The sequence below is a fragment of the Hoplias malabaricus genome, chromosome 3 (genome assembly GCF_029633855.1).
Source record: "Hoplias malabaricus isolate fHopMal1 chromosome 3, fHopMal1.hap1, whole genome shotgun sequence".
NCBI classification, from domain to species: domain Eukaryota; kingdom Metazoa; phylum Chordata; class Actinopteri; order Characiformes; family Erythrinidae; genus Hoplias; species Hoplias malabaricus.
Genome location: NC_089802.1, coordinates 65,458,091 through 65,582,406, shown reverse-complemented (window position 1 = coordinate 65,582,406; position 124,316 = coordinate 65,458,091). Strand labels below are relative to the sequence as shown.

At 37.4% G+C, this 124,316-nt stretch overlaps 2 protein-coding genes across 3 annotated transcripts; one reads left to right on the top strand and one right to left on the bottom strand.

Moving 5' to 3' along the window:
• Positions 1-26,828: 26,828 nt before the first annotated feature.
• On the top strand, positions 26,829-42,876 carry gorasp2 (golgi reassembly stacking protein 2). The gene is made up of 10 exons (XM_066665447.1): positions 26,829-26,976; positions 27,823-27,903; positions 29,011-29,214; positions 32,349-32,435; positions 32,959-33,089; positions 33,175-33,307; positions 34,245-34,368; positions 37,628-37,714; positions 38,908-39,039; positions 41,881-42,876. The coding sequence occupies exons 1-10, from the start codon at positions 26,914-26,916 to the stop codon at positions 42,177-42,179; spliced, it is 1,341 nt and encodes a 446-aa protein (XP_066521544.1). The 5' UTR covers positions 26,829-26,913; the 3' UTR covers positions 42,180-42,876.
• A 27,301-nt stretch (positions 42,877-70,177) lies between these two features.
• On the bottom strand, positions 70,178-121,157 carry slc25a12 (solute carrier family 25 member 12). 2 transcript variants are annotated; one of them, XM_066665662.1, is made up of 18 exons: positions 120,937-121,030; positions 120,195-120,248; positions 112,791-112,936; positions 107,956-108,071; positions 107,535-107,674; positions 107,092-107,238; positions 104,007-104,145; positions 101,770-101,863; positions 101,307-101,391; positions 101,090-101,171; positions 100,308-100,466; positions 83,903-83,955; positions 83,732-83,812; positions 82,592-82,732; positions 81,465-81,603; positions 79,282-79,440; positions 75,886-75,976; positions 70,178-72,359 (listed from the first exon to the last, which is right to left on the bottom strand). In XM_066665662.1, exons 1-18 carry the CDS (start codon positions 120,958-120,960, stop codon positions 72,161-72,163), a joined length of 2,049 nt encoding a protein of 682 aa, XP_066521759.1. In that variant the 5' UTR covers positions 120,961-121,030; the 3' UTR covers positions 70,178-72,160. The 2 variants fall into 2 exon arrangements, with proteins under 2 accessions (XP_066521759.1, XP_066521760.1); XM_066665663.1 differs by lacking the exon at positions 120,937-121,030 and adding an exon at positions 121,085-121,157 and having other exon boundaries at positions 70,179-72,359.
• Positions 121,158-124,316: the final 3,159 nt, after the last annotated feature.

Here is a 124,316-nt window from a genome sequence, read left to right as displayed (position 1 = left end):
CCAAAGGAAATCATATGATGATGACAATAAGAATCAATCAGTTACTAAACGAGCCTGGTAAGTGTGTGTGTGTGTGTGTGTGTGTGTGTGTAGAGAGAGAGAGAGAGAGAGAGCTCAGCAATTTAAGTTAAATATATAGCAGACAAACAGTGATATTTGAGAAGTGAAATGAAGTTTATAGGATTTTTACAGAAAGTGTGCAATAATTATTTAAACAAAATTAGGCAGGTGCATAAATTTGGGCACCCTTGTTTTATTTATTTGAATATCTTTAGCACTAATTATTGTTTTGTAGTTAGTGCCATGAGTGGCAACATGGGAGCCTCAAAACGACTCTCAAATGACCTGAAAACAAAGATTGTTCAACATCATGGCTTAGGGGAAGGATACAAAAAGCTATCTCAGAGATTTCCGCTGTCAGCTTCCAATGTGAGGAACATAGTGAGGAAATTGAAGTCCACAGGCACAGTTCTAGTTATGGCCCAAAGTGGCAGGCCAAGAAAGATCTCAGATAAGCAGAGGCGAAGGATGGTGAGGACAGTCACAGTCAACTCACAGACCAGCTCCAAAGACCCACAACATCATCCTGCTGCAGATGGTGTCACTATGCATTGTTCAACTATTCAGTGCACTCTGCACAAGGAGAGGCAATATGGGAGAGTAATGCAGAAGAAGCCTTTTCTGTGCACACGCCACAGATTCAACAGCTTCATTTTGGAATACAGTGCTGTGGACTGGTGAAACTAAAATTTTTATTTGGACATAACAAGGGGCAGTATGCATGGTGGAAAAAGAATACAGCGTTCCAAGACAAACACTTGCTACACACAGTAAACAGGCATCATGCTGTGGGGCTGTGTGGCTAGTGCAGGTACTGAGAATCTTGTGAAAGTTGAGGGTCGCATGGATTCCAGTCAAAGTTGTGCCTGGGCTGGATACTTCAACAAGACAATGGTCCAAAACACTGCTCAAAATCTACTAAGGCATGTTTTTCACGTTGGGGTGCCCAAATTTATGCACCTGCCAAATATGGTTTAAATAATTATTGCACACTTACTGTAAATCCTATAAACTTCATTTCACTTCTCAGAAATCACTGTGTTCGTCTGCTATATGATATATTTAACTTAAATTGCTGATCCAAACAAAAGGATCAGCGGAAGGATCAAAGGAAAATCTTGATAATTATCAGGGGTGCCCAAACATTTTCATACCAATGTAGACCTGGGCAGTAAGGCCAGGCAGAAGATTCAGACTCCAGATACTAGTAGCATTAACTAAATGCAGAAAAACCTGTGTGCAAAAAAAAAAATAATAATAATTAAATAGGCAAATATGTAAATAAAAATCACAGTTACTGCCATAAAAGATAAAGTTTTTTGGTGTAAACACAGCTAATATAACCATATATGTTACTGGTTTTATATAATTATGACAGTTAGTAAGTCATAGTTAGATTAAGTCCTCAATCAACATCCTGACCCACTGGGAAGAGCTGAAGAGCTTATGGCTCTAGAGACAAAGGATCAGTCTGTAGGGCACCTCACTGACAGGAATCTGGCACTGAACCTGTTCCTTTTCTCCATGATAATGGTGTGCAGTGGGTGACTATTAGATTTGGGCAATATGAGTGCAAATCAATGTCACAATTAATTGTACATTTTTCCACAATTACGATTAATGAAGGATTATTTTATTTTTGTATTTTTGATGAACACACAGTGGGGACATAACAAAATAAAAATAATCAATAATCAAAAAATCAGTTAACAATTCTCTTTAGTAGGGCACATGCATCATACATTATTCTGTGACTGTCACAATTATACTATTAGAAAAAAAAACATATATTTAATTAAAATGAGTCTTCATGACAATGTGTGAGTGTGTGTATTGAACTGACACCCTGAACTGGATAAGGATTACAGATAATGAATGAATGAATGAATGAATTAATAAGTCTTCATGATGGATTTATGGTCATTACTTTATGTATAGTCAGTAATTATTGTTGATCTGTGTACTTTTTGTTTAAAGTGTTATTTTTTTTTTTTGCTGTTTCTGTAAGACCCATTTTGTCTCTCAATGAGTATTTTTGTCTGTTTTTTTTATTTATATTTATTGGTCTCAACCGAAGTTTGGTCTTTTTTCTACTCCCAATCAAATTTGATTAATATAGTTGCCATCCAATTAAAAACACGTGTCTCCATTTTTGTTGATTTTTAGTTGACTACATCATTTGAACACAGCAGCTGTCCTTCCCACTATGGGAAGAAATGCTCCATAATTACTTGGAATAAACTATATTACATTGACTTGTATTGAAAGTTTAGAAGGTTCCTTCTCCTTTAAAGTTACTATTTGGGAAGATAAATGTTTTTAATTGGACAGCGACAATATGCTGATGTTTCAGTCACATAATGTAAATTGTGAGTGATAAAAATAATCATCATAAAAATAACCATCAATAGAAGCCATGAAAATCAATAGAAAATAAGGTTACATTGCGAATGTTCTTTTAAACAAGTGTTCTATTTTTTACAACCCATACCCCTTCAGATATTAAGCCAGCAGTGTACCCTCTCTCGCTCCTTATAAACACCCAGAGTTGTACTACAACTGCAGATTGAACCGCATCTGTGAAAGTGACACTAAAGGCCGGAGCACAGCATCTGGTAGCAGAGTGCTGCTAAAGAATGCCGGCAGGGAGAACCCAAACATGTTCAAGTTCATTTTTACACTTGAATACATTGAATCAAATAAAGTGTTCAGCATAATTTATCAGGCTTGTTATTAGTTTATTACCTCTTCACAGACTGGCTGTTTTGGCGCTGAAAGATATGAGCTGTAAAAGGCTAGTATTAAAATGTTAGCAAATGTAATTCAGCATTATCATTGGTTTGTTTTCTTAAAGGACTGAAAGGCTGTCTGTAAATTCCTGAGCACATGTTCTCTGCTGTGGCATTCTGGGCTCTCAGTACAGCTTTAATTTAATGTAGTAATGGCAACATGTATATGTACTTCCGTTCAAAACAATAGTTTAGAATTTTTGTCCGCTGTGAGACAGCCTTAACTGGTTCTGAAGCAGTGGTGGCAATTTTAGAGTGGCAGGCCGTGATAGCGGAAGCAACGTACCACCGAAGCACAATATGCTTTAAATTTGTATAAGTGCTGTAACTCTTTGTATTTGTACTCCCTCTTGACAGTTCAGCAGAACAATGTCTGCAAATGGCCATGCCTGGATCATTCTCTGACACTTGCACACATCCGACATATTTGCTTTATATTTAGATTTTATATTAGTGGTATTAACCCTTGTGTTGTCTTGCGGGTCAAAAGTTACCCACTACCATGTTTAGCTGTAGAAAAAATACCTTAAACTATCTTTTTCCAACTTGAAATTTTATGACTTTTCCTAAAGAGACCCCTTCATTAGAAAAAATGATACTTTGTTTTTGTTTATGTTTCCATGTGAGCTGTACACCACTAGGGTACAAAGATTGTCTTATGGGTCATTTTTGACCCGTGAATTATAAAAGCATTTAAACACCAGAAAAAAGTTCAAAGGCCACACACAAACTCTCTCTAATACACACACACACACACACACACATAAAAGAAACTCCGGCCTAATAACACATGATCAGTTCTTAGGTCGGAGTTTCTTTGATGGGACCCTGAATCAAAGTACCCCAGTTGGTTGCTTGCTGAAGCCATGAATAGACATTTCAGTGCCCAACAGGTCCTGGATGAGATATTTTCAGGAGCTCTGGAGGAACAAGAGGATGAAGATGTATCTGAAGAGGAAGATGGGGAGGAATGCAACCCAGAGGATGATGCATCTTCAGATGAAGAAGAAGAGGAAATCCCTCACGCTGACAGAGAGACTTTTTTGTCAAAGAACGGCAAAATTGCATGGTCCTCATCAAATTCAGACAGCAACCAGGGAAGAACAGCAGCATCAAACATCATAAGAATGACTCCAGGGCCAACAAGGTATTCGGCTGCCCATGTCCAGGACATTTTATCCACCTTTCTCCTGTTCATCACACCAGCCATCGAAAAAATCATCCTGGAAAACACAAATTTGGAGGGTTTCCGGAAATATGGAGAAAACTGGAAAAAAAATGGATGAGATTGACCTGCGTGGCTACATAGGGCTTTTGATGGCAGGAGATCAACCCAACCTGAATGTCAGGGAAGAAAAACAAGATAAGGATGTTCCTTGAGCAGTTGGGAAAAGCTCTTGTCACCCCGTGTATTGAGAGAAGGGAGCGCCTGCCCCGCACAGAAGCCTCTGCAGCCATTGTGGAAGCTGTTCAGGGAGTTGCATCTTGTTCTGATCCACCTGAGTTTGCAGCTGGGTCACTCAAAAGAAAAAGGTGCCAGTTCTGCCCCTGGAAGAAGGACTGCAAGACAAAAGCTGTGTGCTGCACATGTGAGAAATACATCTGCAAAGCCCATTCTCATGTTCGCACATACTGTCCTACATGTGCTAAATAGAGTTTATGTTGAATATTGTTCACAAAATCAAGCAACATTTCGCTGTTTTGTTAGTGTTATGAGAGAAATATTTTTATAATTTACATCCTAAAAAATATAAAATAAAAACTGTTGACAAAAAAGTTCCAGATTGTTGACTGTCTTTTCCCTTTCAATACAATTAATTCAGAAGTAATAACTTCACATTTATATTATAGCAATAATAAACCTCTACTTTGTAAAAGAAAACTGTTGTGACAGTGTAATCTTTTTCACTGGTGATCTTCTTGTATTGTGTAATAAGCTTTGGTAGGGCGGGTCATTTTTGACCCATAGGACAAGGGGAGTAAACAGAATGTTAAGATCGCACAAGGGTTAATAGTATTTTACTTTCCTTACACATATGGACTGACAGCCTGGCACATTTTTCACTGCTGGTTTTTGTGGAAGTGATATATTTTGATAAGATTTGCCATGATTTAACATGCTTTCAGGATATTAATGACCTTGGAACTATATGCATTATCAAGATACTGCTCCAAATGTTACAATAATGACATTGTGTTTGTGATTGTTTGAAAAGTAGTTCAGCAAGATGTACCACATATTGTGATGGATCAGCAGTTGCAAGATAGATGCAGATTAATGTCTGATCTAACAGAGGAAAAATATGTGATATTGATCTCACAAACAGGTCCAAGTGAAACAGTCAGAGCAAGCACATTATACAGGTGTGTAATAGCATATTAGTAGTTGTAGAGGGTATAAAATGGTTTCCTTGCCACATCTTACTTAACTCATTATTTATTTACACTTTCATACCTGTATTTTAAAAAATCATAATTTAGGTGATCACATTGACAGACACTTTTAGATTAGGTATATACTGCACTGTTCAGTAATATCTTGTGACTGGTGTAGTCCTTTATCATTATAGGAGATGAATAGTTCATATCATATCTAGCAGTAATGTTAGGCAAAGCCCATATTTCAGCGGAGTATGAGAATGAATCTAGGAAATTTAACATGTAATGCTCTTTAGCTTTGTTTACTGGGATGTTGATAAATGTATATCTGTAGTGGAGATGAACAGATTATTAATTTTAATAAAAGATATTATACTTTTTGGGGACTTAATATGCCAAGGTTATCTTATTATGCTGAAAGGCCTCTCTTAGCTGGTTTTCAGAGATCTTCAGTGACATCCCCTCCTTGCAACAAGCCAAGATCGGAATGTGAGATTAGCATCCAGAGCAGGCTCGTAAAACCTCACTCCAGGACTTTTACGACCCAAGGTCCCAGGGTCAAGAAGAGAATCTTTGCAAAATGCAGAGAGACACACAGACTCAAACTTGATTAAAACTTATTTTCTCACACATTTTGAAAGAGAGAGAGAGAGAGAGCTCAGCAATTTAAGTTAAATATATAGCAGAAAAACAGTGATATTTGAGAAGTGAAATGAAGTTTATAGGATTTTTACAGAAAGTGTGCAATAATTATTTAAACAAAATTAGGCAGGTGCATAAATTTGGGCACCCTTGTTTTATTTATTTGAATATCTTTAGCATTAATTATTGTTTTGTAGATAGTGCCATGAGTGGCAACATGGGAATTGTCAAATTTAAGTTAAATGCCATACAGTTATAGGTAAGCTCTCCCAGCTAGCAAAATTGTATCGGCCCACACTCGGGACGAATCACGCACGCCGGAGTCAGCATTGTCTCATGTGATGTCCGGCCGTAGAGTGGTATTGCCCAAATGTAGTTAACATTGTTAATGTTATGTACGTTATTCTATAAACTGCTATACGTTACATACGTAGATAATATTGAACCCTTTTTTTTTTCAAATGACAAACTTTAACTAACCTGTTTAACTCTAGCTAGCTCTTTTTTCCCTCTGACATAGAATACATTTAAGTGACATCACAACTCATACATGAGTTATTTTGAGTAATTATGTGGTTTGATGGTGTATTTTACAAGACGATGTGAGCATTTTTGTGGGTTTTTAAGTCACAGAACTGCATACCTCAGAATAAGTAATAAAATAAGAAATAAAACTGCTTAAACACATTAAGAAGACATAAGGTACTAGCTAAGTTGGTTAAAATACATTCTCAATCTCAGTGCTAGTTTTTGGTGTAATGTAATGTTTTAAATATATAATTCCACATACACTAATTCTTTGTTAGGGTGTAGCAGTGATTTTGGGCTAGTGATTAATGGGTTGAAGGAGGTTATATTGAAAACGATAGAAGCCTATTTACTGAGAGAAAAAAATAAACAAAAGCTCGCGAAGTAGTTTAGTTTTGGAGCTGTGAAGTTAGTAAATTTTTTCAAAATTAACTATGAACATGAACTAATTCATTTTCTTATGTATATATGTAAAGATGGACTGCAGTAAGAAAACTAGTGGGGCAGTGAAAAATGCAGGTGGGCAGGGAGAAAACAAAAAGGAGGTTAATTTAAATTATTTAGATGAGATCTTTAGCATCAGTTGTAGTATAATCATTTGTATAACCGTTTGTACTATAACCATATATAATCTTTTACATTTGAAGTTCTGTAGTTAATGAATTTGCATGCATAAGCAGTTTACAGTTTTTCATTAAATATTTTTTAAAGAAAATATATTGAAGAGAACAGAACATGTACATAATCTCTATACGTTTAATTATAGAGCTGGAATTCAACAAGTTCCAGTTGAGCGTTCTTTCACTACAATGCACATTCTGAAGGTCCCTGTTGTCCAGTGTTTTTGACTGAAATATAAAGACATAGCATCTCCTCTCAGCAGAAAACATGGATATGTTATTGGGGAGCGCCAACTGAAACGTTTGTTGCTGTGTTGTTAATTGCTATGAAATGAGGATGAAAGAATTCAAAGTGCAAGTCTTTGACAAAGGTTACATGAACAGTACAGAGATGCAGAAAATAAACACAGTTTCCAAACAGTGAGAGAGAATGGAGGGTGAACACCTGAATAAATGTGTAGCTATTGGTAGTGTATTGGAGTAATGTGTGTAAAAGTCAGTTCTTGCAGAAAATGGTATTCTGTTTTTACTGCAGCTTTAAAAAAACAGAATTCCCAGATAAAAATAATGCATGGTTGAAGATAAAAATGTTCTTTTGGACCGTTCTCAGAGTAATTAAAATTTAGAAAATATCAAAAAGGTCCAAAATACACCCTCCCTCTTCAAGGAGGCGTGTTCGTTACGGAAGAGTCGCAGACACCAGTCGAGTGAAGTTCAAAGCAAATCAAAGTATTTATTTAACAATACTGGATCAAGGAGAACAATACATCGAGAACAGTTTAATACCCCTCCCAAGTAAAGCTCTGACCTCTCAAGATCTGACTCTGACAGTTATACACCATATGATGTAAACCCTGCCGGTGAGGTGTTTTCTGGCTGATTAGCATATATTAATATGCATAATTTCACGTGTTAGTACTCAGCTTTTCACGTGCAAGATTCAAGTGCATGCCGTGACCCCGAAGACATTCGTTATCGACCAGGCTGACAATGGGCCTCTCTTCCCAGGACTCCTCTCCCGAGAGACCAAAATTTAGGGAGTCATAAATGCACTTCAAGGTCAACAACATGCCCCTACACTTCAGCCCTCCTGGGCCAACACTATGATTGATGTCAGTGTGCTAAAAGCCTGGAGTGCACATCTGTTCAAGGTTAGACGTTAGGAATTAAGAATATGTAAATATCACGTGAGTTATCATGCCATAGAGTTAGTCGTGCAGGATTAAAAAATGTTTAACTACATGTGTAAATGCTGGTTAGTCATTCACAAACACAAAGTAATAAAATTGTTTCCCACGACATGGTGTAGCGACCGGCTCGCGAGCTCCACAGCCGTGTCTGGAGTCAGTGCTGAGCCACGTCTCTGTAAAAATCAGTCCGCACGTGCCCTGAGATCTCTGTGTGTTGAACCACTGCCTTCCCAGTAAACATTTAGCCACTGATTCAAAGTTGAAATAACGTACTTGACTGTCGTCTAATCAACGTTTTTTTAAGGTTGAAAATTAAAGTTGAAAAGACGTCCAAACACAGATGTTGAAAAGATGACTAAAAAAAGTCATATTAAAGACGTCCTTTAAAAGCCGTTATTTCAACGTTGAAATCACGTACCTAAATGTCGTTCAATAAACACTGAATTAAAGTTGAAATGACACCTAAACATTAACTTTGAAAAGACGAGTAACAGTCTCGTCTGTTTAGCTCCCTTTGTCAAAGTGTCTGTTTAGCTCCCTGTGTATTGTCTTCTGTCAAAGTCTTTTTGTACATATCTCTGTTTGTTATCTGTTGTTTCTATAATTAAACTCTGTCTGTGTTTTAAGAAGTGCGTCCGTCTCCGTCAGTCAGCCCCACGTGCCTGACAATTGTAGTCTACACAGACATGTCTAGCCAACATACTACAACCCTTAGTTTTTTTTAAAAATAAGTCTTCGTTAAATTTTCATTGATTTTTTAAAGATACAAATCGCTACTGCGAGGCATCCGTATGATATATGGCTCTAAAACTGGTTGTAGTCTACAGAGATACATCTGACCATGTAAGGGTTGGCAAGGTACTCCAGCCACGAGAGGGCAGCAGCGGCCAGACAATCAGCCGTAACACCCCACACCTGGTGACGGGTCTATAAAGACCCACTAGAATAAGACAGGGTTGCTGGCTCTTTGGCACAGAGAGATAAGAGTTTTTCCGCTCCCCCTTCTCTTTCAAAGAAAGAAAGAATAAGTATTCCAAGAGTAGTGAGTGTTTCTACTCCCTCACTCTATTTCTCTGCTTCTTTCCCCTGCCATCACTTCACTGGGGCTAAGAGATTCCTCTCTCTTTCTCCATATGTGTTGGCCCCATACTGTGAGATTCAGTAATCTCGTCTCCCTCCGTATTACTTTCTTCTCCGCTGTCCTCAGTTTCTCACCGTCTTCTTTTATTTTGGGAGAATATTAAAGTATAAACCTCCATTGTCGTTTGAGGTAGCAAGTCTCCCCTGGCATCCTTTGTTTTCCTATTCTCGCTCAAACTTTTCCCGAAAACGCGTGGGCTTATATGATTTATTTCACCCGTTTTACATTTTCCCCTTACTGTTCAGCACTTGGGTTCGTTTCTCAATCACATTGGTAGCTCACCTCACCAAGAGGCTACCATTACAGACCAACATACTACAACCTTTAGTTTTTTAAAATACATCTTTGTTAAATTTTCATACATTTTTTAACGTTACAAATTGTTACTGTGAGAAATCCGCATGATATATGGATCTAAAACTGGTTGTGGTCTACAGAGACATGCCAGACTAACATACTACAACCTTAAATTTTTTTAAATATATCTTTGTTAAATTTTGAATAATTCTTTACAAATTGCTACCGTGAGACATCGGTGTAATTAATGGATCTAAAATCAATTGAAGTCTGTAGGGACACGTCTGACCAACATTGTACTGTCGTAAAATGTTTTTGTTAAATTTTTTTTTTCAATTAAACAAATCACTACTGTAATAGATCCATATGATATGCAGATCTGAAATCACTTGTGAAGTACAGAGACACATCTGAAGGAACAGTACAACCTTCGGTTTGTTAAAATACTGAAATGCGTTTTAATAAAAGTTCTTAATGTAAGAAATTGCTATTGTGAGACATCAGTATAGCATAAAGATCCTAAATCAGTTGTAGTGTACAGCAACATATCTGGCAAACAGACTACAACTTTTGGTTTGTTAAAAAATAATTTCAGAATTTTAATAAATTTTTAAAGAATTTAGATCTCTCAATGTCAGTACTTCATGATTTACTCAACTCAGATGGGGTGATCATTTTTGTGTCTGTCCTCCATTTCCCATGTCCTCTCCTCCTCCGGGGGTCCCACTGTCCTACTCAGCCTCTGCCTCTTGCAAGATTCAGATTCTCTCTCTCTCCCTCTCACACACACACACACACACTCTGCCCATTCTCAAGACTGAATAACAAACATGCAGTACTAAGCACAGTTTTAGGCATTTGAGAAAATAATGAATTTAACGCTATTTAATTGGTCAATACACATTTATTTCTTATGACACACAAGCAGTAAGTAAACCTTGGTTATTTTTTACTTAGACATCATTCTAAACTTTGCCTTGAAAATATTAGTTTTATGGGCACAGGCATTTTAATTTTTGGTAATACATTTTAAGTGTGACATGCCCTGATGACACATTTTGCAGTTCTACTCGAATAGTAAATATAAAATACGTAGAATTTTCCTGAAATAACTTTCTGAAGCAATATACAACTCTCAAAGGTTTATTGTGGCATCTTTCTTTTCTTGGAATTAATATTGCAACCCGTTAACAAGATACATAACTCTTATTTGCATTAATATTTAATTTATTTAAGTATGGAAACTAAATAAGGAATATTTGGTCGCACATTAAAAACAAACTAGCTTGGCAATATTTTTCAACTGCTTAAAGACATCAATGCTGAGTGGAAAAACACTGACACTTGTTTCAGTAAAAGACTGTCAGCAAATGTTGTTAAGAATATTATTAGTTTAATTGTCTTGCCTGTTTGTGACTGGGACATTTACTTGCCCCAGACTATTCACTGTACGATGGCGCGGGTAACCTGCTGCGGTCGCGTCTGTTGCACTCACCTAACCCCTGTTTATGTGAGTGTACAGACGGAAGCTAATTTCGCTGCAATGTTGTACTTGTATAACTTTGTATGTGACAATAAAGATCTATCTATCTATCTATCTATCTATTCATGTACACCTGCATCCCCATGCCACGCTGCATTAATGCAGAAATTAATGCAAACGGAGCCCCAACCAAGTAGTGAGTGTATATACTGTACATACTTTTCAGTAGGCAACATTTTGGAATTTAAAATAATTTTTAAATTGGTCTTATATAATATTCTAATTTTCTGAGATAATGACTTTTAGGTTTTCATTGGCTGTAAGCTATAATTGTCACGCCCTGGTCCTGTCATATGTCTGTTTTCCCCACCATGTGCTCTTGCACATGGTTCTGTTTATTATTGCTCCTGTCTCCACCCTAGTCCCACCTTAGCTCCAACCTCTCGTCGGTTTCTTCTTTGTAGGCCTGCCCTCTCATTATCAGCCCCAGGTGTTCCTTGTCAATGCTCTGTGTACATACAGTACCTTTGTTTCAGTGCTCCCTTGTCGGTTATTGTGTGTGTAGATGTGTTTCTCTCTCTGCGTCTATCCCTGTTCACGGTTGTCTATCAAAGTCTTCCTGTCTGTTCCAGTTTCGTTCATTTGGTTAGTGTGTGAACCTCCTTGCTCTTTGTCTGTTTTGTTTTTTGCCCTGTTTAAATAAAGTATTGCTTGCGTTTACGTCCACCTCCTTGTTCTCTCCTGCCCAACCATAGAAATCATCAACATTAAAAGAAATAAACACTTGAAAAAGATCACTCTGTTTGTAATTTATCTATATGGGTTTCACTTTTTGAATTGAATTACTGAAATAAATTAACATTTTGAAGATATTCTAATTTATTGAGATGCACCTGTAGTGTGTGTGTGTGTGTGCTTGCCAATGCTCATGCCCTCATCTTCCTGTAACACTTGAAAGTAAATTCAAAGACTTTGATTAAAAATCAGCCCGAGCAGACTTCTGTCTTGGACATTATCCAGACTTTATCCTCCTCGTGCCCTGGTAAAGACTCCGTGCATGTGAGAACGGCGTGGGAAATATTCTGGAGTTTCTCCTCCATGCAGCCCAGGCCATGCACGACCCTGCGCTGTACATGTTTCCTTTCCCGCCTGACGCAGAAAATATACCACTGTGCCCTGCTTGTTTGAAACACCAGTCCGTGACATCTTCGGACCTGATATTCAAGGGTTTCTCTATAAATTATTTGGATTTTATGTGTAAAAGGTGCATAACACTCAGGGTGAAGTCCGAGTCAGCTCATGCGTAAAGCACGTGTTACATCTCCAGGTGCCAGAGCGCCTGAGGCAGAAAACATCTCGCTGTTCGCTGCAAGTGTGAAGGACCACTCTGGGACATCTCCGGGAGTCTCTCTTGAAATTCTCGGAGTTCATGTGAACTGCAGATTGGTGAGTGTAATTATTTAAACAAATAAATATATTCGTGCTGTCCAAACGTCAATCTATTTATTTTTTTATAAATTTTTTTTAATGTGTCAAAGATTTGGCTCCGTGGCTTAGTCAGGTGCTCGTAAGCATTCATAAATTTAGCAGATTATATGCTAGACACTATTTTAATGAAATGTTTTAAATGTTATGTTTCCCCGTTTATATATTTGGGCCTGGGCAAATGTGTGCAAAGACAGTATTGTTAATTCTAGAATAATAAACAAATGCAAACTTTAGAGGTGCAGAAAAATTTTTATTGGAGCCTTTATTGATTAAAATGTGATCTGAAGTGAAAGATCTAAAAGACAGGCTTATCCTCAATTCATTACAATTTTCACAATTGTTCAGTAAATAAAAATTATATAATGAATCATGTTTTACTGTTATTTCCTATGTTTAATACTAGGAAATAGGCTCCTAAATACGCTTATTTAGGACTCTTGTTTGTCTTACATTGTAAGAATCGTTAGTTAATGTTATTGTTAATGTTAAAATGATCAAATGTCATTTTTATGTATAAATAATTATTTTGGCTCTAAAAGTCAATCAGCTTTATTGTCATCACAGATGTGTTGAGGGAGAAAGACACGTAGTTTCTCCAAAACACGGTGCAAATATTAGTTTTAACTAAAAGCAGAGTTGTAAGTTCCCAGTGTTTCAGTTCTGACCTGCTGCTCTCAGCTTCACTGCAAAAACAACCCCTGAAGGAGGGACAGTGACTACATTGGTTGCAGCATTGAATTCTGGCTGCTGATTGGCTAAAAAAAAGTGATGACCAATGAGGAGCGTTATCTGTTTAGGAGTCATTGAGTAGCTACCCCTCCCTCCTAAACTGAAAATGCACTTCTCATTGGTGCTCACTTTTATTCAGCCAATCAGTAGCCAGGTTTAACAGTTTATCATTCAGTGCTGCAGCCAATGAAGTCAAAGTCCCTCCTACAGGGGTTTGTTTTGCTTTTTTGTTTTAACATAATTTATGCTTGAAATCTGCGCTTTTACTCTTAATGTTTTTATATTTCGTTAAGTTATGCTTTCATTATAAGTACTAGAAAGAAATTATCAGTCAATTTCATATTATAATATTACAGAACTATAGTTAATGTAAATTAGTATTATAATTTGCACACTAAAAATGCTACTAATTTTGTTACAGGTTTACTGCTGAATATTTAAAAATTAGTAGTATGTTTTTGCTGTGATGAATAATTTATTTATATAATTTCACATAGTACATTAACTATTTACTTTTTGCTTTTAATCATTTACCAGACGAAATTTAGGGGAGGATTGAGAACTTCAAAGAAGACTCTTTGGGACATAGCTGGAGGAGTAGATATTATAGATAAATAATCTTTAAAACTGAATATCGTTGAGGCAGACACTACATATGGCTCAAAGATTTGGTCAGCACTCTCCATGGCAATTTTTGCAGAACATACAAAAAGAAAACAACATTGTTTATGGGTTATATGGAATCATAACCGTAAGGGACTAAGGACAACAGTGAAGGCACATATTGAGTCCAAATCTATTGGTGCAGAAAAAACTTGAGGATGAGCCAGATGATGTCTCTAAAACAAAAGCAGTTCCACTAAAGACTGAGGAGAGACATGTTCCTGTAACAGAGAGATTTCCAGTAGAGAGTACGGGGAAAGACCTAGTGGCAGTAAGTAATGCAGTGTCTCTTATTGAAGCAGGAGACCATGCAGGAACAAAAAGACAGCCCACAGGGAATGAGTCAGGGCACCACACTGTAATAAAGGGTATGGTTCAAGGAAGTACTCAAATAGAAAGATTTAAATGTAAGTGGAATTTGGAAAACAATGCTGATGAAGAAAGATTAACTGTGAAAGACAGTTTAGCAGTGGTGAAACTGTCATCAGAGAGTGAGGTGGAAGACGGTGGAGAAACTGTCATCAGAGTGTAAGGTGGAAGACAATGGAGCAGTGGGGAAACTGTCAGAGAGTGAGGTGGAAGACAATGGAGCAGTGGGGAAACTGTCATCAGAGAGTGAGGTGGAAGACAATGGAGCAATGGAAAAATCAGAGGATCAGGAAAACAGAGTAAAGTTTAATGACGAAGATAAACATGGAAAAGATAATGCATCAAAGCATGTAGAAAGACCACAAGAGAAAAATTATAAAATGGAGAACTATCTGCTGTGCCTAAGCAGTTCACACTTAAAACTGACCACAGAATATTGCAAAAGATTGCACCCTTACCAGGTTCTTCAAAACTCCAGAGGCCATGGAGCAATTACCTGTGCAAAAGATCCAAACAAATCCTTGTTGTGTACTGGCCTTTAGATATCACCATGTGAAAAATACACAAAGCAGAAAGAGACATTCACCATACTTGCACATGAAGGCAGTTTGCACTTTTCCTTCTTGCAAAGCCATATATATGTTCCAAAGCAAACCAGAAAGTAAAACTGAAATTGCTATAAAAGTATATCGTGATGGCTGGATTACTCATCTGAATTCAGAAAAAAAAAATTCAGACCAGCTACCAACTTAAGACGGGGGAAAATCGCTAAGTCTACTGGTAAGGGAGTGAGTCAGGTGTATTATGACAGACTAAGTGCCACACCTGTAGCAGAAACACTTGCAGGCAACATTACTAAATGTCTAAACAAGAACATCTTGAAAGTAATTTCTTCTGAAGTTCAGAAAAGCACATGGATTCATGAAAATGTGCTAATGGAAATTTATCTCACACAAACTATCATGAGGGAATGTGATACCAATTTTCATCATGTTCCAGGGTATATACAGCAATTGCAGGTGGACCTGTTTGGTGCACATATGTACATAGAAACAGGTATTGGGATACTAGTGCAGCATCTTAGGAACGCTCCACTGACCCTGTATAAGGATGCAACTGGAGGAGTTGTTTCAAAAATACCTAACCAGAAGAAACGTATGCTGTATTATTCACTTACTCTTGCAGGTCAAGATCCAAATACACCACCGCTCCCCATTTGTGAAATGCTAACCAATGAACACTCGGTTCCTACAATTACATTTTGGCTGTTGCAGTTTCTTTTAAAACTCTCCAAATTCACAAAGATTAAAGTCCAACAAATTGAAACAGACTATAGCTGGGCTTTGATGCAGAGTGAACTCCTAGCATTCAACAAGGAATCCATACGAACATACTATGTTACGACCCAGTCTAGGGTTGAGCCGTAACAGAATGAGGGATGGGTTGAAATTAATATATGTGAAGGGAATAACTGTAACAGAGATGTAAATGGTGAAACAAAAGGACACAAACAGAAACACAGAATGGATAATGAATAGAATATATACATTGTAGATGGGATATGTACAATGAAACCAAACACCAATGAACTTCAGGATGGCCTTTAGCCGACAAAAACAACAAACAAACACCCCTTCTAACTGACCCACAAACAACTCTAACTTACCTAAGTGTAAACAAAAGGAAACAAAAGACAACACCTTACCTTACTCCCTGTCTATTCACAAAAATACACACAAAACCCACTCCCAAAACAAACGGCAGCCAACCCTACTCTGGTGGAATATATACAGTGTTACAATATTTTACAAAAGATAGATCTAGCGTCAGTAATCAAAAAGGGGCAAACACAAACTCGTAGTCGAAGTAGGAATGGATCAAAGTCAAAACCAGACAAACAGAATTCAATATACACAACAAATCACAGCACAAACAAAGCTTTCTAACAGCGTACACAGACATGTATTTATGATTCCCGCCGGGATGACGTAGACGAAACGTTGACAGACACAACACATGGACTGGATGACGGACCGGACTCAGGACGATGAACAAACACACGAACTGGAAACTGGAATGAACTCTAGACGGGTGAACAAACATGGACTGGAACAGATTGCAGAACCTATAAATTTACAGAGATAGTGAGAGAGAGAGAAAACACACACATACACAGCGCAGCGTAACAACTAGGACAGGTCCTATGCTGTTTGTCAGAGGAGAAAGAAGTGGGTGGAAATAAAGAGTTTCACAGTGCTGCACCTTTGCTCTGCTCATATTATAAAAGCTGTGTCCCAAGCCATCAGCAGACATACTAATGATAAAGGCTTGAAGATGTTTTCCACTTTTGTATTCGCTAGAATGCAAAATACCAGGTCTCTGGAAGACGCAAGTTCCATTTTCAAGTCTTTTTGCACAGTACTACTTGCCAAGACCCAGAGTGATACTGTACAAGCATGTACTATTTTACTTAAAAACCTAATAGCCACTGACAAATTGACGGACATTGACAAAATGTCAGAAAAGATACCAGCCTTAAATGCTGAGAAAGATCAGCACCTACAACCAACAACTATTGCAGGAATGTCATGGCTGTGCAGGGAGGATGAGGAGACGGACGTAAACGCAAGGAATTTTATTTAACCAGGGACAGATTCAAAATAAACACTAGTAGTAAAGACAAATCTAACTAAACAGAGCTTAACAAGGATGGACAGGGAAGAGCCATGAACCGGGGTAGACATGTGTTAACAGACAGACTGTGAAACATATATCTACACACACAACACCAGACAAAGGAGCACTCAAACTACAGGGGTATATAGGGACAAGACAAACAAGGAACACCTGGAACTGATAAGGAGGGGGACGGATCACCAACGATACTGACGAGAACGAGGGCGGAGACACGAACAAAAACAAACAGAGCCATGTGCTAAGAGAGCACATGGCAGGGAAAACAGACGTGACAGGACAAGGGCGTGACAAGGAAGATCCCCTTTTTCAGCATACGTCCGCAAGACTTTTGAGAATGTAAGGGCAATGCTGAGAAAGGATGGTGACGGTCTACTTGAAAAAAAAAACCCTATTATTGTCCAGGAATTGTCAAGGTCTTGTTTGATAATTATTTGGCCATGATTCCATTGTGGGGTGGAATTATGCTAGGTAACTTGAAAAGGTATCTTTTCAGATCTTGAATTGGAACAGAATGAGATTTCAGACGAGACCAGAGGCAAAAGTTGTCATGTGGAGGCATGGTTTGCTGTAGTCATTCATTGTCATTCTGCACAAACATAAAAGACTGCAACCAGGAGACTTTTTTTGTGAAAGATGTACAGTTCTCTCCATGGCAGGTACAAGGAACACATAATGCAACATGGTTTGCCTGATCATCTCCTCATTAAACTCATAAGACCCAAAGATATCTTTCACACTCAAGAGTCATGGGCCAAAAAATAGAAGTCTGGAAAGATGGGAGTTGGAAAATCAAAGTATTAGAGACTTCTAAAAACTGTACCTGCTCCCAAACAAAAAAGAAGTAAAACAAAAGGTGGTAGAAAACCAAGATGCAAGTGGTATTGATGGAAAAAGCAGAAAGGTGCCTACAATCCACCAGATAAGCCCTCACTCAGTAAGTAACAACAGTAACAACCTCTTAATGTTCTTTCAGCATTGCCAATAAAAATATTTGTTCTTCAAACAATAGTGTTTGAAAATGTTATTTGTTAGTAATGAACCCTTTTAAATGCTTAAAGAACATTCATATTATGAAAAATGTATAAACCAGTTTTCTTTCAGAAATATACACATTATTGGGTGGGTCTTTAAACTTTTAGAATGGTCCCTCAGAATCATTCATCTATTTTTCAAATAATAACAATAATAATAACATTTTAAGAACCATGAACCAACAATTGTTTATGATATCCTTTAAGACAAATTTTAAGGAGTATAGTGGTATTTTAATGATTATTATTATGTAACATGGTTTACTGATTTCTTGTTCATTACATTGTACTAAATATATGTTTCTTGTTATTTTTAGGCCAAAGCCTTGTGGGAACAGAAGGAATGTGAAGTGGTTGTTGCTGTTGTCAAATCCAGTAACAGTTCTCCTTTTTCACTGAGACATTGTGATTTTCTTACCCCCCACAATTTCTTAAATGGCAAGGTAACCAAATATTCCACAAAATACAGTTACAACACAGTGGAGGAACTGTACAACTATTTTTAAATCGTGCTAAGAATGACATCTATATTTTGCTTCTTGCAGACAGTACTTCAGAGCATGTTTCAACAAGCATGGAAAAAAGGACTGGGTGAACATCAGATGGAAACCTGATCATTGAAAATTGATCATTCTGTCCAGACAGATGGCTCAAGCTGTGGAGTTTTTGTCATGCAGGTGTTTCACTAATAAATTAAGTAGCTATGTGAAATAATGAGGCCTGCAAAACTGATTTGTAAATAATTCCAATTTTCAGAACATTTATGTACACGATTTTGGTTTGTGAATTATTTTTTACTTCAAAGATGGCAGGGGAAACCATAGAATGCTTTCTAGAAATCCCAGAATCATTTAACATTAACCCCACAAACAAAAGAATTGCAGGTCTTAGATGTCAAATAGCTGAGGAGATTTTTCTTGCATCTGGTAAGCCAAAAAAAATTTAAAAATCTTGGAAGAAATAATAACAATATAAAACTTGAAGCAATTTCTTTTGTTAGTGGAATTTTAATATTGCTATAATTCTTTTACAGAGTCAAAGGATGACTACTGCTCCTATTGTGGCTTAAGAGTCCTGCCAAAAATTGTGACAACAAGAACTACTGACATCATTTGGGTTTGTAAAATTACATTTGATTCACATTCCTCATATTAATCATTAATTTGTGCAACATACTGTGTTATCTTATCTATAAAAAATCTATAAAAGTATAGATTTAATGTAGACATGTGCAATTATAGGCTTATAACAAATTACAGGACAGCCTTCAAGTATTATTCAGTGCTTTTTGGCATCAGTATATTTCTGAAAAATTAGCATATACAATGGCCTCAAAAAATATTTAAAACTTTACGATATACAGTTAAGTTTAATGTTTAACTTAACTAAATATTAAACAAGATGTTATTTATTTTAAACCGACCATTCCAAGACTAAGTTTATTCTGTTATAATTTTTTTTATAAAAGCAGTGTATTTGAGATGTGTCTGTTATAGTTTAAGCAGTTTCTTGGCAGATAACGAAAGGGTTTTTTTTATGATTAAGCCTGGTAGAATTTTATTTTCTACACTTGGTTTATACTTTTGAAGTTTGGCCTTTGTGTTTTAGTCTTTAGAGGTTTGTCTTCTAGGCTACTTTTATAAGTGTGGCAGGTGCTCCTGTAGTACTGTAGTACTGCATGGAGGAGCTTTTGGAACAACCATCTTTTTGGCTACTGGCTACTATGCATATTTTGGATAGTAGCCAGTAGACTTCATTTTCATCAATACCAAGTAACCACTTAGAATAATAGCTAATAACACCTTAGGAAGAACCTAACAAAATCTTAGGAACCATTTAGCAACACTTGGCAATCAACTCATGTACACTAGCACCAACTTAGAAACAAACACCTGTAACATAGCAACACCTTAGCAACCACCTAGCACCAACTTATCAACCTATCTTTTTACACTGTAGTTCTATGGTCAGATTTACTTAACAGGTACTATTTTGGTGGTGAATTGTTCTCAGTGCTTCATTAATAATATGGCTGTACAAGTTGAATTTGACACAGCAGTGCTGATGAAGTTTTTAACCATTGTGTCTACTCACTGAGAACTATATTAGACACTCCTACGGTGTTGATCCATCCTGTAAAGACAAAAACTGTAGCATTTCTGTTTGTAACAATTTGTATTAATCATGCTATATTCCTTGATCAGTGGCCGGTTTGTGAACATATGATGTTGTTGGTTGGATAATTTGTGGACTTGTATCACATCAGTAACAGCACTCAAATTTTTAATTCCTCCAGCAACACAACTGGATGTAAACAAATAAATCTCAGTATCCAAACCAAACCTGCCTAGTTGTTTTAACTACTGATAAATGGTGCAAAGAAAGGTAAGACATATACAGAGAAAAATACATGGACAATGATATGTTTACATGTGTACACACAAACACAAACACTCTGTCAATAACCAGTGTATATCTGACAGGAGTGTTCAGATTTTTGTACAAGGCCAAACACATACATACATACATAGTCTTTCCTGGGGCAAGTAAATGTCCCAGTCACAAACAGGCAAGACAATTAAACTAATAATATTCTTAACAACATTTGCTGACAGTCTTTTACTGACAAATGTCAGTGTTTTCCCACTCAGCATTGATGTCTTTAAGCAGTTGAAAAATATTGCCAAGCTGGTTTGTTTTTAATGTGCAACCAAATATTCCATATCTGGTTCAAATATAGAGTCTGACCAAAAAAAAAAACAATTCTTCATGTCGCTCTGGACAAGTCTCACATACCTTCATATTTCACAGCTTCTGAGAAATTAGTAAAAACGTATTGGTTTGCAATAGATGAAATCAACTATTAAGAAAGAAAAGTGACTCTCAACATTTGAATGTTGATTCCACACTTCTCAGTTATGGTGTACACATACCAGGTTAAATACAACCTTGAATCTTAGTATTGTAAGAGATTTGCTAAGTATTTTGCAGTCTGTTAAAAACAATGAAAATTTTTGCATCAACCTGTTAATTCTGTGGTTCAGGTAGAATGTGAACATTGGAAAAGATGGTTCCATGCAGACTGCCTTGGAATGACACCAGATGCTGTCCTGGTGAGCAAACAACATAGCAATGTGCAATGTGTGAAACAGATGTGTTTAAAAAATGTTAGTTCAGGTAGATATATTGATTAAGTGGTAAGAATATTCTAAATCCAATTGTGATGTGTAATTGTATATAATTTTTTAATTTTGAGTCTCAAAACTTCAAAGAGGCCTAGAGGTTTCTCTGTGAGAAATTTAGATGTTTGGAACACTATCAATGTTGTAAAGATTTCTAAAAATTTAATTTGTTGTTTATGTTACAGTAAGATGCATATCACTTGAACTTAATACTCCAGAATGTTTTTAGTTCAGTTCTGCTCTGATGGAAGTTTTTGCTTAGTGTAGATTGGATGAGTCTTTGTTATTTTTATTTATTTGCATTTTGTTAAAAATATATGTTTTGTATTTATCTGTTAAAAATAAGGGTGGCACGGTGGCGCAGCAGGTAGTATCGCAGTCACACAGCTCCAGGGACCTGGAAGTTGTGGGTTTGATTCCGCTCCGGGTGACTGTCTGTGAGGAGTTGATGTGTTCTCCCCGTGTCTGCGTGGGTTTCCTCCAGGTGCTCCGGTTTCCTCCCACAGTCCAAAAACACACGTTGGTAGGTGGATTGGCGACTCAAAAGTGTCCGTAGGTGTGAGTGAATGTGTGTGTGTCTGTGTTGCCCTATGAAGGACTGGCGCCCCCTCCAGGGTGTATTCCCACCTTGCGCCCAATGATTCCAGGTAGGCTCTGGACCCACAGCGACCCTGAACTCGATAAACGGTTACAGATAATGAATGAATGAATGTTAAAAATAAAACAGTATAAAATCACATGGTGTGTCTCTCATAAATTAAATATTAATGCAAATAAGAGTTATGTATCTTGTTAACGGGTTGCAATATTAATTCCAAGAAAAGAAAGATGCCACAATAAACCTCTGAGAGTTGTATATTGCTTCAGAAAAGTCTTTCAGGAAAATTCTACATATTTTATATTTACTATTCGAGTAGAACTGCAAAATGTGTCATCAAGGCATGTTACGCTTAAAATGTATTACCGAAAATTAAAATGCCTGTGACCATAAAACTAATATTTTCAAGGCAAAGTTTAGAATGAAATATATCGAATGAAAAAATATCCAAGGTTTACTTACTGCTTGTGTGTCATAAGAAATAAATGTGTATTGACCAATTAAATAGTGTTTTAAATACATTATTTCCTCAAGTGCCTAAAACTGTGCTTAGTACTGCGTGTTTGTTATTCAGTCTTGAGAATGGGCAGAGTGTGTGTGTGTGTGTGTGTGTGTGTGTGTGTGTGTGTGTGTGAGAGAGAGAGAGAGAGAGAGAGAGAGAATCTGATAGAGGTAGAGCAGGCCAGTTCCAAACAAGAGGTTACATACATAAATTGCAGATCTGAAAGCCCAAAACAGAGGAATTATCTGCACCATAGGATTATCAGTATGGATAGGTTTGAAGAGCTTGCAAGAGGCAGAGGCTGAGCAGGAAAGTGGGACCCCCGGAGGAGGGGAAATGGAGGACAGACACAAAAATGATCACCCCATCTGAGTTGAGTAAATCATGAAGTACTGACATTGAGAGATCTAAATTCTTGAATAATTTGTTAAAATTCTGAAATTATTTTTTAACAAACCAAAAGTTGTAGTCTGTTTGCCAGATATGTTGCTGTACACTACAACTGATTTAGGATCTTTATGCTATACTGATGTCTCACAATAGCAATTTCTTACATTAAGAACTTTCATTAAAACGCATTTCAGTATTTTAACAAACCGAAGGTTGTAACGTTCCTTCAGATGTGTCTCTGTACTTTACAAGTGATTTCAGATCTGCATATCATATGGATCTATTACAGTAGTGATTTGTTTAATTGAATATTAATAAAAATTTAACAAAAAAATATTTTATGACAGTAAACGCTGTAGTATGTTGGTCAGACGTGTCCCTACAGACTTCAATTGATTTTAGATCCATTAATCATACGGATGTCTCATGGTAGCGATTTGTAACTTAAATTTTTTTTTTTTATTTAACAAAGATATATTTTTAAAAAAATTAAAGGTTGTAGTATGTTAGTCTGGCATGTCTCTGTAGACCACAACCAGTTTTAGATCTATATATCATATGGATGTCTCAGAGTAGCGATTTGTAACTTTAAAAAATTAATCAAAATTTAACAAAAGCATATTTTAAAAAAACTTGTAGTATGTTGGTCAGGCATGTCTCTACAGACTACAATCACTTTTCGATCCTTATATCATGTGGATTTCTCACAGTAACAATTTGTAACTTTAAATAATTAATGAAAATTTAACAAAGATGTATTTTAAAAAACTAAAGGTTGTAGTATGTTGGTCAGACATGTCTCTGTAGACTACAACCAGTTTTAGGTCCATATCTCATATGGATGTCTCGCAGAAGAAATTTGTAACTTTACAAATGTATCAAAATTTAACAAAGACATATTTTTAAAAACTGAAGGTTGTAGTATGTTGGTCAGATGTGTCTCTATAGACTAAAACCAGTTTTAGATCCATATATCATACGGATGTCTCGCAGTAGCGATTTGTAACTTTAAAAAATTAATCAAAATTTAATGAAGATATATTAAAAAAAACTGAAGGCTGTAGTATTTTGGTCAGATTGGTCTCTGTAGACTACAACTTATTTCAGATCTGTATGCCATATGAATGTCTGAGAATATCAGTTAATTTTATGAAGAAAAATATTTTAAATGGAACAGAGGCACATTTTACGAAATAAAATTTGTGGTATTTTGGTAATGTATACCTCTGTGAACCATAATTTTTTTTTATTAGTTGTAAGTAATATGGATGCTTCACAGAAACAGTTTATTTGCTATAAATCCACTACATGTATATGTTTACAATGTGTATTGCTAAAAACTAAATATTCATATGTGTAAATAAATAAAATTGATTAGGTTGTTAAGGTTGGATGTAGGTGTGTACCACCCGAATATCCGCTGAATATCCGACATAAACCTAACTTTACCGACCTCTCTACCAGCCCATGACAAATAGATTTTCACTGGCACTTTTCCTGTCAGTACAGTTACATGCATTTGCCACTGGGTAGTGCTAAAGAGATAGAACAAAACAGCAAAAGCAAAGAACTACTATTGAATCCAATACAGGGAGTGTCTGGGTTTTGGGCAATGAGCCATGATGTAATAGTAACAGAATGGTAAGCGTGACAGTTGGTTTACGTGACGAGTCCTATTTCTACAGCTGCAAATGTATGAATTAGTGATTTGAAGGAATGCTTGACATTGTGTCTTTTATTCCTCTGATTTCTTCTTGGGCCTAGGAATCATTTTGAACCTTGGTCTTCCTTCCAGGTGACACTTAGAGATTTCCCATAACAATGTGTAATATGAACTGTTATAAATGGATAACAATTACAAATATATACTGTTATAAATGCCAGTCTTTCACAGGGTGACACATACTCACAGACACTTTTGAGTAGCCAATCCACCTACTAGCGTGTGTTTTTGGATTGTGGGAGGAATTTCACAAGGACAACATGTCCTTTTACCCGGACATGTCCTCTTTTTTAGATTTAAAGAAATGTCTGGGCGGAATTTCACAAATGTCAGGGATTTTGTTTTTCTAGAGCTTACATAGAATTTCGAGAAGCGTTTTGTTCACAAACTAGTCCTGCTCTCCCCCACTTCCTTTTGGTTCGCTTGAGTGAGAAGGGGGAGTGGTTAAGTAGCCTAAAATCTTCTGATTGCAAGGTCTGACTGTAGAGCTACCGTTATTGGTTGATAACCTTTTCTGTAAACATTTAATTGGTCAGTCTGCACGTCAGTAGTCCTTGTTTACATCAGGCAAAGCTCATGTACCCACCCTCATCTCGAGCAACTATGCCGAAACATAAACGTAGGTTCTCGGATGAATTAAAAAAGAAATTCCCATGTTGGGGGTGGCACGGTGGCGCAGCAGCTCCAGGGGCCTGAAGGTTGTGGGTTCGATTCCCGCTCCGGGTGACTGTCTGTGAGGAGTTGGTGTGTTCTCCCCGTGTCCGCGTGGGTTTCCTCCGGGTGCTCCAGTTTCCTCCCACAGTCCAAAAACACACGTTGCAGGTGGATTGGCGACTCAAAAAGTGTCCGTAGGTGTGAATGTGTGTGTGTCTGTGTTGCCCTGTGAAGGACTGGCGCCCCCTCCAGGGTGTATTCCTGCCTTGCGCCCAATGATTCCAGGTAGGCTCTGGACCCACCGCGACCCTGAATTGGATAAGCAGTTACAGATAATGAATGAATGAATGAATTCCCATGTTTTCCCATGTGTAGCAAATAAAGGTGTAAAGGACCTAAAGAGTAAAGGACCTAGAGGTCACCATTACCCCAGACGTGTGAGACGTGTGTCCTCTTTTTCACCATCTCAGATCTGGTCAAGGAGAACACTCCAAACTCCTCACAGACAGTCACCTGGAGCAGGATTTAAACCCACAACCTCCATGTCCCTGGAGCTGTGTGACTGTGACACTACCTGCTGTGCCACCATTCCGCCCCTGCTTGATAATAATAACATAACTATTAGTGTTCCACAAGATAATTAAAATAATAGATTAATAAAAATAACTGTTATATTAATTGTTATAAAATATTAACTGTTAATATTTCTAGTGTTATTTTTGTAAAGCTAAATAACATAGATTCATAAAATGCAATTGAGTAGAACTGCAATAAATATGTAATGTGTACCCTAATAAACGGATAAAGGAAGGATACCAGAAAAAAAAAACTTTTGATTCATTTTTTAAAGAAAATTAGGATATTTGTGAAATAATATGTGCTTAATTGCAGTAATAATAATAATACGTTATTATTATTATTATTATTATTATTATTATTATTATTATTAAATGTAATTATTATTATTATTATTATAATTATTATTATTATTATCTCAGTTTCCAGGACAGTTTGGTAGTTTTCCTACTGAAACACACATTCTAAAGTTTGCCATTAACAGATAAGTTAGATCAGATTTGAGTGTGAGTCTCAGGCAGTCTCAGCACTCTTCCCCAAATATATTCTACCAGCAGAGGGCAGAACCTGTGGTACTTGGGTAACCTTAGGCATGACTAGAACTATAGTATTAAATTAATATCCTTCATTCGACCGAGAACCTGATAACTGTATTAATCCAGAATAAATAACTCATGATAAATTGATATGAATTAATACACGAATGAATTAAGTTAATACTCCCAGTGTTGCCACGTCACACAGCGCATGTTGCGCACGCGCACTGACGTGTTAATGACGAGAGTCGATCCACTTTAATGAACCGACTCGTTCAAATTGTTTCAATGAAACAAACTTGATTAAATGATCTACAAGTTAAAGTAAATTGGTCAAAATATGCTGCATCTTTAAAAGTGAGAAACAGAATATTTCTTGAGATGTGGATAATTTAGCGTCTCTCCTGTTGTTAAAAATACTTTAATACTGTATTGCTGTGCACATTTTTTAAAACATTTTAATAGTCCGTGGTAGTTGTAGTATGGGTGAAATCACATCAGTATTAAAATCAATTCGGTTTTGCTTGTGAATCGGTTCTATCGAACCGTGGAACTGTCTCGGTTAGAAGAGTCGGTTGGTGGTGATTCGATTCCGTGGAGACCGACGTGTCGCTGTATTGTGGAAGGTCTGCTACGGGCGCTCGGTATGGGCGGCTCTCAGAGTGTGGAGATCCCCGGCGGAGGCTCGGAAGGATACCACGTTCTCCGGGTACAGACTTAATACTTACCGGGATGTAACATACGTACATCCTGAGAAGTAGCGGCTGAGCGGGCTGCGGCCGAGTTTGCGCTCACTGTAGGCGTGCAAGCGACGAACTCGAGTCCGAGGCTTCAGCACCGCGGCCTTGTCCTGACACGATTAAAAGCGGTCTATTTCCATAGATACATATGATCATTTTGATCTAAAAAAGGGTCTTTAATTAAATTAGACACAGCATAGGTGGTGATTTTTTGTTCATTATAGAGCGGTAAGAAATGTTAAAAGTATGATGTGTAGAGTTATGTGTAGCTGTGGTTAACTCATTGTCGCAGATTGGTGTGTTGACTTAATCGGAGAAAATCTAATTTGGAGTCATATACAGATGGCTGTAAATGTGAGACTGTTAATTGTTGATTTTGGACAGATTTAGCTTCAGTGTACTTAATTACGAACCCTGATTATGTAGAGTTTTTGGCTGCGTTTTGTCTGGACAGTTTCGTGGCTAAAGGATTGAAGATTTCCGTCCAAATTTGATTGTGGAAATTGTATTCATTTCTAGTTAGCTGAATAGCTAATGCACCCTTGTGACCACACGACTGATTATCAGGTAAAGGGACTGGTAAATATTTTGTAACCCGGATCTTCAGGCTGCGTTTCAGTACTTCTGGTAAAGGGTGTGTAACCTCATCATCTTAAACTTATAGGGAAGGTGTGGTATGTGTAAGACGATGTGGAGATTTTTTCTGCCTTATAGCATATTATACCTACAGAATTGTCTCTACATGTTCTATGCAAATTCATTGTTACAGGGTGAAAGGAATGATGTCTGATTAGGGCTGTGTGTCTTTGGTACAGGTACAGGAGAATTCTCCAGGACACAGGGCAGGATTGGAGCCTTTCTTTGACTTCATTGTGTCCATCAACAACACCAGACTGGTATGTTTACTGTGCTCACACCCAGCTGTCATGTCCTAATCAGTCGTTGATCTTTAGTAAAACCTAAGGTTTTCTTTTTGTCTTACAATAGGAGTTGAACACACAACCTGCGGAATTTGAAGTATGGTGCATGTTAGTATGTCAGGGTGAAAGTGCAACTGTTCTTCATTGTGTGAAACTAATTGTATTGACACCTCATATTACTTTACGTTAACTAATGTTCGAGTTTATTTCAAAAGTATGATTGAGTCAGAAATGCTAAGGTTGCTAACATTGAATTTAAGTTAAAACAAAAAATAAACACCAATTTTCTTTTTGCAAATCTTCCATTTTACAGATCATCAGTTAATCTTGCCAATTCATTCTTAGTTGTGATAACATATTTGGTAGCACCCAACCAGTGGTAAAATAAAATTGAAAGTGAAAAGTAATCTTCATTCACATATTGCAAAAATATTTAATAGCCTCACAGACCACCACTGTTTACACCATTACCCCTTTCTTTTTTGAAGTAAGTTAACATAAGTTTGTTGATGTCATTAGGAAATCCTCACTGTGAACATCCCTCTGTTAGATTTATGGCTTAACATCCACTCCAGCATAGAAGAAAATGAAATATGTGGACATTGACAGTTACTAGGTTTAAAATAATGTATTAGATCATGTAGAGGGAGAATAAACAAGTATTTGTTCTTTTTGGTTATGAAAACTGTTTATCAATATAAATTTTTATAAAATAATTGCAGTTTACATTGCCTTATTATATCGGTCAGAAAAATCACAAAATATTTAAGTATGATGCTTTACAGAATTCTCAGTTTTGCAGAAACTGCACTATGATCACTCTTGATGGAGGGTATTAAACCAACACCCGCACCTTGATTTCATGACAGTTAAAGTGAATCAGCTCTGCACCTGCGGATGGGAGCCCAGCAATAAAAATACCAAATCCGTTTATTTAAGACTAGTATTGGACTAAATCGTAGTGCTGATGGTGAATCTGGTCTAGATTTGATTTAATCCATCTTTGGAAAGCTGGAAAACACTATTATTAAGTGGATGTCTGCAGTTTTGGTATATTAACTGAAAGATAACTTTCTGTCTTAGAACAAGGATAATGACACTCTGAAAGACCTGCTGAAGGCCAATGTAGAGAAGCCAGTGAAGATGCTGGTCTACAGCAGTAAGACCCTGGAGCTGCGGGAGTCTACAGTTACCCCAAGCAACATGTGGGGCGGCCAAGGCCTACTTGGGGTCAGCATCCGTTTTTGTAGCTTTGAGGGGGCCAATGAGAATGTTTGGCATGTTTTGGTGAGTACATTAGGTTATCATTTTTGTTCTGTTGAGTACCCTAAATACACACCCTTGTCATTGGAAGGTCTGGAGAAGCTTTGGTGCTTCATATCAATGTCTTTGTTTACATGTTGCTTTTATCATGTGATTGTGTATTACCCTGTGAAGGACTGGCGCCCCCTCCAGGGTGTATTCCTGCCTTGCGCCCAATGATTCCAGGTAGGCTCTGGACCCACCGCGACCCTGAATTGGATAAGCGGTTACAGATAATGGATGGATGGATGTGTATTACAGAAAATATGGAGGGCAAGGATAATTAATGCAGAAATGAAAAAAGGAGCACAAAATTTTCTTCATTATATGTACAGGGTCTCCTGCAGTGCTTTACAGTTAGAGCGGCTGCCTTGAAAACATCATCCACCCCCCTCTCCCCACACCCACAATTCGTTTTGGGCAATTCGTTCAGTTTCTTATTAAGGTTTTCGATGTGTTTGTGCATGGCTTTCTACACTGTCCAGTTTTCCATGATTAATTTATCCATTGTAGAAAACACTCAATAATAAGAGATCCCTCAAATTCTGAAGTACATGCACGCGTTCTGAAGTATAATCCAGTGTTTAATGCAAGCTGTGTGTCCTCTGAGTTTCCTCATGGCTGTGTGTGTACACGAGGTCAGAGCATGGGCAGCCCATGCTTGTAAACAATGTTTTGAATGATTGATTTGAATTTGCACTTGATTCATGATCCAATTCACTCAATTATTCGACTCTACACCCATTGTGTAAGTTTCTCAAAGCGTCCAGACACTACATATTTCACGAATTATCAGTCCCCCCCCCCCCCCCCACAATGTGACTGGTTAGAGTAAAACGTGTGAAGGTTAATGTGGCTGTGCACAGCTATATGGAGTTATAAACACAGTAATGCCAAAAATCTCCCACCACAAAGACAAAATGTTGTTGAGTTACAAGCCATCCTGCTGAGCTTTTTAACAGCAAAGAAACTTAATTAATGCAGAGCCAAACACAGCTACAGCAACAAATGCTGCATCTTCCAGTATTTAATATTATTCAGTCATGGGGCGTGCTGAAGAGCCTACTGTTCTTTGGTCTCTGCTGGGAACAAATTTTATTGGTTCGCAAACCAATTTATGTCAGTAGAAACGAGCCGAACGGTTCGACATTTAGTTCACGACTTGGATTGTGAAATATGGCTGAACTAACAACAGTGTAGTAGTGCTTTCTGTGAAATATGGTTGAACTAACAGTTCTTTCTCGCGCATGCGCATTTCAACATTGTGAGTTAGACACAGACAGACAAAGAGAGAGAGCCTCTTCCAGACTGGCCCGGTAGGCTGTCCGGTAAAAACCTATTCTGTTTTCTTCTTTAACTGAACTGTAGGTGATCATACAAGACATGCTTGTTAATTACAGAGAGCATTACGTGCCTTTTCAAATAATCTCTATTTAAAATCTAAAGCTCTGTTTTCCTGCAAACTTGTGCCCCTAGCAATTTCATTTGTAGAGCAGAATTACTGTCACTAGACTGTTTACACATTTACAGATATTCACAATTAATCAATTAATAATGAGGGGACGAATGTGGTGATAAAGTCAACCATCAACTCCACATGTATTCAGCATTGTCGACATAAGTATTGACCGATGCCTAAAACAGCCTAACGCTACAGCAACCTACTTTAAAACAAAACATGGCAAAGCTACAATTTTGTCAGCTTTATACATCAAATTAAAACACCTCGAAGTAGCTCTGATTTATTTGTGTACACTCTGTGCCCTTAGTGGCACTGTGTAGCGCACAAGTTAGCAAATAACTCAGGGAGCAAAGCCATGCTGGGAGCCAAAGTGCAGCTTAAATTTTTTCTGAACAATAGGGTTGACCCCAAGTATTAGGGGATTCAGATATGTATTTGTTGGGTATGTATTCAGTTTCTAATTTTGAGATTCGGATATTTTTGGATAAATGTGATTATCGATAAAGGCACCGCTCAACCACATTCAGGCTTCAGCAGTAAAACAGTGCTCTCCCATGCTTCACCCGTTTTTAGGCTCAACAACATAAGTCTTTGTGCAAATGAAGCCTAAAACTCAGTCATATTAAACTGCCTAACATACTAAAACAACACACTTTACAATGAAGTGAGGCGACACAGTTCACTTTGTCAGCTTTGTGCCTGAAATTAGAGCACCTCCGCTCAAACTGGTGAGTGGAAATTTGTGTATACTGTGTCCTTAGTTAGCAAGCTTAGGTTAGCAAGCGCTTTGAGCCACGGTGCAGCCTGGAGAGAGGGTTATTAAAGCAGGAGATTGGAAGCAGATTTTGTAACTGACAAAAATATACACTACCCCATTTTCTGAGTATTCGAATATTTGCTGAATATCCCGGCTGAATCTCCGAAGCCCAAAAAATGGTATTTGGGACAGCCCTACTGTGCAGAAGTTTTAGGCACCTAAGATAATTATATATATTTAAGTTAATGCCTTCTCAGTAAGCATGATGCTTGTATAAAAAAAAAAATAATAAGAAATATAAGATCATTTTTCTATAAAGTAGAATGTGTAAGTTTGAAGGAGAATGTTTTGTGTAGATTCTTCTTGATTGCATGAATTTGTTGAATTAACAGCACACATTATTTAAAATCATTATTTATTAACCTGTAAAACTAGGTATTGGTTGATAACCTCAAATAATACCACGAGGAAAGATTTGGAAATAGTTAAACCAACACATTCACACACTATCATACTTACTGGAATAATGTTTTGTTTTATTCTAATGTAGGGTGTTATTTGTTATTTGTTTCTTTTTAGCAAATAAACACTTACTGCTCAGATAAATAGCTTTTTAAATCTCATAATATCTGGTGCCTAATACTTTTGCACAGTACTGCATGTGAAAAAGCCAAGTTAAAGGCAGCATGGTAAACCGAATTTGAACATTTTGCGGTTAAATTTCTTATTTGTAAATTGGATTTCCCACCTCTTCAGTTAAATGACTAACTAATCAGACTGGTTTGTCAGGCTTTTAAATAAACAACGCCCGGTTTCAAAAGGGAATTATTGCATTCTTGAAATAAGCTTTGTTGTTGAAGACTAACATTTACATTCCAATTGTCTTTCTCCTTCTTGTAGGAGGTTGAGCCGAATTCTCCAGCCGCCCTCGCAGGACTGAGGGCGTACACCGACTACATCATTGGGGCAGATACAGTTATGAATGAAGTAATTTAATAATTTTTCTTCCAGTCCTAATTTAGTATCATACATTTGGGTTGAGTCAGCTTAGTCATTCTACAAATATCCTATTATTAGTATCCAGAAGGACAGTATTGTTGTTTAAATATATAGAAATATCGGAGTTTGAATATAATAAAACTTGTTGGAATAAAAGTAAAAAATAATTTCACAAACGATACTGATAGACTTTTTTTTTTAAATTATTTTCTTAACCAAAAAATCATAACATAAATTTACCCCTGTCACTGCTGCTTTTTAGTGTTTTTATTGTGTAAATTGTGTAAACATTTATGGCCATGACATGTGCTTTATAGATTGAGTGTCGCATGGTATAAAAATTCTGTATTCTATGCCATGGCATATTTTTAAATTCTTTATTGGGACAGAGTGACAAACAAAAAATTATAGTTGATAGTGACTTTTAGATGCCATGGGCTAAATATTAATAATGGGAATATCACTATTAACCCTGCCTAATTTAAAGCATTTCTCTTTCCTGTTTCCATAGTCGGAGGACTTGTTCTCATTGATAGAAACCCATGAAAGTAAAGGTCTGAAACTCTACGTTTACAACACAGACACTGACAGCTGCAGAGAAGTTGTTATAACTCCCAACAGTGCCTGGGGAGGAGAGGGCAGGTACTTTACTAACTGACACTGTAGTTCTTTTATGTTTTATTTGTTTGCGCTTTACAACATGTTTTCTGTCTCTCTCCCTTTCCAGTCTGGGCTGTGGCATTGGTTATGGTTACCTGCACAGGATCCCCACGCGGCCCTTTGAGGAGGGGAAGAAGATTAGCTTCCCTGGGCACACTCCAAGTGAACCAGCCAGCCCACTGAAGGATGGTTTCACAGAGGTGTTTAAATGTTCTGGTTGTGTGTAATCAAAATGATGTGCCTGATTTAATAGGGTCGAAACTGTCAGTGGTCTGAACCCTCAAAGGACCACCTTTGTACATGTATTATTTGGATAATGTATCATTTTAATCATGAAGTGACAGCGCTATATTATGCTTTGCACTTGTATTCATATGTTTGATAACAAAATGTGGCTTTTAACTCAGAACATATTTATTGGACACACCTTGTATATGCACGTTGAAAAATTATGACACTTTTCCACTGCATAGAACCTACACGACTCTATTCAACTCTGCACAGCCCTTTTGATTTTACGTTGGCCAGGTCTGGAATCGGGTACTTTTTCAGTCCATGCTCATGCCGGGTTCCAACCGTGCCAAGTAGGTACTAAATGATAACGTAAAGAGTGCTGATTGGCCAGAGAGACATGTCAATCACAGTGAAATGCAGAGCTCATTCAAATTCAGAACGAACTTGCCGCTTGTCAGTTTGTAACATTACCTTGAGGTGTTTTGAATCAAAGTTCATATGATCATATAATGAATCGTGTTGTAGTTTTCAAAGTCAGTGATTCCCATTAGAGACGTGGTTTTATGACATCACCGGCTCCATTTCTCTAGTGGAAAAGTGAGAAGCTTTAAACAAGTTGAGTTGCGTAGAGCCGGGCCCATGCAGTGGGAAAGCACCATTAGCAACAGATGCTCATCTGTTTTTTTTAGTCACCTTCTAGTAATTTTATCAGTGGTCAGTTATTGGCTACAGCACACTGATGGGTGGACAAACCAGTATTGATAGAACTGTGAATTTAAATGTAGGGAATGTCAATCTTAACTTATCTAGTTGGTATCTATTTAATGTGGATAGATGCAGAGGTGCCTTTGGGATTACATCTTTGATTTACAGATCTCTTCATTTCTCCATCTTGTCTCTCAGGTTCAGCTTTCTGCAGTAACCCCACCCCCAGCCACACAGCCTGCCCCTACTGGACTTGAGGATAGCCTCCCTGGCCTTTCACTCAGCTCAGACCCTTCATCCATTTCCTCTGAGCTACACACAGGTATTGGTTCTGTTGTAAATTTATATACCATCCAGCCATCTTGTCAACTACACCAGTATTGTTGTGTATAAATAACGTTGTTCATGATGCCATCACTGTTGGAAAATTTTTCCCTAGCAAAGTAATGAGTCAGGTGCTGGGTTGTAAGCAGAGGAGTTGTTTAATTGGAAAATACTTTCAATAACCCAAGCTGTCTGCTTCTCAACCCCAGGCAGTCTGACAATACCTCAGTACTGGAGTATCTCGGGTTACGGCAGTCCCGAGTTACGATGTTTCGTGATTACGACACATCTTCCATTTACCGTTTAAAGCCTTGTTTTGACTTAAGTGGTTTTGCGTTGTAAAGGTCGTAACACAAACTTCGGCAGAAGAATACATGGTTACGTGGCTCAGGACCGAGGAGGATAGGTTTTAGGATAGGGTAAGTGCTTATAGTATGTTATTTAAGTACAGTATTGTACGTATGTTCTGATTTACACTGAAAATAGGTTTACGACACGATGTAAGGTCGTAACACAAACTTCGTGTTTGGTGAGTGCGGCAGAAGAATACAAGGTTACGTGGCTCGGGACCGAGGAGGATAGGTGTTAGGATAGGGTAAGTGCTTACAGTATGTTATTTACGTACAGTAAATGTACGTATGTTCCAATTTACACTGAAAATCGGTTTACGACACGACGTAGGAACGGATCAGTGTCGTAAGTTGAGGACCCCCTGTAGTTGGTTGGTTAAGTACAGAAGGTTTGAGTATGGCTGTAGCTAACAATTATTTTTATAATTGAATAATAGGTTATTTATTATTTTATTCATTAATTAATTGTAAGAAATAGAAAAACACTGTCACATCAGATTTGTAGCAGCATAGAAGTAACTACATAAAATGTCAGAACGCTGCGAATACCCATGTCTAAAAAGTTCAGAGATAAAAAAAAATAAATAAATAAAAAGTTCATAAATGTTCACAATGTGTTTTTTTTTTCCATTATACAGGGTGGGCCATTTATATGGATACACCTTAATAAAATGGGAATGGTTGGTGATATTAACTTCCTGTTTGTGGCACATTAGTATATGGGATGGGGGGAAACTTTTCAAGATGGGTGGTGACCATGGCGGTCATTTTGGATCCAACTTTTGTTTTTTTTTTTCAATGGGAAAAAGGTCATGTGACATATCACCAACCATTCCCATTTTATTAATGTGTATCCATATAAATGGCCCACCCTATATAACAGCACCTTTTGAAAATAGGTTTTGGGAAGTCCATGTTTAGAGTTAATTTAAACAAAAAAAAAACGGATGAATGACATACATCTTTCACATTATTGTTTCTGGGTTTGTGCTGAATATTAGTATGTGTAGCTTTTTGGGAACAAACTTATTTAGGTAGGTGAAATTTGTAAAAATGTCAAGGTGTGTCAGATTATCTCAGATGTGGTTAAAAGGCCTCAGTATCCAGAGGGTTAATTAACATTCCCATTTTGAATAAATAAAAATTATTAACATAAAATTTAAAATAGCACTTACCCACTTACTTAATGTGCTATATAGAATCATATACGTATACATTTCAAAAAGTCCTTTAAGCATGCTAATGGTGTGAATGCTCATGGTTCTTTGGGGGCAGTCGTGGCCTTGAGGTTAGAGAAGCGAGTTTGAAGCTGAATTGCCCTTGAGCAAGGCACCTAACCCCCAAACTGTGCCGGGCATGGAGGTGGTTGGCAGCCCCCTGCTCCAGTATTCAGTGTTTGTGAAGAATTGCTCACTAGTGTTTGTGTGTTCACTACCACGGATGGGTCTCCCTTGCAGCATGGAGATAAGTCGATATATGTCAGTAAACAATCCATATTTAAAGTAAGTAGGCTTGAATAGTTAGAAAAGGGATACCCAGATTTTGCCAGTACACCACAGTATAATAGGAAATTAACAGTTTACTCGTACACCATGGTAAAATTCCTGATAATTAGTATTAGTTTCATTTTAATAAATATTTAATTATGGCTATGCTGTTATACTGTTCTAGTGGTCAGTTATTGCAGTTTGAAAAACTCACAGCATGTAAGCAACAGTCTGCCGACAGGGCAGGTAATATGATTTTGGTTTTTGTAAGAGTGAACATGGTGCAGTGACAGAGCTCATGAAGACTTAAAGTAAGCTAACTATGAGCTAGCTGAGATTAATGTATGTATAAGCACATGCTGTTTAACATGGCTGTAGAAATGTGCTAATTTAGTCATTTTGTTTAATTTGCAACATCATGATTACTGATTACTTGTTAAACATAAAACCCAATATAAATGATTGCTATATTTATGTAACATGATGACTTGCAAGACTGAGTTTATTGTTCATTTAGGTGTGTTTTTGTTTACCTTTTATTGAAATGGTTATTCAAACTTCTAAATAATCTGTAGATTATTAGTAGGAAGTGAGGACATTAGCGAGGGGAGCAATCTGACTTAATATCAACAAAGCAGAGGATGTGATCATGCAGGTGGTCTCTCTGTACACCTTACTGAGGACCTTGCCTAGTCCCTTCACACTTCCTGAGAATGTTCAGGAAATTTCATCTGCTTAGTTACATTCACAACAACTTCTAAAAATGTTCTATATCCTAACTACTTGCGTCATTGTCTTGTGTGACAGTTGCACTGTGACCACAAAGCTGCAAAAGACTAGCGAGGACAGCTTAATCCATCGTTATATTGCAACCTTAATAAAGGCCTCCACAACCTATACAGAATCTAAGGTTTCTTCTTCCTATACAGTTTTAAATTAAAGCTCCTTTGTTTAAAATTAATTTTCCCAGAGTAAGACATTTGGCCTGCTAAAATCTAAAATGGGCTTATTGAATTTAACTGTTTTTTTTTTTTGTTTTTTTTTAAATGTCTACAAAGCTGTTTTTGACACCATCAGATTGTAAAGAGTGCTTTACAAATAAATTCAACGTTGGCAACATATTTCCAGTCGTACACAGCATCTACCAGTACAGTTGCCTTAGAAAAATTGTAAAAATCTGGCTGAACAGTAGTAATCCAACACATGGTCTCTTCACCACATAGTGTTATATAGTAGCATTTTATGCCTCCAATATTTGGACTACTGTGTGAAAACAGCTATGCATGCCCAGAGTGACAAATAGATTGAATAGGCCAACTATTTTATGAGATCGATTGCCAGCTACTTTAATGAGTGATTTTTATCGTTTTATTTTTGAAGCCCTTTTTTGTTAAGATGACTTACATTTGTTTCATTTCAGGTGTTCCCACAGTCCCCCTGTTGCCCACTCAGGTCGCTCCAGCCCTGGGCACACTACCTTCAGTCAACCCCAACACTACATTACCAGGTGTCTTTCTCACATACACATGCACATCACTCTTTTTTACTTTTTACTTTTACAGTATCTCACAAAAGTGAATAATCCCTTCACATTTTTAAAAATTTTATTACATTTTTTCACGGATCAACATTGAAGGTATGACACTTTGATACAATGTAAAGTCGTCAGTCTTCAGCTTGTATGATAGTAAGTTTGCTGTGCCCTCAAAATAACTCAGCATGCATGTGTTTTCAAACACTGCTTTAACTGTCTTGGGCATGGAGTTCAATATAGCTTCACAGGTTGCCACTGGAATTCTCTTCCAATCTGTGATGATATCAAGGAGCTGATGAATGTTGGAGACCTGTGCTCCACCACTTTCTGTTTGAGAATGCCTCACAGATGCTCTGTTTGGTTTAGAAGGAGTTGTTTGGGGTTGTTGTTATGTTGGAATACTGCCCTGCACCCATTTCCTGTAGGGAGGGGATCATGCTTTGCTTTAGTATGTCACAGTACATGGTTGTATTCATGGTTCCCTCAAACATGCTGGCAGCAGTCATGCAGCCCCAAACCATGACAATCCCAGCACCATGCTTATCTGTAGGCAAGACACTCGTCTTTGTACTCCTCACCTGATTGCCGCCCCACACTCTTGACACAATCTGAACCAAATAAGTTAATCTTGGTCTCATCAGACTTCAGGACATGGTTCCAGTCCTTAGTCTGCTTGTCTTTAGCATATTGTTCGTGGGCTTTCTTGTGCATTGTCTTTAGAGGAAACTTCCTTCTGAGGCGACATCCATGCAGGCCAATTTGATACAGTGTGCGGCCTATGGTCTGAGCACTGACAGGCTGAGCCCCCCCCCCCCCCCCCCCCCAACCTGTACTGACTTTTGTTGCCAGCGGTTTAGACATTAATAGCTGTGTGTTGAGTTATTTTGACGGCACAGCTAATTTACACTGTTATACAAGCTGTAGACTGTGACTACATTACATTATATCAAAGTGTCACATATTCAGCATTGTTCCATGAAAAGATATAATAAAATATTTGCAAAAATGTGAAGGGTGTACACCGCGACCCTGAAATGGAGAAGCGGAAAAGAAAATGATGATGATGGTGATGATGAAGGGTGTACTCACTTTTGTGAGATCGCATCTCTGAAAGATATGCAGTGCATGTTCATTTGGAAATTTGTGACCCTTGTTTGATGTTTCAGGTTTAATGCAATTACCTGCTGGCCTTCCTCCACTGCCCAACCTTCCAAACCTCCCCAACCTCAACATCCCCTTACCAGACCTCAGTGCTGTATCGTTAGCAGGCATCAGCGGGCTGCCCCCCTCCACTACAGGTACGAATGCATCAGTCTTCTATTCTGCTGAAAGGTTTAGTTTGATATGGCTCAGTTTCTTAAATTCAAGCTTACACATCTCCAGAAGCACCCCAGAATGTTTTGGGTTGGGTTAGATCATAATGGGAAATAATGAAAATGTGCCTTATGGATCTTAACCAAAGTGAATGATGTTACTTCCATCTGTCTGATCCACTTGTACCAGCCAGGACAGCACACACTAGCACATCACCACCTCATTTCTCCTTGGACATTCTATCCAAGCCTCTCCATGAAGGATGAGAGTGCTTTAAGTGTGTGTGTGTGCATGTGTGAGGAGAAAATATGGGTAAAAGTTGTAAGCTTTTGCAAAATTAAGGTTGTAAAGTATACACACAAGCAATAAAGAACATGAGGTTTTACAGTAGTGTTGTCTCTGTCTGTTGTGCCTGAAAATGTGACGTTTTGTGTTAAGTATTGTCATACTTTCCAAACCTCATACTTTATTGAGGAATGGTTAGGAGGGACCTAATAATTACGGCTGAGCAATACTAACACTGCAGCACCATGTCAGCTCTGACAATGCATAATCACCCAAATCATATTTGCCCTGTAATCTTATTCACTGAACAGCAGGGTAAAATGGAGACAAACTATGAGAGGGGAAAGCGGCCGGACAGACCGAGTAAACCCAAATATATAGTGAGGGTGTGCTGGGAAAAGCTAGCAGATGACTCTGTCCAGATGGATTTCAACTCTCACCTCCGAGAGAACTTCTCACATGTTCCAGAGGAGGTAGGGGGAACAGAGTCCGAATGGACCCTGTTCTTGACTTCCATCGTGGAAGCGGCTGCGTATAGCTGTCAAAAGCTTGTTTGTGCTTGTTATGGTGACAACCCAAGAACCTATTGGTGGACACTGGGGGTGAGGGAAGCTGTCAAGTAGAAGGAGGAGGTTTTTTCGGGCTTAGCTAGCTCGAGGAACTTTCAATTCTGCGGATGGGTACCGGCGAAAAAGGCTGCAGCTGTGGCAGTTGCTGAAGCAAAATCCAGAGCATGGGAGGAGTTTGGAGGAGGGGGGGCACTGTCCAAGCTGTGCTCAGCAAGGATGGTGAAATTCTGAACTCAACTGAGCGTATTGTTGTGCGTTGGAAGGAGCACTTTGAAGAACTCCGAGAGACATGCGTCCTGTGCAGGAGGTAGGGCCAGAAGTGTCTGGGGTGTCGGTTTCCATTTCCTTGGCTGAAGTCACTGAGGTGGTGAAAAAGTTTTGCAGTGGCAAAGCTCCAGGAGTGAATGAGATTTGCCCAGAGTTACTGAAGCCACTCAATACTGTGGGGCTGTCTTGGATGACATGCCTATTCAATATTGCATGGACCTCGGGAACTGTGCCTTTGGATTGGCAAACAGGGATGGTTGTTCCCATTTTTAAAAAAGAGGACCAGAGAAAGTGTGGCCATTATTGTGGCATTTTACTTCTCAGCCTCCCTGGAAAGGTCTATGCCAAGGTGCTGGAAAGAAGAATCTGTTCGATAGTCGAACCTAAGATTTTGGAGGAACTATGGGCCAGTTGAACTATGGACCAACTCTTTTTTTACTTTTTCACAGATGATTGAGGGGGCATGGGAATTTGTTACTCCACTCTACACATGCTTTGTTGATCTGGAGAAGGCATATGACTGTGTTCCCCAAGAGATTCTGTGTGAGGTGCTCAGGGAGTATAGGGTGCCAGGGTCACTCCGGCGAGCCATACGCTCCTTGTACTCTCAGAGGTTGAGTTGTGTTCACATCCTCGGCAGTAAGTCAAGCTTGTTCAGTCTTGGCATTGGACTCCGTCAGAGCTGTGCCTTATCTCCATTCCTGTTCCTGATGTTCATGGACAGGGTGGCGAGACGTAGCCTGGGACAGGAAGGCTTCCGTCGAGAGGCTCGGGAGGTGGCTTCTCTGCGTTTTGTGGACAATGTTGTTCTTCTGGCCTCTTCGCATGGAGGCCTCCAGCGTTCACTTGAGCAGTTTGCAGCAGAGTGAAGCATGCGGATCAGCACCTCCAAGTCTGAAGCCATGGTTATCTACCGGAAACAGATGGCATGGTCCCTTCAGGTAGGGGGTGAGAACCTACCCCAAGTGAAGGTGTTCCTGTATCTCGGGATCTTGTTCACGAATGATGGGAAGAGGGATGGTGAGGTTGCCCATAGGTTAGGTGCAGCATCTGCAATAATGTGGACCGTCGTGGTGAAGAGAAAGCTGATCCATAAAGCAAAGCTCTCAATTTACCGGTCTGTATACATCCCCTCTCTCACCTATGGTCATGATCTCTGGGTAATGACCGAAAGATCGCAGATACAAGCGGCCGAAATGAGCTTTCTCCGACGGGTTGCTGACCGTACTCTGTGATCGGGTGAGGAGCTCAGTGACTAGGGAGGAGATCAGAGTAGAGTCACAGCTTCTTCGTGTTAAGAGTAGTCAGTTGAGGTGGTTTGAGCATCTGATCAGGATGCCTCCTGGACGTCTCCCACTGGAAATATACCAGGCATGTCCAACTGGAAGAACACCCCGGGGTAGACCCAGGACACGCTGGAGGGATTATATCGCCCGGCTGTCCTGGGAACGCCTGTGGATCCCCCAGGAGGAGTTGGTGGATGTTGTGAGGGACAGAGACGTCTGGGCTTCTTTGCTCGCCCTGTTGCCACTGCAACCCTGAAGTGGACAAGTGGAAAAGATGTTGATGATGATGAAGATCTGTGAATTTAAGCACATTTTCCTTTTAATTTAGTAGTTCCCTATTAATTTTTATATTTTTAATCTCATAATGTTTTTGAAGGATTTTCATGCTTTATGAACCTGTGTGCTTGTCTGTCTGCAGGTCTCCCATCCCTGGCTCCTCTTGCCCCTCTGCCCCCACTGAATCTGCCTGGAATGACACCTCTGGCCATGCCTGGAGTTCTGCCCTCGACTATATCCACAATTCCTGGAGTGTCTCTGCCCTCTGATCTTGTCCCAGCAACCACCTCCCTGACAGCCAGCCAGACACCGGCGCTGATCCTGGATGCTACGCCTGCCCCCACAGTCACTGACATGTCTGCGGAGAAGCTCGCTACCACAGAGACAACCTTGCAGGACACATCAGAGGTTGGCGCACAAACTACCCCAGAGTCATCCTAACTACCATACCATTAGACTGCATCCTGGAGAAACATCTTTCACTCTTCTTTCTCTCATCTCTCCCTCTCGCTCTGTGTACACATTTCTGTTCTTCTCACCTATCTCTCTCAAATGTATTTATTCAGTCTAAAATGATTCAGTGTCTAGAAACTTATGTCATGCAAAACTGCTCCAAAGCCTCTCTGAGTTCAATGTTGACTCATGAGGAGGATGAGGGTGGACAGTTGAATACTGTAAAAGAGATGGAACTTTGTCTTTCTGTGTACCTTTTATTTTCTCCTCACTTTTTCCCTGTTTCATTTTCCAGCTTTCTTCATTTCTTCACTTTATGCATTTCTTTTGCCCTTTTTTGTGTGATTGGTTTGGAAATGTTAGAATGAATTATTTGCATTCAATTTATTTCTATTAGATGTAATGATTGTATCTGATATATCTGTATTTTTTTTTTCCTTACCAATTTGTTTTAGCCGCACATTTCTCCCTTGACATTCTATCCAAGCCTCTCCGTGAAGGATGAGAGTGCTTTAAGTGTGTGTGCATGTGTGAGGAGGAAGTATGAGTAAAAGTTGTAAGCTTGTGCAAAATTAAGGTTGTAAAGAACACACACAAGCAATAAAGAACATGAGGTTTTACAGTAGTGCTGTCTCGGTCTGTTGTGCCTGAAAATGTGACGTTTCGTGTTAAATATTGTCACTTTCCAAACTTCATACTTTTTTGAGGAATGGTTAGGAGGGACCTAATCAATACTGCTGAGCAATCATAATAAAGGAAGCTATTATACTGACGACTGATTAAAGTTTTCAGCAAAGCCCAACATTATAAATGTTGTACATTCATGTTTGCAAAATATAATGTATTAAAGAAAAAAGTAAAGTGAGGGTGAGACCATTTGATCAGCTGGTGCCCTGTCCAGGGTGTTTCTGCCTTGTGCTCACTCATTCTGGGTAGTCTTCAAATCTGGTGGAACCCATACTAGGATGTAGTGGTGACAGAATATTGTGTTGGCCCTGAAAATGTCTTTCTGAATGTGTTTTATTTTTTAAATTCTGTTTAGTTTTGTTGAGAACTTGCCATATTCAACATTTTTAATTCATAAACTTGAAAACCTTTCAGTTCAACATTAAAGACAACATTAAACACACCAACTCCTCACAGACAGTCACCCGGAGCGGGAATCGAACCCACAACCTCCAGGTCCCTGGAGCTGTGTGACTGCGCCACCGTGCCGCCCAGCTGGAAGACCAATTAACACTAATTAGGTCAATTGACAACATGATTGGGTATAAAAAGAGCTTCTCAGAGTGTCAGTGTCTCTCTGAAGCCAAGATGGTAAGAGGATCATCAATTCCACAATTGTTGCGCAGATAGTGCAGCAATACCAGAATGGTGTTACCCAGCATAAAATTGCAAAGACTTTTAAGTTATCATCATCAAAAGATTCAGAGAATCTAGAACAATTGCTGTGCGTAAGGGTCAATGCCGTAAAACTCTACTGGATGCTCGTGATCTCCGGGCCCTTAAACGTCACTGCACCTCAAACAGGAATGCCACTGTCAAGGAAATAACAGAATGGGCTCAGGAATGAAGGACTGGCGTCCCCTCCAGGGTGTATTCCCGCCTTGCACCCGATGATTCCAGGTAGGCTCTGGACCCCCTGCGACCCTAAAATTGGATAAGCGGTTACAGATAATGGATGGATGGATGGATAGATGGCTCAGGAATACTTCCAGAAAGCATTATCAGTGAGCACAATCCACTGTGCCATCCGCCGTTGCCAGATGAAACTCTACAGTGCAAAGAGGAAGCCATTTCTAAGCAAGCTCCACAAGCTTAGATGCCACCCAGTGGTAAAATATGGCCTTGTTCCAACTTTTTGGGGATTTGTTGATGCCATGAAATTTTGAAACAACATATTTTTCCCTTAAAATTATACATTCTCTCAGTTTAAACTTTTGATCTGTGATTTGTGTTCTATTCTCAATAAAATATGAGAAAAAAAGATGTTGGCACCTCCACATCATTGCATTCAGTTTTTATTCACAAAGTTAGTTAGTTATCGTTACATTTATATAGCGCCTTTCTAGATACCCAAGGACGCTTTACAATCTACACTGCTCAGAACGCTCAATTCACACACACACTAGTGAGAAGCAGCAGCCAAACACGCACAGCATACTCTCGACCAGAAACGACCGTCCACCTGGAGGACTGCATCGGGCACTAGGATTTCACCAAGGACAGAGCGCCAATCCATATCTGGGCACACACATTCACACTCATTAACTCACAAACCAGGACAGTTATTACAGAAGCCAATTCACCTACCCTCCATGTTTTTGGACTGTGGGAGGAAACCGGAGACGCCGGAGGAAACCCACGCAGACATGGGGAGAACATGGAAACTCCACCCAGATGGGACTTGAACCCAAGATCCCAGTGCTGGGAGGCGAACGTGCTAACCACCAAGCCACCGTGCCACCGACACTGTGTCCCAACTTTCTTGGAATCCGGTTTGTGTATATATAAACAAATAAAAACAGAATACTATGATTTGCAACAATGTATTTTGCTCTACATAGTGCGTCACACATTTTCAGTGGAGGACAGGTCTGGACACCAGGCAGGCCAGTCTAGTACCCACACTCTTTTACTACAAAGCCATGCTGTTGTAACACGTGCAGAATGTGGCTTGGCATTGTCTTGCTGAAATAAGCAATTGGAGAAGCAAGAAGGCCACATGCTTCCTCAGAATGATCTGAGCAAAGGCCCAGGAGAGACCTGCATGGACGTGTCTCTCACTAAGAGGCAGGTCAGCGATGACTGAAAATCCCCAGAGACCTTTAGAATGCCACCAGCTCCGACAGAGTGATCGCCGTGTCTTTGGCCAAGAGGGAGAAGAGGAACGGCCACTGCTGCAATTCTACATGCCTGTGTCTGCAATATTCCAGAAGGCCTGCACTGGAAAAGCTCATCTCCATAGATATGTAAGGTCACATGGTTTTATTGCTCAGGAGTGATGCTGAACTCTTGCTGGGATCAAAATTGAGGGTAATTATCATAGAGAAAGTCCCTTATATATTTATCTCCCTGCTCCCTCATGTATCACTGTAATCCATTATATTATATCAATGTGTAACTAATATTCATTATTTTATATTATTATTAATAAACCAGTTGTGTGATATAAAACAATCCTTGGTTATTTGTTTGTGTGTGTACCATTTTTGTATGGAATTATTACTTAGTTATTAGTTCAGATTCAATTTCGGAGCCAAGAACCTACAGCGGGTCAATGAGCATAATTCATTAATAATAATTAATACTAGCTAATTCTACTATATGTAGAATATGTAAAGTCATCCAGCATGATGACCTACATGTCCAAGCTAAAATTGGACAGATAAAGACACTACATATTATTTAATGACTCCCAAACATGGAGCTTAACCAAAAGAATTAAATAACTAATGAATGAATCAAATAATAATTAATTATCACAGACTCCACTATGTAGTATTTATGCTGCCGCAACATGGGGCATAATTATTTTACTATAATATTCAACAATATTTCACAGAACAATATAATTTTTTTATTAGAGCTGGACAACAGTAAACGGATCTGAATATTTTGGAACAAAGATCAAGATATCTTGAAGATCGTGTCATAATGATCATGGATGTGATGTATCTTTTGAGCAATCTGTGTGAACTTCTTAAAGGTATGCTAAATAATGTCACCAACCAACTTGAATTCTTTGAGAGGAATAGTCAATCATAACAAAGCCATCTGGCAGTTGGTGTGCAAGGATCTATTTACCCTGGAAAACCAAGGTAGGCATCATATTAACCCATTTTACCTAAAGAGAGAAAAAGGTAATATAAGGCAATTGGCCACAGTTTCATATCTCTAGTATTAATCAAAGTATGGATTTAGTAAAAACAAGTATGTATGACAGCAGTGTTTTTCAGTTGTTGGAGAGTTTCAGTACATTATTTTTACTGTAGATACTGATTTTTATAGATCTGCTTTCAACTAATTGATAGACTGTTAATGATTTTGCAATAAACGTGTGTGTGCATAAATAGTTATTTTCTTTTTAGATTTCACATACAAGGTTTTCAACTTAAAAATCTACAGGAGGATTCAGCTGGACAACTATATGTGGATGCTTTGTGTGAATGTTCGCACTTTGTTTAATCACAGGAGACAGCTGGGTCTACTAGACTATGGCAGTCATAGCTCTCTGTTATACACTGATCTGGACAGTCTTATTTTTCAACTGCTTGCATTGACACCAAATGCTGGAGAAACATATATTACAGGGAGTTTAAGAAGTAGAGGTATTAGAGTACAGAGGAGGAGAATTTGGGAAAGATTACAAATTTTAGATCCTGTGGGAAGAGCAGCAAGAAGGAGACGGGTAATCAGAAGAAGGGTCTACAATGTTCACCTTCCCAATCAACTATGGTAAGTAAACTCTAATGTATTTTTATGTATGAGTTCCTAATTGTATATATGTATTTAGGAATGTGTACAAAAATGGCCTACTCATGCAGGTTCATCATCTTACCTTCCATTTAAGCAGGAAAATCAGACAAATCTGCAACATCTTACATTCTGAATCTTGCATTTTATTCAAATTTTCGAACAATACTTATATGTACAGGTGTTAACAAAAAATACAATAAAGAAATTATTTAACAAATGTATCTCAAATTTTGGTGACAGTGGCATTGGTGACAGTGGTATGGAGAGAGATTAGTCTCAAAATACTTTACAAATGCGTAAATGTTAATCAACAAATTTAACACAAATGTTTCACTATTCACAAATGAATACATTCCAGTCTTTGTCTCAGTCTGCAAAAAAAAAAAAAAAGTGGTAGGTTGTTCTCCTGCTGGCCACATTTGTAGATCAGGCTACTGTGTGTGGATCGGGTGAAATGTGAAAGGAAAGTCTCAAAATCCAAAAACCCGCGAGAGAAAATGAACAAATGCACGTCACGGAAAACACGCGAGTGACTTGATCCACAAACGTAAATTCAACAATTTACAAATAAATTTTGAATTTGAGAAAGTGATTTTATAAATATATAGAATGTAAATGTATTTGTACAAACTGCAGACTGAGACACAGAGTGGGATGTATTCATGTATGAACAGTGAAACATATTTGTGACTTGTGTTTAATTTGTGGATTAACATTTACGCATTTGTAAAATATTTTGAGACTAATCTCTCTCCATACATTTGCCTATCCAACAAATGTTTGCAATTTTGTTTTATAACAATCATGTATATCCCTAGTAGCAATGAGTTAAGGTTTTAGAAAACAACAAAAAAGAGCTTAATCTCCATTTGTATAACATTTTCACAATAAACCAAAAGTTACTCATATATTATTGTAATTCGACCCGTAATGTCTCAAACTCATATAATAGGCTAATATTTCAAGAAATCAACATCAACATTTGAATTACTACTTTTCCTACACATACAAGTAGGTTGTGCTCTATACTTACTGTCCACTTACTAGTCACTTTATTAGAAACACCCCTACTTTGTACTTCCACTAACTGGCCTCTGGTAGTATGTGTATTGTTGGTTACATTTCATCAGACAGCAGCTGATACACAGCAAATTCTCCAGTGTTAAATTAACACTATTAACATTAACTTAACACTGAGAGTGTTAAATTATTACACTAAAAGTGTTAATGTAACACTAATAATTTTATAAATGTTAAAACTGGTGAATTTACAGTGTACAGTTTTTTACACCATGTATACGTACCGCCCTCTTAAATAGTAACATCTACAATGCTTGTGTACAGTTAGATACTGAAGATTTTATTTTTCAATGCAGTTTATTATAGCCAAACCTTAAGCCTTCAGCAGTAAATTTCTGATACTATAGTCACTGGATATTTTGTGTGGTAAACCGCTCCCTGCCAAAAAGTGACCTTGCCACACTGCTGTGCCTGACACATTCACTCCAGCATCTCTGCCCAGTGAGTGGAAGGCAAAGTAGTTGTTTCTTTTTGAATTTCTGTATATAAATGTTAATACCTAATCAAGGTATTGCCTCATATAACACTAAGAAGGGTGCCAGACTGTCTAACCAGTACCTATTGATTTCAGATGTTCTAAGAACACCTGTGCTCTAAGAACTGCTGTAGTAAAGAAAAAATTGCAAATTCAGTATGAGCATTAATGGGTTGTGATTGAAAATGCAAACATTGATCTAATAGCAACTCTTTGATTGCAGGCATTTTGACACCAACCATAAATTAAATGCATTGGGTTTCGTGTTTCACAGTTGTGTTGATGGCTTTAGCAGGTGCAATACAGAGCATCTACAGCCCTTGAACATTTCAGAGATGCTACACTACAGTTTGGACTTCCCAGTCGAGTTTGGGGAGATGCTGGAAGTGACAACATGGAAATTGCACACTTTATGACCACCAATTGTGGGTTGAACAGAGGAAGCTTTATGGTTGGTCCTAGCGTTCTCAATCAGTGCATTTAAAGGCTCTGGGCAGAAATTAAGAGTGGTCTCATCTTATTTCAAATATATTTTCTTGTTTATGGAAAACATTGGAATTTTAGATGAGAACAACCACATCCATATTAGAGCTTTACAATACATCTTCCAGCCAAGGATTAACAGGACATTAGATGAATTTGTTCTACATTGGAACAATCATAGTCTGCGGACTGCAACAGGACCGTCACCACTACAGCTGTGGACCACAGGCATGGGACAGATGCCAAAGGGTTTACCTCCCTGCCATGCACAGCCAAACAGAATTAGGCACATCAATCCCTTGACAGATGGTGGAAATCATGGAATAGAACATTTTCTGGCAGCATCTAACTTTCGGGAGATCCTTGAGCCATAACGCTGAAGTACAAGTCATTTTCCTCTTTTTTTTACAGTACCTTTAGTAGTGGGCAGTGTTTGTGTATTTGATTTTTACTTTTTTTTAAAAAAAGTTGTAATCGTGGAAGGCCTGACCAAACTTAATTTCAAAATTCTCAGTTTAGAGCTTGGAGTTTTCACCATTAACACATTTATACAAATAACTAATAAAAGAAATATGAGGACAATCTTTGAATATTAACAATAAAGAGGCATAGCAATGAGTTAAAGAAAAATTAATGCAAAATGGCAATTTTTTAAACATGCCAATGATTTGAGAGTACTTTGATTGCTTTTGACAATTCTTAAACTGCATTCACCCACAGCTTCTGATATTATACAAACTACTTGCTGCTTTGATAAAATTGAATACCGCTAAAAACCCTAAAAACAGGTCATAATGCACAACAGTGCTTCAAAATTACATTAAATACAAACTATTTTGAATGTCACATTAGAAATTCAGAATATATCTGGATGCTAATAGAATTCTTCATGGATATGGATGTATTGTGTTGGAGGTATCAGTTCTTATGCGTTTCCAAAGTCTGATGCATTGCGAATGCTGAAATCCATGGCTAACTTAAAATTGTCATATGTAGTTTTAATAGGCACCCTGAGGATTTTGTAGCAAGTGTTGGCTGTTGGATATGCAGAGTATTCTTCAAAGAGAGATGGTTGAGAGGAAAAGCCCAGAGGAGTCAAATCCAGTTGTAAAGACAAGGATTTCTTCCAAGGTGACTGCCTGTAGGTCAACTGAACTATACATAAAATGTTTTCAATCACAGAAAAAATATATTTGCTTCTCACAAAAAATCAAAAATATTTAGAGAATCTTTTACCCTCTGCAACTTGGAGGTAGTCTCGCCAATAACCCAAGGTGTGACACTGTACATCAAACCTGTTGCTCCCTCTCTCAGCCATCTTGCACTTTAAGAGGACCTCTATGGCTGTAGCAGTCAGTGTAATAGCTGTTTTCATGAATATCTCTCAAAATATTTCTGGGTATTTCTGAAGTGCCTCCAAGACACCCAAAGCTTTGAAGACCATCAAGAACCTAAATTTAATACCAAAACATAACAAAAGACCATATCTTAATTGGATAACTTTAAAAAATAAATGTATGCCTGAACTATCAATTACTTTATAAACCCACTGTTTCATTTGAAATATAATACGAATAATAGTTAAGATAAAAAAAGACAAATGATTTAAAAACATTACTTTTTTTTATGGAAACACATTGTTGTTGTTTTCACTAATTATAATATCATGTCTAGGAAAGCTTGTTGTAAGTAATGTCTGTTTTCCTGAATGTCAATTTCAAATTGAAATAAATCCATACTTTTCTAATGGTGCCCTTATCTTCTGAAGCACATACCATCATGCCAGGTCTGTGCACACCTCTTCCTTGTTGGTCAGTGTTATCTTGTGGCTGCATCCTGCAAGACTTATCAGACATGATGCTGCAGTCACAGCTACCTGTAACTCCTTGTCTGTCTTTTCACCTTTAATCTAAAACCCCAGTAACAGCAGTTATTATAGTTACTTACAACATATTTACATATTACTTATAGACCACCCAGTAATTTATTAAATTTTTCTGTCAAAATTGCCATTTAGCATAAATTACTAATTTATCAGTGTTGTAGCGTGGTAACAGTATTTGAATTATTTCTGCTTAATGGTGATTATCAATTATAAATTATTATTATTACTACTAATTGTAATTGTAATTGATAATAACAATATTAATAATTTATCAGGAATTGGGATACTGTTCACGCTAGGGAGTGAGTTTCAGGATTTTCAGACTTCATGAATAAACTCTATACACAGTATTAATTCAAATCAAAGAACATATTTTTAAATAGGAATAATAATTATTTGACACATAGCATGACTATCAAATCTTAACGGGGATCAACAAAGTTGAAGCCCATCTTATGACTTAATAATTGGCTAGGCTATATGACTTGTGACTATATGTGTTGCTAAATGAAGTTAATTAATATGTAAATTTATCAAGAGACTTAATAAGACATCAGCTTCTGAAAATTATATTTTTATGAGCTTATGTGATGTAGGTCGCATTCAAGAAATCCTTGAAGACCCAGCTCTTCCAAGAGTATCTCTTGCACTGAAAGTCTTTCTTTAATGCACTTATTATTTCCTGGTATATTGCACTCAATGTAAGGTAATTTGTATAAATTGTACTGTAGTTTGAATGTTAGATCCTCTTTTGTAAGTCACTTTGGATAAAAGAGTTCAATATTGAAGAAATCTGGTGCCACACTCTAAACATCTAATTACCTCAAAACACCTGCAAAGGCCTTTAAATGGTCTCTCAGTCTAGTTCTGCAGGCTACACAATCATGGGGAAGACTGCTGACTTGACAGTTGTCCAAAAGATGACCACTGAAAGCTTACACAAGCAGGGCAAGACAAAAAAGGTCATTGCTAAAGAGGCTGGTTGTTCACAGAGCTCTGTATCCAAGCACATTTATAGAGTGGTGAAAGGACGGAAAAGATGTGGTAGAAAAAATGTACAGGCAATAGGGTTAACCGCACCCTGGAGAGGATTGTATAACAAAACCCATTCAAAAATGTAGGCGAGATTCACAAAGACTGGACTGCAGCTGGGGTCGGTGCTTCAAGAACCACCACCATACAAACGTATGCAACGTGTCAAGCCACTCTCGAACAAGAGATAGTGTCAGAAGTGTCTTGCTTCCAAAAAGGACTGGACAGCTGCTGAGTGGTCCAAAGTTATGTTCTCTAATGAAAGTAAATTTTGCATTTCCTTTGGAAATCAAGGTCCTAGAGTCAGGAGGAAGAGAGGAGAGGCACAGAATCCACGTTGCTTGAGGTCCAGTGTAAAGTTTCCACAGTCAGTGATGGTTTGGAGTGCCATGTCATCTGTTGGTGTTGGTAAACTGTGTTTTCTGAGGTCCAAGATCAACACAGCCTATAGGAGTACCTATACCAGTTTTATCTTAAATACCAGACAGAGGCTTATTAATCTAGATATTTATATTGCTATATTTACAGATTTTGTTAAAGCAGTGTTCTGTATCATTACTATGATATAATAAGCTTGAATGAACAACATTTAATTCTTTAGTAACTGCACATTACAAATTTTAAGTTTCAGAGCCATGAAAAAAATCAATACTTCCACAATGCAGTAACAAGTAGGGAGACATAGTCTAGCCTGAATGAACAGCTTTTTACACTGTCAAAGATATTTGTCACAATTGTGAAATGCACTTTATAAGGACTGCTGCTGACCTGTGTTAGCATGCTTCTTTGTGGTTACTTGAATGAAGTCATTGTTCTTTGGCATGCCTTAAGCTGGGGTTACACGACAACTTTTAGCCCAATTTTAAATATTTTTGCCTTGAAATCGTATTTCAAACCAGTCGCAGCATATCAAACGTTCGATTTTTTCAAACCGAATATGGACGTAGTCATGTAGTGTAAACTCTCCACGAACTCTAGGATGAACAAGTCTCTTCAACAACCAAAGAGAACAGAAAGTAAACAAGTCTGTGCAGTGGCGCTCTACAGTGGAAAGATTAAATGGTAAAACTATGAAAAACTACAATATACAGTAATCCCTCACTACTTCGCAGTTCATCTTTAGCGGATTCACTACTTCGCGGTATTTTTCAAGGGGGCTTATGGCCGCCATATCACCTAAAAATATATTTTTCTTATGGTGTGTAAATTAAAAGTTTTTTTTTATTATTGTTATTTACACGTATTAGACTAGGCCTGTAGGGGACAAAATATGTAATTTACAAGTATTTCTTACGTACAGTACATGTATTGTTCATGTCCACATCCAAGTGAAATTTACTTGCGCTAAATACGTTTAGGAATTACTCTATTAAAGAAACTTTTAGGATATCACATGTAGTTCCAGCTGAAAAACATTATAGAATGACTGTTTAATGCAACGGGTGGGTTGTTAACAGTACAGGGAGGGTTTTAAAAAGTCCAAATACTCGTTAAATACATAAAAAAAATATTTTTCCTCTACTTCGCGGAAATTCATTTTTCACGGGTGGTCTTGGAATTCATCCCCCGCGGGATTACTATATTACTATATTACATAAAACAGTGCTGGATGCAATGTCCCCAAATAATAGTATTACCAGTAGGAGAATATGTTGTGAACCGAAGCCACTGTGTGCTGTTCTGCTAATCAGTGTGTAGAGACTGCGCTTACTGCGCTTTCCCATCCATGATCCAAAGACATTTATACATGTTTTTTTTTTTTGTGGATCTACACAAATAGCAGCATAAACAATAACCGCAGCAAGTTGTACTTCCGTATTTATCTGTGTTTCTAAGGAAACGTGAGTTACATATTTGGTTGGGGAATTTGAAGTTGTGTAGTGTGTGATATATTTCTAGTCTCCGTAAAAATCAACAAAAACACTCGTGTGGTCTGAAATATCCAGCCTGTTTATTATCTGCCCCAACTTTAAATTCGAGCTGTATTTAGCAGCGTGCATGTGTGTCATTGGGTGTGTCCAAAAAAGTGCACTGTGTACTACATGTAGGGAATAGTGAGTAGTGGGCCATTTCCAACACACCTGTAGTGTCAGTGCTCTTTATAGCTGTTAAGGTGTTTAATTGCCAGTACTGGGTATCGGTGCAACACTAGTTATATAGCTAATGGTGGTCTGGCAAAACTAGGTTTGCCTAGTTTCTCTAATATGTCACATACAACATTTAATTTAAAATAAGCTTTTTCCATTTCTTTCCTTTCTTTTGAATTTGTTGTGCTATTTTGAATGATATGTAAAAGAAAGATACAATATGTAATATTCTTTCTACAGGGAGGTTTAACATTTTTTCCATGCTATTACTTTTTTCTTATTTAAAAACAGGTCCATCAGTGTTTTTTCATTTGTTTTGTTTTTTCATTTTTATTATGTGACCATCGGGACATAGACTTTATGATAGACCTTTTTGCAAGAGGTTTTAATCTTTCTGCACAGCCTCTCTACATGTATTATTTTTGGCACAATTTGCATTACCAAGTTTGTGACTTATGTCAGAACATGGGTTACTTCTGTCATTTTCAAATAATTTAATGACCCATAATATAATAATAATATACCTGAAATTGATTTGATTAATTTGGTGATAAAGAGAATTACATCAGCATTTAGTGACATTTTATGGTCATTTTGTCCTATTGTATTGCCATGATTTTGTGAATGTAATTTCATTGCTATTGCAAAATTTCTGTTTGCTAATGTGTATAGCAATGGACATAGAGGACATACTTGGCAACTGTCTCTTACATTTAATTATTTGTGAAATATTCCTGTTTGTTAGCTTTTCTGTTGTATGCTTATTATATATAGGTGTATGAATTATGAAGTTCTTTCCTAACCCAAACCTTTGCATAACATTGATAAGATAAAACTGTACGGAAGGCACCAATTTTATAAGTAAATATTTTTCTAAAGGTTCTACTGACATGAACTTCTCCCCAGATGTTGGTAACAACCCATCCAATCCACATATGCAAAGAAATCAAACCATAAAAGTCCCTAAATTATGTGCAATGAGAAAAATATTGAAAATGCCTACTGAAATGTATTTAATACTTTATTTAATACATTCCAGGTCTTTCTGTAGCTCTCCATAAGTGGTCCTTGGGCTTTGGACAACTCTTGTGATAATTCTTTTCACTCTTCTGTCTGAAATCTTGCAGGGCGGTTTATGGTGAAATTATGTACTTTTCACTTCCTGATTATGGCCTCAACAGTGGATCACTGGAACCTTCAGTAGTTAAAAATTTCTTCTGTAACCAATGCCATCAGTATATTTTGCAACATTAAGATTGTTGAAGGTCTTGAGATACCTCATACACAATGAGATATTTCTCGTGTGGCACCTTGGTAACGAAACACCTTTTTATAGGCCGTCAATTGACCAGCTGATATTAATTTACATTGATATTAACTGGTGACATATGTTCCTTCAACACTTCTGAAAACAAGGGTATCAATAGGAACTTTGTCCTTCTTTGCTACACAAACAGCCTGTATTCTTCTGCAAAGGCTAGAACACTAGCCATTGGTACACTGAGGTGGGGAGTTGATTGCAACCTTCCACTAAAACATAAGTAATAATTTATAAAGCCCCACAAATTCAACCAAAAATGTTTTGGAAAGTGCTAACACACTTAAAAGAGACCCCAGGTCCACTGCTTCACAGGAATGTTCTGAGGGATTTATACTGCTCTACATCATGCTTAGCACCGAGTCTGGTGGCCCTAAACTGAGGTGGTGCTGCTCTAAATTATGTAATTCTAATCTCACCGATCTTATTCTTGAGTGTGTCAGTAATATCCTGCTACATGCTAAAGGTTCTGTTTTGGTTTTCCTTTCTATAGAAGTTTATTTAATTAAGGACAAATTGTCTAACCTGAATTTAATTCATTTTTCCAGCAGATTGCCATGCTGTGGCAGAATGAGTGAAGCCACTTTGTGTGTACACTGACCAAGTTCAGTGAGAACCAGCAGGATGCAGAGGAACAGGCACCCCAGTTTCTTGCTGCCTGAGCTTGCGTTAAAGGATACAGCAACCCACTGGCGTATATTTTAAACACATGGTCTTAAGTGCAACATTAAGAGATGTTCACTATTCTGTGTATGTTTATACGTACAGGGAACAATGAAGTAAAAGTGTTAAAGGAACCAATGTAACAGAGGAAAGGTAACAGTTGTTGTAACAGTGTAATTGAAGCATATGAAATAGTTTTCAGTTGAAGTACAAGTGTAGAATAGCTTAATTAGTAACAAAAAGTGTTAAGATGTATTTGGCCACTGTGTGAAAGTAAGCTTTGAGTTATTGTGGGATTGGATTGGATATGTTGAACATAGTGAGAAACCCTGGGGGCCAGTGGCATTTGGTTAAAATTTATATAAGCTTAAAAGTGAAGGAATATAAGGGAAATAGAAGAGAAATGAGGTATTAAAAGAGAAGTAATAGAAGAGAAAAAAGGAATAAAAGGAAAAGAGAGAATAGGAATAGGAAGCCGCTATTTGGTTAAAGCCCTCGTTTTAGAGGCGGGGTTAGACCAGCCGTAAATCCTGAAAAATCACTAGGTGATAATTGGGTCAGTTCAATGGAAGTGGAGGTGTGATATGGAGATTTAATTAGTGGTGCCCACTCGAAACACTCTTTACGAACACTGTATAGATGCTGCCTCTCTTTGAATTATTACACTTCATAAGGAGCATAAATTAAAACAAGAATAAAGGAGCAGCAGTGAAATTAAAAGCATGCTGTTAAAGTGTGAATGAGTCGACTATGAAGAATTTGTGTTAAATGTTGAAAATGATGTGTTTAGTGTGTAAGCGCTGCCAGGTTTGTTGGATGATGTCTGTGTGTGTGCTTGGTGAGTGAGGGAAAAAGGGAGAGAGTCCTTCTGTAAGTGTGTGTGCATGTGAGCGTGTCTCTCACTCACCCTCCCTTTCTCATCCTCTCTCTCCATTAAGGAGCCATACATTTTGTGTGTGTGTGTTTAGAAAAAGGGGGTAAATGACACCTCTTCTCTGTCCAGAGAGACTTAGAAATTAATAGGGTAAGAAATTTGTAATGGTAAAATTTATGAGCTTTGTTCAATTACAGTTATTGTAAATGATTTCATGAACCTCTAAATAAGAGAGCTTTGTTTATGTATAATTCCAATATGAGCCTTGAACAGAAGACTTTATTAAATTAAAAAGTAAATTTAATGAGCCTTTGTTGGAGACCTTGATGAGACCTCAATAATTAAAGAGGACAATTTAATAAAATGGGCTCCAGAAGGACGTTTTTAGATGTTGAGAATAGAAAAAGGAGAGAGGAGTTATAAAGTTGAGTGTTGTAATAATTACTGTTAAAGGGAATCACAACTGACCAAATGTCTGTAATTTAATAGGGTACATTGAGTAAACTGTAAGGTTTAATCATGGGACTTAAAGGTTAAATTAGTATTGGAAAAGAAAAGCAGAAAATCTCCATATGTTAGCTTTTATCGGGAGGAAAAAAAGAGAGATGGCAGGACTTTGATTTGTGATGTACTGATAAAAGCCACATTGATTTGGTTTAAATAGAAAAATAATAGTTATTTGGGCAAATTAAAAATATATGTATAAATATATGTTGTACAGTCCAGTGCAAAGGTTTGGGCTCCACAAGGTGAAATTTGGAGGGGATTGAATTAATAGTTGTGTAGTGATGCTTGTTGGAATGGTGTTGTTTGGTTGGAGGTTGAGCTTCATTGTTGTTCACCTGGGTTTAGTAAATTAACATTTATTGCTCAGAAAAAGGGGTTTAAATCTTATAATCTCTGGTGTTTAGATTTTGTGCAGTAATGCTACTTTACATAAACAATTTATTAGCTGCCAACTGATGAATGTAAAAGTACTAATAATTCCATTAAGTTATCAATGTGGTTTATGAAGATGAATTATTGCTTGGGCAGGGCTTTTCTCATATAAGATTTGCTGCAGGTGTAATGGTGTTGCAAATACTTAGTGGTAATTATCATATGTAGATGTGCTTGTTGAGCCTTATACAAGTTTGTATATTCTTCATTTGCAATGTAGTTATAGAATGTTTATTTAAATCTAAATTTATGGTGTACTTAGTAATTGTATTACTAAATAAAGGGGATTAAGTGGTGTGAATTTGTATTGCAAATTAAGGTTTGATTTCTCTGAAGTTGGCAAATTCAATTTGGGTTCAATTTCTGTTGATTGTGGTAATATAGTGGCCTATAAACGGAGGAAAAGGGGAGAGAAATATATTATTATACTTATATTTCTATCCGTTTTCCTCTGTTTATAGGCCACTGTATTACCACAATAAGCTGGGAACATATTAAGCCATTATTATGCAAAAATGGACACTAATGTTTCAAAAGGGGTTACTCCTGTTGATATATTTAAGAAAAATAATCCTTTAATAAAAGACATTGCAAAAATATCTGCAAAATTTTATAGGCGATGGCCTGACATAGACCAACCATGACTGGTAGAGGGGACACTTAACCCAGATGTAATTAAAACGATGGAGGTACTTGTATCAACATACAAAGCAGGACAGAAGAAAGGGCATCAAGGAGAAAAGTGAAAGGAAAAAAGACAATGATGATGATGATGATGATCTGAGTGACCAGGAGGAAGTCATGAATGGATACGACCCTGCAATCAGACGAATACTGGCTAAAGCAGAAAAAAGAGGAGATGTGAGTAGAAGGAAAGAGGACTCAAGAGATGGAAGTTCTGAGGAAACAGAGATGAAAGACAGTGATGATGGTTGGAAGAGTAAGGGATCTTTCTCTGCAAGAGGATTCTTTCCTGCAACATCCAGTACAAAAGGAGAAGACGACAGATGGAGTGCTTTAAGAGAAATAGAAAAAAGTATAGACCAGTGTTTATTGAACTTAGATGATGCTCTTAGCTCAGAAAGCCAAAAAGCACTGGAGACAAAACTGAAAGAGTTGCAGATACGTAAGGAAGAACTGAAAAATTAAGACACTAAAAAATCTGAAAGACAATATGCCTTACACCCAAGAAAAGGGAAGACATTTGAAAAGATGTTTCCAGTGATATTCCATGGGCAGAATTTGGAGTACAAGCCTTGGCACAATACAGATATATCAGAAATCATGGAAAAGTTGCCTACTCTGCAAGATGGAGTATATCCTTGGATTTCAAACCTGGAAGGGCTTCTCGTGGGAACACAGCCTTCAATAGGAGACATAAAGAGACTTTTGGCAAATCTCCTGGGGCTTCCAGCCATGGAAGAAATTCTACAGAAAGCGGGCCTAGATCAATATATAAGAACTGCTGTTAATGATCCAGAGTTGTTTTCTGCAATTAGAGGTCGAATATGGAGAGCATTGAAAGATACATTTCCAACCAATGTTCATCCTGACAATATTTTGATTGAGCCTTTAAGAGAGGAAGAGAACCCAAGAGTCTATGTGTCAAGAGCACATCAGGTATGGAGAAACGTCACAGGAAATGACCCAGACTTAAATCAGATGGAGCAGTATATTTTGTGAGCCTAATTACAGAAGGGACTACTCTTACCAGTGAGGAGTAAACTGGCTGAAGTAGTGGGTCTTGGAAGCATGGCAAAGAGTGTTTATATGGATCATATAGCTGATCAAGTGGAGCTATATAGAAAGAAAGAACATGATAAGAAAGTACAGGATCAAGAACCACAGAAGATCAAGAAGACCACATCTGGATGAGACTCAACCTCAAGGGAGCCAGTCAACATCAGATGTTTCAGCAACTTCTTGGCCTCAGCCAGTTTCTGGTCAGGTGCAGAATTGGAGAGGAAGAGGTCAAGGAAATGTAGGAAGAGGAAGACCAGGAAGATTTAATCTGAACTTTCAGCAGTCTCCTGAAGTGTGCTATAATTGTGGACAGTTTGGTCATTTTGCTTGTGAGTGCAACAGACCAGGAGGTAACTTCAGAGGAAACTTCAGAAGAGGATTCAGGGGCCAACCAAGACCAGTCAAAGGACCTGTGAACCCTTATAGGGACCCAGAACCAGGATCCTAGGGATGCCCTGAGAGCTCGTGTGGGAGGTGTCAGCTGGTAGCAATAGGGCTGGAGAGAGATCCAACAATAGAGGTGAAAATAAATAATCGACCATTGAAAATGATGGCAGATAGTGGAGCTGCTTTCACCTGTATTTGACCTGAAGATGCAATACACCTCCCCAGGTCTTGTCAGATGATTCGGACAATTGGGTTTGAGGGAGTAAAACAGCTGATTCCTCTTACAAAACCAATTGAGCTCTGCTATAAACATCTGAAGACTACAATACCCATACTGGTATCAGAACATACACCTATTGAACTTTTGGGAAGAGATGCTTTGAGCAGACTGAACTGTAGAATAAAATTTACACCAGACGGCTGCCTGGTGGAAGTGCCGAGTGAAATGATTGATCAATTGATGATGAAAACAGAGACTGAAGCTTCTTCAGTATTTCGGATTGGAAATCTTAGCGAAGAATTCTTGGAACCAGCCAAGCTGTGGGAGAAGTTTATTGTAGCAAACACGCCTGATGCGAAGGCTTCAGAGTATCCATTTTACTGTACACAGAAATACTTTAAGGATGCTGAACAACCAGCTGCAGAACAATGGTTGAATCATCAACCAAGGCAAGTTGAATTATGCTCATGTTGCATAATTTTGGGACCACAAGGAGCTGCTATGAAGATAGACAAAATGAATATTTGCATAAAGAGTTTGATATGGGAAAAAGCGTACCACATGTGACTTTGCTGGTGTCTGAGGATTGTGAGCAGAGACAAATAGATGAAATGATGGCAGAAGCAGAAGAAGTTGGCTTTGAACCACTGAAAGAGAAATCTTTCCATCTGGAGGAGTGAAGACCAGCGATTTATTAAGATTATGATTACTGCTCAAGGACAAGGACAGCCACAAGACATCAGGTGATACATGAATCACTTTGCAATGCGACGATGGATTCAGACTCTCTGAAAGAGGAAATGCTGCAATATGTTCCAAAACATTTATGGTCACAACATTGCACTGACATTGGACTTGTGAAATCAGCTCTACCAGTGAAAGTTGAGCTCCGACCAGGAACAAAACTTCCATGGAAGCCTCTGTATCCATTGAATGAAAAAGCAATCGAAGGGATCGAACCATAAATGGAAGGTCTTGTGAAATCAGATGTTCTGAAGATAACACAGAATCCGCAGAGTAATACACCTTTGTTGCCTGTGAAGAAGCCAGATAACTCTTATCATTTAGTACATGATTTGAGAGCAGTAAATGAAGTAGTAGCAGACTTTCCAGCGGAAGTGCCAGATCCACATGTTTTGTCAAATTCCTCCAGATGCAAAATATTTCACAGTATTAGATCTATGTGGTGCATTTTTTAGTGTTCCACTAAGTACAGAAAGTCGGGGTTTATTTGGGTTCACATACAAGGGGCAATTCTCGAGTATAAAAGATTACCACAGGGGTATAAATATAGTCCTCACATTTTTAATAAAGTATTGAAAGATGATCTAGCTGGGGTAGATCTGAAGTTAAAAAGTACTGTCATTCAATACATGGATGATATTCTTTTTTGTGCACCAGATGAGGAAACATGCCATAAGGATTCAATTACTTTGTGCCCTTTCTCTGCCAGCATCTGTAACAAAGTCTCTCAGAAAAAGATGCAGTATTGTCAGGAAAGGGTAGTTTATTTGGGGCAGACCATAACACAGGGACACAGATGTATTTCTGATAAGCAGTTAGAAGCTATTCGCAAAGCTCCCAAACCCAGAACAGTTAGAGAAATTATGACATTTTTGGGTATTGCAGGGTATTCCTCAGCATGGGTAGAGGACTATGCTATTTTAACAAGGCCTTTGAGAGCTATGATTAAAGATACAGAGAATGCTCAGCTTTATTGTAATCTTTCCTGGACACAGGATGGACTTTTAGCTTTTGAGACAATAAAACAAAGGTTACAAGAGTCTCCATCATTAGCTCTTCCAGATTATTCTAAGAATTTTTTGTTTCCACTTCAACTGGAGGTAAATATACATGTGCAGTTCTTTGCCAGCCAACAGGGGAACAAATCCCCAACCAATTGCTTATTATTCTGCTGCTTTTTCAGAAGTGGAACTGGGGTTACCAATTTGATATAGAGTAATGGTGGGAGTGTACTTGATGTATGAGAAAGCATCATCTGTCACAATGGTTTATTCAGTGACAATTACACATCATAGTATCAGACATCTCTTAAAATATAATAAATATACTCTACCTATACCAAGAATTAGATATTATCATAGGCTCTTGGAACAAGAAGATATCACCCTAGCTAGGTGCATCACAGTAAATCCAGCTGAGAACTTGCCAACTCCAGAGGAAGGTTCCTACTGGTTACATTACAACACCAAGAGGTCCTATGTGTGAGTTAGTTGTGGACATGATAAAAACCAGTTGGAGGTAAAAAGTATATGCTGGTTGTTGTGGATAGATTTTCACAACGGCCTGAGGCTTGTCTAACAAAGCGTAAAGATGCACAAACTGTGGCCAATATTTTGTGTAGAGAAGTCATAAGCAGGTGGGGACTTCCAGATCGAATATCCTCAGATAATGGGGAGTTTGTGGATTAATTAATAAATGAATTTTGCAAAAATTAGGACTTAAACAGCGTCTGGGTTCTGTGTACCGTCCGCAAAGTCAAATGATTTGTGAAAAAAATTAATGGTGTCTTGAAAAATCGGATTGTTAAAATCTGTCAGCACAAGAGTTTAAATTGGATAGCAGCACTTCCATTAGCATTAATGGTGTGTCGCTCAAGTGAGCTGCGTGATTCACAAATGACTGTGAGTGAGCTGATGACAGGCAGACGAATGCCAACGCCGTGTTTGCGTACAAGTGGGAAAGGTCCAAGTTTAGCCCTTTTAGAAGATGACATGCGGGCATATTTCATACTTAGCTAATTTACATAAAAGAACATCCACATATGTTTCAGAAAAGAGGAGGGCCAGGAGAGCTTGGATGAGCAAAAGAGGAATACAGTGCAGCCTGGAGACAAGGTGTTTGTGAAAGTATTTAGAAGAAAATGGTATAATGAATGCCGGGAAGAACCTTTTGAAGTTCTTAGGCAGTACTGGAATTGCAGTCAACGTTAAAAGGTCTCCAACGTGGTATCATTTATTTCATTGTGTTTAAGCACTAAGTGAAGAGAAGTCTTTCTCAGAGGGAGGAGATGCTGCAGGTTAAGGAGAACCCTGGTGTGGATGATGCTGATGACTCTGTGTATATTTCTGACAATGCCAGAAATGTCACAGCAATTTGTAAGCAAGTGTAATAATTCAGGGGTGTGTAGGAGTGGTCAAGGAGTAAGGGATAGAGGTATATGCAGAAGATTTTATTAACATTAACTAAAAAGAAACTAAACAAAGGGAAGCTAAACACAAGGGCAAAACACAGAGGCTAAACACTAAACACAAAGGACCAAGCTAAACTATAAACAGGGCTAAACACTAAACAAGGAATCTAAACATTAAACAAGGACTATACAGGACAAAGGGACTAAACACAAAGCAAAGCTAAACATAGAGCAAGGCTAAACACAGAGACAGACAGCAAGCAAGCAAGCATACATACATACATAGACCCACAAAACAGGAACCACTGACAAGGACTATATAAAGACAGCACAAACAAGAAACACCTGGACACTAATTAAGGTCAGGACCAAACCACTATAGCAATGACTCTGAAGATTATTAAAGAACAAATGAAGCTGTTTACTTTAGCTCCACAAATAATTAAATGAAATAATACAACAAATCAGATTACTACTTTAGATATGCTATTAAAGGAGATGAATATTACTACACTGCCAATGTTAACTTCTGCTTCTCGTACATCTGAATCTATCACAACAGTTGTAAATGAAAGAATAACAAGATCACCTAATATTGTAAAAGTAACCCAGACTCCTGAAGTAATGTCATTTCCATTGCAGAAGGAAGTAAACATAACACAAAAACCAATGTTAAATATAGAGCATGAAGTGAATATTAGTAAAGTGACTTTTGAAGCTAGAAACCCAGTGGGGGACATTAATGCAGATAGTTTACTAACAACTCAGAAAATCACTTTAGAAGGGCAGAAAGAGTTTTTTGATTTTGACTGGACATCTGAAGAAATGACTGACCATTACCATGCATTACAGAAAAGAGAAGCAAAATGGAAAGCATATGGATTTGATTCTTCAGTGTTACAAATCACACACACCCATGGGCAAATATATGGTTTCAGTAAATAACCCATTCTGTAAGAATGAGTAGGAAGTTGACTGGTCCATGTGTGGTGAAAGTTCCAACACCAGTCACATGGCCATCAATTTTAGAGACAGTAACAGAACCACTGCATGCTATGTGTCAATCTTATGCTTTATCATGGTTATTATATCAGCAAAACTCTGCAGAAGATAGAATAATGGCTTTATCAATGCATTTATTTAGACCTGGATTAAATTGTACTTGGTTGATGAAGCTGCCATATGTGAATTTCTTTGATCAGCATGAAAATATACTTACAGCACAGCCTGATGCGATGGAAGTAAAATCTGTGAGGACTAAAGACTGGACTGGGAATGTTTATGGAAATATCTGATTGTGCTCATTATATGATGAATTTTAAAGAACCTAAACCTAAGGATGTTTTGTTTACAGTGAATTTTCATACACCAGATAGCAAACAGAGTAGAACATTAATGGTGCAGTATGACATTTTGCCTGTAAATGTGACTATAGGAAATTTTAAGGATATTTGGTGGGTTTGTGGAGATAAAGCATACATATTTCTACCATATGGGTGGACAGGCTGTTGTTATATGGCAACATTAAAGCTTCCTTATGAGGTTTATACTCTCCAAAAAGGTGAAGCAACTGATGAAGGGAATTCTGAAGGTATTTCTGGGAGAAGAAAAAAAGGGAAATGGCTCAGTTTCATAGTTTGGAAGCCTACCATTGGAGAATCAGTATAGGAGAAAAATGAGGTATAGGACCATTTCCATGGTATGGTGTGACATTTTTAGCAGATCATATAGATAATATTACATACACTTTACAATGGTTTGCTAATGAGACAATAAGAGGGTTTCAGTATTTGTCAAATAGACAAAAATGGCATAGATTAACATTGTTAAAACATGACATGGCTCTGGACTACATTTTAGCTAAACAAGGAGGTTTGTGTGTGGCTTTGAATCTAACAGGGGATGCCTGTTATACCTTGATTCCTGATAATTCTGATAATATAACTATTGTTATAGAAGCATTGAAGCATATAAGGGAGGCGTTTAGGACCACTAAGAGCAATGTTGGCTCAAGTTTTTGGAGCAGATCTTTTAGCATGGTATATAATGTTCTGTTGTACACTGTTGTTAACCTGTGCAAAGGCTATGATTTTGAAATGGGTTGGAGTTGTGATGCCTGGAGATCAAGTGCAGATGCCATTATTAAGTAGGACTAACTCAGACAAAAATGAGGAGGAAATTTTGGAAAACAACCTGGTTGAGAGTTAACCATTTTAAATATCCACTATTATACATTTACTATTCAATTATGACAGTATTCTATCATGTTTATTATTTAGCAATCAATTATAAAGATTGTAGGATGAAGTATAAACTCTAGCTTAAAATATACTAATGTATTAATATTGCTAGTACTGATTTTTATTTGATGTTTCAATTTGCATCTGTTATTTTTGCAAAAGATACTGGTTGTTGTTTCTTTCTTCCAGAAACGAAAGGGAGTAAGGGAGGATAGTTGTTCAAGATTCCTGAAGTGCTACAGGCTTCCAAACACTCAAAAGAGGACAATAAAACAGAAGGACTTTGAAGCAGAATGGTGAAAACTTGCTGAAATTCAATGTGTCATCCACATCATATCAGAAGACGAAATTGCTGAAGAGCTGTAGTATGATACAATTTGTCATGTGTTTTTTATTGAATTGTTTATTTGTAATCTTCAATATTGATAAAATATTATATGAGTGATATTTCAAAATTTAACAACTGTTTATTATGATGATTTACAGATTGATACAATTAATCTGTGTAAGTGTACTGGAATCTCAGATGTTTTGTTTTTTTCTCGATGTTAGGGCCATGGGGCGTGTCAGGTAGGGACAGGTCCATTGGAAGGTCTGATGGGTCGACCAGCCTGAATTTGGACATTGGTTTGATTTTATTTTCTGAGATTTCTATACACATTTACTTAAGTCAACTCCCTACACATATAGAGTAAATTTAATTGGACTGGAGTACAGCATGTGATTGCCTAGGGCAGAGGGATCATGAGAGAATTTTTCCTGTCTAAAATGTTTGAAGGATATTTAAGAAAGATGGCTGCCTGGCAGGTTTTTTTGCTCTCACACTCCATGAACATTTGCTATATCATAATGCACGTAATACTAGAATTGTGTGTAGAGTTTTATCATTAATTTGTTATAACATTAACATGTATGGGTTGCTTTAATTTTACGAGACTTTAACAGTCTCGAAGGGAGGAAATGATGTATAATTTAAACATATGGTCTTAAGTGCAGCATTAAGAGATGTTCACTGTCCTGTATATGTTTATACATATGTTCTGTGTCTGTGCTCCAAAGAGGGAAATGTTTAGAATAAGCTGTCAGTAAGGATAGGAGACTATAATTTTTTTTCTCCCTCAGTCCCTTGAATGTGCAAATGTAAACCAAACTTCAGGAGAAAAGGAGAAAGAAGGAGAAAGAACCATATAGATGGGAGTGCTAGCCAAGAGCCAGGGGGGAGAGACCAGCGCACTGAATTGGACACCTCTTTCATGGGATCCTTAAGAACCTGTAAGACACTGTTTCTGTAAATAAAGATTTACACCTTTAAATGTATCTGTGGAGATACTTTTCCATCACCTGTCTTCACTATACAGCAAATAAAAAACACCACCAACTACACCTGAGAGGAGTCAAGATCTCCAGCTTTGAGTGACAATCTACATTTTTCTTTGTCTGACATAGTTTATACTGATTTGGTTTATAGCAAATCAAAGTTGGGAATAGGTATTTTTAGCTCATCATGTTAGTGTTTATAAAAAAAAATACATTATGAAGGATAAGGAATATCGGTGGTTTATTTAGCTTGAAACCTATTGCAGTGAGTCTGGTCATGTTAGCATGGCATTTAGGACTAGGGCCGTCCTTTTCAGACAATTGAAAATACAGCTAGAGCTACAAATCATACAAACGACTGCATGGAAGCTCTGTACTCTACATTTCTGTACAAGTCTTCAGCAGCTTATTCAAGCCCCTTTACACAGGCTAGTTTTTTTGTCTTCTAAAATAGCTGCAATATATATATTTTTAAATGTAGATAAAACAGTTCATTACATATAGCCATTCAATCAAATTTCCTCAAACAGTAATTTTACAGACCAAAAGACAGTGTTGGTTCTAATTTTGAGTAAATTCTATATAAATTTAATATAACGAATAACAGGGCCTGCTCTAGATATTCAGGCTCATTGCCCACCCAAACTCAAAGCCAGCTCAACCAACCCCAAAAATAGCTTTTTTTTTCTTTTTGCTTATTTTTGATTGGCTCTTTGAATTATATAAAACTGAATGTCTCATGAAGCTCAGCAGAGCAGACAGGTTCTGCCAGTGTGAACAGGAGATCTAAAAAGGACAATTACACTTTAAGCCCAATACTTATGGTAGAGTTATCTTATTTTTTGGTGATATTTTTGCTTGATATTTCATTCAATGTCTTTTTGGCTTCTAGTATCAGCTACTCTGTTAGTTCGCACTGTAATTTAAGTATTTTTCAATTTTTTAAATTTATGCACTTTATACATTTAATAAACTTTTAACAATAAGATAATGTATCACATGTAACCCCTGTCCAACTAAGCACCCTACTTCTGAGCCCATCTCTAAAGGGCATACATTAAAGTTTATCCCGTTTATTAGGATATTAGGTCTGTTTTTATTAGGATCCTTCCTCTTTAGAAAGCGGATAAATTGTCAAATAAGACAATAATAAGAGTATTATGTTGCCCTATCTTTTAGAGTTAGATAGTGCTAAAGAAATGGTTATGTTGTGGAAACGTTAGCTCAGTTTGAAAAATATTCAAGATGGAAGCAAACGAAAGGGGAAAAATCCCAGCGCATTATTTAGAGGTATATTACTTATATGCAATATATATGTTGACATAATATTTAGTTCATTTTGCATGTTGCTAGATGGCCTAAATGTCTGCACGGATTAACATTGTGGCTAAGATCACTAATGTACGAATTTAAGACTTAAATAGTGTCATGTATTGATTCATTGTTTATTTCGAGTTGAATGTACTTGATGTACTTATGGAAAAATGTACGTACTCTCCAAACCTAAGAAGTCCCAGTGAGCTGTGCGGGTGATGTCATACATGCACACATCAAAACCCGGCCGGACACGGGGAGAACCCCCCAAATTCCTCACAGTCACCAGGAGTGGAACGTGAACCCACAACCTCCTGTGTGACTGTGACCTTACCTGCTGCGCCATTTACATTACATATATCTGCATTTCATTTTTGACTAGACAATTCTAAATTAAGATATCTCTTATATTAATATTAGTTAATTATTTATTAATAATATTAATATTATTATTAATATTAACTAGGCGAAATAATAATTTGAGATATCTTTTAATTACATTTTGACTAGTGTAAATGTCAAATATACCACTGAGTTCAATGGAACCTTCAATTCAAGATATCTGAAATTAATTATTGACTATCTTAAACTTTCATTTCAGATATCTACAATAAAATTATGACTAGTCAAAAAGTAAATTAGAGATATCTTGCCTTTTGTTCTGACTAGTCATAATTGCAATGAAAGATATCTTAACTTCCCTCTATAGTAAAGATATCTTAAATAAATTTTAAGATATCTGTAACTAAATAGATATCTAAAATTAAATTCTAGATATCTTGAATAAATGACTGACTAGCCAAAACTAAGTTAGAAATATTCAGAATTGTATTTTTGAATAGTCAGAGTTCCTTTTAAAAAATTAGATGTATTGAGCACTGCCTTTTGTATTTCTGATACCATACATAATAATTATTACTATTCAGAAAGTAGTTGAAGATAAATTATTCTTAGTCAAAACATAGCTGACTTACATAGCACAGTTTAACGTTATGTAAAAGTTGCCAGGTCTGTATATTAGTGAGGAGTTTGGTTATTGCATTTTCAGTAAAGTTACTTTTTGGGTTGCTCTTTTGAGCTTGTTTCTAAAATGTAGTTGCCTTTTGGGCTTGCGTCATCTATAGTGATAATGTCCAAGATAATAAGCCAAACAAGCATGGTATGGAAGTCATTTTCATATGTTGCCATCTACTGACGACAGAATGCAATTGCTGCACCATTTAAGGCGGAACAGAGAATCCGAAGAAGCAGATGGTGAAGCCAAATTCAGCGTTGCAGATTGTCTGCATTTCCCCAGTCCCTAATATGTAAATAAAAAAAAACAAATGAGGAACAAATGGGAGGAAACTGGAGTCAACATCTGTGACCGAACTGTAAGAACCTGTAAAGGAAATGGGATTTACATACAGAAAAGCTAAAAGAAAGCCATCACTAACACCTAAACAGAAAAGAACAAGGTTACATTGGGCTAAGGAAAGGCAATCATGGACTGTGGATAACTGAATGAAGTCATATTCAGTGATGAATCTCAAATCTACATTGGGTAAGGTGATGATGCTGGAACTTGTGTTTGGTGCCATTCCAATGAGATTTATGCAGATGACTCTCTGAAGAAAACTTGCAAATTTCCAAAGACATTGATGATATAGGGCACCATGTCAGGTAAAAGCCCTGGGGAGATGGCTGTCATTACATCTTCAATAAATGCACAGGTTTACATTGACATTTTGGACACTTGTCTTATCCCATCTATCAAAAGGATGTTTGGGGATGATGAAATCATTTTTCAAGATGATAATGCATCTTGCCATAGAGCAAAATCTGTGAAAAAATTCCTTGAAGAAAGACACATAAGGTCAATGTCATGGCCGGCAAACAGTCCGGATCTCAATCCAATTGAAAATCTGTGGTGGAAGTTAAAGAAAATGGTCCATGACAAGGCTCCAACCTGCAAAGATGATCTGGCAACAGCAATCAGAGAAAGCTGGAGCCAGATTGATGAAGAGTACTGTTTGTCAGTCATTAAGTCAATGCCTCAGAGACTGCAAGCAGCTATAAAAGCCAGAGGTACAACAAAAAATGTTGTACAAAATTGAAGGAACATCCTTAAAGACTGGTGATTCCATAATTTTTGCCAGGGGTTGTATATAAACTTGCACTTTCAAAAACTGGGGACAACTGCTCCTTATGAAGTTAATAGGAAGTTTATTGGACGACTAGTTTGGACTCACTAAAACCCCAGCAATTCAACCCAAAGCTATTAAATGAATGAACTGATCCACAGGGATGTTCTGAGGGGTTTATAACTCTCTGTGATGCTTGGCATTGAGTGTGGTGACCTTAGTCAGGTGAGTAAAACCTCTTATAAACACTTTAATTACAGGAAACTAGAACTTTTATCACACAAGTATGTTCTAAGCACATGTGATTATATACTTATATGAATCCATTCTAGACCAAAAGTACACTGTTTAAAGTCTGTTTTTGCATTTTTCTGAACTGCTTTTTCTTTTTTATTAAGATATAAACTTAACTCCAGAACCTAATTTCGCTTTACATTTTCAAACATTTGTTTAAAAACACGTGTGCTAATGGGAAAATGTACAATGAAACAAATAAATGAAAACAACCAGCATTTGTTTAAAATTTAACTGTATGATTTACTTCCATAAAATACAATACAAGAAAGAAATGAATTTAAATTATTTTCTAAACACCAGATTATCCATGATTTATTTATATATTTATTTTTGTTTTGATCAGTAAATCAAGTTTGGAAACCTCTCAACATCAGTGTGAGACAGAAATGAGTGTGAGAGACTATGACTTACAATCTCTCTCCTGCATTTCTGTTCAAAAGATGTACAAATATGTACAGAGTGTATGCAAGCTATGCAAAGCATAATGGGGAAAAGTATGAGGGGCACTAGCGCATGCTTCTTGTAACATAGGAGGAACTTCCTAATGCAGTTTTCCTAAAGAAAACAATGAAGATGATGCGAAAGAAATTAATGTTGTATGCAACATGTGCACATGCAGGGTGGATTCAGGCCAGTGGAACACAAGGTTGAAAAATGTAGAAGCACTGTGCTGACTTTCTGACTGTATGGATGGACATGTTTATTGGCTATTCCTAGTCCTTTACAGATGATGAAGAAGAAGACATGTATGTTATCTGCAGGACATACTTGTAGGCATTAAAGACATGTTAAATAAATATAATGTTAGGGGTTAATGAACAGTACTGAACAAGCTATCCAACTTGCAAAAGATAAGGCTCATGGACCACGAACAACAGAAAGCCAATCAAAAAGCAGGCCTTTTGCCATATTCAAAAAAGCATATGCACAAATCTTTGCAGGGTGAATAATAATAATAATAAAAAAAACAACTTGGTTGACTTCTTTACTTCTTTTTAAACATTAAGCACCGAGCATTTACTGTTTGTAATAATAATAATAATAATAATAATAATAATAAATTATATTTATATAGCACTTTTCAAAAAATTCAAGACTTGTTTCTAGCACTGTATTATGCATTTGCCTACAGGTGAATACTTGTAGTGTCCCACTTTATCTGAATTCACCCTTCATACTGAGAGACAACAGGAGTTTGCTAAAATGATTACAAAAAAAAAATGCTCAGTGCAGTCACAAAACTAATGGTTAGCCAGGGGCTGATGTGGGAGTGCTGAGTCCCTGGAACATATTTGAAACTATCACTGCATTTGAAATATAGGGGGCCGCACGATGGTGCAGCAGGTCACACAGCTCCAGGGACCTGAAGGTTGTGGGCTCATATCACACTCCGGCTGACTTTGAGGAGTTTAGTGTGTTCTCCCCGTGTCTAAATGGGTTTACTGCGGGTGCTCCGGTCCTCCCACGGGCCAAAAAATATTTTAGGTGGATTGGGGACACTAAAGTGTCCATAGGTGTGAATATGCGAGGACTGGCGCCCCCTCCAGGATGTGTTCCTGCCTTGTGCCCAATGATTCCAGGTAGACACTGGACCCACCGTGACCCTGAACTGGATTAGCAGTTACAGACAATGAAATAAGGAATAACATATAGGAAGTGTAAAGTTGGAGTCTGGAATAATCCTTAAGTACTGTACAGTTATCAGAGAGCAGGCACTGCTGAGTTTCTGAAAATACGTAAATATGATCTCACCAATCTCACTGAAAAAAAAACAAAAACATAAGAACATGGAGTGAAGTATTTTGAAGGATGGAGGCATGCAGCCACTGGATGAAAGGACAGGAGTGTGTGTGGTTTGTTTATGAAGCTGGTGCCTCCTTAGTGGGCTGAATGCTCACAACTCCGGAGGATTTGAACTTTGGCAGGTGAAGTCCAAACTTGCTCTCCACACCAGCAAAGGTGGCAGCAGCAAGGCGGTATCCACCCAGATGCTCTGGACTGACAGGTGGAAGCTCTGATATCCGTGATTTTGGTGTTGGCTCTGAACCAGAAGGGCGGCTAGAGGGATAGAATAAAAAGATACAAAACATCAGATCCAATGCGTCATCTCCAACTGAAACCTCAGTAACAGCTGTTAATGTTCAAAAAGACCAATAACAACAAAAAGACTACAGCCACTAAGATGAGCTCGGAGGACCCTTATAGAGAGCAACTTCCCTCATGAAGCCCTATTAGTCTTCAAGGCAGCATCAAAAAAGGATCGACTTAAAAGTTGTCAAAAACCTCTGTAATAAACACAGTTTTACCAGAAAAGCTTGCAGAACCCAATAATATACAAATCTGTTTAGCCCTATATTTAATCTAATACATTTAATTTTTTTTGTATTTCCTTTGTATTTAATATAATACAAAGGAAATACAGCAAATGTTGAAAAATTGAAAAATACAGGCCCATTTTGATGCAACAAAGGGCAAAACACAAAGACATTTGAGTAATGCTACAAAGCAATGAAGTAAGTGATATGATTGGGTTTTTCAGAACTGATGAGAAGGGGTTTACAACTCTTTGAAAGAGTGCAATAATTCATGAGTTCATTGGTATGATTCCCATGACCAGCAGGAAAATTTGGGGCAGTGGGAGTAGAGGAACAGCGCTATCCTCCTTCCTCAATCCATGGCTGAGGTGCTGATACTGTAACCACAACTGTTCCATCTGGGTGTGTGTTCACTGCCAAAGATGGGTTAAATTTAGAAGGCACATTTTGTTGCACAAGGACAAATAATAGCACATTTTATTTCAATTCAATTCACGTTTCTCAACTTAAAGTAGTAAGAACTTGGGGACTTCATAATCTGTTGTACATAATATGATTAAAATATTCAGAGAATCTGGATATTCAAAGGATTTCTTTGTTTCTTTGTTAGATTTCTTTGTTGTAGCAATGCTTCATGGCAATAAATCGTATACAGCTGGAAATCCTGTTAATTTTCCTTTAAAATTGTGCCACATTTGTAAGGAACATGCATTTGTGGGATGAGCATTAGAGCCGAGTATGAAAAATTTGCCAAATCTTCCTTACCAATGCAAAACAGCCATTTAAAAGGTAACAGGCTTCCCAACCGTATAAGATTACCAAGAAGCATTGTTAAAGAAATAATCTACCAAACAGAAACTGCCTTACTTTTTGTGCTATGTTTACAAACCCAATTCCAATGAAGTTGTGACGTTGTGTAAAACAAAAATAACAGAATATGATGATTTGCAAATTTAATTGAATACACTAAAAAGACAAGATGTTTAATGTTCAAACGGATAAACTTCATAGTTTTTTTGCAAATATTCACTCATTTTGAATTTGAGGCCTGCAACAAGTTCCAAAAGAGTTGGGACAGGGGAAACAAAAGACTGGGAAAGTTGAGGAATGCTTTAAAAACACCTGTTTGGAACATTCCACAGGTCATTTTGATGGGAAACAGGTGAGTGTCATGATTGGGTATAAAGGGAGCATCTCCCTAAGACTTTCTGAACAGCAGCATGAGCAAGCCATCCAACAGTTTAAGAACAACATTTCTCAACGTACAATTGCAAGGAATTTAGGGATTTCATCATCTACAGTTCATAATATCATCAAAAGTTTCAGAGAATCTGGAGAAATCTCTGCAAATAAGCGGCAAGGCCGAAAACCAACATTGAATGCCCATGACCTTAAATCCCTCAGGCGGCACTGCATTAAAAACTGACATCATTCTGTAAAGGATATTACCAGAAACACTTCAGAAAACCATTGTCAGTGAACACAGTTTGTCACTCCAACTACAAGTGCAAGTTAAAACTCTACCATGCAAAGCGAAAACCATATATCAACAACACCCAGAAACACAGTCAGCTTCCTGGGCCCGAGCTCATCTAAGTTGGACTGACACATAGTGGAAAAGTGTCCTGTGGTTTGACAAGTCCACATTTCTAATTGTTTTTGGAAATCATGGACGTCGTGTCCTACGGGCCAAAGAGGAAAAGGACTGTATGGATTGTTATCAGTGCAAAGTTCAAAAGCCTGCATCTCTGATGGCATGGGGATGTGTTAGTGCCCACGGCATGGGTAATTTGCACATCTGTGAAGGCACCATTAATGCTGAAAGGTACATAGAAGCTTTTGGAGCAACATATGCTGCCATCCAAGAAATGTCTTTTTCAGGGACATGAATATTTGCTGAATATTTGTTTGAACATTAAACATCTTGTCTTTGTTGTGTATTCAATTGAATATATGTTGAAAAAGATTTGCAAATCATCATATTCAGTTTACACAATGTCCCTACTTCGTTGGAAGGAGGGTTGTATATACCCTTATCACTGGAAGGTCTGAAGAAGCTTTAGTGCTTCATATCAATGTCTTTGTACACATTTGGTTTTTATTATGTGATTGCAATGTACAGAAAATATGGAGGGCAGGACTAATGAATGCAGAAATGAAAAAAGGAGCACAAAGTTTTGTTCATAATATATGTAATTCATAATATATATTCATAATATATATAAAACTGGCATCAGTGTTTTTCATTTATTTAAAAATAAATACTAGAAGATCTAAAATCAAAGAAATATTTCAGGCAATATTTACAATATTTCAAAACACACATTCATGTGGAATAAGACAAGTTTAACACTCCACCGCTCTCTCTGAGATATTATACGTGTGTAAATATTGCAGAGTTTCAATCCGTCCTGCTGAGCATGTGAACAGCAGAGAAACATAAACACAGACCCACGGCTCTGGCCAGCATAGTGTCACACCAAACACAGCCCCAGAAACACACACAAATGGAGCGTATTCCTGTCTTATTTCCTATTATTAACTTGTATGAATCTTTGTAAATGACCCCGTCCAGCTCCACTGGGCGATGATGCTGTATTTGAGGCTCTGAGCTCTTTCTTGAGTTACTGAACCTCGACACGCCCATGGTTGGCGGTTCGTGCTGAAGAGCTTTCTGGGAAATACTTTTTCTGGTTCGTGAACCAGTTTATGTTGGTGTAAACATGCCAAGTGGTTACAAATTTAGTAGAAATGTGAAATATGGCTCAACAAACAACTGATGGTGTAGTAGTGAAACCTTAAGTTCTCTCTGTGAACAAACAGCAGAAGGTGAAATAACGCTTCGACATCAGTCAGTCAGTCATTAAAATGGGTAAATATTATTCAGTACAAAACACTTTCCAAGATTCAACACTTATATTTAAGTCTTTGTATTTTCAAATATATAATTTTAAAAAATAAAATTATAAATATATAAATCCTTGCATTTTAAATTACATTTTGCTTCCCAAATATTTGGACAGGGTGTTTGTTGTTTAAACAATAAATAATATTTAAACATTGCAGAAAACATACATATTCCTAATTTACAATTTCAGAACAATCTGATCAACACCAAAGAATTACAGTAGTCTTTTTGGCTTATATTATAGGGGCTTTAAGGAAGCATCAAATAATCAGTATACTGCTGCCTACATAAGGCAAACAATTCACTTCCTTTTATCCATGTAATAAAGAGTATTTTCTATGGTCATAAGGTTAACACTTACTGTCCTCCAAAGTCAATGTAGAACCATCTCTGCAGTAGCTCATAGGTGACCAGAGTCACACCAAACTGAGGAGATGAACGGAAGACTCGAGCTGGAAGAAAAATCAATAATAGAATGAATGTGTTTTTAGTCATGCCCTCCATGGTGCAAAAATCAGAAGAACATTCAAATGTATACATGCACATAAGAACAGGCAGACAGATGTTAAGATGCATTTTATTAAAGTTTGCCAACATTATCATTGTAGAACATATTATAAATAAATAAATAAATAATAATTATACTAGCTGTTGAAGAAATTCTCTCTTTTTGACAGCAATGTGTGGTACTGTGACAGATTTAATCAGAGCTGTACAAGTAAATAAGGATGTCCTAAATGTTAAATCCTTGGATCAGGATTAACTAATAACATTTTTAATAATATCACCAATTTCACTGCAGATTGTGAACAACATGAGCATTCCAATAAACAAAATATCATTAAAAAGTTTATTTCAGTAATTCAATTCAAAAAGTGAAACTCATATATATGCATTACAAACAGAGTGATCTATTTCAAGCATTTATTTCTTTTAATGTTGATGATTATGGCTTACTGCCAATGATAACTGTCAAAAAGTCATTATCTCAAAGTTTTAATAATCAACACAAAACACCTGTAAAAGTGTTTTGCCTGCAAAGGATGCTAAGCCTTTAAATTGGTCCCTTAGTCTGGTTCAGTAGACTACACAATCATGGGGAAGACTGCTGACTGACTGATGTCGAGAAGGCTGTCACTGACACCCTCCTGCTGTATCTAAGTATATTAATGAAAAGTTTAGTGGAAGGAAAAAGTGTTGTTGAAAAAAGTGCAAAAGCAGCAGGGTTATCCACAGCCTTGAAACTTTTGTCAAGGCCATTCAAAAAAATTTGGGGAGATTCACAAGGAGTGGACTGCTGCTGGAGTCAGTGCTTCAAGAGCCACCACACACAGATGTATCCAGGACATTGGCTACAACTGTTGCATTCCTTGTGTCTCACTTGGACCAAGGAAGAAAATGGACTGGATCATTGCTCAGTGGTCCAAAGTGTTGTTTTCAGATGAAAGTAAATTTTGCATTTAATTAGGAAATTTGGTCCCATAGTCTGGAGGAAAAGTGAAGAGGCACACAATCCAAGCTGCTTGAGGTCCAGCGTAAAGTTTCCACAATCAGTGATGGTTTGCGGAGTCATGTCATCTGCTGGTGTTGGTCCACTGTGTTATATCAAGTCCAAGGTCAGCACAGCCATCTACCAGCAAATTTTAGAGCTTTTCATGCTTCCCTCTGCTGACAACCTTTATGGAGTTGCAGATTTCATTTTCCAGCAGGACTTGGCACCTGTTCACACTACAAAAAAGTACCAATACCTGATATAATATATGAGGTTTAGGTCAGGTGAGTTTGCTGGCCAGTCAAACACAGTGAAGATGATGAGAGACTGCAGACCCAACAATGCACACAAAGCAACCTGGGCTTCCATAACACTTCAGCAGTGCCACAGGCTGATCACCTCCAGGCCATGCTGCATTAATGCAGTATTTCATGCAAAAGCAGCCCTTATTACAGTATTGAATGCATACACTGTACATACTTTTCAATAGACCAACATTTCTGTATTAAAAATCTTTTTTTTAGTCTTCTATAATATTAATTTATTTTAATATTCTAACTTTTGGGTTTTCATTGGCTGTAAGCCATAATTATCAACATTAAAATAAATAAACGCTTGAAATATATCACTCTGTTTGTAAAGAATCTATATATGGGTTTCACTTTAGAACTGATTAACTGAAATAAATATTTAATGATATTCTAATTTATTGGGACGCACCTGTACATACAGTAATGGCCGAAAGTGTTGGCAACCCTTAAATTCTTTCTAGAAAATTAATGAAATTACACGTTTTCTTATACAGATGTTTATTTCCTTTATGTGAATTGTAACAACACAAAAACAAAGGACAAAAAGATAAAATTGTTATTAATGGGCCAGACAATATTATTGGCACCTTTTCAAAACTGTGGGTAAATAACTTTGTTTCAAGCGTGATGTGATGCTTGTTTAAACCTGTGGCAAGGTGTGGGGCAATATAAAAATCACACCTAAGACCAGATAAAAAGGAGAGAAGTTGACTCAATCTTTGCATCATGTGTCATCAAGCAAGGAGAATAGAAAGAGAACTGTCTGAGAACCAAAATTGTGGAAAAATATGAACAATCTCAAGGTTACAAGTCCATCTCCAGAGATCTTGATGTTCCTTTGTCCATGGTGCACAACATAATCAAGAAGTTTACCACCTATGGCACAGGCAATGCTAATCTCCCTGGACATAGACGGACAACAAATATTTATGAATGGTTGCAACCCAGGATAGTCCTGATGGTGGATAAGCAGCCCCAATCAAGTTCCAAAGATGTTTAAGCTGTCCTGCAGGCTCAGGTGCATCAGTGTCAGCACAAACTATCAGTTGATATTTGCATGAAATGAAACACTAATGGCAGGAGACCCAGGAGGACCCCACTGCTGATATGGAGACATAAATAAAAAATCTAGACTGCAATTTGCCAAAAAAGCCTTGTGGACAGATGAGATCAAGATAGAGCCTTTTGGTAAAGCACATCATTCTACTGTTCACGGAATGAGGCTTACAAAGATGGTTATAGGAAGCGATTGATTTCAGTTATTATTTCCCCAAAGGGTGCTATTTGTGGAGTTTTGTGTGAAATTAAATTATTTTTTTTTACAATACACACAAAGGAAATAAGCATGTGTATAGCAAAAAGTGTAATTGGAATCAATTTCTGGGATAAATACTTCACTTTCTGGGAAAATTTCAGGGTTGCCAACATTTTCGGCCATGACTGTACTTCTGCTGATATCACATTGTGTAATAAAGACGCTTTAGATAATATTAAATGCTCTTTAAATGCCTTACTCATCTACACTTTATAAACATTACTTAATGTAAATGAAGATGCTGCTCACAACTTCAGCTGCCCTGTCAAACACAGATCTACTCAAGACTGTGCGTTCAGTGCAACTCATACTAACACATCACCACGTCAGTGACACAGCAATGTTGAGGACAACCAACCAAATAATACCTTTTCTGTGGTGGATCCTGACCATTGTCAAAAAGGGTAAAAAGGAGACTTGCAAGTTATGCAGAGGAAAATGAACTACAGTGTAACTAGTGAAGTACAAATTACACCTACACAAGTGGAGCTGATAAAACAGACAATAAGTTTAGAAATTCGGGGGTAAATTTAATGTTACGGCTTATCTGTGTATATGACAAAAATTGTTAATAAAAGGAACATTTTGCCTCAGTTATATTTTAGTGTAAACACAGTAGATAAAGAAAAATATTTTTACCCCCAGCTCCTTTCCAGAAAGCTCTGAAACCCTCCTCCCTCATGATTTTACGGAAGCAGTCAATAACTCCACTGTATGTGGTCTGGCCGGCCCGTGCCGCCACTTGCAGTCGTGTTTTTATGACATCTGCAGGAGTGACCAATGAGGCAGCAGGAACACCTGGAAAGCAAAATCAGGCAGATGAGTCAAAAATGTCCAGCAGCCAACAAATCCAACAATCATAATCCTCCTCTTTCATTAATACATATCCCTTCAAATCCTTTCCACAATACAGCTATATTCTATACCAACTTGTACAGACCCACTTATGTATATATTCAAATTATCCACATTTGTATCATCATAATCATATTTTGTTATACTTTATATAATGATTATAATTATATTTTATGTATATATACACACATTATATATTGGCTTGACATACACTAACAAATTTACATTCCTCAACTTAGATCTATTGCACCATTTTCTCTTTGCTTTTGCACTATGCTACTATTTAACATTTAAATCAAGCAATCTACCTCTCTTGATTTAACACAAACTATTCATAATGATCAGTAGAATATTTAAAATATGTCATGTTAAACTTGTGTGTTTGAAGAGAACTTATCATTTCCAACTAATTTCATGGGTTTTTAGAGGTGTTGTAGCCAACCTTTCGCCAGTGGATGTTGTACTACAACACTAGCATCTCAGAACAAGAACAAAACAAATGCTTCCCTTCAGCCACATCTCCCCAGTCCTGCTGAGCACAATACAGCTTGTAATATTTACAACAAATCATACTTACTCCAGCTGTTACTCATGAAAACAGACATGGAATTGTATTTAGCCATTAGACATCGAGGAAAAGAAAAGCCAGCACCAGAGTCATGTTGAAAGCATTCTGCAGCTCTTAGGTTGCTTTCACAACTGATTTGTTTGAAAAAGTGGACAACAAATTGATCAGACCAAAATAAATGCTCTTGATCGAGATTAAACTGAACCATGATTTGTTTTGTGTGCAGTGTGAAAAAGTTTTTGGATGGTTCACACTTCCAGACCAATTACAAGATGTTGAGGCAGTATTTAACGAAAACAAAAAAAAATTAACTGTACATTTGTTATCTTAACCATACCATTGCTCCCTTAAGTGAAAAGTGTGTCATCAACAGTGATAATTTTATATAAAATATTTCAGTGTTTAACATTCAGAATTGTACACTTCCCTGTAGTCCCACACATTGATTGTCTTTGTTTTTATGCCCTGTGTTACTATATTACACAAAGGTGAAAAATATATCAAATGCTTTATTTCTGCTTTATCTCTAACAACACAAGAATATCATATAAGACATAAAAATATTTATTATTACAAAGGCACTGAGTAATCTAAAAATGTAAAGTGCAAATGGGTATAATCTGGGACACAGCATTTATCAGCCAGTGCAAGGAGTTAATCCACTTAAGGTAGAACTGAAAATATAAATAAGAAACCGGTAAATAAACAACACTAAGCGCAAATGTTCTTTAGTGTGTTTGCTAAACTGCAGTTTGACACAAAAAATTCCAGCTCAAATTAATACAATGTAGCAAAATACAAAATGTGGTTCGGAGTATGGTCAGGTGTGAACACACTCAGTGCTTCTCCATCTCTAAAAAGCCAAAAAAATTTGTTGACTTCTAAAAATTCTTGACTTGTCTCCACCTCTGTCAGATATTTTTTAGCTGAACATGTTTTTTTTTTTCCCCAGTGGAGGAATATTTGGATTGTCCCTTTCACTTGAATATTTCATACTGCACTCTGCCATCTTGCAAAAGGACCATATTTTTCATAGGGCAGTGCTAACACACATGGGTGATAAGCGCAGATGTGGGGAGAAAAAACAAAAAACAAAAACAGAAAAGTACACACAAGGTTATGTCAGTTAATTCTCTGCAGAACATGCCTTTAATCCATTAACTTCATATTAACACAAATGTTTGCTGCTAAATTAATGTGCAAAATTTTGGTTATAGCACCATTAACATAAAAACTAATAATTTAAAACAATGAAAAATAACACTTTACTTATATATTATAATATATATAATATTGATGTTTTTATGTCATAGTGTTGAAAACAGGAAGATTAAAAAGAGATAAAATGCAATTAAAATGTGAAATGAACAGAGAGGAAAACAAATGAGTGAATTGTTACCTGCAACAGCTCCCGCTGTCAGTAGCTGCAGAGGCCCAATTCGACCCTCTTCATCAGCCAAGAAAGTTTTACTATGGGCATACACAGGGAAATAGATGGCAGAGAAGGGGATATCACGGAGGAAACAGGCTTTTGCACCCTACATAAACACAAACATATATATATGTATATATATAAGCATTTTTGAAACAATAATCAATCAATGCAGTCACTCAATGTATTAGACCAAGGTTTATCAATCCTTAGGTTACAATATGGATCACAGTGAAATATTATTATGATTAAATAAATGAATTTTAACAGACACAAACTCAAAATGAACATGCACATGAACGCCACCTTGTGCAAGGTTTACGTTATGCTGCAACCCAGAGTGTCTGGTTAGCCTTATAACTGTGTGTGAATACCATTCCTTAGTTTTACACTTTTAACTTGTTTTCAAGGGTCATCCCTCCAACAGAGTTACAATTTACAGTGCTTATAATCTTCCCCTGCGAAATGTGATGACCCTTCAAAAGTTGATGCATCATCAGAACACAAATAAAACACATCAGTGCTTAACTCCCAGGCCACTAGCAGTGCTCTTAAGGTAACTGTGCATCAGTCTGTAGCAACAGGAGCACTTCTGATCCCTTCAGAAGTGTTCAACAATCATATATTATCACCTATTCCTAATGTGATATGAAACTGAATTCAAATTTAATACTTTCCAGGTCCACTTTAAATGTAGCAGTAAATCAGGCGCTAAAATGTAATTGGTTCATCGTTTAAGGTGGAACTGGAAATTAACTAGCTAACTTGCAAGACTACTACTAACAAGCATACTACTATTGATGTTTAGTGCTTGTTACGAAGAAACATTAAATCTACATTAAAATAACATGTCTGTATTTCCTCCTTTTCAACTATAATAACAGTTATTTTTTAGTTTGAAAAATCATGTATTAGCCTACAGGAGGTTTAGGTAATATTGGTTCACTGCAACATGAGGGAATTTATGCAAAAACCAGATAAAGGTTAACAATGGTATTGGCAAAGAAGCCCAATATAACAATTATGTAGTCAAAATATTAATTGATTATAACAAATACTGTTATAATAAAACTGTTATTGCATGACTGGCATACCTTATAGAGGCCAAAAAAGCCAAGGTCACGGACCACATTTAGTGCGCTCACTCTTGGCCCTGTGGTAATCTCCCCAGCAACCTGCAGACGAATCTTCACAATCTCAAGAGGGTTGGTAAAAATCACCTGAGAGCCACCAGCCTGCAATTCACATATCCAGACATACACACTGTATATGTTTACAAGTCCTGCACAGTAGAGGTGAACAAATGCAATGACACATCACATTGAAAGAATATGAAAAAAATAATTATATTTACAGAATTTATACACTTTTGCATCAACAATATATCTGGCTATTTTCACAGGTAGAAAGTGTAGGCACTTGGCAAATTATTGCTGGGTCATCTTGGGTCAATTGTCTATCACTTATTTTGACTGACTTGCTTGCTCATATCAAAGACACTTTGTCCTTGTTAAAATGAGTCTTCAATGCTATAATATAAACCATGATGGTTTTTGTGCATAAACATGTCTTTATTGGCAAAATACAGATGAGCCTGAGAGTACTATAAGCTTAGTAGACTCGAAGAAGTAAAATGCTTATCCTTCACATTGAAGAAAAAGCAAAATGGTCACATAGATAAATGGTTCCTACAGCAATCACACTGCAAACAAACCAACTAATATTGGAGCTGTTCTGAGACTGACAGAAAAAAGTCAAAATATCACAGAGAAAAAAAAGTGCCATAAAGAAATTTGAAAAAAAAAAAAAAAAATCATTCTAAATTTCTACTGTGTACATGTAGGATTACTCATGCACCGTAGCTCTGTACATGAATTTCATTCATTCATGGTCTTTGAACGCTTATCCAATTCAGGGTAGCTGTGGGTCCAGAGCCTACACGTAATCAGTGAGTGCAAGGCAGGAACACACCCTGGAGGGGGCGCCAGTCCTTCACAGGGCAACACATACACTCTCACATTTAGTCACACCTACGGCCACTTTCGAGTCGCTAATCTACCTACCAACACACGTTTTTGGACCATGGGAGGAAACCTATGAACCTGGAGAAACCCACGCAGAGAACACACCAAATTCCTCACAGACAGTCACCCAGAGTGGAACCTGGAGCTGTGAGACTGCGACACTACCTGCTATGCCACCCTATGAATTTCATTTCACACACTAATACTCACACATCCTCCGGCCATGATCTCTGCTGCTAAGGGGATCGAGCCATCTTTCATGGAGCATTTGTCTCGCACAAAATCATTAACCTGCAAAGAAGAGGCAGAGGGTCATTGCCCAAAACTGGATTCAGATCAACAAAGGAATCAACAGGATTCCTGGAGTTAAGGTGGACTTACAGTGAGTTTGATGGCTTTCTCAGGAGCCACTCCAATAAGCTGGGGCACCAGGCCTAAAGGAAACACATAGAAGATAAGGGCACAGTAAAACTGATATTCCTTCTAACTCCAAATGTAGTAATTTATGCAGTACATGCATGTAACCTTCCCAATTTTTATGACACTTATTTATAAAAATGGCCACAAGTACAAACAAAACACTGGCTCATGCTCCTCATGTGAACAGTAAACACAAACTTACATCAGCAAACAAATAGGACTTTTAAAAATACACCATATTTTGATTGCATTTAAAAGAATAAGCTGAATATTGCTGAAAGGCAAGCAACATATTTGATTAACAATTTTTTGTTAGTAAAACTTACAAGTAAACATAAACAGAAGCTTGGCTTCTTTTAGAGACAAACCTCTTTCCCTATGCAGAGCAGGAAAATTATGAAAGCATATGAGGTCTGAGCTCAAAATTCAAATTTAATAATTCCATTTACAATTTTATAGACTTTTGATATGGCATTTACACTGATTTATTAGGATTGAGATATGATTGCTTTAAAAGTATCTTTATTGAAATGAAACTGTATTTCCCAATTTGAATTAAGATTTTCATGTGATCATGCAACGTGTGTCAAAATTTTATTCACCTAATCTGCATTTGCACTCAGGTGACAATGCATTTGAAATTAAAATTTCAAACTCAATACCACTCTAGAAAGATAGCAAAAGTAAAATGAATTTCTTCATTTACATTACCATCCCCCACTGCAATCATCTGGTGTCAAAATGCTTGTGAAAATGCAAACCGAGGAGATTTGAGAGGCATATTCATTTTCTCAGCCTTCCACCTCAGTCAGCCAATCAGGGCAGACCAAAACCATGCTCAGTTAAGGCTCAAGAGTTTATAAACAAAGCTTTGCTTTCTGTTCAAGATGGAACAGGAAATGTAAAAATAAGGTGCTGTTCTCAAATTTTCCCTACCACCTTAAAAGTTGCGGCTGTAACATTTGAGCTTACTGAGGTGCCAGAATGCAACTAGTGCACCATTCTAGGTGGAAAGGCAAATTAGAGGTAGAAGCTGACCAACCCCTCGGCACAGCTGACTGCACAGCGTATTGTAGTTATTATATACGACAAAGGAGAATGCATGTTTCCAGAAATGTGTGTATGGGTTTAAAACCAAATATCTATAACTCCTATTACAGAAGTGAGCGAGCAAATAGCTTATTCTTCAGCAGCGGATTCTAAAAAGTTTTTTTTTCTGAACATAGATTTAGGTAGCTCCATGTAAGTTTAAGAAGAGACCCTTGAAGATTTTAAACTTTACATTTATGAAACACATTCAGCTGTAAAACATGATTTGGATGGGGCCCTATGGTTTTTGTTCAGTTTTTTCCTCCTTTTTCTTTTTCTCCGATGAAATATGATGGGCAGCCCAAACTGTAAGGCCTACAGATCTGACACTTTGTCAACAGGTAGTAAACCTTCATGTTACTCAGGCACAAAGAATCAGCCCGATCGGCCTGTTGGTAGTGAAATGCCTTTAGGTCTGTATCTGCTACCCTGTTTGATGTAGAGACAAAATTCTTTTTTCCCCTGATTCCTCAGGTCAGTCCCTACAAAAATGTCTCAAGAACCTATAAGCTCCGCCCACTTAGATTTTGAGCTAATTTGCATAACATACTAAATCACATATTACTGAGCATGAACTAGTGCCAAAAATCAAGCAAATACAGCAATAACTCTCAAAAGCTTTCTCCGAATGTTACAATACTCCACATACTTGTCTTAAAATAGGTCATAAAATTAGAATATCATGAAAAAGTTGATTTATTTCAGTAATTCCATTCAAAAAGTGAAGCTTGTATATTATACTCATTCATTAGACACAGATTGATGTATTTCAAGTATTTATTTCTTTTAATTTGATGATTATAACTGACAACTAATGATATGATTGAGTGATTGTGCAACTGCAAGCCTAGGGGGCCCTATAACAATAAAAAAATGTAAAAGGATTGTCTGATTGACATGACAATTGGTGTGCAGGTACTGAATCAGAATTTATGACGATGACCATCAGCTAATCAATTTTCAGCAGCTGTCTGACAACTTTAACAATGTCCAATTATCATGAAACATGAATGGTATGTCCATGAGGGCACATCCTAAATACATAAATACGTTTGTTAAATAGCCACTAGTGGGTGGCTTCATTTTATATTAAAATATAAAACATGGAATAACTCAGCAAAAGTTAAGCGTATCGACAAGCAATTGGGTTCACGGCATACTCTGCAATGTGTCTCAATTTTTGCATATACTGACAAAAAATGTATAGTATTTTCTCAATAGTCAGTTGGGTGATAATGGAGCTTTTCAACCTAGTCCCTGTATTTTGATCCAGTCCACAAACAACTGGTCTTGTTGCAATCTGCAAAAAAAAAAAAAAAAAAAAAAAAAAAAAAAAAAAAAAAAAAAAAAAAAAATCAACATTTAGACACGCAGACGCAATATATAAATGACTCAAAGTGGGCTGAGCTTTATGGATTCTGTCAGCCATAACTCAAACAAATAGAGCCCAATCAAGACAAAACTTGACAGACCTATGTATAGCCTTACTGTGAAGCAGCAAATCCAATATTACCAAAATCCACCCACAGGGGGCGCTACAATAGGACAATGAATTCAAGAATGTATTTTTCGTGTGTTACATGAGACATCTAGAAATGCAGTGGTGCCACAATTTGTGTCATCTGATCCTCATATTTGTCATGCATGAGAAGCTTTGTAAGTTTTGGGGAAAGCATTTGAGTTACAGCTGTATTTATGTGATTTGTGGGATGCATGCTCTACCCCTGTAATAGGAAGGGGCTTGGAAGCCACACAGTAATTAAATTAATGAAGTAATTGATAATTATTAAAGTTTGGGTCCTTAGAATTCTGATAATATCACATGTCTATATTAGGTAAATATCCAGAGACTAGTTTACATTCAGAGATATTTGGCTCCTAAGCTTAAGCTCACTGTAGTACTGGTCATTTTTGAGGAGAGATTTATCGTATTTCTGTTTTGTGTATTTTATTTTTAAACTTTGCAGAATATTTAACATATCACATTAGCATTTAGCATTATACAAAAAAAAAAAAACAAAGTTTCAAAATGAGTTCCCTGGGGCTTTAAAGAGAGCAGTGGGTTAAATCTCATCAATGCATTCAAACCAGTCTATTTTGGCAAAATCCCCATGATCCCTCATTCTTTCCTTTCACACACACACTGACAGAGACCCACAGCCTTCCTCTCTCCCTCCTCAACACAGAGATAAAAATTCCCAGAGAACACACTCATAGCGCTTTTCCACCAACATGAAACAGGCTCCATTCCCTTTCATTAATCTAATTTTTAACCATTCAAAACAATTCTACCAACAAAAACAGGTTCCGGGACCCAAAAAGTTTGCTTACAGCGGGAACCAAAGAATAGCACAAACTGTGACGATATCTGTGAGCATGCCTAGTTGTAGGAGCAAAGGGCAATACTGACACGGGTGAAGAGTGTACAGCGTAGTTCTTCTTATTGGCAAAATTTGATCCACATTTGCTTTTCAGAGAGAAACCAAACATCTGTAACAACAGCACAAATGCTCGCAGGTAGTGTGTACGCTCTGCTATCTTCTCACTTCTGTTTACTTTCACTGTGCAACACCCTTTGTTGATGATGTTTTCTGTGACAAATCCTCGGTTCCACTAAACTGGTGTAAACACAGGCTGGTTCTCTGAAAAGCACCTTCTGGGCTTGCAAGGATCTTACAAGCCCGAAAGGAACCTGTTCAAGAACAAGAGTTATTTTGGAAATGCACTGTCAGACATGCTGCATATACATCAATCAAACATAACATTATGACCTCCTCCTTGTTTCTACACTAACTGTCCATTCTCTCAGCTCAACAGGAGTTTCCTGTGTCCACTGATGGAATACTAGTGGACGACAACACAAATTGTGATGAAACAGATGAGCTGCTGTCTCTGGCTTTATATCTACAAGGTAGACCAACAAGTTAGGTGTGTCTAACTGTGTGGACACAAGGGTTAAAACCTCCAGCAGCACTGCTGTGTCTGAGCCACTTATAAGAGTGCAAGGAGCTGCAGCCAGAGCACAGAATGGTTTAAAGCGTCAAGGATTCCAGCACTGAGGGCAACATCGACACAGAGCTTAACTTGATTATTGCAGAGCAATACACAACAAAAATCACAAAACAAAGCCAGGGAATGAATAAATGAATAAATCTAGCCATCCACAATGAGAAGTCCTGTGGCACGCAACTGGCCAAGACCAAACGAGATCAAACGATATCTCAGCTTCCTATTTCTGGACTAAAATACACCTTGAAAATGGTTGCCCCCCCGGAGTGACTTTCAAATTAAAACTGCTCCTCACCTTTAACAATCTATCATGGTGTTGCAAGAGCTACCTTTGGGATCAACTTTCATTTTAAAAATCTCCACTTTACCCCTAACCATGGAGGTCACATTAGGAAAAACTGTCAGAAATCCTGAAGAAAGATTGTATTTCACTGATTAAGAAGTTTAAAAATAGGTGCAAACTTGTATTATCTGGACACTTCCTGTTTTTAAATCGGGGCATGGAGGCCTTCAGTTATCCCAGTGCCCTAAATGACTGGCTAAAGAATTGGTGTACTACTAAGAATGTGGACTTTGTGAACAACTGTTACTCTTTCTGGAGAAAGCATGCACTCTATAGACGGGATGGGCTCCATCCAAGTCGGTTTGGCACCTCTCCTCTAGCCATGAACATCATGAAATGTTGCATGTGACTGCATACAGATAGATAAAAATATCCATAGGTTTAGCTCACAATATAATGTTTACCAAGAAAATATATTTAGCCAAAAATATCAAGGAAACATACAGATCATGTCATCTAAAAATAGAAAAAGAAGAAAACACAATTAGGAACAGATATATTTGCTCAATTCCTCTAATGTTATGCTCCCAGAGAACTGGTCACAGTAAATGTTAACTTGCACTTCTGAATATTAGGGCACTAAGGAATAAACCTACTTAAGTGATCTTATTCCTGACAACAATCTGGATGTGATGCCTTTACCTGAAACTTGGCTTTGTCCTAATGATACACCAAATCTGATTGAAACTTGTCCTCCTCAATATAGTTCCCTGTTTTCAGTCTGGGAGGGAAAAAGAGTGGTGGACTTGCCAATATCATAGCTGACAAAGTCACTGACAAACCAATTACCCTCAGAACATTTTCATCTTTAGAGTACCTAAGCATTTGTATTGAATACTCAACGATCCCTATTAATTTTGACAGCTTATCCTCCACCCAAACACATGGGTTCTTTTTTACCCGATTTTACTAACCTTTTTATATTGTTAATCATAATATTTTTAAGGCTAAGGAATTTCTTCAAGTGTTGCACTCATCTATAATAATAATAATACATTTTATTTCATAGCGCCTTTCTAACACTCAAGGACACTTTACAATTAGAACAGCAAGAAATAAAATAAATGTATACATAAAATACAAGTAAAAGAAACGATTAAAATATGACGTGGTTAAAAACATGGATCAGTTAAACATTAAAAGCAATCTTGTACAGGTGAATTTTTATTGAGGATTTGAACTGTAGAAGTGAATTTATGTTCCTTATGTCAGGTGGCAGCGAATTCCAAAGCCGGGGAGCAGAGCGACTGAAAGCTCTACTCCCCATGGTGGTGAGACGGGCGCAGGGGACAGTCAGGTGAATAGAGGAGGAAGATCTGAGAGTGCGAGATGGAGTAGCGACAGTGAGAAGATCAGAAAGATAGGGTGGGCCGAGGTTATGGATGGCTTTGAAAGTGAGTAGAAGGATTTTATAGTCTATACGGAACTTGATTGGGAGCCAGTGGAGTTGAGACAGTACAGGAGTGATGTGGTGGAATGAAGGGGTTTTTGTGATGATGCGGGCAGCTGAGTTTTGAACCAATTGAAGCTTATGGAGAGATTTGTGTGGAAGACCAAAAAGCAGGGAATTGCAATAGTCAAGGCGGGAAGTCACGAGGCTGTGCACGAGGATGGCAGAGGTATGTGGTGTGAGGGCAGGACGAAGGCGACTGATATTACGTAGATGAAAGTAGGCGGACTGGGTAATTTTATTGATATGTGATTTAAATGATAAAGAATTGTCGAGGATGACACCCAGGCTTTTTATCTGAGAGGAAGTGTTATCAATGTCAATTAAGGGACTGTTAGTTTTTGAGAGTATTGATTTAGTGCCAACAAGTAGAACCTCGGTTTTATCACTGTTTAGTTTTAATAGATTTGCAGTGAACCAGGATTTTATTTCTGTCAGACAATCAGTAAGGGAGGAGAGTGGGATGTGGAGAGTGGGTTTACAGGAGAAATAGAGCTGGGTGTCATCTGCATAACAGTGGAAGCTAATGTTGTGTTTTCGAAAGATATGGCCAAGGGGAAGGAGATAGATAATGAAAAGAAGGGGCCCCAAAACAGAGCCCTGGGGCACACCTGAAGTAACAGGGAAAGATTGAGAAGTAAATGATTTGATATGAACAAACTGAGTGCGGCAAGAGAGATATGATTTAAACCAGTTTAGGGGAGTTTGAGTGATTCCAATGGAGGAAAGTCTGTTTAGGAGGGTGGTGTGGCAGATGGTGTCGAATGCTGCACTTAAGTCAAGGAGGATAAGGATGGAGAGTAGTCCTGAATCGGCCGCCATAAGGAGGTCATTTGTGACTTTTATAAGGGCGGTTTCCGTGCTGTGTAGTGGGCGGAATCCAGATTGGAACTGTTCATAGAGGTTATTATTTTTTAAGTGATTGTGGAGTTGCGAAGCTACTACCTTTTCTAGAATTTTTGATATGAAGGGAAGATTAGAGATGGGCCGTAGGTTATTAAAATCAGTGGGGTCTGAGACAGTTTTTTTCAGAATTGGAGTTATTGCAGTAGTTTTAAAATGAGCAGGAACAGTCCCAGTGGAAAGAGAAGAGTGTGTAATGTTGGTGATGATGGGGACTAGTGAGGGCTGACAGGCTTTCACTAGGACCGAAGGGAGAGGGTCTAGTATGCAGGTGGAGGGCTTTAGCTTCTGGATGATATCAGAGATATCTGAGGTAGTGGGAAGCTGAAAGGCAGACCAAGAATGAGCAAGAGGAGAAAAATCAGGGAGCAAACTGGGAGTGGATTGTACATTAAGAAGGTGGTGGATTGTATGGATTTTGTCAGTGAAGAATGACATGAGTGAGTTACAGAAATCAGTAGAGTACAGGTGAGATGGGATAGAGTCCGGGGCTTGGGTAATACTTTTATATAATGAGAAAAGTGACTTGGCATTACCTTCATTAGAGCAGATTATATCAGTATAATGATTTGTTTTTGTATGGGTAATACATTCCTTATATTGTAACATATGATTTTTATACATTTCCTTATGAACAGATAGTCCGGTTTTCTTATAGAGCCGCTCTAGCTTCCGTCCTTTGGCCTTCATAAGCCGAAGTTCGGGTGTAAACCAAGGGGCTGAGTTTGTGAAAGTTACTGACTTAGTTTTTAGTGGGGCTAGTGAGTCAAGTACAGAATGAAGACCAGTGTTATAGCGAGCAATAAGATCGTCGAGGGTGGTTAGGTGATGAGTGTCAAAGATGGAGTTGATACTAGAGGAGAGCAAATCCAAATTAATGTCCTTAATATTTCGGAAGGAAATGAAGCGGGGAAGTTTGGTGACATTTAGTAAAAGACTGACATTGAATGAGAGGAGGAAATGATCAGTTATTGGGAGTTCATCAGCTGTAAGGTCCAGAGGAGAGACACCTGAGCAGCAAATTAAGTCCAGAATATGACCCTTGGAGTGAGTGGGAGCATTGGTGTACTGCCGAAACCCAAAACCCTCAAGACAGCACATAAAATCTTTGGTGAGAGGGTTGTTTATGTTGTCCATATGAATATTAAAATCACCCAACACGATGTTATTAGGTGACAGGGTTGACAGGTGTGTGAGAAGAGTGGCAAAGTCATTTAAAAATGTACTGTTGGGTTTTGGTGGGCGATAGTTGACTGTAATTATGGTTGGTGTAGATCCAAACAGTTTACATGCAGTTGATTCAAACGAGGAGAAGGTAGGGACAGATACTGGCGAGACTTTCCACTTCTCGCTGTGAATTATCGCGAGACCACCTCCTCGGCCGGTGTCACGTGGTTTGCAGGTGTAAACAAACCCCGATGGAGTCGATTCATTGAGTTGTGTGAAGTCATTTGTTAATTGCCAGGTTTCTGTTAAACAGAGAAAGTCAAGCTTACGGTCCGTGATGAGATCTTGGATGAGATGTCCTTTGTTTGTGAGTGAGCGGATGTTGAGCAGACCGAAGTTGACATCTGATCTCTATCAACATGTCTCTGAACCAACTCAAATATGGCCATGTTTTAGACTAAGTTATCAAGCGAGGCGTGGTAGCATTAATGTGAATAAGACTCTTGATGTACAACTGTATTTTAAGGAATCAAATGCAGCTGAGTTTATTGACATTTTACAAATTTACCAGGGCCCTAGTGTTCCTTTGACAGTGCATGAAATAGTTGAGAGTTTTAATACCAATTTAACCAAAGCTCTAGATAGAGTGGCACCTGTAAAAGTTAAAAAACATCAAGTAAAAACTGTGAAAAATGAACGTCATAAGAAAATCCACAGCATAAGAGCAAGCATACAATTCTCAACCCATGTACCAGAACCAATATATTGTAACTCACGTAACACTTTTAGTACCTTCAAATCAATTAATGAATCAGAGCTGTGTACTGTGGTGTTTTCGTTAAATTCTGCGACATGCCTCCTTGACCCTATCCCAATGTCCTTTTCTAAATGAGTTTTTGATAACCTCTGCAGTATGGCCTTGGATATAGTAAATTGCTCATTAGAAACTAGTATCTTCACAGAACCACTTACGATCGCTGCTGTCAAACCCTTGCTAAAGGAAAAATAACTTGGACTCTTCTGTTTTCAATCATTGTATACCTGTCTCTAATATACATTTCTTAAGAAAACTTATAGAAAAGGAAGTATTTCAGCAATTAAATGGTTTTCCCCTCCAGGATTATATTTTTGAAAAAAAATCAGGATTCAAATCGTGCCATAGTACAGAAACAGCACTATTATTAAGAGTAGTCTATGACATCAGACTTAATGCTGACGTGAACACCATTTATCAGTCCTTGTGCTGCTTGATTACTTGGCTGCGTTTGATACTTTTGACCACACAATATTGAGGAAAAGGCTTGAGAAATGTATTGGACTACCAGGAAACCTTCTTATATGGTTTAATTCTTATTTAACGGGCAGGATTTCTTTTTCTCAATATAGATGAGCACTCTTCTCAAAACTATGATATCCCTTATGGTGTTCCACAAGGATCCATTTTTGGTCCCCTGCTCTCTTCTCTTTACATGTTACCATTAGGTCAAATCATTAATAGGTATGGCATTAGTTTCCATACCTATGTAGATGGCACCCAGCTTTACATATCTGTGGACACAGACAGCAGCATTGCTTTAAATACCCTCACAGACTGCATAGCTAATATTGTTAACTGGATGAACAGAGACGTCCTTAAACCTAATCAAAACAAGACAGAAGTTCTCCTGGTTGGGACCAGTGCAAAGAGAGAAAACATAATGCTGAAATAGAAAAGTCGGGTCACACAGGTTTAACCAGTGGCGAGGAATGTGTGTAATTTTAGACTCTGACTTAGATTTTAAAGCACACATTAACAATGTCACTCCATCTGCCTTTTTTCACTTGAGGAGCATTGTTTGTGTTATAGATAAATGGTTACATTTCGAGGGCAAGCCTGGTCTTATAGGTATGGACTGTATCCACCCTAAGGGGAGGGTGCTGCCTTACTTTCTTGCAGCATAGCACAGTCTTTTACTTACTCAGCAAAGTAGTGTAAACAACTGTTGACAATCCAGAACTAGGACCAGCCTGCAGACAGACAGGCTAATTCAACTTTGAGACTGTGTCTTTGCCCCAAATTAAATGTAAATATATAAAAACTCAGTCAGCCGGTTTCAACAATCTAATCCACATTAAAGCATATTCAGATGATAGCAGCAAAACCTCAGATCTAAAAATTGGGTTACTCAATATAAGATTCCTAAACTCAAAAGCAGTCATTGTAAGTGGATAGGATATGTAAGGATATTATAAGTGATGATAAATGTGACATTTTCTGTCTCACAGAAACGTGGCTTAGACCAAATGAACATTCAGCACTAAAAGAAAGCACCCCTGTAGGCTATAATTTTGTACATAGACCAAGAATATCAAAGACAAAGGAGGTGGAGTATGTGCAATTTACCAAAATGCTCTAGATATCAGTCATAAACAATGTGACACCTTCACTTCTTTTGAGGTTCTTTCCACCATTATTACAAATCTGGTTACAAAAAAAGAATGCAAGATATTATGTAACATTTACAGACATCCAGGGCCCTACTCAGAATTTCTAAAATAATTTAGTGATTTAACTGCAAACCTAGTTGCGTGCAATGATAAAGTTATAATTGTAGGAGATTTCAATATCCATTTTGAGAAGGCAGATGACCCACTAAAAAGGCATTTACTTAAGTCTTAGACTTAGTATTACTCAGAATGTAACAGGACCTACACACTACTGTAGTTACACTCTAGATTTAATTTTGACACTAGGCCTTAACATAGACAAACTTAATATTATACACAAATCTCAGCAATCTCTGACCATTACCATAATATATGTGCATCCTTTCACTATTCTACAAAGCGTATAACAAAACTATCTACTGCCCTAGAATTCATAGAAAAGCTCCCAGAACTATCAACCCCAGTTCCCACTCCATTAGACACGATGGAGCTAGATGTACTAACTGACAACTTATAAAATACCTGACATTGTACCCCATGGTACAATGATAAAACCCGTACTTTAAAACGATTAGCATGGAAACTAGAGTGGAAAGGGCAATCAACCAAGCTGGAAGTGTTCCACTCTGCCTGGAAGGACAGCCTTACAGAGTATAGAAATGCTCTCTCCAAGGCTCACTCAACATATTTGGCCTCGCTGATCTACAATAATAAAAATAATCCTAGAGTGCTGTTTAGTGTGTTTTCCAGAACTACAAAAAAATCTGGTAGGTACTAAACCACAAATTCCGGCAACTCTCACTAGTGAAGTCTTTATAGACTTCTTAAATAATATGAAATATTAGACAAACTCAACCCACAGTATTAAATCCAAACTGGCTGTCATCGGATGTGGCTGATATAAACTGTAACATAATGGTAAAAAAAATGTTTCACCCATTCCCACAGTTAGAACCAGAGAAGGTTATCAGCTCTGCAAATTGTACAACTTGCACACTTGATTCCATTCCCACAAAATTACTTAAAGAAGTTCTACCAGCTATTATCAATCCTCTTTTAACTATAGTAAACTTATTAATTCCTTAGCCTGGGATATGTACACAAAGCTTTTAAACTAGCAGTTATTAAAGCTCTGATCAAGAAACCAAATTTTGATGCTAGCATATTGCCTAATTTAGAAATAACTGACCTATTTCTAATCTTCCATTTATATCCAAGATCTTAGAAATAGCTGTGGCCCACAACTTAGTTCATATCTATGTAATAATCATATATACTAAATATATAAATAACCATATATATATATATATATATATATATATATATATATATATATATATATATATATATATATATATATATATATATCCAATCTGAATTCAGGCCACATCATAGCACTCAGAAAGCTCTAGTCAAGATAACAAATGATCTTCTTGCCTCTTGCCACGGATCCCTGTTGGTGCACGCCTATATTACTTCAAGGCTTGACTATTGCAACACACTACTGTCAAGATGCACCAGCAGAAATTTAAGAAAATTTCCAACTAGTTCAAAATGCTGCAGCCAGGGTTCTCACTAAAACCAGAAAATTTTAAACATATCAGCCCAGTTCTATCATCACTTCATTGGCTGCCTGTAAAATTGCGTATTTAAAAAGGGGGTCCATGGACACCGGAAATAATAGTAAACTGAGATGCTGGTGCTATCGTCCCACCGCTTCACGCTGGTTTGCACTCAGGTTTGTTGACAGAGGAGCAAAGGGATGCCAGTGTTTCAGGATGCTCCCACGTCTGTGTCTCCTTCTGGTTCTCTCCTTTTAGTTAAACTGTTATAGTCAAATCTGCCGGAGTCATTAGCCACACTCTGTAAATGTTCACATTCTCTGCTTTATATACACCCAAACAGAACAAAACTAACTCCATCCCTCTACCATTTTCCAAGTAAACGACCGCCGACGTGTCCAGCTGGACATTGATGGCTGACTCATTGTTGAGCTCCTGCTCCACGCTTCAGACCAGCTGCCCACGCTCCAGCCACCACCAAGTATCTTGGAGCTGCTGACCCTGCATTCAAGTTTTCATGAACTCCTAACCAATATTACAAGTAGATTGACCAGAGGAGGATAGGTCCGTCTTTGTAAGCCTTGGTTCCTCCCAAGGTTTCTTTCTCAGCTTGGAGGGAGTTTTTCCTTGCCACTCGCCATTGCCCTGGCTTGCTCTGCTAGGGGATTTTTACTGGAATTCTGTGAAGCTGCTTGACAACATCAGTTGAAAAAGCACTATACAAATAAATTTCATTTGATTTAGACCATACATCAGTCTGCATGATGCTAAAAAGCTGATGCATCCTTTTATTTTTTTTCACAACTTGACTATTGTAACTCGCTGTTTACTGGGCTGCCAAAAACGGTGATTGATAAATTGCAGCTTGTCCAGAATGCAGCAGCCAGGGTTTTAACAGCAACACATACGAGAGAAGACATCACTGCTAGCATCATTGCACTGGTTTCCAGACCCTCATAGGATAGACTTTAAAATACTGCTACTGGTTTTTAAAGCACTAAATGGATTAGCACCATCATATTTATGTTCCAAATTGTTCTTTGAGACCCAGCGCTGCAAGTTTGCTTAAAATACCAAAAGTAAATAAAAGAATTGGTGAGGCAGCGTTTTGTTATATATGCACCAAAAATATTTAACAACTTACCAACTGGGATTAGACAGGCAACATCAGTAGAACATTTTAAAAAGCAGCTGAAAACACACTGTTATACACACTTTATGGTTTCTTATGATTTTTTTTTTACTTGCTTGATTAAATTAATCACCTTTATAATTAATTATTCAATTATATTAATATTAGTTTTTTTATTTATCTGATTTTACTTTACATTTGATGGTATTATATTAACATACATCTTATGTTTTTACACTATTTCTAATATTATTGTATTCTATTTTTATTTGTATCATTTAGTATTGTATTTTCATCTTTGTCTTTTACATTTTATTATGGTTGCACCTCTGCTTTAGCAGGGCGCAGCATACTGTTCTTCTTAAATCATACTGGAATATGTGCATCTTATAGCGACAACATGGACTTGTATACAGCTTTTGGATACCCGCAGTCGTTGGCTCGCTACACTTGATTTTCGCTCCCTTATCCCTCAGTCATTTCTATGGAATTATTTTCTTCCAGCTCTACCTCGGTCAATTTTGAAACTACGGCCATGGGATTATATACAGTCGAACACAGGGCCTGTCACACTAGGACACGTCATGTCCTAGCACTTATAAATTTAAGACCGTTTGAAAATATGGTTTTTGTTCAGCTCTAGGGAGGGTTTTGGCTCAATATTAGAGTTCAATGTATATTCAGAGTGGCTCAACATGCAGAGTTTTAAAAAATTGCTCTGAAATTAACTCATCATGACATGATCAATTCTTGCTCAAACTGCAAGAGTGTGCAGAGTGTTCTTGTTGCAACAGTACATTTGGTTAAGGGGGTTTTGGGGATAATGTCTGAGCTACACAAGTTTGTTTGGAGGGTGTACCCCCATAGGAATGCATTGAAGTGTGAATCTCTCATTGCTTCTTCTGTGTGCATGTGTGTGTGTGAGAGAGAGAAAGGAGTGTGAGGCATACAGAAATATATAGGCAGTCTCAAAGATATTAAAGGTCATTTTTAATGTGGATGTCTTAAATTCTTTTGTGTTTTTTTTTCATTTTGGCAATCAAAATGTATTGGCAGTCTTTTTAAGGTTTTAAGATTAATTTGGCTTTGCAGGAAGTGGAAATGACGGGGGGGATTTAGCAGCACCACCATCTCATATTTCCTCCTGGAAATGCAGACCTCTATTACTTTTTCATTATTTATGGCTGCTTGAAATCGTGTTTATCTTATTATTTTTAAATGCCTTATTTAATTTGTCAGTACAGTTTTTACTTAGTGCTTGTTTTCTTTTCTTCATTTCTTTTTATGTAAAACACTTTGAGCTGCATTAATGTATGAAATGTGCTATATAAATAAGATTATAATTATTATTACCGAAAATACAAGTGTGGTTTCTGTCTCAGGATGGGTTGCATATGACACACTGTACATATTTGAGCAAATACTTTGCTTGGACCCCTTGAATTGTGGTATATTTAACCACAAAAATGTAACAGAACTGTTTTATATACACACACACACACACACACACACATATATACAGTCAAGCCCGAAATTATTCAGACTCCTTTTGATTTAAATTTACTTTTATTCAACCAGCTATTTTATTTTAGACCGGAAACGACACAGGCATCTCCCAGGAGATAATACAATGATGTACAAGAGACATCATTGTGGAAAAAAATATTTCTCAGCTTTTATTCACATTTGAACAAAAATGGCATGTCCAAAATTATTCATACCCTTCTCAATAATTAATAAAAAGCCTTTATTGGCTATTACAGCAATCAAACGCTTCCTGTAATTGCTGACCAGCTTTTTGCATGTCTCCACTGGTAATTTTGCCCATTGATCTTTAGCAATGAGCTCTGAGGATGGAGGGTCTCCTTGCCATCACCCTGACCTTTAACTCCCTCCACAGATTCTCAATTGGAATCAAGTCAGGACTCTGGCTGGGCCACTGCAAAACGTTAATTTTTTTGTCTGCTAAGCATTTCTTCACCACTTTTGCTGTGTGTTTTGGGTCGTTGTCGTGCTGAAATGTCCACTGGTTCCCAAGGCCAAGTTTCTTTGCAGACTGCCTGATGTTGTTGTTGAGAATCTTGATGTATTGCTCTTTTTTCATGGTGCCATTTACTGAGATCAAGTTCCCTGGTCCATTGGCTGAAAAACACCCCCAAAACATTAGGTTCCCACCACTATGTTTGACAGTGGGGATGGTGTTCTTAGGGTTGAAGGCTTCTCCTTTTTTACGCCAAATGAAGGACACATCATTGTGGCCAAACAATTCAATTTTTGTTTCATCTGACCATAAAGTAAAAGCATTTGCAAAGGTCAAGCGGGCTTTTGTGTGCCTTTTCTGGAGAAGTGGCGTCCTCCTAGGTCTGCGTCCATGGAAGCCAGCAGTGTGCAGTGTCCGTTGGACTGTCTGCCTTGAGATGTTGCCACCAGCCGGGCCCAGATTCACCAGGATGGCCTTGATGGTGATCCTTGGATTTTTCTTCACCTCTCTCACTATCCTCCTGGCCAGCACAGGTGTCACTTTTGGCTTCCGACCAGATCTTCTGAGATTTTCCACTGTGTGGAACTTCTTGTATTTTTTTAATAATACTTTGCACTGTAGCCACTGGAACTTGAAAACATTTTGATATGGCCTTATGGCCCTTTCCTGACTTGTAAGCGGCCACAATGCACAACCGCAGGTCCTTAGTGAGCTCCTTTGTCTTAGCCATGACTGTCCACAAACCAAATGCAGAGAGCTGCTGTTTTTCACCTGTTGAGTTGATTAAAACAGCTGTTCCCAATGAATCAGGGTAATTAGGATGCTTTAAAACAGCTTGGACTATTTGGAATCGTATAGAACTTTGGATTTTCCCATAGACTGTGACAGTTTGCAAAGGGTATGAATAATTTTGGACATGCCATTTTTGTTCAAATGTGAATAAAAGCTGAGAAATATTTTTCAAAGCATTTTCAAAGAAAACCATAACATCAAGTATAGTGAAAGTAATTTCACACCTGTTTAATGTTGCTGCTAATGCTATGTTCCTAAATAAACTATGGAAAATACTATTGGGTATTATTATTGTACTTTCCAGATTTGTTCATTTGTGTTTGTATGGGTTTTAGAAAGTAACTTGAATGTCATTAAGTTTGAGATTATATTTTCCAGGGTGTAATGAGTAAATGAATCCCACTACATTTTCAGTTAGTTAGTAGTGAGTAAATTAGTAATGGAATATTTTTTGAGTAACTACCCCAACACTGTCTAAAACACAGTCGCCAAAATAGAAAAACACGCTTACCTCTATAGAAGCCAAAGAAACCCTCATACCGAAGGACTTTCTTTGCACAATCAAAACTGTTCTTGTACATGAGCTCGCCTACAAAAGAGCCAGTGGAGCGCTGGTTCTGCATTCGAGTTTTCACCAGGTCTATGGGGTATACTGCTGTAGCACCAGTAGCTACAATGAACACAAATTAACACACAAAATTAAGTTTAAATTTCAAAAGACATTCAAAGTAATTCATGTGTTAATCATGGAGAAAAAAAACCCTGAAAGAATTGTCTAAACAATCTGCTCTGATCATGCAATAATGAGCACTAAACATTTTTATATTTCACCCATATATCAAACATTTGATGAGTTATTGTTTGTGAGACCATGATAAAACATTTCCATTTAGAGATGTTTCTTCATCTTTAACCCTACACAAATGTTTAATTACTTGTTTATACGTGTATATCATTAGTATTATCAGGATGCTCTTTTCCATGCATACTGATCATTGAAAAACTGCAGGCATTATTAGAAACACATCAAAATTATATTCAGATTTAGTACAGAGCAAAATCTTAAACAGGGTGATTATGATGGGACATAATCTGTCTTTTCCTATATGTTCTTCAATATCAGCAAAACTGAATAATGTGACCATGGTATATTGCCAATTTTATCATACATTACCTACAGAATCATTAGCTGAAGATATGACTGAGGTGTAGGTATGCACTTCTGGATGTCAGAAGCTAGATCGGGTAAATAGAGGTTTATTGCTAAAGCAAACCTATATGCATTTTCCTTACCTCCTGCAATGGAGCCCAAGATAAATCGATATGCTGACTCTGCAGCCTGCAGCCACACAGGACGAGAAGCATCACCATGCATCTGAAAGACAGGCCAAGAGGGAGCTGATATTTTAGCACAGAAGCACTAAACCATGGCTTTCTACAATCTACAATCTTGTATAGCTCTGCAGTTGTATACAGTTTGAAAACAAACACAGCCCCTCCTCCCTCCTACCTGTCTCTGTACTTCTGCCAGGTGATAGGGCAGTGCACCCTCCTCCAGGGGAGCTATCCTTTCAATATCAGCAAGGTTCAGACGCCTGAGGAACAAAGTGTAAGGAAATGTCTGCATTTCACCGTTTTCGAGCAAGCTTCAAGAATAACATATACCTTAGGCCTGTAATATAAGTGTGTATTTAATCCCTGATTACAGCAGGCAGATGTATTGGTATCAGACTACAAAAAGAGTGCATTAGTTAATAATTGTAAAAAATACAAAATAATAGGGAATAACACAGAATTTGGAACAAGTTGAAACTTTTGGAACAAAAATTTGTTTTTTTTTTCCATTTTTGGAGAATGTCAAGCAATTAAATTCTTATTCCAAAGTTATTCTGTTTTTATTCTAAATTTTGTTATCCTTCTCCATTATGAGTTTACTAAAAACAAAAACTTTAAAGAATTTTAGAGTGAATTACCCTGTTTGGGAGTGGAGAGCAGAGAGCTGATAGAGAATATCAATCTCCATGGGAGTGATCTGACCAAACTTATTTGCAGCATGAACAAACTCCTCTATAGGTGAAAAAATTGAGAGAAAGAGAGACAGTAATAGTGAGAGAGGACAAAAGATAGCAAAACTCTTTTTTTCAAACACCAAAACTATAGTATGTACACATCATTAAAACTGAAAAGAAAAATCCAAATGTAACAGTCAGGATGAGGGCACTTTTTAAACACGCCTTTCAAACATACACACACTACTATGTTGCACAGAACACGAATGATGTATTATTGTAACTAATGTAAAATTATTGTACCATTTGTAGAAATTTATGGAGAATTATGCCAATAACAGCAGTTTACTGTATAATTTGCAAGCTTTAGATATTCCAAGACACTCCAATTACAATTTTTAATTCATTTCAACATAATGCCTAATCTTAAGTGGAGTTATATGTGGGCAGTCCTTGAATGCTTTTATTTCAATGTTGCAAACACTGAATTGTTTACCTGCAGCATCATTATTGACTAACAATATTTCAGCTGGAGTCTGGACCAGACAAGGATATCATGTTTCTCCTCATTTGTTTTGTTTGTCTTTGGAGATTTCAGTACAAACTAATTATAATGTAATTCCTGTAATGAAGGAATTTGATATTTTCAATATTATTTCAGGATATAAGATCAACTGCACTAAATCAGTCTTAATACCAATAAATAAATTCAGTAGAACAACCTCTATCCCTTCAATGATACATTTACTTACCTTGGGGTCAATATTTATCCTCATGTACATAAATCAGCCAAAGAAAATTTTATTAGTACACTAGATATGATTAAGCATGACCTCAAAAGATGGAACAGCCTTAAAGCCTCTTTACAAGGTAGAATTGCAACAATCAAGATGAATGTCTTGCCCCGTTTGAATTTTATGTTTATGATACCACTCCCTCCCCTTCCAAATATTTAGCTGACATTGACCCAGTGGTTTTAAATTTATATGGAACAATAAACTTCCTAGAATTAGGCTAGCAACACTACAACTACCAAAATCCTTTGGTGGCTTAGCTGTACCAAATTTTAAGCTTTATGTCATGTCTTTTCAGTTGAGAGCATTATGATCGTGGATTGACATGGAATCTAAAATTCCATGAAGGATCACTAAATCTATCATTGCAAGGTTACGATGATTACAAGATTTGTTATTTAGAGTCACTAGTTCTAAAAATGGTGATTTGTATTGCTGCACACTCTCTGAAGGTTTGGTCCTACATAGAAAGGCTATTGGGAGTTCCTTTCCAAATCTGTTATTTTTGCTCCATAATGGCATAATTACAATATTTTAAGAGGTGAATGTCCCTTTGTTCAACCCTTATGGTCATCTAGAGGATATGTAGCTAGGATTTATCATAATTTAATTGAAGCCTCTATAAAGCCTCTTTCTTTTACTGCACTATGGGACAGGGAGTTTGCTCCCTTAAATTTTACCTCAGAATGGGAATCTATTTGGTCTAATCTTAGTAGAACATCAAAGAATTTAGCCCATCAAGTTATTAATATTAAAGTTATTCATAGAGCATACCTTAAACCTTATAGAAGATACATATGTTCTGGGAATGTGCCTTCATTGTTAAATTCTAGAAATATGTAAATTGAGTACCATCTAATTTACTGGAAATTGATTATAATTATAATCCACTCTTTGTTTCTCCTGAATGATGACTCCGGAATGGGGTTAAAGGTCATACAGAGTAAACTATTATTTTCTGGATTCACTGCTACTAAAAAGACAATTTTACTGGATTACACCTGGAATTCATATGGAATCTTTTTGGGTTGTTAATGTACTTAACATAGCAAAACTTGAATGTACTGCTGCCCGGCTTAATCATGCTAAGTCCATGACCGTGGAAAGGTATGCAACAAATATATACATTTCCTCCTTTATTTATTTCTATCTGTGATGATTGTACCTGAGACTACTTTGCTGCATGTTTTTTTCCCTTTAGATTTGCTCCCCTCCTTGCTGTTTTGTTGTTATGTGAAATAACAAAAATTGTGATTACAAAAAACAAAACAAAAACAAAACAAAAAAAACACTATATTGGCTAATTTTGATATAAACAAAGGGAAGAATTCTAAGCACCTCCTTAAATGAAACATGTTGAAGAAAGTAAAAGATTTTAGCTCAGAGCCATGTATAGTTTTTCAGTACCTTTAGTAACAAGTGTGTCTTTGCGGGTCCCCGCGACTGTGCTATAGATTTTGCGGATAAGCTCCATGTTGTTCAGGAGTGAGTTGAAGGCATTAAAGTAGGAGAAGCTCACCATGTGAGAGGTTCCACCACCAGCTACCTATTAAAAAATAAAAAAATAATTTAATCAGAACTAGTACAATTTAATGCATTGTGAGTGGGTATTTTAATCTTCTGTATTACTATTAAGCTATGGAGTAGTATTACTGTCAAAAATAAATAAATAAAAAGTATGCATGCTCATTTTCATTCATACATAAATATTTAAGTTGTACCAATGTGTCTGTTTTCACATATGTATGAAAAACATCACACAAAAAAAATGCTGTGTGCGTTTTGTACAGCTTCAAAAATATAAGATTAAAAAATAAAAGATAATAAAGATTTACGCATACGACCTGAATTATTACCATTTTACCAAATTATTAACTTCTAGATTATGAACACGAATTGAAAAGTGAGAATACATTGTAAAACGAGTCACTGGACAAAATGTCATATGTTTTAGCATTATAATTTAACATGGGGTGGGAGGTTGCATTTTATTTTTAATGGACTATAAATTCATCTTAATTGATTAATGTAATCAAATCAAATTTTATTTATTTAGCGCTTTGCACAACAAAAAGTCGTCACAAAGCAGCTTTACAGAGATCCGGGTCCAAGCCTCCTATGAGCAAGCCAGGGGCAAGAGTGGCAAGGAAAAACTCCCTCAGCACATGAGGAAGAAACCTTGGAAGGAACCAAGACTCATACGGGGAACCCATCCTCCTCGGGTCGACACCGGAGACACAACAGAGAACAGAAGTAAAAGTGAAATGATGACGGATGAAGGGGTTATAGTAATGTGAATGTAGTATATTAGTGATGTATGAGTCTGAGGAAGGAGGAGGTGATCAGTGATTCTGTGCGAGTTAAAAGTAAGTGCAGAGTTAATTTGAGATAAAACAGCATGGCCAAGCATGATAGTGAAGATGAGACAAGGCCAGGATCTTGTACAGGATACACAGGGGCTGGATCAGGGCAACACCTGGAGAGCAGCAGCATGTAACGTGCAAATATTTGTCATTGTACAACATACAACGTTCAAACACAGAAAAATATATTATATGTTATGATTTAGATGATGATCAATAGTTTCATACTGCACAATAATGAAAAGTTACAAAAAAAAAAAAAAAGAAAACACAAAACCAAATGAATGAAATAAATCTCAGATGATGTTACTTTTAATAAATGAGTCCTTTTCATGAATAATTATCTCTTAGTGAAATGTACAATTCCAAAATGAACTGAAAATACAAATATAAATGTCATCCAAAAGTTATAAATCATTCATGAAATCAATGGTCTGGTTCTTGTGATTATAAACAGACAAAGAATTATTTAGATTTCTATTTATTATAGGAAATATTTGTAATCCTTGATTTTGAGGGAAAAAAAGTAAAAATAATAATAATAATTCACCTGATCTAAAATATGTCTGTGGTAAGACAACTTGTATGTATAAATCTGCCATCAGTGAATTCCTGAGATTATCCTGAAACAAGCTCTCATCTGTCTGTCTACAACTTTTCTATCAAATATGATTCATTATAATCAGTTACCACATGAAAATAAAATACAACCTAGAAATGGGTCTCTAATATGTTAAAGACGCTGTAACCCAGGTATAAACTGTGTAAAATAACATATTGGCCACAAAGGGACACCATAAGCTTTCATTTGACCACTCTGCCAGTAGACACAGCAGACGAAAAATCGTCTGCTCGATGCATTTTGCCTCTGAGTCCAGTGACGCATTTGAGTGTTTTCTCAATTTTCAATTCATGTTCATAATCTAGAACAGGGGTACTCAAATAGAAATGATGAGGGGCCACAATTTTTTTTTTCAATGACTCAAGGGGCCATTTATTGGGACCGTGTATGATAACGTATCATAACAATATAACGTATAACATTTATATATAACATTATGATGTTTTATAAATATATAACATGTTAAGCACATAGGGCGAGTACTGGACGGTGGTAGAAAGAACGCAAATCTTTCTGTCCATTCTGGCTGGAACTGGCGGTCCAGTTTTCTTTGTGGGGCAAATTTTGGGCATGTAATTATTGCTCCGGTTTCCGAGGGCTTTACTGCTATCTGTTTATTGTTGTCATGGAGGCAATCCCCAGCCTCGTCTTGAGATCACAGTGTGCGATTTCAAAATGAGAGTGGACAGCACGATTGGAGGGGGAAAAAAAACAAACAAACAAAAAAACAAACCTTTTCAAAACAGCTCGCAGGCCAGAAATAAATGCCCAATGGGCCTAAAAGGCCCGGAGCCCGCTATTTGAGTATGCGGGATGTAGAATATGTACAAGTAAACAAAGTTGTATGTATAAATCTTTATAATAGTGTATTTTTGAAGCTGTATACGTACAAAGCACACAAAAACACAGCATTTCAACTTAATATTTGTGTGATTTCATTTGTACACGTATTTATAACTTAAATATTTATGTATGAATGTAGATGAGCATGCACATGTTTTGTTTTACAGTAATCTCACGCCATATTAAGCTGAAATATACACACACTAAATGTTTGTTAAATATTTTTCATAGCATATAATAAAACCACTTAAACTTTACTAAAAACAGCAAGTTTGAAAATTCTAAATAACATTGAAATACCTAAAAGTAGAGAATAATCTTTCATAGTGATTTGGTTTAAGACTGAGGAAGATGCCAGAGGTGATAGTGCCAATAACACCTGTATTATTTATTACATATGCAGAACATACACTACTGTTATTACCATGTTTAATAAAACTTTCAGGATATAATGATACAAAGTATTTTATTAGCCTGTTCAATGCAGTAGATAAGTTTGATGTGACAAATGGATTAAATTATATTTTTACTGAACTAAATTTCTGTTTAAATTACTAATTAAATATATTTCTTATTTAACTCTATTCCTATTGCATTGTGTTAATAGCTCACACACATGCAAAAACACACCAGAACACACCCACAGAGACAAAATAAGACTTACAGAGACCAGATTTTCCTCAACAAATGATGTCAGCATATGATGTCTGATTGTGGACATTATATCACTAAAGTCCATAGCTGAGATTGCTCCAGTCTTGGCTTTGTCTTTCTGTGCAAAGGCCTGCCTGGCATGCTCCAACTGCAGCTCCTATTTCAATCAAAAGAGTAACGGGAAAGGCAGAAAATACAACAGCTGTATTTTAAATCATTTACATGTCATTTGCTACATGTTTAAAATGCATTTTAAAAAATACTGAAATATTTAATTTATATGTAAAAACGTATTAAGCCTGAAATAATATTGTTTGATACCCTGTCTTTTAAATAAAGCAGTCCCTTTCATCCATGTATTAGACAATATTTTCTAATTTTAACATGTAGTCATGCAGGGACTGCAATTTTTATTGCATATAAAATTACACCATGGTTTTAAATGCTCATTACCTGAAGAAACTGGGTGAATTCTAGGTAGCTAAGGTGTTTGGTCCGGTCATGGCCGAAGTGTAGACGAATAAACTCACAGTCCCAGTTAAAGGGGATGTGATGGTGGACCGTTGTCTGACTGAAAATATCATGCACATTTTCTGCGAGCACACACACACACACACACACACCACTATCAAAGAAATGGTTAAGCAAAGAAATAAATTCAACATACATGATATTGTTGTGTTTAGCAAATACAATAAGTGAAATGTATGCTTATTTATTTTATCAAATCAACTGAAAATGAATATCATTTTAAAGTCAATTAAGTGTGTGTACATTTTTTAAGTATTTAGCTGTTATAGAAATCTTTAAATAGATGTTTGCTTTATTGTTTATTATTATATCTGGAGAACATGCATAAAAAATATACAGTTACCGAAAGAAATGTCTCCAGTTCCAGTTTTATCGAACAGCTGAAATGCCACAATGAAGAGTGCATCTGGCACACACAGAATGGACTCAAATGCCAAAAACTCCTGGAATGAAATCAGCCTTCACATGGGGAAAAATAAAGACGAACACACATTTGCTTAAAAACACACTATGAACACCAACATAACTATGATGTACGCCACACACAGTGTGGTGCAACAAACAATCCAATATAATTCAAAAGTGACTTTTTTATTTTTAAATGAAACGCACTCTTACTCTCACAATTCTGTACAAATTTAAAAAAATGAAATTTCCTACTTCATGTTGGTCACTACTGTGTTTAGCAGTGCCATATATGTTACATTTAGATAACAGCATGCAACACAATGCCATAAATCACACATATAATTCCATTATTTTTGGCTATATTTCCTCAAATACAAAACTAAATACACACAATTCAGACACCAAATATTTGCAAACTTATTGACTGTATTTAGAGTTAGTGGGAAAATTTTTCTTTAAAGCAGTTAAATAATTGATGTAATGCTTCCACCCTTTTGGGTGGGAAATATGGCCCTAAAATAATATCACAATATTTCAGGGTATTTTGGTAATAACGATATTCTTGGGGATAAGACAACACACTTTTCTTGAAATTAATAAAATACATTTGCAGACTATTGCAACAAACTAAATGTTATATTAATATTAATGATATTAAATAAGTGTTATAAATAATATTAAAAGCTCTTATTTTTTTTATAACATAACATTATTGTACATACGATATTTTGCAACCAAACCACCTCCACAATTCTCTCCCCCTTTTTTAGAGCAAATCCCTCACTTTCCACCATACTTCACTGTAGATAAATGATTAATGTATAGAACGTATGAAATTTTATGAGTAACTGCATGGCGTGCTATGTAAACAAGTGAGAATATTACTAATATCACAATATAGATTTTTTTTATCGTTTTAAATATGATGACGATATTATTGTGAATGATATGATATGGCACAGCCCTACTTCAGCCCCCATGTCTTCGCTTTGTACAGGTGCTGGTCATAAAATTAGAATATCATGGAAAAGTGGATTTCAGTAATTCAATTCAAAATGTGAAACATGAAATATATCAGTCTGTGTGTAATGAATGAATATAATATACAAGTGTTTATTTCTTTTAATTTGATGATTATGACTGACAACTAAAGAAAACCCCAAATTCAGTATATCAGAAAATTAGAATATTACTTAAGACCAAGACAAAGAATGGATTTTTAGAAACGCTGGCCAACTGCAAAGTATGAACATGAAAAGCATGGGCATGTACAGCACTTAATACTTAGTTAGGGCTCCTTTCGCCTGAATTACTGCAGCAATGTGGCGTGGCATGGAATCAATCAGTCTCTGGCACTGCTCAGGTGTTATATGGGAGCCCAGGTTGCTCTGATAGTGGCCTTCAGCTCTTCTGCATTGTTGATTTTCTATGGGGTTAAGGTCAGGTGAGTTTGCTGGCCAATTAAGCGGGATACCATGGCCCTTACACCAGGTACTGGTAGCTTTGGCACTGTGTGCAGGTGCCAAGTCCTGTTGGAAAATGAAATCTACATCTCCATAAAGTTGGCCAGCAGCAGGAACTTCCTGGTAGAAGACTGCGTTGACCTTGGACCTCAGAAAACACAGTGGACCAACACCATCCGATGACATGGCACCCCAAACCATCACTGACTGTGGAAACTTTACACTGGACGTCAAGCAACGTGGATTCTGTGCCTCTCCTCTCTTCCTCCAGACTCTGGGACCTTGATTTCCAAAAGAAATGCAAAATTTACTTTCATCAGAGAACATAATTTTGGACCACTCAGCAGCAGCCCAGTCATTTTGGGAAGATGCTTCTGACACTGTCTGTTGTTCGAGAGTTGCTTGACACAGGGAATGCGATGCTGAAACCCATGCCTTGCATGCGTCTGTGCGTGGTAGTCCTTGAAGCACTGACTCTAGCTGCAGTCCAGTTTTTGTGAATCTCCCCCACATTTTGAATGGGTTTTGTTCTACAATCCTCTCCAGGGTGCGGTTATCCCTATTGCCTGTACACTTTTGTCATCTTTTCCTTCCCTCCACCTCTCTATTAATGAGCTTGGACACACAGCTCTGTGAACAGCCAGCCTCTTTAGCAATGACCTTTTGTGTCTTGCCCTGCTTATGTAAGGTGTCAATGGTCGTCTTTTGGACAACTGTCAAGTCTGCAGTCTTCCCCATGATTGTGTAGCCTACAGAACTAGACAGAGACCATTTAAAGGCCTTTCCAGGTGTTTGAGTTAATTAGCTGATTAGAGTGTGCCAGCAAGTGTCTTCAATATTGAACCTTTACACAATATTCAAATTTTCTGAGAAACATAATTTGGGGTTTTCATTAGTTGTCAGTTATGATCATCAAATTAAAAGAAATAAATAACTAAATAAATTAACTTTTTCATGATATTCTAATTTCATGACCAGCACCTGTACAAGCAAATGTATACATTTTTTAGTATTACACAGTACTATTTAATCACTGACAGAGGTGTAATATAGCAGTCCTGTATCTGTTCTTACTGCCCAATAACACCATTAGGGTTCATTTCAACTATCTGACAAATGATAAAATGTGCAAGAGACAAAGTGAGAGGAACAGAAGAACAGTGATGTTTGTTTATATTTTCATCCATTTCATCCACTGTCCACCGCCTATCCGGGTCCGGGTTGTGGGGAAAGTAGTCTGAGTAAAGAACCTCCCTCCCTCGGCCACTTCTTCCAACACTTCTGGGTGGATACCGAGGTGATGCCAGGCCAATCAAGACATATAATCCCTCCAGGGTGTTATGCGTCTTCCCTGGGGCCCCCTCCCCATTGGACATGCCCGAAACACCTCACCAGGAAAGCATCCAGGAGGCATTCGGACCAGATGCCCGAACCACATCAACTGGCTCCTCTCGATGTGAAGGAGCAGCTGCTCCACTCCGAGTCTCTCCTATCACCTCACCCTATATCTAAGGGAGAATCCAGACACCCTGTGGAGGAAACTCATCTCAGCCACTTATACCTGCGATCTCATGTTTTACCCAAAGCTCATGACCATTGATTGGGGTTGGGACGTAGATTGAAAAGTAAATCCAGAGCTTTACTTTTCAGCTTAGCTTCCTCTTCACCATAATGGACTGGTACAGAGTCCACATTACTGCAGACACTGCTATCCGCCTGTCAATCTCCCACTCCATCCTTCCCTCACTTGTGAACAAGACCCTGAGGTATTTAAACTCCTCCACTTGAGGCAGGATGTGACTTCCAACCTGGAGAGAGCACGCCACCCTTTTCCAGCTAAGTACCATGGACTCTGACTTGGAGGTGCTGATTCTCGTCCCTACCACTTCGCACTTGGCTGCAGACTGGTCCAGCAAGAGCTGGAGGTCCCGGCTCGATGAAGCCAAGAAGACCGCATCATCCCCAAATAGCAGACATGGAATCCTGAGAGCACCAAACCGGACACTTTCCGCCACTTGGCTAAGCTGAGAAATTCTGTCAATAAAAGTTATGAACAGAACCAGTGACAACAGGCAGCCCTGAGTCCAACCCCAACCAGAAGCAAGTTAGACTTAATGCCAGCCATACGAACCAGACTCCTGCTGTAATTATATAGGCACTGGATAGCTCGTAGAAAAGGAGTCCAGTACCACATGCTCCCAGAGCACGCCCCCCCACAGAATACCCAGAGGGACACAGTCGAATGCCTTCTCCCCCAGATCCACAAAGCACATGTGGAATGGTTGAGCAAACTCCCATGCACCTTCCAGGATCCTAGTGAGGGTGAAGAGTTGTTCCTGTATTCTACGACCAGGGTGGAATCCTCATTGTTCCACCTGGATCTGAGAGACTGGAGACTCTCTTCTCCAGTACCCCTGCATAGACCTTAGCGGGGAGGCTGAGGAGAGTGTTCCCCCTTTTAGTTGGAACACACCCTCCGGTCTCCCTTCGTAAAGAGGAGAACCACCACCTGTCTGCCTCTGATGTCCACGGCCCTTCAACATCCAGAGCCTTGAGAAAATTGCAGCAGACCTCATCCACTCCCAGGGCCATACCGCCAAAGAGTTTTTTGATAACCTCTGACCAGGTGATAGACAAGCTCTCCCTAGGGTTCCCAAACTCTTCTTCCTCTGTAGAAAACATGCTGGTGTGATTGAGAAGATGCTCAAAGTATTCCTTCCACCTACTAATGACGTCCCCAGTCGAGGTCAACGACTCGTGTTGGTGGAAAACTGCTTTCCCCTCCTGAGTCACCTGACAGTTTGCCAGAACCTTCTCAGAGCAACTCCAGAATAAAAGAGCATCCAGGCCCTCTTGAGGAGATCCGTTCCAGAGCCCATACTGTGTGTTGATGTGAGCACAACTATATCTAGCCGGTACCTCTCAACCTCGCGCTTCAGCTCAGGCTCCTTTCCCACCAGACAGATTACTTTCCATGTTTCAAGAGCCAGTTTCAGTAACCAAGGGTCAAAACTCCATGCTGCCAACTGATCCACACTACACCAGAGTTTGTATTTTCAATTAAATATAAAACTGGTCTCAGATGCACGATACCCATATCACATCACATGATACAATGATCTCACTCAAGTCTGGTTAAAAAACGAGGTCTACTTTTAATAAAAGAAATTTCATCATATTCCTTCAGCTTCATCTGTATTGCATTTATCTCCAAGTGAATGCATTGAGTTGGTGTCAGTAAAGTTGGTGTCTAAGCCCTGAGTTTTTGACAATGTGTGTTTTTATGACTTGCTGATGTTTGTCTTACCCATCCTTTGTGGTGTCTGCCACTCCAGCCAGTAGCTGTACAGTTTTTGGGTTGTGATGGATCTGTGTGTGGAGGCCCAAATACTTCTGAACAAAATCAGTGGGGGTCATAAACCGCTCACCATCCTTATCCACAATACTCGCATACTGAAAGAGACAAAAAAACAAACAAAAAAAAAACCCACACAAATATGGTACTTGTAAAGCTTTGAAAATTGTTTAATTCCTGATTTTCTCCAGATTAATATCAGTAAAAATATTACCAAGAAAATGTACAGATAAACAGTACATTTAAAAAAGTCACAAATTTGAAATATTTATGCCTAACAACAGCAGAGCATTCATTCAGATATTGTATTTCCTTTCCTACAGTATGGACTAAGAAGGGAAGTTTGATTAAAGCTTAAATGTTTGGTAAAATTTCACAATTTGTTGATCATTTGCCTTGGGTGTAGCCAGGTGACTAACAAGCACCATTGGATTTCCTTGAAATTCAGGAAATAAATGATAAATAGTGGACATAATGGTGGACAACTGAGTTACTTAACTACTTTACACTAGAAAGACTAAAGTTTTCAGAACCTGAGGACATCTCCCCCCTCCGTCTTGCAGCCTGTTAGTGGACTATTAGCTACCCCTTTCTTATATAAATGAGACATAGCAGATAGCAGAGAAGCACTCTCCAATATTTTATATATATATATATATATATATATATATATATATATATATATATATATATATATAAAAAATGAAAGCTGATATATATAGAATGAACATTGAACACAGTTTTCTTGTTGGGGCAAATTTCGGGCATGTCATTATTGCTCCGGTCGGTAAACGTGCTGCTGCTGCTGAGCGAGAGAGTGACTGTCTCGTTTCCGAAGGCTTTACTGCTATCTGTTTATTGTTGCCATGGAGGCAATCACCAGCCTCGCCTTGAGATCGTGGTGCGCGGTTTCAAAATAAGAGCGGACAGTGCGATTAAAAAAAAAAAAAAAAAAAAAAAAAAAAAAAAAAAAAAAAACTTTTCAAAACAGCTCTCGGGCCAGAAATAGATGCCCAATAGATGCCCAATGGGCCTAAAAAGGCCAGGAGGCCGCTATTTGAGTATGGGGGATATAGAATGAACGCTGATATATATAGAATGATCATGGCCAAGGACTTCCGAACCATTCTGGAGGACCATGTGCATTCAATGGTTCAAACATTGTATCCTGAAGGCGGTGCCGTGTATCAGGACGACAATGCACGAATACACACAGCAAGACTGGTGAAAGATTGGTTTGATGAACATGAAAGTGAAGTTGAACATCTCCCATGGCCTGCACAGTCACCAGATATAAATATTATTGAGCCACTTTGGGGTGTTTTGGAGGAGCGAATCAGGAAACGTTTTCCTCCACCAGCATCACGTACTGACCTGGCCACTATCCTGCAAGAAGAATGGCTTAAAATCCCTCTGACCACTGTACAGGACTTTCTCAAGACGAATTGACGCTGTATTGGCCGCAAAAGGAGGCCCTACACCACACTAATACATTATTGTTGTCTAAAACCAGGTGTTTTAGTTTCATTGTCCAACCCCTGTATGTCAGCTTTCATTCTATATATATATCAAAGTTCATTAAATATTTCCTGTTTGCCTTGCCAAAATGTACAATTCCTGGTTTGGTACTAAGTCTCAAATGAGTCAGCTGCCTGCATTATGCCCTTATTTGAAGTATACACTATTATTTATATATAATTATGTGTCCAAACCTCAATGTTTTTGATAATTATTTACCTACAAGCAACACAGCTTGCAATGAGACCATTTGTGTGTTGAGAAGATCAAAACACACGGACTAGTTAAAAAAATTCCATAATCACATACCTGGCAACTTAGGAAAAACTCTACATATATTTAAAATAGTTGCAATTCTATTATTGTGAGACACTAGGCACACTGTATTATGAAGCTAATATGTTGATATGTTAAATTTTCATATTAAAATTTTTAATTAATAAAAATTAAAATATTCCATATTTTAAGGTTAAAAGCATAAATTGTGCCCCCTTGTGGAAATTTTTTCTGGTCTTACAAAGTGTGTCCATGAACATACCATATAAATGTCATGATTATTGGGCATGTGAAAAAAAATGTAAAACCAGTACTGAATTTTGATTGGCCGATGACATTATTAAACTTGTCCATATCAAGTCATCCTTAATTCCCCAAGTGTTGGCTTGCTCACAGAACCAGCATGCCAAATATTGATTGAGATATTGACAAAAAGACATAATTAGCTATTATAGCGCCCCCTATAATATTTCATGAATCAGCAAATGCATGCTACCTCAGAATATTGTCTTAAAGCAATGACTGGAAGCTCATCTGATTTGAGTAAAGCATACAAGAGTTAAAGGGGGTAGAGTAAAACAAGCCATGTTGGCCATCTTGTTTCCAAATGTTAGGATTTTTTTTAAATTATTGACCGGCTCACTCCTGCAAACATTTTGACACCAAGATAATGGGGCTCAGATCAGAAGATCCAGGGACAAGTTTGCAAAAGTAGGTTATTAGCAAAATATCAAAGTGGGCGGGGCTTAGTGGTTGTATCAACCTTTTTGATTCAGAATCAGAATCAGAAATACTTTATTGATCCCAGGGGGAAATTGCAATTATTACAGTAGCAACCAGTTGTAAAAGAATAAACACTCTAATAAAAAATTTAACACAAAAGGAAATTTACAATATGTACACATCTATAATAATAAATACAGATATATAGCAGTAAGAGTATTGCACATTTGAGTTGTTACACTCATAATTAAAAAAATTTGTTCTATTGTTATTACTGTACATGTGAAAGGTGTCGTGCTTTAAGTGTGGAGTTATAAAGTCTGGTAGCCACTGGAATGACCTCCTGTGGTGCTCTGTAGTACATTTTGGCTGAATGAGTCTTGCACTGAACGTGCTCCTGTGTCTCATTACCATGTGATAAAGAGGGTGGGAGCCATTATCCATAATAGCCTGCAGTTTAGACAGCACCCTCCTCTCAGACACTGCCGTCAGCGAGTCCAGCTCTACACCCACAACCTCACTGGCTCTACGGATTCATTGGGACCCAAGAATTATGTAGAGAAAAAAATGTCTCTATGCCACACGAGGTGGAAAATCCTTTAATGAAAGCGTTTTCTTCTGCTGTAGCGCCCCTTGAGACCAATTAGGCTGATATTTTGTGCCTGAGTAGAGAGAACATTTACTGTTGACCAAGTATCAAGTCTGTAGGCCTTACGGTTTGGGCTGTGTGATTCGTTTTAAGGCAGAATTCGCGGAAGAAGAAGAATAAAATTCTGAACAATAACAATAGGGCTCTAGTACTTGCAGTGCTTGGACCCCTAAAAAAAAGAAAACACCGAACAAAAACAATAAAATTTGTGAGGTAATCATGCTCAAACACTTCATTTGAACATTTCACAAAACACAGACCACAGAATTGGGTTGACTCGAGATGCAGGGTAAGGGGGCTTTTCATTACTGTTTACTGCACCCACAAGTACTTTCTGGCCCGCTGTAATGATGTTGAAAAATACAGAACTTTCGTGGTTTCTGCACTTCAACACCATTTAGAGCTTAATGCTGATAAGTCAGAAGTTCTGATTGCCGCCCCTGGAAAGATCACTTCTTTGATTAAACAAAGTCATAATTTGTTATGTACTGTTATAAGTCTCAGTTTACAAAATGTGTGTGCTATATTTGATTTCAATCTTTGTCATTTGACTCATGATAAGTAGCTAACCAGATCTTGTTTTTTTTTTTTTTTACTTTTGCTAGACCTCCTAACAGGCCGGCCTAGAAGAGGAATTTTCTCTGACTGAGTGACTGACTGACTGAATCCTAATGTTGAAACATGCTTGCGTGAATAGGAATCTTATTTCACAGAGAGAACTTAAAGTGGTGCTTCTATACCGTCTTTTGTTAGTTCAGCTATATTTCACAAAGCACTTTTCCACCAACGAAGAACTGGAGCGGTTCCAGTTCATGAACTAAATTAGGAAAGGTTCGGCACATTTCCTCGAACATAAACTGGTTCACAAACCAGAAGAATTCATTCCCAACTTGAACCAAAGAGGAGTAGGTTCTTCCGCGCAAACCGTGGCTTCACGCATGGGCATGTCGAAGTTCAGTAACTCAAGAAAGAGTTCCCCTGTTGCATGAAACACCTTAGGGTTTACCCTTAAATATAAACCTTAAGTGAAGGTTTTCCCTTAAATATAAATCTTATGAGAAGATTTTCCCTTAGCCAAGGGTATTACTCAAGTGTGTTGCATAAAACCCCTCAGAGATTTCACTTAACTAAGAGAGAACAGTAAGGGATTTACTGTAGTGACTGAGGTTTTGTTGCAGTAAAGTTTCACTGTTTCTATGACAATGACTTTTCAACAACTACATAAACATTGAACACCATTGTATGAGAGCTGCCGTTGCAGGTTTTTTAAATAACCAAAATGGAAAATAATGGAGAAAACGAAACGAAAAACAAACTGGACTGAGGAGAAGAAATGTATTCTCTTGGAAGAATACATTCATTCATTATCTGTAACCGGAGGAAACCCACGTGGACACGGGGAGAACACACCAAACTCCTCACAGTCACCTGGAGCGGGAATCGAACCCACAACCTCCAGGCCCCTAGAGCCGTGTGACTGTGACACTACCTGCTGCGCCACCGTGCCACCCCAAAGAATTAAATAAAATACCAAATTCAAGCCAGTTAATTAGTTTTTTATTATTATTATTTTTAATGAGGCAGTCGAAATGTATGGGTAGTCTTATTAAGCTTTTAAGGATTATTTGAAGTGTATTTATTTAAGGTGGAAGTCTAAATAAAATGGGCATTATTTGATTTTTATTTAGGTGAAGGTCAAAATATTTTGATACTTTCCACCTTTAGTTATTATTATTACTATTAATAATAATAATAATAAATCTGTACTTTTAATAACTGTTCACCGGTCTAGATGGTCTAGAGGATTTTCTAGAGAAGGAACCTCAAAAAACTCTCCTAAGCGCACAATCATCTTCAAAAAAATGAAGCTATACTCTTGTGAGTGTTAAGGTGAGGTTTTGCGTCCCTTAAATAATCCTAAGGGGACTGGCAGTTAAGAAACATTAAGCAACAATTCATGTTTTTAAGGGATATTCAGTACTTAAGGGAACATTTAGGGGTTCTGATTATTTGTCTTAAGAAAGCTCTTAGGTACCACTTAAGGTATTTTTTCTGCAACACACTTTACTTTAAGGGATGTTTAAGGGAAACCTTAAGGTAAATTTTCACTTAAAAACTTGTGTCTTACTAGAAAACTGAAGCTGCTTTGTGACAACATCAGTTGTAAAAAGCACTAAAAAAATTTAATTTGATTTGACAGGGTCATTCACAAAGTTTTGTATAAATTAATATATAGGGAATAAGACCTGTTCTGTTTGTGTGTCTTCCTGGGGCTGTGTCAGCCGTGACACAACGCACGTTGGCCAGAGCCTAGGCTCAGCTTTGGTTAGCTACGTTTCTTTGCTGTTCATAAGCTCAGCAGAACGGCTTGAAACTCTGCAACATTTACACACACATTATATCTCACAGAGAGAGGAGGACTGCTGAATTTGTTCTTTCACCTGAGTGCGTGTCTTTGCCTGAAATATTGTAAAGGGAAGTGGTGGGGAAACATTTTGTTGTGTGAGTCTGTTTATAAAACTCCATAGAGCAGCACACAACCACCTTTAACTACACATGCTTTACTCTAACATGTTACATTGAATAAATAACTAAATGTAATTCTTAAAATCAACTAAATGTGCTTGGTCTTCTTTGTTCTTTGGTGTTAGATCATCTAGTATTTTTTTTTTAATAAAATGAACAAGAAATAGACTGATGCCGCTGTATTATATTTTATGAACAAAACTTTGTGCTCCTTTTTTCATTTCTGAATTTTTAGTCCTGCCCTCCATATTTTCTGTAATACACAATGCCTTAATATAAACCACCTGTAAACAAAGACATTGATATAAAGCACCAAAGCTTCTTCAGACCTTCCAATGACAAATATATGTATTTTGGGCTTTCCCGATTTAAATGCTAGAAACACCTCTGTGACGATGGTTATAGGGCTAATTGCGGTTCAGCTAAACTAGGCTTGTCTGTCTTTTTTTTTTTCTCATTCTCATTTTGTGATGCACTGGGTCTGAACATTTGAAGTTCTTGCTCATAAATTGTGGAACTTTTTACTCGCTGCTTTAAGATTAGCTGATTCTGTGGTCACTTATAAAAAAGCTGCTGAAGACTCAGCTTTTTAAGCAGGCTTTTTGAGTACACGGTATGTTTTATATTTTATTGTGTGTGATATTTTATGTTCTATTTTTGATCACCTATTTTGTTATAATATGCTGTGTAAAACACTGAAATCTGACAGTGAAAAGCCCTGAAAATATACAGTTTATTTTACATTAAAATTTGTGATGCACAGTCTTTTGAACACTGCAATGATAATCAGAAAAAAACAAACAAAAAAGCATTGTTGTAACCTCTCCTTAGAAGAAAGGTCCATTTTCATAACTGCGCATTTTTTTTCATTATTCACAGTTGTGCAAGGAATACGGGGATAATATGGCAATAGGCAATTGCTACATTTTTCTCTGGGCATGTATTGGATGCTGTCAGAATCTAAAGAACACTTACCAGCTGCATGATATGTTAAAAAGAGTACAAACTTCATCCTGTTTAACATCTTTTAATACAACATGTGACTGCATACTGTGATTGTTTCTTATGGCAGTGTTTAAATGTGACAATACTAATGCAATTTGTCTGTAAATAAAAACTTGTATAAATACCTCCAAGTACTGTGATCTGGGTTTTACCTATCCCAGTCATCAAAATAACATTGATGCAAATACTAAAATTTACCTTAATATCTTTTCACCTGTCACATCTCTCTCTCTCTCTGACACACACACGCATACATACATACACACACACATATACATATATATATTTTACTAAAGGAGGGGAGCAATACTAAACTGAATCATCCACAAAAACATCACCAAATCTCAACACAAAAAACACACCTGCCATGCCAAACATTCAACTTAGTCTTGCAAATGTTTTTGCAAGCCAACCAAAATTAAGCCTCTTGTTGGCAGATGTAACTTTTAGAATGGATGCATTATTATAAGTCTATCTGGACACAAGTGCAAATAACTCCTGGAAGACAAGAACCTATATAACTATCATAACTGTCAAACTAGGATACTCTGACACTGTTAGGATGTAAAGATCTGTTTAGGTATAATCAGTGTCGCTATCTTAAAGACGTGGAACGCATGTGTCAATAACACACACACACAAAAAAAGCATATTCTCACCTTCAAAAAGATGACCTTCAGCTCATTGGGGTCAGCCCTTTTAGTTGACTGCACCTATAAGAACAAAAATATAGCTTTTCACTGCTGAGCAGTAACAGATGCAGTACATTCTGCAATTTCTAAACCTAGAGTTTCAAAAACCTCAGGTAAGCCTGTTTTATAACACAGCATCTTCAAAGTGGCAACCCAGAAGTGATGTTGGAGTTTCCTTCAAAGTTTCCACCACTGAAGTTAAAATATAGTAATCTACTCCTAACTAATTTAGCATTAGTTCATTACTAATACTACAATAACAAACTGCTGTTATGGGCTCAGGCCTGATGTGCAGCCTGTATATCAGACACACGAAGAGCAACACAAGCAACGCACGGGCACTGTATGCTCCAGCAATACGTCTTACAAAATTAAAGAAAGATAAGCACAAAACTGCCATAGAAACTACAAGCAATTTTTATAACCAGAGCTAGTTCACAAAATAACAAATACAGATACAACCAAATGATCGAATATCAACTACTGATACACGAACACAACAGCCAGTAAATGTATCATTACCAACACCTTTACCGATTTTACCTTAAAACCCAAATATAATGAAAAAGACACAATTAGCTACTTCTATCCAAATGAACCACAAATGGCTAAATATACTAATATTTGAGCTTATTGGAATTCCTCATTTCCGTAAATCTCCCTGTGATCTGCTTAAACCTGATCTGAAAACAGGAGTGCTATTTTACACCTGCAGTTCCAGCAAAATCTCCATTCACTCCCAGTAACACAACAAATAGTAATATATCGACCGTTCCAGAGAACTATAAGACCATTAACACGCGTTACTTTTAAACACAAACCACATTTTAACCCAAAGCTATGTAAGCCGGAGTCACCTTGGCCGCCATGCTGCATATGTGACATCACGGACCAATACTTTTTATGAACCAGTTCATTTGAGTGAATCGGTGGAACCGATTCTCTAGTACAAATGAATCTTACGAGAGCTGTCTTAGGCCCAGAGCGCAAAACTGTGCATTTCACAGAGAAATAACTATATTAATGTAAAGAACACATTTATTAAAATTAACATCTGAGTTTTATTTCATTTTATTTTGGTCATTTGTTTTTATCTATATTATTTTGTTGTAATTATTCCAGCTTGTGCAATTTGAAATTTTTGTTCATGGAACATAATAATAATAATAATAATAATAATTATTATTATTAGTAGTAGTAGTAGTAGTAGCAGAAGTAGTATATAAAATAATAATAATAATCAAAAATATAACATATAATGTATTTTTCTGTGGTTGAATTATTAATGCCAGATAATAGAAACGTTCCCACGTTCATTATGAATAATTATATATGAAATTTAATTTAAAGACGATTTTATAATCCATTAAAAATAAAACGCAATCTTCCACCCCGTGTTAAATTATAATGCTAAAACACAGTACTGTATATGTACAAGTCTTTAATTTCATTCAAACTGATAATACATGTGTCTACAGGGAGTCTTAGAGTTTGGGACTTTTATTTTATCTGCAGAGAGCCGCTAAAGAGCAGGTGATAGATCTGACTGACCAATGAGGTGTACTTTAAGCTCACCTACACTTCCCATTCAAAATAATGAACCGTATACAAAACACGCATTGAATTTTCGTTTCTGTCTTCGTGTGCTCAAACTGAAACTGAATAAATGAGCCATTTTTTTCGTTTCTCCCATTCTCCATTCAGTCCAATAATAAAAATAGTAAAATGTACACGGACCCAGCAAACACAAAACGTTCTTTATTCTTACAACGTTGTCAAAAGGTGGAACAGATTACTTTGTCCGAACAACGTTGTCACAAGGTCATTATTAAGTAATGTTGCTGTTTGGTAAAATGACCTATTGGCAACTTAGAAAAAATCCACAGAGTTCCTTGCTGACATAATTTTATTATTGTTATTTTTTTTATACTATTTTAGACAGAATTTGACTCGGTCTTATTTACAGATTGGATTAGGCCAGGGGTCGGCAACCTTTACCACTCAAAGAGCCATTTAGACCCATTTCACACAGTAAAGAAAACACTGGGAGCCACAAAACCCTTTTGAAATTTTAAATGAAATAAGACTGCGCATTACAGGGTTTATTGCCTTTGTGCTATGTATAAACAAACTATACTGTGGTACATTTATGAAATCAATAAATGACTGCAGAGAAAATAAAATAACATTTCTGCATGCAACAAAACATTTTAACCCCAAGAAAAAAGACGTTGTGTTGACGGTTGAGTAAAATACTCAATGTTAATTTGAGTCCTTGTAGTAATGAAAAAAAAATTAACTCCGAAAAAAAGACGTTGTGTTGACGGTTAAATAAAATATTCGATGTATATTTGAGTCATTGTAGCAATGGAAAAAAACGCCGAACTTAAATTATCCACTGGCAGCACACAAAAATGCTGTCTTCTCTCTGCGTGCCGTCATTATTTTACTGGCGCCTAGTGATGTGTCGGTCGCGAACGAACCGGTTCAAAGAGCCGGCTCTTGTAAGTGAACGATGAGAGCCGGTTCCCGTCTAAGACCGAACCAACTTTTTCTAAGGCTTGTCATTCAACAAATCAGAGAACACCAAGCAAGCTCCAACCCTCCAACCCTCCAAGCTGAGACACTTGGTTTTACTGAATGCCAATCTGCCTTCCAAAAAATAGTTGAATAAAATGTTAAATCAGTAAAATGTTGACAGTTGTGGTTGTTTTTTATCACTACGGTTGAATGCTGCTGTATTGCACTTTGCAGAGTATTTGTTTATTTTAGTACCCAGAAATGGATGATTATTTGGGTTCCATTGGCTGTATTTCAGAGTTTACAAGTGATTTTTTATTAAGGTGTTTAAATAAAAATCCAGTTATTTATACAATTGAATGTGTGAGTGCAATCAGTGAGTTATTACAAGACAGCCATAAAACAATTGACCATTTCAACACTATTTATTATTTTTAATATTGAACAATAATATTTAGTCCATATAGTCATGTAAAATGTAGGTAATATTGTTCTGTACCAGTGGAAATAAGTGGTAAAACAAAGAGCCATTTAGGAGCCGAAAGAGACGGCTCTTTATGAAGAGCTGAGCCAAAAGAGTCGGCTCCCCAAAAAGAGCCGAAATTCCCATCACTACTGGCGCCGTACAGTCAGCTGTCGAAAATTTCAAGAAACCACACACTGGCGGGTGTCGCACATTGGAAGTTGTGACGTATATTAAGAGCGACAAAAATATTTTAAATATTAAAATATTTTAGATGTTACAAGATCGCCATAATCTTCATAGAATTACATTTTGAAAACGAACGAACCAAAATAAAATACATTTTAACTAAATCCTCTAATTATTTACAAAAGCTGAGCCGCATCAGAGGGATCAAAGAGCCGCGGGTTGCCGACCCCTGGATTAGGTATTTAGTGTAATCAACAAACTACTTGTGTGTATCTCACATTTTATTGTACTGTCAGGGCATTTTATAACTGCTCACAAATTTTGGTACTTTTACATTCGTGTGAAATAAATAAGAGTACACAGGTCTATTTTTGGTTACTGGAGTTAAGGTTAGATAGTGTTATTTAGCTACAGTAATCATTATTTCTATAGAGGTCATCTCAAGTATAGCTATACCAACATACCTGTGTGTATGTATGTGTAGGGGTAAATAAAATTTTGACGCTCCATATAGAATTGCTGGGTGCCCTTGCGCATGCACCTGATTAAACTCGTGCTCGCCAGGGAGCTGGCAGCCTTTAAACAACCTTAACCAAACCAAAGAGAGTATATACAAAAAGTTCAAGTTTTTCTAATGTTAATAAAATTTATTTTACCTCTTGGACAGATGTGTGTATATATAGGGTGCTCTCAAATAACTTATGGCCAATAAGATTGCTGAATGCCCATGCGCATGGTTAAACCTGTGCGTTCTCATGTCTGAGAATTTTCTTAGACATGCTTAATGACCAGGTGATTATAGGTAGATATAGTTCAGTATATTTAGACCTACAATATTTTGAACTAATTTGTTATGCTAGTTGTGTTTGTTACAAAAACGGAGTTTTAAATGTGCGTATATATGTCTGCAGCAGGCA

Bases quoted from the DNA above. Each gene is read 5' to 3' on its own strand.
- gorasp2 (XM_066665447.1), top strand. From the start codon at position 26,914: ATGGGCGGCTCTCAGAGTGTGGAGATCCCCGGCGGAGGCTCGGAAGGA. The intron at 27,904-29,010 runs GTATGTTTACTG...TTTCTGTCTTAG, and splicing joins CCATCAACAACACCAGACTG to AACAAGGATAATGACACTCT. The intron at 37,715-38,907 runs GTGTCTTTCTCA...TTGATGTTTCAG, and splicing joins CCCCAACACTACATTACCAG to GTTTAATGCAATTACCTGCT.
- slc25a12 (XM_066665662.1), bottom strand. From the start codon at position 120,960: ATGGAGATTTTGCTGGAACTGCAG. The intron at 101,864-104,006 runs GTACTGAAAAAC...TTTCACCTATAG, and splicing joins AGACACACTTGTTACTAAAG to AGGAGTTTGTTCATGCTGCA. The intron at 72,360-75,885 runs GTAAGTGTTAAC...CTATCCCTCTAG, and splicing joins TACATTGACTTTGGAGGACA to CCGCCCTTCTGGTTCAGAGC.